At 34.2% G+C, this 129,460-nt stretch overlaps 5 protein-coding genes across 12 annotated transcripts; 2 read left to right on the top strand and 3 right to left on the bottom strand.

The window, feature by feature from the left end:
* Window positions 1–8,028: 8,028 nt before the first annotated feature.
* On the top strand, window positions 8,029–8,376 carry LOC128550575 (uncharacterized). The gene has a single exon (XM_053529835.1). It carries the CDS (start codon window positions 8,029–8,031, stop codon window positions 8,374–8,376), a length of 348 nt encoding a protein of 115 aa, XP_053385810.1.
* A 5,397-nt stretch (window positions 8,377–13,773) lies between these two features.
* LOC123538197 (uncharacterized) lies at window positions 13,774–32,409 on the bottom strand. The gene is made up of 4 exons (XM_053530298.1): window positions 31,926–32,409; window positions 29,133–29,303; window positions 19,878–20,045; window positions 13,774–15,377 (listed from the first exon to the last, which is right to left on the bottom strand). The coding sequence occupies exons 1-4, from the start codon at window positions 32,239–32,241 to the stop codon at window positions 14,962–14,964; spliced, it is 1,071 nt and encodes a 356-aa protein (XP_053386273.1). The 5' UTR covers window positions 32,242–32,409; the 3' UTR covers window positions 13,774–14,961.
* Window positions 32,410–34,492: 2,083 nt separating this feature from the next.
* On the bottom strand, window positions 34,493–41,124 carry LOC123548446 (uncharacterized). Of its 2 annotated transcripts, XR_008368310.1 has the most exons (6): window positions 40,448–41,123; window positions 39,484–39,664; window positions 39,042–39,143; window positions 38,689–38,817; window positions 36,002–36,130; window positions 34,493–35,598 (listed from the first exon to the last, which is right to left on the bottom strand). XR_008368310.1 is itself a non-coding variant. In XM_053529585.1 (5 exons), exons 1-5 carry the CDS (start codon window positions 40,845–40,847, stop codon window positions 38,182–38,184), a joined length of 855 nt encoding a protein of 284 aa, XP_053385560.1. In that variant the 5' UTR covers window positions 40,848–41,124; the 3' UTR covers window positions 38,167–38,181. The 2 variants fall into 2 exon arrangements, 1 of the variants encoding a protein (XP_053385560.1); XM_053529585.1 differs by lacking the exons at window positions 34,493–35,598; window positions 36,002–36,130 and adding an exon at window positions 38,167–38,224 and having other exon boundaries at window positions 40,448–41,124.
* Window positions 34,949–35,929, bottom strand: LOC128550576 (three-prime repair exonuclease 1-like). Its single transcript, XM_053529836.1, has 2 exons — window positions 35,911–35,929; window positions 34,949–35,598 (listed from the first exon to the last, which is right to left on the bottom strand). Exons 1-2 carry the CDS (start codon window positions 35,927–35,929, stop codon window positions 34,949–34,951), a joined length of 669 nt encoding a protein of 222 aa, XP_053385811.1.
* Window positions 41,125–50,431: 9,307 nt separating the features above from the next.
* LOC123544408 (mitogen-activated protein kinase kinase kinase 2-like) lies at window positions 50,432–112,263 on the top strand. 7 transcript variants are annotated; one of them, XM_053529597.1, is made up of 12 exons: window positions 50,432–51,544; window positions 72,396–72,479; window positions 78,183–78,303; window positions 78,562–78,975; window positions 79,773–79,850; window positions 84,804–85,017; window positions 86,048–86,065; window positions 90,205–90,353; window positions 91,847–92,008; window positions 101,640–101,769; window positions 102,627–102,801; window positions 103,963–112,263. In XM_053529597.1, the coding sequence occupies exons 4-12, from the start codon at window positions 78,580–78,582 to the stop codon at window positions 104,225–104,227; spliced, it is 1,587 nt and encodes a 528-aa protein (XP_053385572.1). In that variant the 5' UTR covers window positions 50,432–51,544; window positions 72,396–72,479; window positions 78,183–78,303; window positions 78,562–78,579; the 3' UTR covers window positions 104,228–112,263. The 7 variants fall into 7 exon arrangements, with proteins under 7 accessions (XP_053385572.1, XP_053385569.1, XP_053385574.1 ...); XM_053529598.1 differs by lacking the exon at window positions 50,432–51,544 and adding an exon at window positions 63,733–64,003; XM_053529594.1 differs by lacking the exon at window positions 72,396–72,479.
* The last annotated feature ends 17,197 nt before the right edge of the window (window positions 112,264–129,460 follow it).

A 129,460-nucleotide genomic window follows, 5' to 3' on the forward strand; every position in this document is an offset into this window, starting at 1 on the left:
AGCTGGCGCTGAAAAAAGAAATTATTTAAAACAGAACTTATTCAAAAACTGCCAGTTGATAGATCGTCATCAAACTTTGTCCCTTTAAAAAGACACTAGAGCTGAAAATAGAAATTACTTTACATATTCTTCAAACTTGGTCTGTTACATTATATAAGGTTTCGTCCTATATTTGTTCAACTGGAGCGCTTATTCCCTTTTATTAGCCACCAGAGCTAAAAGGAAAAACACCTATTACCGCTTCTGCATAGGTAGAGCTTGATAGATCTTTTCAAACTATCAGTAGCATCATTGTAAGGTTATTTCACAATTTATATTAATTAGGGCTTTTAGCCCCTGAAAGCGGACACTAGAGATAAAAGTGTTTTATTTATGTCGAATAAACAAAGAGCAATTACTCGGTGAAAAATCGTATGACCGAAAAAAGAAGATAAAGGTGCGCATGTTTTCATGAAAGGGATCCCGAGCTAAGCTTCGCAATATGTTTTGCTAAATTCAAGCCATTGATTGCTAAGAAACACTTCGGACAAGGATGCTAATACAGCTTACTAACGTTGAATAATCAAAGGACAATAACTCAGTGAAAAACCATCCGACTGGACGGAATGTGAAGGCAATATGCGTACCTCCTCTGGAGAGTAAAGCTTTCGGTAATTTTTGCATATAATGTCCACCCAATTGGTGCTAAAATGCTCCCAAATAAAATGATGCTATAGTTTGCTAATTTGTATAATCAGAGGGCAATAACTCAGTTTCAAATCAATCGGCAAAACATTGAGGCAATTTGCGCATTTCCTCATAGGAGCAAAGCTTCCAATGAATTTTCTTTGAATTCCAACCACTGTTCATTGAGAAAAGCTCCAGACAAGGTGACACTACTATTTATTAATATTGAATAGTTTAAGAGCAATAACTCTGTGAAAATGTATCCAATCGTTACAAGAGGATAATGTGCTCATCTGTTGGGAGTTAAGCTTCCTATAAAGTTTCCCTGAATTTTAGCCAAAGGGTGCCGACGAACACTACGGACAAGATATGGTACAATAGTATGCTAATGTCGAATTACCAAAAGGCAATAACAAAATGAAAAACATCCGAGCGAAACAAGAAAACACTAATGCGCATCTACTCCTGGGAATCAAGCTTCCTATGAAATTTTACTAAATTCAGCGAGTACTTGCTGAGAAATACTCCGGAAAGAATAGCGGGACGGACGGACACATGGACAGACGGACGGACAAAGTGGCGAATATATGCTCCCCCATCGCGATGCATAATCAACAAATTGAACCTAAAATGATTTCAGTAGACGTCAATTTACTAGTAGATGCCATTTTAATTGATGTTGTAGCGTTTCAAAGTATTCCGAGTTTTGCTAAAAAACATATTTATATAATAACCAAAGGTACATTGCGTTTGCGATAAGAATAGATTTGCATCCGTTCTTTCGAGGAATAACACACCGCGCTCATAAATTCAAAAATGTGAAAACCCATAGGTTGCCTTACACGACAGAAATAAAAAAGTTGCCAGCTTTGATTTAGCGTGTTCATGGATCGTAGTGGAAAGTACAAATATAAGACATCCGCAGACGTGTTCATACGTTGGTGAACCTTAAATGATACACTTGAATGCAATAAAATGAAAACCGACTTATGGTCTCCAGTTGTAATATTTGATTAGCCCTACATGAGAAAGCAACGGGCAGAACTAAACAAACTAGAATTTAAAGAGCATCTCGAGCGCATCATAGAAACTGTCAAAAGCGACAGTCTGAAAAACCTGGGATGGGCTCGTGTGATGGGTCCGTAGGATGGGATGGTATGGGCTAAAGGTCACTGGATCTTTATTTGCATATTTCCAGTATGGCTTGAATTCTAAGAAGTATCATTTATTTAGTGTGAATAAACAATACTCAAAGCTGTGGAAGAAAAACTACTGGGAACACTAAAGTAAAAGTAATTTCCGATAATAATGTCTGTAAAATTACTTTATCATTTCTCAGTTCAGTTATTTTACAGTAGAGCACCATCGAAACAAGCTAATTCGATGAATTGGTTTCCCCCGCCGAAAGGGTTTGTAGTGAGTAATGGGAAAAAATATATCTGGCAAAAAGTTAAGCATGCTACTAAGAGGCAAATAATTTCGTTTAATTTAGTCAAAGTCAATTTAACAGAAAATGAATGTTTCAAGTGTACATAATAAAATTGTATGTTATGTTGATTCTGACTAATGAAATTATTTAGAATGGAATATTATTACTGTAATAAGCTTACCTTTGAGAAATTAAATGGAGTTGAGTTATTTAAAATGTGAGCTTGAAGTGTAAGTAGAATGAAATATTGTCTTTGACGAGTAGTTTGACTCAAGTGTTGCTATTTAACATGAACATTTGATCTTTAAAGAAGAGATGTCCTTAAAAGAGCACAATCAAGTAAGATATCTTGAACAAGGCTGGTGGCGGGGTGGGGTGGATGTTAAAGGTTTTAACATTTTTTAAAAGAAGAATGAAAACAAATACTTTTTTGGGGTGGGGGAGGGTGGGGAGGGGGAAGGCAGGGGTGACCGGGTGAGGGTACAAAACTTCAAATGTTGATTATAGATATTGATGGAAAATTAAAAATGTTTTTTTTTAGGGGAAGGGGGATGCACGATCGGGGTGGTGGGCATGGCTGGGTGGAGTAGCAAGATTGTGGAACGGTACAACTTTGCATGTTGATAAATATTCATGGAAGGTTTGACAAAAAAATAAAATAAGGAAATGATTTGTTTTCTTTTTTTGGGGTGGAGGGGTGGGAGGGGGAGATGGTGTGACCGAGCCAAGGGGGTGATCAGGTGTGGATACACAACTTCACTTTTTCATAATAAATGTTCATGGAAAAGAATGAAAGAAGTTTAATGAAATTCTACCAATTGGTAAGTTTGTTATGTACAAATCTGTGTTTTTTTAAACAATTAAAGGACAATAACTCTGAAAGTAGTAAACAAATCCGGACGAAATTGTGTGTGCTCAACCACATTATAGTGACCTAAATTCAGTTTAAGTTTCATAGCATGGCATTCGTATTTCCGATGCATAACTCGTGCATATTTCTCGATAACAATCGCATAACCTATTTATTGTAAATATAGTGTTCAATACAGTTTGTTTCACTTCAGAACTTTAAAAAGGACCTACGTTGCTGAGTGGTTACGGTCGCTGACTTTGAATTACATGCTCCTAACCGATGTAGGTTCGAAACTTCGCCTTGGGAGTAGACTACTTCATGTGAGGATTGAACCCATTCAGCAGGCTTGCAGAAGGTCAGTGGTTCTACACAAATACCCGCTCATACTTGAAACACTGCCAAGAAGGTCACATTGAGTCTTCAACAAAAGCCGAAAAAGTCGCAGTTTGATCGTAATTGTGACAGCCTGACTCTAAACCCGACAGAAACAAAAAAGAACGTTATCATTACATCTGGAGAAGGTTTTTTCATCGCCAGAGGAATCTACATTCAATAAATCTTCAACCATTTGGCAGCAATTGATGTTACTATGGGCGGTTTTCGATCCCTCTCTTCATAAAAATCAGTTTCAATCAATGATGATAATTCTGAGAGGCTTTAGTGTAGTAAATTCCTGTATTTTGCGACGAGGGAGAGCCTACTAGTCATACTCTGTTGAATGAGGTTTGCAATTACTGCCTATTTCAAAAGAGAACAAGAGTGCCAGGCTGTCACGAAATACGCCCGTCATCGAACTTGCCCTAATTCAAGGGCAATAATCCAAGAGGATCTGGGGTGATTTGGCTAGTTATCGAACTTCGCCGACAAACATTGTCAGCAAGTTTGGTGTAGATGAAAGCTGTTCGATTTAGTGAGTGGACATGCTTTGGACGCCGACCACACGCCGCTACGTCGTTCACGTATACGCCCCGGGCGTATAAAAATCATCTGTAAAGAAGGTGCCCCAGTTTTAAACACGTTCACTTACATGAACCTTAGTTTGTCGCAATGTTTTTGAATTTCGTACTCGTAAATTCTATTTCATTTTATGCTTTCGGATGAAAAACTGGGATATAAGTAGCAACAAGCACCATTTTTGTTTGTTTTGATCACAAGATAAAAACAATGTTTTTGGATTCTAATATGTGTACAAATAACACATGAATTCTGTTTTTGAAGATAAATTTACTGATAAAACTTTCTTGGGTGTTAAAATTATGACCGACATTTTGACAAATAACAATATTTTTAGTGTTCTGGGGCAAAAGTGACGCGGCTAATTGCATTTTTTTTCTGCTACTTGCATTTGATTTATTCTAATAGGACTTATTTATCTACTATAAAGGAAGATTTCCCTAATTTCTTTAGAGGTATTATGCGTTTATAATTTCAGCATGCTATTTTTGTTTTACAAATCATACAGCATTTAAAATACTCTCCATGCAACACAATAAGCTTAGTTTAAAAAGCGAATGCGAGCATTTCATTTTTTTGGGGGACACAATTTTTGGAAATCCTGACTTTAGGGTTTGCAAGAGTTGTCTTTCCTGTGGGTATGCTAATATAATTGAAAAATATATTGAATAAATTCAGAATGAATACGCTAAAAGATATATTTACAGTACTCCAGGGGCGACTTTGGACAGTCCAGTATTTTACATATTGGATCCTTTTCGTCTTATATTCTGTACATAAAATGAATTATAAGAAATCCCACTTAATGAGACTAAATCATTCAAGATGTCTTTCAAGATCAACATCGCACAGAAAATAGATCGAAATTACTTTCCATATTTGTTTTTCCAAATACGCAAAATAATGATACATTTAACATATATCACCACATAATTTATCAATATGGACAAACAACTGTATATGCAAAAGAAAATCCGTTATCGGGTGTCACTAAGAATCCTGTTAATGAGGATCTTTTGTCTGTCCTTACAGCAATGATACCAGCGCACATAGTCATTTTTGTTTAGATGGAATGTGCCTGATACACTGATAAAATATCCGTCCCTGTCAGGTTCTTTATTTACTACATATTAATCTTCGTAAGCACCTACTTCTTCTGATTTATGTCGATAAATATAACATAAAACATAATATGTTAATTCACCGTACTGTTTTCAAAATTAATCTTCATGGCAAAGTTATATATCCAAGGTACTTTACAGGTGAGACTTTCCGTTGAGTTGACACTATTGCCATAGTTCTCAATAATGTGAGGAAATACAACCGATATAGTTCATGTTGTGCCCCAAGCCGTGAAGGCAACCTTGTTGTCTGAAAATGCTAACAACGTTATAACGACTGTATTTAATTGAAACTTAATGAAAATTTTGCTTTTAACTATATCTTATTTTACATTTGTTTTACAATGATCATTCGTTCCATGTAATAAGTAAGCAATTTGTACCATACTGATAGTGCAACATTAAAATTTATTTGACTTACACATTTTTTGTAGTTTCCTTAAATTTTTTGTATGAATTTGAATATCATTAGATATTAATCTATATCATGTTCCATTTTTATGTGACACACAAAGGCACAACACAGGAGACAGCAGTTACAGGTCATAAGTGCAGACTCTATTGGCAAAGGGAAGGACGCTCCCAACTGATCACCTACCGTCCGCCTAAAGCTGGGCAACCCTGAGTCAGTAAGGTGTTGGTTTGCGACAGTCTGTCTGCTTCTTGGGGTGCAAAGCGCTTATGGTATATTGCTATGCCAGACAAACAGACCGTAAATCTTGGCACCTATTAGAAAAGAAAGAAGAAGAAAGTATCCAGCACTTCGCTTAGCAAGCTGGAAGAGACGAGACTGGTAGATGATGGATCGCCACAACATTCTTCTGGCAAGAAAAGAGTCAAGATGAAAGACGTGATCATGGTGTGGGGTTCGCAGTGAACGCATCACTTCTGTCTACGTCAGAACCACACACTGGAGGCACAGAACGCATACTGTCACTGCAAATAAACTCCAATGTAGGTCCTGTCAACTTCATAGCATGTTACGCTCCAACCATTGGCTCTAGATCTGCTGTGAAAGATTTTTTCTATGACGAGCTCGATTCTCTTATTGGACAAATGCCACAAACAGAAGGCCTATGTCTGCTTGGTGACTTCAATGCCAAAGTCGGCACCCCGCACGTTGACTGGTAAACATGTATTGGTCACAACGGAGTACTGGAGCTATGCTGTACCAGACAACTCTGCATCAGCAATACCTACTTCGAAAACAAGCACATGCACAAAGTCTCCTGCATGCAGTGCCCTCGCTCACATCATTGACACCAACTGGGTCTCATCATCACCAGAAGAGCCAATTTGCAAAATGTGCACATTACAAGGAGTTATCACAGTGCTGACTGCGACTCTGATTACTCCATTGTCCTCAGCAGAGGCATGTTGATCCCGCGCAAGCTCCATCATGCCAAGCCCAAATGCTTGCCAAAAATAAACACGGCTTGTACACGGGATCCAGAGAGGACTTCTGATTTCATTTCCTCCATCAACACAATTCCCTATGCTGAGATCGACACTTCTGCTAAATCCAGATGGTCTTATCTCAGCGCCACCATCCACACCTGTGCCATCAATGCTTATGGAAAGAGAGAAAGAACAAATAAGGACTGGTTTAAAGCTAACCTTCAAACACTTGAACCTCTTTCCGCAGCCAAAAGACACGCTCTGATGAGGTGGAAACAAAATCCAACGCAACAGAACCTATATCTCCTGCGTGAAACTAGAGCTAAAAGTCAGCAGACGGCCAGAAAATGCGCCAACGACTACTTGCTAGAGTTATGTGCCTCCATTGAGCAGGCATTCTCTGCTGACAATATTAGAGCCATGTACCAAGGCATGAAACAAGCAACAGACCCTGACACAAAGAAGACAGCTCCTCTCAAGTCAAAAGATGGTCAGATCATCACAGACCGCAGTAAACAGATGGAAGGTGGTCGGAACATTACCTGGAACTGTACTCCACCGAGAACACAGTTTCTGAGTTTCAACCTGTACTCCCAAATATGAGTGAACTGGATATGCCATAAATGCCATAAATGCTTTAGCAAGTGATAAGGCACCAGGAAACGACGCTATACCACCTGAAGTCATCAAGGAGGGAAAATCAGGTCTGCTCCCACACCTTCATGAACTCCTCTGTCTCTGCTGGAAAGAAGGCGAAGTGCCACAAGATTTAGTTTAATCATATTTTATTGTAATTACAACACAAGACATTATGGTAAATGTACATCAAGACAGTTATATACAAATACATATGTAAATATATATACAACAGCAAACTTTCATTACATCAAGACATATATAATACATCTGTACATTAATATACATTCGGTAACTTAGCAAAGGTGTGAAAATACAAAAGGGTTGGACAACAATTTTTACCAACATGAGAAATAGGTCCGTCCCTGAAGATATGAGGGATGCTAAGAATGTGACACTGTGCAAAAATAAAGGTGAACGCTCAGACTGCAACAACTACCGGGGAATCTCTCTTCTCAGCAAAGTGTTTGCCCGGGTTTTGCTCAAAAGATTACATGTTCTAGCCGAACGAGTCTACCCAAAAGTACAATGTGGCTTCCGGTCAGGTCGCTAAAACCATTGACATGATATTCTCTGTGAGGCAACTGCAAGAAAACTGCATGGAGCAAAGTCAACCGATATATTTGGCCTTTGTCGTCCTCACCAAGGCCTTTGATCTCGTCAGCCACAGTGGACTGTTCAGCTTCCTAGAACGGATAGTTTGTCCACCCAAGCTACTTATCAAGTCATTCCGTACAGATATGGAAGGCACTGTCAGCTTTGATGGGGACACATCTTAGCCCTTTCTCAACGGTGTCAAACAATGCGTGGTCACCCCTACACTCTTCGGCATGTTCTTCTTTTTAGTCCTGTACCATGTATTCAGATCTTCTTCCGATGGTGTCTACATCCACACCAGACATGATGGCAAACTCTAAAATCTAACTCGTCTACGCGCTAAGTCCATGGTTTATCGCATTCTCCTTAGAGAAATGCTGTTTGCGGATGCTACTGCTCTTGCAAGCCACTCTCATGATGGCCTACAGCGCCTACTAGACCGCTTTTCGAATACCTGCTTAGAGTTTGCTCTGATAATCTGCATAAAGAAGACAGAAATCATCGCACAGGGTGCTCCAATACCTCCCTCAATTTCTATAAACGGCTCGCAGTTGGCAAACGTAGACAACTTCAGATACCTGGGCTCACTCATCTCGAAAAACTTCTCCCTTGATGCGGAAATTAATGCCCGTGTCGGAAAGGCCATAGGTGGAAAGTCAAAGCTCACCAAGAGAGTCTGGGATAACAAAAACCTGGCTCTAAACAGAAAAAAGAAAGTCTAGTGCATGTGTATTAAGCACCCTTTTGTATGGTAGTGAAACCTGAAAAACATACGTAAGACAGGAGACAGGACTCAATACCTACCACAGGAGATGTCTACCTCGGATCCTAGGCATCATTTGGAAAGATAAAGTTACAAACTGCGAAGTCCTCAGAAGAGCTAAGACAACCTGTATCTTTGCTATGCTGAACCAGAGACGCATGCGCTGGGTGGGTCATGTGTGCCGAATGGACAAGGGCAGACTCCATAAAGACCTTCTGTATGGACAACTCGAGGAAGGTACACGCCCAGTTGGCCGGCCATACCTCAGGTATTCTGATGTATGCAAGAGACACCTCAAGTCCGATCATATAGACATTGAGTTATGGAAGGACATAGCACAGGATCGCCCTTCCTGGAGGCACGACGTCAGTGCAGGTATCAAGAAAGCAGAGGGAGAGAGAAACGACAAGCAAAGACCCAGGAGGCTTCAAAGAAAGGCGTCAAGTTCATGTACAGTGGCAAGCTCAGATTACAATTGTGACGACTGCAACAGGGACTTTCATTCCAGGATAGGTCTCTATAGTGATCTCAGATGCTGTTCCAGCTCAAGTTCTTCCTAGCGCAACCTATCGTCTTCTTAGACGGACGGAGACCGACGGCATTTCTTTTTTAAGCCCAGACGATAAGATGCTAATTTTGTGACTTTCGTCCATATTTTGCGACAGCAGTTGTTCAGTAATATTGACTTACATATGTTCAAGCTTATACGTATATTTTACGTACCTATACTAGTATTTTAACCACAAGTTTACTGTGGTTAGTATGTTTTAGACAACATTTATCACAAGACTTAACGCAATTTATCTTACATATAATGCTCAGTGCAAAAACAGCAAATGCTTAGTTCATTAATATAGTCAGAGTTTAAATGTAATTCAGGATCTTTGATAAACCGTATGAAGTCATTATTTACAAATTTAAGACATGGACGGAATGTCATCATGATGACACTTTGTGACGTCCTTTTACCTTATTAGTTGCGGCACAGGCATTTCAATTTGTTTCATTTTATTTATAGTTAGCCGTGTTCTATAAAGATTACACTTATTCTATGACAGCATTAATCAGTCGCTGTTTAAAAACCGAATTCAGTATAACCTCATTTGTATAATCAAAAGTACAGGTCCGTCTCAAAATTTAACTACATAGCGATTTGTCTCATATTTTTCGCCTATTTTACCCCTGTGTCAATTAAATCAGGATTACGCAGATAACCATACATTTTTTTTCAAAATTAACATGAGTTTGCTTTAGCGATTGTATTAGAAGATAATATCAGGGTTTAACGTCGCATTAACACAATCATAGGTAATGGTAATATGGTTTCTCTCCAGCTTTGCTGGTGGAGGAAGAACCTACGTGCCCCTCTGTGCATTATTTCATCGCGAGCCGGCTCCTGGGTAGAACCACCGACCTTCCGTAAGCCAACTGGATGGTTTCCTCACATGATGAATTCAACGCCCCGAGTTTGTCTCGAACCCACATCGGCAAGTGATTTGAAGTCAGCGACCATAACCACTCGGCCATTGAGTTTATATATTGAAGAGTTTAAGTGGTACATCATATTAATATGGCGAATAGTTTTACATGAATGTTTAATCCTTATTTTTTTCAAACAGAAACATCAAAACTTGAATAGCAAGAAGCATATTATAGCCCTTTTATCATGTGACTGATGCAGAGCTGGTCGAGTTTAAGTGTTTTAATAACTTTACCTACGTATTTCCATTAATTTATAAAATGATTTTCGTTTCCGTATGCCGAATCCATGCTTTATTCTACGTTTTCTGAAAAATGACGTTACGTCACTACTTCTGGTTTATCAAACATGCAAAACTACCTTAAATTAAGAATCTTTAAGACAGCATGGATTCCACTCCACCCATCGATGTAAGCTTTGTCGTTTGTATTCAAATAAACTCAGAGGGTGTCCGCTTACATCATTTTCAAGGTCGGTATCATCATGAGGCTTAACATAGGTTTTGAATTCAAATAAATGTAACATGAGAATGTGTCAATATAAATATTGTGAATATGTTTCTTTTGAATCTGTACTGAAGAGCCCAGAGATTTTGCAGTGAAACACTCCAGTGAAACATTTCAGAGATTATTGCTTTCGTAGTTCCTAATATTCCATACGCTGTGAAAGCAACCTTATTTTCTAAAAGTATAAAATCATTTAATTCAGTGAAAGACTTATAAAAATAATTTAAAAGGCACAGCTAGGCAAACTGCAAAATCAATAATAAGAAAAAATAAAAATCAATTAAGTCATTCCGTCCGTTTTAGCTCGTCTGATGTTTTTTTTAACTGTCTAGGTGTTATTGTCGTCGCTTATTAGACGGCGACAGTGTTGCTTATTTTTTTTTGTTTAGGTCCTCCTTTTTCAAATATTAAAATAAGTACAGTGCTTCCACTCTACAGTGGCCCTCTGAACAACAATTTCCTCCTTGCAACAACACGTTACTGACTCCATAATATGCTTAATGTTCTTTTTCTTTCTACAGCAACTCCTTCCGAACAACAACCAAATTTTCCGTCTCCCATAGGGTGTTTGTTGTAGAGGGGGAGCAGTGTATATCTTTGAAACTTTGCACACTCGGTTATCACTTTTTGGTTACTACATAGGCCAAGAATTATAACTCTGTGAATAGTTTTTTCAAAATTATTGCACATTTTTGTACTTAAAAATTAGAATTTATTAGTTTTTTTTTCGTTTAGGTCCACCTTTTTTCTCAAAAACCATGGGCTACAGCTTTGAAACTTTCCACACTTATTTATCAAAATTAGATGAGTAGGTAGACCCAGAGCCATACTATAACATGCATTTTGTCAGAATTACGGTCTTTTTTGTAAGTAGAAAATTTGAATTTCATGGTTAAAACTTGTCTTTAGGTCCACTTAACTTGAGGTCTTCAGGTACACTAGCTTTGAAACTTTGCAGACTTTTTAATCGTTGTTAGGTGTGTACGTATGCAGAGAGCTGTAAGTTTGATATGTCTTTTGTCTGAATTATGAATATATGTCCGTAGAATATATGAGCTTCTTTTCTGAAAAATACTTACCAATTATCAACTGTGTATGTTACGTTCATATGTTTCAACCGACAGCGGCTGCTGTAAGTGGTTTTTAAACGAAATTTAATCACAAGAATTAAATCTATTTTAAATAATGCTCAAGGCATAAGCTTGCATGCAAAATAACTAATCAATTTAGTCGGGCTTTTACTGTACTTTTATATCATTAAGCACCATCAAATAAAATTACCAAATGAAGTCATTACTTTAAAAGTTCAATATGAAAAGAAAGATAACAAGAACAAAGACTTCTCTTCGTGATGTTCTTGTACATAATTAGTTTAGGCTCAGACATTCCGGTTCTATACTGTTTTATTAATAGTAAGACTTGTTCTATCAAGATTACACATTTCCCATAACAGCATTATTTTTTCTTTTTATAACGACCAAATTCAAAAGATAATCTCCTTCGTATATTTTAAAGTAGTCGATCTGTACTGAAAATCGTTAATTTCCTTATGGTTACATATGTGCTGCATAGACATTATAAGATTACCGGAAATACATACAGGATTATGAAACAGCACGAAATGCCCGATTGTCATGATTACGCATTCACTACCATGTATTTAAGACCAGCTTCGATTGATATGCCGTGTAATGAACTTATTAACAAATTGTACTAACTTTCTATGGTACACATTTTAGGCTTATAAGTTATATTTAGTATTTCTATGTCTGTTGCATGAAGATGTTTTATGGTAATAGAACTGAAAATAAATATAAAACTAACAGTTTTAGCCTTACACATACATTGTTTTCAGCATTTCTTCGATACAGTATATAAAATCTATAGTAAGACAGCCAGTTAGACATAGACCGTTAAACCTTTTTGTTATTTCACGCCCCTCCTCTCTTATCAGGTGGTCTACCTGTCCGTCCGTCCGTCCATCCATCCATCCATCCATCCATCGGTAGACACTTCAGTTCCTGATCAATAACTAGAAAATGTGTTGGCCCATCGTAGTCGCACTACTTATGACAATTTCCTACTTGTATGTAGATGATTCTTATTGTTTGAGTCAATATACTAATATTTAATTATTTAGAGAATGGTTTGACCAATAGGAGGCAGACTTCATATTTCCATTTTGTAACAACATTTGCTTCAGGTTTGAAAAAGAAAAGTTCCGACAAGTCACTGGTATTCCAACAAAAAAAAAGTGTGCACTTGCCGTTGATTTGTTTTTCTATTGTTATGATAGAGGTTTTATACATGTTGAGCTATTCTGCAGATACAGTTAGATATTCTTAATACATTTAACAATACATAACGCTACAAGTACAATGTATTTTGCATGGACAATCCGTTTAATGTTCAATTGGTGGATACTATGTATCCCCGGGAGGCCAAGTTAAAGGAAACGAACATTCGGATACTATTGCTTCATTATATAAATAAATTATATCTTTCTATTTATGACAATATGATTCAATCCAAAATTTATGAAAAAAAATAATAATAAAAAAAAACAAAATAAAACAATGATTTTTATTTAGTATTGTAATTTTCCCCATTTTGGATGGGTATTATGTATCGAAGACAACATCTTATTGGATACATATTTCTCCGTTAATTCGGTATTAACGCAATCAATATAATATCATAATATCATAAATAAACTTCTTGAGAAAGGCTACCGTTATGATAAAATACGTACATATGTTGCTGAATCATACTATTGTTATTCAGATTTGATTTTAAAATTTGATAGTAATTTGAAGACACGTCTTCGAAATGGTATATCAAAACCCCAATGCTATATTTCAGTGTGAAATCTTTTGTCTCTTTGTAAAAGATTATTGACATACCGAGTTACATATTTAGTAAATATCGTACTACCATATGATGTTACTGTCAAGTTATCAAAAAAAAAAAAGTATGATAGTAAGTATGTGTGCAAACGTATCGCAAGGATGCGAGTATAAATATTTACTTTCAGTCCATATTCAAAGTTTAAACTTAAACAAAATCTCAGTGGCGTACTCAACGTTTGGGGAGTGGGTGGGGGGGAGTGTGGGGGGGGGGGGGGGGGGTGCCGGCCAGCTAACCCTATCCAGATATTTCCTGAAGATTTTCGGACAACCAAAAACAATAAGAAAGAGAAAAGGTCTTCCCCCTTAGTCTCAATATCGGGGTAGGAGAGGGGGCTCCCTGACACGCCCCTCTACTCCCCACTTCGCTCCTACGCTTGTGCATCTATGAAACATAGTTCATATTAATACTTTCACGGATATATTTGCAATAAATATAAAATATAATAACTAATATAGGAATGCAAACATTTATTAAAACATCCAAAGCATTACAAAAGTGCATACATTATCACTCGTGTATGAAACTAGTTTCGAAGTCTTATTAGTCTCACACATTTACAAATATACAGCTGCTAGTAAGTATTGTATAAGATTATATTTAAATGAAAATTTATATGCATATTTAAAACCTAACCCATATTCATATTTTGAAATCTTAATCAAATAGGCAAACGTACAATGTAGAAGTGCCAACAAGCCCTATTACAAAACAACTTACATTCAAAAGCAACAGAAATAGATAGCAGATTAGCAGATTACTAGTTCACATTTGGGCACTTCAGTGTTTATTTGTTTACATTGAATTTCATACTTAAATATAAACTATTAAACCGCTAGTTATATACAACTTTGTTTCCTTCATTGTTAAATTGGTTATATACCTCGTTATAGCTCTCTGAAAAAATGACATCCAGACCTATATAAACGTAATAATGCAGTTATTAAACGCACATTTTTCTATGTGTGACGTCCCTACTGTTATGATTACGTGACACAACATGTGTAAACAATGCAAGTCAATAGGTCGTTGTGACTTGTTTGTGTTTACTTGACGTCATATCCTTGTGAGTTCATTTGAAACATAGACATAAGCACACATTATACCTTGCTTTTTTAATTCTTCATAAACTTAACAAATTCCAAGAACTACTTTACACACTAAGACCTTTTTCCAGTACCTGTATTCTATAAGTTCTCGGAGAACATTGACTGTTTTTAAACGACCAAAAGAAAATGGGACAGGGGAGGGTAATGTTTACAAAAGTGTTCCTGATGTGTTATCACTAAAGTATACATTAAACATTTGATCGAAAATCCAAGAAATAATTGAAAATGGTTGTATAGAGGTCTAAAAAGGATCATATTGCAAATTTATTATTCTGATTCATCTACTTTGCCAGTCAAAACAGTATGTTAACTATAGTTCGGTAAAAATTGATGAATTTGCAAATATCCATCAGAATATTTCTACATACAGAACAACACAAATCTTTCTCTGCAATACTGTCGAGTCTGCAATTATTTAAAAAAATAGTACTAATTAGCAGCCTTATATCGTTATAAAGAAATGTTTATATCAATCTTAGTCTTGTTATCGTTATGGGCGACGTGTAGGTATTCACTTTTGTATTACATGTAAACGTGTATTTCTATAATCTATCTGGGATTACTAAAACTCCCGTGAAGAATGAACTATCATCATTATAGAGGTCATATGGATAACTATGTACATCTACATAATCACTTACGTTCAAGCGAAAGGTGCCAGCAGCGCTAAGAGAATAACTTCCATAATCAAAGTGGCCATCACTATCGTTGTAAGGATCAGACTGCAACAAAAGCTTAACCACACCATTTATCCTTACATTGGCAATTATCACATCTATTTTTTTTCTTACTTTTGTTAAAGTAACAGCAAAATGATAAAAACCAGGTATTTTGCAGGTGAATCTCCCTGTACTGGGACTGTATGCCCCGCCACTGTTAAGGTGCGTGTGGGGAAATTTAATCACAGTTCTTGACCTTTCTTTACTACTTCCATAAGCAGTGAATGCCACCTTTAAGTCTGTAAAATGAAAAAAGTTTTACAGAAATAATAATCAATATCAACATAAGACATCGTTATTTTAATATGAAATATAATCATATTCATTGTCATAGTAACATTGCAATATTGACGTCACGTCATATATAATTCGCCGGGAATGAGCGCTTACATATTTTATCTACTGTTATATGTAAAAGACTATTAGTTATATTGCAAAACAAACAATAGAAATGGCAGGGTATTTAATAAATGTATTTTAGAACTGTTTAATTCTTCCTCCTTTTTATATGTTTTAGTTGTCATGTTATATAGAAAAAATTAGCATCAGTTTTTAACTTTTTAAAGTGTGGATACGATGTTGCGATTCAGATATGTGTTAGGATATATTCCCAGATTATTAAATAGACTTTATTTTAATGTTTTACTTAGTCTCATATAGTTAAGAAATAATATACGCATGATATATATAGCAGAACCATATTTTAACAATACGCTTGCTGACAAATTCACAAGGGCGTAGCTCGAGGGAATTATACACGCGACGTATAACCAATTCGTATTGTTGAGATATTTTAAATCATGGTTCTAATAGACATTTGCGAATTAATCCGATGCCGAATCCGAATCTGACTTCGGGTATAGTTTAGGGACTTTTTCAAAACATTAAGTGGTTCAAAAAATAAAAATGGGTGTTGACTTACACTTTAACTTTGAGCTGTTTTTGTCGATTGACTACATATTTTGTTTAACTGTCCACTAACCAAGTTGCCGAATAAATGCGTCTACAGATCATACTTTAAACAAAACGCATCCATGTGTGTTTTTTTCAGAATATTGCCCACCATGTTTCTAAGTAGTAGTTCTAAGAATGGGTGCGATCTGTTTAATGTTTTCAGTATGATCTGCCAAGGGCTATTTACTTTATTAACATTTTTAAGCAATACATAGACATCAGGAGATCTGAAATACGTGATGCAAGAAAATAAACAAATACAAATGTCGTTCTGCTTCTGACAAAGAAGACCTCAAAGTTTTACACTATAGATGTATATGGAAACCCTGCTCGGATCCCTGACGGTCACATTCTTTAATGTACCAAATGATCTGAATAACTCTGGAAGAGGCTCACCAAAGAAACATTTCCGTGGCGATTCTCAAAAGTTCCGTTATAGCTTTAGACTATATGGCCCTCACGGTCATATTTAATATAGAGAATGATCTAAAGGAATTCGCCTGAAGACTACTCAATAAAAATTTGTGCACAACAGCCACATCTAATAAGAAAATTCTGAGAGATTCGACCATTCTATACAAGTTTATTAACTTCTGTTTAGGGTTACCCAACGAACATTTCTGTGAAATAGTGTTGCAAAAGAAGTCGGCAAGGAGAAGAATTGTTACTTCCGGTTGCAGTGTCGCAACCGGAACTCAGTATGGATGACCCAGATTTTTATGTATCGAAAAAAGCCCTACAAGAAATGTTCTTGTTATTTTTGCACAAACTGACTCTGTGGTAAAGGAAAGGATGCTCATGAAAACAGGTGCGGGGCAGATGACGGATGTACGACGGACATCTAATGATCATAGATAAACCTCGAGTACGACATGCTTAGCTGAACTAAATGTGGTCAGGATTATCTGTAAAAGAAATTAGAAAAATAACTATAACACGTTTTCGCGTTATGCAAATTTCTTCACTGAACCTTTTATAAGAAAATTAAGTCTTAACTAAGAATTACAAAAGAAACATCTCTTACTTTGCAACACAGAACGACTACGGTATTTGGATTATAATAATTATGCAGCCACAAGTTAAAGAAATAACTGGATAACGTACGACATAATGCCAGAAAAAGGAAGAAAGATGACAACTGTCCGACCTTTGTGTTTTCGGATAATAGGCTATAGCGTCTGAGAGAGAATCTCTGTTTTGTTTGGCTTTTTAACGGAATAGTATTAACTAAATTTCATTGTTGTATAATACAGTTATGACCAAAAGTTACGATCTAGTTAAAAAACACAAGTGATTCAAGCTAAAACAGTGATGTAGATAGAACAATACTGCAGATATTTGCGATTAATGTAAATTAAAACACGTGAATGTTTTGAGATTATCCCTTAAAATACAGTATAAATATCGGGTTGCAATCTCGGATTCGGTATAGGCTTAATTCGCAAATGTCTATTACGATTCTAACACGTCTTTTTTGTAAGCAAATGGGATGAAAAAGGGAAGCATTATTTCATGGCATATGTATGACTCAAAATGTATTCTGGCATAAAACTGCCGTTTTTGTCACCTTTCTGGTGAGTTTTAACAGGACAAAAAAGGTATCTTAACTGAGAGGCACTCACGTGCTGATAAAACACCTATTTATATACGCGCATTCCGTGGCATAAACGTATTACTATTATAAAACGGATAATTTAAAAGGAAATGTGATCAGCGAAACACAATATCGCAGACGGCCCCGCGCATTTAATTGACATTTACTGACATTGAGCTATAAGATATATATTAATTAGATTTTTACGCGTTCTATGCTAGAATAGTCCCACCGGGCTCGGGTACCAACCAATCCCGCGGGATTCTGCAGATGTTCTACAGATGTTATTACCCGAAGACACATGCATCATCCCTACATTAGGTCCACGTGTCGTCAACCCGTAACTGTGTTTTAACAGTGTAAACATACGGAAATTAACACGTCCAGTAGAAAACTGTAGGGTGCGAAGACATCAAATGAGTTTTTTCTTTGCCTTATGACCTACACATCGTGTTAGGCGAAGTAAATGTAACAATATTCCGTTACATCATTTCGATTCTGAAACGTCTTTTATATGAATTAGTAAATAAGGTAACGTAGCACTCTTTCTCGGCGCCTATATGGCACAAGATAATATATCGACGCCTATATGGCGCAAGATAATGTATCGATGTGACGTCAGATTTCTATATTTTGACGAAAATAATTTAATAGTTTGTAATGAGAATTCAATATAATGACAGTGTACATTTTATGAATTTTATAGTTGTATGTATGTGAATACATATACGCTAAATTATTTTACATAAATGTAGTGTCTAAACTTTAGAAATGTATGAAAAAGCGTAAATTTTATCGCTATACATTTGATAGAACTACATAAATATAATTATAACGCAATTTTAATACCTTATATATGATGAAATGTATTAATCCTTAGTGAACAAAACCGTCATATTCAGAAAATGTATTCAGTGTTGTGTTTGGAAATGAACATTTTGCATTTGATGCAAAATATTATAGCTTGATTATTAAAACATTATTTTAGTATAAAAACCGGAGATCACGAATCTTTTTCAAGCTTAACTAGGTAATGTAATTGTATATAACAACATTACTACGATTGTGCATCGGGGGTGTTTAGTACCAGTTATAAACATAATTTTCTCTTATAACTGGTAAATTGGAAACACGAGGGGCAATATTGGTTATTCTAACACGACCAGCAAATAACCTACATACATGTAGAGCAAAATCTATCTCGGGTTATTCTACAATAACCCACGCGCGTGCAATGGTGTCATCCGATCCAGCTGCGTAGCACGGTCGTAAAAAGAAGTTATCATTTTTTCTAACACTTTTGGTACTTGTATGTCGTGTTATATTCTTACGCATAAGAACACAAAACACGGGATATTCTACGATAAGCCACACTTGGGAACTTATTACTTCTGAAGTAATAGATAGTTTTTCTATGGCTAATTTGTGTATTTACAAGTATATTACTATAGGAACTATAAATGTATGTAAATGTATCAATGTAAAGCTGAAAAAGATTCGCCTCTCTGTATATTAGCTTTTAATCTATATTTAACTTTTTAACTCGGAGTCTCCATTAGTTAATATGGAACATTCTGGAACAATTTTAAAAACAGATCTACTTAATTTTCTCGGGCGACATGACAACGAGTGAAAATGTAAGATATGGTGCTCATGAGTAAATTATTTGATCTTACATATTTAATAAATAGATTTTCTTTTTATTTCATGGTTCATTCTGAAGTTTCTTACCAGTGAAAAATATATTTGACATATTTTTCACCGTGAAGATATCTGATATCTATTTCACTCTAATATTGTGGTAATGTACTGAAAAAAAGACATGTTATAAGGACGTACTTCTTTGAAAATGCTTTTATCAAATAGTTTACATTAAATTTGTTAAACGTATTTTACGGGGGTCGAATGATTTGCAAAATAATCAAGAGCAAATAACCTATATGTTATAGAATAATTATCTGATAGATATTTCAGACTTATTTTCTAATGCTGAAAGTTATAAACCTTTAAGCTAGTGGTTGTGTACGCATATTTGGGATCTCTTTATCGTGGCTGTACATTTGACTACAACAAAATGCAAAACATTGCGGTCCTAAATTCACAGGCTAAAGAAAGCGCTCAGCTATTTCTGACAGGTGCAAAATGAAACTATTTGACATGCTTTGATGAAAGGATGGTTAAATATGCTTACCTGGACATGTTTGCATGTTACAAATGCTAACTTTTATCGGAGTACCATCGCAATATGTTCCAAGTAATGATGGTTTCTGGTTTGTACAAGTTCGAGTTTGTGACCGTGTCCCTCCGCCGCAAGATGCACTGCAAGAACCCCAACTGCTCCAGCTACCCCAGGCACCATCTACAAAAGAACCAAAGTGTAAGATATGACAGTTTCTCACAGTTATGAAGGTTACACGATTTTAATAAATAATTGAAAATCCAACCATATTTTACAAAATGTATACTTTTAATCTCAATCTTTTAAAAAACTGATAAGAGATGCAGTGATATTCTCTCCGATACTACTGACGATAAAAGTATTCAATTCTACAAAGGCATCAAATTAAACATATAGAAGTCAAACTTCACATTGTGAAAAAAAAACAAAGACAAATATCAAACAGGGAATGCCACGTACCAAAAACGCATCCTCCCCAAAACGAAACCCACAGCACGCAGACGCGTGCACCACAAATATACACACACATACACATACATGCGCACATACACAAAGCCAACACATTAGGACAAAACGGACAAACACAGGAACACAGTGGGGCACCGCCTTGGGACGGTCAGTGGCAAAAACACCACTGGGGAGCTTAAACCGGTTAATGATGCGCACCCAACCTCACTCTTACCCCCACCATGTCCCAAAGACACGGGACAGTGTAAATAAAAGTAATCCCCTCCAGGTGAATCTCTAACACACGTAATGGAAACAAAAAGGCATGGCATGTAAAACACAAAAACGCTCGTGTATAAATATATAAAAAGCAAAACTTTAGAACCAAAAACGTATGTACTCAGTGCCTTTTCAGAAGACAGAGCAACAAGAGAAACACCCTTAAGGGCCCGACGAAACAGGCCAGAAGACAGATATCAAAACAGTTCAGTCCTGGTAGGATTAAAAAACTGCTTATCATAGAGTCCTCCCCATCTTCCGTCAGACACAATCAAAGAGGGAAGCTTAGTGTCCAACTGTAAACGGGTTGAATACTAAACATGCGGTATGTCTCAAAACAGTTGGGTCGTAACCTCTTTTAATTAAACGTTTTATAATTTTACCAAATACAATTGGAAAATTTCCATGACCCATGATCTTACGAAGTTTGTAAACCACATCCCCATAAAAAACGGGTTTAGAAATACCTTCTCGCAGAAGTGTCTTTAAAATACTATTGAATTTTGAAACTAAATCAGAATTACGATAGTAAAATTAAGCAAAATATTTACGCAGTTTGTAATAACGGTAGCCTCGCTGAAGAAGTTTACTTGTAATATATTGATTACGTTCATTGAAATGCTTGACATGACTACACGCTCTGGCAAACCGAATTAATTGAGAAATAATTATATACCCCATAAGATGTAGCCTGAGATACATCCACATCCAAATGAGGAAAATTTACAATACTAAAATTAAAAGCATCCCTCTTGTCGTAAATTTTGATATGTATAATATTGTCATAAATAGAGAGATGTAAATCTAAAAATGAAGCATCAGTATCCGAATTGTTAGTTTTAATTAACAGAAGCTCCCTAGGATAAATAGTACCCACCAATTGACCAAAAAACGGATTATCCATATTAAGAATATCATCCAGATAGCGTGATGTATTATTAAATGCAGTTATAATATCTGCCTGCGTATCTGGAGAAAGGCTCAACATAAAGTCTCTTTCATAACAATATAAAAACAAATCTGCGACAAGGGGTGCACAATTTGTTCCCATGGGAATACCAACAACTTGTCTAAAAACTGCATTCCCAAACCTGATGATAACGTTGTTCAATAAAACGGAAAGGGCTTCACGAACTTCGTCACAGGTCCACATTGTATAATGTTTAATAATATTGCTAGTAAAAAAAGCTTTATCAAAATTGCAAGCGAGAATTATCGCATTCTCTCTGGCAAAAGTCTTTTGAATTAGTGCAGTTAGTTTGTCATTTATTAAATTATGTGGTAAAGTGGTATACAAAGTAGAAAAATCGTATGTACTGACTCTATATACCTTGTAATTATTAATTTTAAACTTATCCAGGATTTCGCCAGAAATTTTAATCGACCAAAATAAGTGTTTACCAGAGTTTTCGTATACTTTATCGCAGTATCTTTCCACGTGGGCTTTCAAAGCAGTTAGACATGATGTTAATAGTTTTGAAATATTTGTAGTTGTACAAGAGCTTGAATTAGCGATGAAGCGAGCTTTATATGGTTGTTTATGCAATTTAGGAATCAAGTACATGGTTGGTAGTTTAATTTGTTGATCGTCTATATGAACTTTTAAATTAGAAACTTCAGTGATGTGATCAGTGACCAACTTATTTTCAACAGAAGGACTCAATGTATAAGTTTGGTGCTATTTAGTTCGTTTTGTAAAACATTAATATAATGTAGGCGTCAAATGATGATAATATTGTTGGCCGCCTTGTCTGCAGGAACTAAGACATACTTAGAATGAAATTCTTGAAGCCTAAAATGGCAATAATATACAATAATTTGTGGTATAACGATAATATGCGAAAATTCAATTGCATAATTATCATTGACAGCTTCCAAACTGATGTACAATTTTCCAGACTTTTTCAAAATTTATGTACAATTTTCGAAATCTTTCCAAACTGATATAAAATTTTCGAGTCTTTTAAAAATTGATGTAAAATTCTAAATATTTGGAAGTATTTTCATGTGTTACTAATCGCAAATAAATATCAAGAACAAAATTAATCCTCGAGTTGATTGGATTCATTTGAGGACATATCTAATAATGTATGACATACCCCAAAATTGTGTTTGTTGCGTTAAATACGCACTAAAAATCTAATCTTTCGAAACTGTTAACAGGATTATAATTGTTTTCTATTTTGATTTTTATAGACCTTTCATATACTGATGCACATCTTGATGTTATGTATGTATAAAATTAAAACGATTGTTGATGTCCCTTTAAAATTAAATGGTTTTTTGACGGTTGTTAATGTTTTTTTTTACAAATTGAAAGGGTCCTTGATGTCTCTATAAAATTGAATCGGTCCTTTACTGCCCTTGATGTCCCTATAAAATGGAATAAGTAGTAGATGTGCCTTTAAAATTGCAATTGTTGTTGATGTCCCTTTATGATTGAATGGGTCTTTGGTTTCCCTTTAAAACAGAATGTGTCCTACATGTTCCTTTCAAATTGAATAGATCGTTGATATCGCTTAAGGTAACGGTTTCCTTTGTAAATAGAATCGGCCGTTGATGTCCCTTTAAAACTGAATGTGCCTTTCGTGGCCCATTAAAACTGAATGATTCGTAGATATGTCTTTAAATTGGAACAAACTGTCGATGCACCTCCAAAATGAATGTATCTTTGGAGTTTCTATAATATAGAATGGGTTATTGTTTGCACATTTGAAAGACAGGGTGGCTGATTAGAAGATTAGCAGAGGGTGCTGATAACCTCTACTATCAGAATGGGTCGTCGGCATCCCTTTAAAACAATGAGTCGTTTACTAGTATATCCCTTAAAATGTGTTGTTGATGCTCCCCTCTAAAAATTGAATTGGTCGTTGATGTCCTATTTAAACTGATTTTTTTTGTTGGCGGCCGATATAATTGGATGTTCATTGACATTCCTATAAAAGAGAACGAACCCTTGATGCCCCTTTACTTTTAAGAAAGGGGTCTGATTATTGCACAGGACACTATGTCATGTAATGGTGCATTATTAAAGTTATTTGAATATACATTCATCCATAAAAACGTCATGGACCAGCGAAAACAAATTATCACAAAAATAAAATCAAAACTCGGTGTGACCTTGATCTCGGACTAGAGGTCTTGGTCACACATGTACATTGTTATGGTGACTATTTGTGCCAAGTTACTTGAATAATCATCAATACAAACTTAAGTTCTTGATCTTACAAAAGACCTATTATCATTGATCTCACAGTGTGACCTTGTCCTATAAGAACGAAATCTTGGTTTTGCATGCGAGATATCACCTCATTGGGGAATATTGGGGAATATTTGTGCCAAGTGACTTTCAAATCCTTGATAGAAGAAGAGTTTTGGACTGGACATGAAATAGAACATCTTAACTGTTGAGCTCCACTTGTGACCTTGAACTCTGGGCTAGGCGATTGCGACATGCCTCATTCCAAGGAACATGTAAACAAAGTTATTCAAAATCTGTTGATGAATGGCAGAGTTATGGAACGGAGACGAAACAGATCCTGTGAACGTTAGACCTCCATGTATGACCTTGTCCTTGGAGCTAGATGTCACAGTCTTGTGCGCTACCCGTTGTCACATTACTAGAAACATTTGTTGCAAACAATTTCAAATATGTGCATGGCTTGTAGTAGAGTTATAGACAGGACACGACGTTTGGCTGGCGGGCAGACAGACATAATGACGTAGCTCATTTCTAGGTATCCTTTTTTTCTTTAACTATTCGATGGACAATTACTTCACCCATTTTATCTTCGATTGTAATTTCATTTGAAGTTGAAATCACTGTATTCATCTTGGAAATTTCCTTTGCTAAGTTATTCTATTACAAATATATATCACCTGTAAACGTGTTAAAAAGTTGTTTAGTCCCCCCTTTTTTCTCCCCTTTGTGAACTGTCCAGTGTCAAAAGACAAAATTGGCTTACTTCCAAAATAGTGGGAAAACAGTACTATGTCAGACCAAAACCAAACTGTAAAATCGCAGTGTTTTAATAGCCATTATAAGTGTGTGTGTAGCAAGTAACTTTAATCGGTATCCAGCTTATAAAGTACTTCCGAATGTTTGCAAAAATCATTTCAGTACTGTGAGTGCTAAGTTTGTGTTTAATAAATGCAATAATTGTTTATATTCTGCTCATATCAAATATGGAATGTATGATAAATGTTGCTGATATTTTCAGACAAGAAAAAGTAATTACTATCAGTTATCAAAAACAAGAGATGACCTCAACAATCAAATACAATATATTTGTGAATTTAGCTCGTGCTTGTTTCGTTGTTTTAGATATATAATATTGTTATTACGCGATTTGATGCATTCGTACAAAACCGGACGGGGGAATTAGAATTTTGTCTTGCATAGTCGTACTCTTAAAAGTTAAGCTCTTGGTGCTCTGATTTCTGACAAATTGTTGAGTTCATTGGTGTAATTATACTTTAGATTGACAGTATTTTTATATTTTACTTCATACGATCTGTTACTTTGTCACTGAAGTTAGAGCCTTCCTCAGCGGAGAGTGATTTTATTTACACTGTCTTGTTTTACTTGTTGAAAATAGGTGCAAGGTTGGCAGTCCCTAAACGCGTTTAGACCAGTTTCCTTTTTACATGTTACTGACCGTTCCAAGGCAGTAACCCTATTTTCAACTTTTTATCAGTCCGTCTCGTACTTTATGCTGTATATGTTGTCTTGTTTGTTGTAAGCGTTTCTTTTCTCTTTCTCCTAACTACCCCCATTACCACAATCGCCCCACTTCACCCCTTTCCGTTGCATTTATGCTCCATTGCATTTGCTGCCTCTCACCTTTACGAACAGTAAACCATCGTGTCGGCCATAATTTTGACCGCCGGTCGTCCTTAGGTATTGCTCTGCTGCTGTTTTTTCATGTCTATGTGTGCGTGTGTATGTGTATTAATGCGTGTTTGTTTTGGGCGGTGCCCCACAGTGTTGTTTTTACTTACTTTTAGTTTGTTTATCTGTGTTGTGTGTATGTTTGTTGTGTGCGTGTGTGCGTGTGTGTGTGCGTGTGTGCGTGCGTGCCTGTATGTGTGTATGTGTTTTGTTCGTGCGTGTCTGCGAAGTTGTATGAATACTTCGTTAAAGGAACGTGGTTTTCACTATTGAATATTTATCCTTGTTCTACCTCCCTCCCTATATCCAACCCTTTTATCTACCTTTACCATCTAACCCCCATAGATTTTGTATTTTGCATATATTTTTGTTGGATTTTTGAAGAAACCCGTCTTCAATATTTTCCGTTACAGCTTCTTTTTGTTGTGGGCCTGCTTTGAATTACAATAAATTTAGTTTTAGACAAATTAAACGATGATAAACTGAACACATTTCTGTCAGTAAAAGTTTAAAAATCAATGACACCAATGATCAATCATGCTAAATAAAAAAATATTCTTTGTGTTTATACAAGTAAGGATTGGACTTTTGCTTGGTTGAGCAGATTTTAAAGTTCTAAGTCAACATGTAGTAAAAAGCATTACAGGTCAAGAACATAATATATTCTGTTAAGGCCATACCAAATGGATTTGTCGTTCGTCGGAACTACCGCATCTATGATTTCATTCCCGAGAAAAAGAAAAAAAATCACCTGCCCGCACGTACATGTACGTAAAAATCTCCGAAAAAAAAATTTTTTTTTGATTACGCGGTCCGGAATGATAACGGCAAAACAGGTTTTATAACTGTTTTAATGCGTCAAAGTGATATTGATCGGAATTCATGCGTTCGTAATACATGTAGCTGATGACTCAAACTTAAAAAGTCAGGAATTATGATGTTGTTCATCATTTGTTTTAAATCTGGAGTGTCTGTGCTAATGCCACACTTGGCCTTCGATGTGCCGGTAGGTGATGAAGTAGGCACGTTCTACGATTGTTCAATACAGAATACAGTGAAAAGAACAGAGCCCGACTTGTAAGACGTGCACGGGGATTCATTTAAAAATATTTGGATTAAACATAGAAATATTGTTCAGATAAAGTTTTCAGACTATTTGTTATCAGTTGTTTAGTTCAATATGTTAGATCTAGAGCAAAATAAAAGTTTGTTCACAGATCCTGACTGATCCATCACATTAAATTTAATTGTCTCGGGCCCAAATCATTTTGAACGTAAATTCGTTAGTACGGCAGTCAGATATTCTATCAAAATGCATATATTCAATTAAAAAAAATGTTTAGCTTTTCAAATAAGTAGTGTAGATATAAAGATAATTTCTGTCGTATTGTAACCCCAATTTTCCCTGTTTGTATATTAATTGGCTGTGACATTGATTGAAAGAAAGAAACTGAAAAAACAGACCTTCCCAACTCAAAATTTCTTGGTCAATCAAAGCACAACAAATAACACTTTTAAGAGTGGCAATATTGGGATCATTTTTTGTCCGTCATTTTTGACTGAAATGAACCTCTACCACAAAAACTTAAGCTATCCTGATCTGTTAAGAAATTATTCCAATGGGATTCAAGCAATGTTGAAGCATTTGTGTGCCCAACTCCGTTTGGTCTTATTGGTCAAGTGATTTATTACTTTCCCCTCACCTCTACCGTTTGGAGTTTCACTAGGGGCACAAAGTTGCTCATGTGTCGAAGCCATCTAACTGGGTTTCAGAAGATATGTTATTCCACTTGGGTGCCCGTTTTGTCTTAAATATTCCTCACCATCCTCTGCACGCCTTCAGATTAATGTAGAACAATCAAAATTAAAAATAAGACACTCATCCCTTAGTAATTATAAATACAAAATAAAAACAAACTGATTCAGTGAGTTTTGGCAAGAATTTATTTACAAAACCATTCATGTAGTCTTTAAAACATTTAGAAAAGCTATCTACTGTGTTAGTCACACTGTAAATATTTGATTTCTGTGTTATTCTTAAAGAAATGTTAACTTCATGTATAATCATACCTGGTTATGCCTCCTTTTAGGGTCCAAGCTGGAAAAAAAATACCCGCTCGCTCCATGTAAAATCTGCCCGCCTCTGAAAAAATCAAAATTGAGAAAAAAAAAAAAATTCGCTCACTCGCTCCTATTTTTTTTGAAAAATTTCCGAAGAACTATTAATCAATTTGGTATGGCCTAAACTGTCATCCTTTGTACCTCTGCCATCAAAGACCACTATTTCAGCGACAATACCAAAGAAATGTTTAATGAAAATATCCTAACTGCTATGCCATTATAACTTTTACTGAATTTTACATCCACCGAAACATCCACAACCTTTCAGCATTCACAGAACAAGTCAAATAGGACATAAAAAGTATTGAAAGGTACCAGCTCTTGCAGAATAATAATAACATTATTCTCGGGTGTTTGGACAGGAAGCATCAGTGATAAAGATTTTGCTAGATTTGTGCCCGTCTAGGGATGACATTATAACAGAAAAAGCTTTATTTAACACCTGATCTGACAACACCTAAAGACATGCACCATATTATTTCTTCTTTAATATTACAACAGTATATTTGCAGAAAGGTCAAAGAAACCAGAAGGACTGCGAATTCAAGAACTGATGCCGAGAGTGTTTCGGAAAACATTCAGGTGTTATGCCAGTTACCGTTGTACAGATGCTATACATTTGTGTTGGACTTATGAGTATGAACTAAATCTGGTCATGTAGGTTGTTAATGTGGGCTGTAGGTTCGTACGGACGGACACTCGGGAAAACGGATGTTATTTATTTAGCTTTTTAAGTTATAGGATGAATGTCAGGGTCATTTATACAACGGTCACCAGAGCGGGTCATTTATGTAGGCTGTAGGTTTGTATGGATAGACAAACGACAAACGAATGTTGTTTCTTAAAGTTTTAAGGGGAAGGTTTAAGGTAATCTTTGCATTTTGTGGGTCTTACCACAAGCATTTGTGAAAGACAGTATAAACGACATCGGTTTATTGATGTGCACTGTAATCAATCTGATAATGTAGAACGGACAAACGGATGGAAGAACAGTTTTTGCCCTATGCCTAGGGTCATAAGAAAACCCTTTCTCTATTAGGAAGTGGTCGCAGTTTTGTAAAGATGAAATGTCCTGGAGAAAAACTTTAAAGAATAATATCTATTATTCAACACGTTTGTTAATTCCAGCCTATTTCTTTACACGTGTACAAATCAGTCTCTAAAATGCTTGTCAAAAGCACAGGGTTAGACGAATTCATTTTTGTCCTCACAGGAAAGTGTTAGCCATAACAACAGCTCCCGCAAAGGAGATTACAAACCTACTGGACTATAACAGTATGTATCTGCCGTTTTTTAGCAGTCATTAATTCCACCGACGCATCATGTTTTGTAGACAATGAAACACTTAGATGATGTAACAAAGTCGCTTTAACAGTCTGAAACCAATTTATTTTATTAGTTTCAGATGTCGGAATCTGAATTTGTTCTTTTTTCTCTTATAGATTTACTGACAACATTTCTTAACGGAATAGCCATTTTGTAGTCATTAGTTTCTAGTATTTAAAACATAATATCAAATTTAATTTTACCAGAACAAGCTCCAGGCAAACATATTTTGTCTTCTACTGACTCCCCAAAACAATGATGACCTGTACCACTAGGATATGGGTTAGAACACGACCTGTTACGGTGCTGGATACCAACATCACAGGAAACGGAACATGATGCCCATGATGACCACGCACTCCATCCTCCATTATCTGAAAAGGTACGTCAAACTTAGCCATCAGTATAATCTTGTTAAAATTGGTGCAGTAAAAGTCAACATGATGTAACCATTAAGCAGGTTTTGGTCCCAGTAATTACAACAAGTGGACTTTGCTGAAAAATCGCCATATGACGTATAATTATTTCGATATGACTTTAAACACAAACATATGACATTAAATAAAAGCCTTATATTCAACACTTTGACACGTAACACTAGTTATTTTATAAAGTGAATTAAAACTCAACTAAGTAAAAAGGTTTAAAATCTTTGCATAGAGTACTTGTATATGCCTTTGCAGTTTGACTATTTCCTTGAACTGGGATATTTAGAGAGAACAAGAATTTAAAGGACTTATAATGTAAAAACAATAAAAAAGCATACTAATATACGTGTTTGAAATTTTGTGTGTTATCATGTTTTTGAGGGTGAAGGATTTTGTCAAACTCCCTGACAAGTTACAATGATTATTCAGCTAATTCTACACTCTCTACCTTTTGTACTCGCCTTGATTTCTTTGATAGGGCAACGATAACGATCAATACCAAGCAAAACAAGCATTGCCAAAATTGTATTAATCATAATTTTGATCTGATTCTGTGTATTTTGCTTGTCCCATTTATCTTTGTTTGTTTTACTGTTCAAGTGTTTTGCTCATAATTCTCTTCGCCTTTTTCTGTTTGGTTTGTACACTTAGTTTCATTGGATTCAACCGTTTCCACAGTTACAGCCGTATTCACGCATAAATATTTTTTTTTCTGCGACGTTTAGTATAAGATATTCTTTAACTTTCATTACTTAACTCAATATTTGTACACAGAAATTTAAAATACAGTATTATTTTCAATAGACATTTAATAAATCTATTCAATTTGCACTTCAATATTCTGAAGTCTGCAGTAACTCAATTATTTAAAGATTTAATTACATTAACGCTATATTAATCATTAAGCCCTTATTTGGTTTAGCAGTATTCATTATGAATTGTTACGAGCTTTAAATAAATTTCCTTGTTTTAGAAATGTGAAAATATCCTATATTACAGAAGTTTTATGTTACTGCCTTTAAAATAGCAGACTGATTAAATCAATAATTTAGTTAAGACAAATGATATAACTTCCTGTACATTTTACACCTAAGCGGTTTTTAAAATTTCAATAAGAATTACAAAAATACCACAAAGGGGCAGTAAACTTGTGTGATTTGGGTTAAAAAGTATCGATATTTGTCCACATAATCGTTTCTTACAGCCCAAAATCATGACATTGTTTACGTCTGAAAAAAGATATATGTGTCTGCCCCAAACTTAACCGTGGAAGAACGTAAGATTTTTTTTCAGTTTTCAGTGCATAAAAAAGAGAAACCAAAATTATTCGACCACGTACAAGTGAAACGATTGCTTTTTGTAACGAAATTTAATTGTTTTTGTGGAAAGATTATATAAACACGAGAATTGGTTGTTTTTACTTTTGATTTTAATTAATGTCTGATCTGGCCCATAGTAAAAGCATCAAATTTAATTACACAAACGAGAAAAATACATTTTACTCTGAAAAAAAGCAACAAAGAAATCACAGAGCAGACAAGACAGCAATTTGTGTCGGACATCACGTGGAAAATTCCTTTTGTTTTCAGTTTGATGAATGTGCCAGAAAAAAAGGTTACCTTATTCGTGTATAATGATTCTATGTTTTATTTTATTTTATTTTAAATATTGATTTAGTATATCAAAACACTCTGATTATGTACTGAAGTCGCTGTTACAGTTTTAAACGTAAATAAGTCATAAATATTTTTATTTCTTTTCAGATGTCTACATTTTTATTTGTAAGTATAATTGTACTAACAATATTCCTTAAGGAACTCAAAAAATCATTGGCAGCCGCCATCTGTTTGTATTAAAAACACAAAACCAATTTATCACATTTGCCAGAACAACCTCCTGGAAAACATATTTGTCTTCTACCAACTGTCCAAAACAATGATGTCCGGTACCACTAGGATATGGGTTGGAACACGACCTGTTACTGTGCTTAGTGCCAAATCAGAGGAAACGGAACAGGGTGCCCATATACTCCAACCTCCATTAACTAAAAAGGTACGTCAAACTTGGCTCAATTAAACCGAGCCTGCAACATTTTTGTTTTTGTCGTGTTGAGCGACCTGTGAAGTTTCCACCTTTTTCTATTTTATTATCGTAGAAGCATTGTTTGTGCCGTGTGGCGGTCGTGAATAGCCACCCCGTACATAACATAACAACACAACAAATATGACATTGAATAAGGACATTTATATCCAACACTGTGGCACTTACCACTAATTGTTTTATGAAGTAAATAAAAATCATCTTTGTATAGAAGTTTTAAACACATTACAAAGAATAAAGACATGTAGAAGCAATCGCACACTTACTGTTTCCTCTAATTGAGATATTTACAGAGAACAAGAATTTAAAAAGCTTATATATAAACAACAGCAAACCTACTAATATTAACTAGTATATTTTTTGAAATTGTTTGTTATGATAATTTTAGGGTAAATGATTTTGTACACTTTGTCGACAAGTAACATAGATTATTCAAATAACTCTACATTCTGTCCCTTTTGTACTCACCTTGACTTTTCGGTAGGACAACGCTAACTATCAACACTATGACTGCAATATACAGCAAAACAAGCATTACCAAAATTATAGAAATAAAAACTTTGTTCCGATTTTGTGTGTTTTCTTTGCTGTCACGTTTTTCATTGTTTGTTTTGCTGTCCACGTTTAATTGCTCATAATTCTCTTCGTCCCTTTTGATTTGGTCAGTAGACTTGGTTTCATCTGTCTCAATCGTTTCCCTAGTAACAGTTGTATTCTCGTATAAATGAGTGTTTCTGTGGCGTTCAGTATTAGGTGTGTCCTTACTTATATCACTAAACTCCATTTTTGTATTAGAGAAATTCAAAATAAAGTTCTATTTTGAATATACATTTAATTTGCATTTGCGCTTCCTTTTACTGAAATCTGTAATAACTCATTTAAGAGATTTAATGCAGAAAGTATTCAGATTTGAGCTTTAATGTAACTTCCTTGTTAAATCAGATATAAGAAGTGTTTTGTAATACCGACGTTTTAATAATAGACTGTTAAAACAATTTTTTGTATAGGGCAAATGATATAACTTCCTGCTTATTTTACCTACAAATGCATTCCATTTATTTAAAACACATGTTTTGACTATATAATATTTTGTTCAGACTACACAATATCTAATAACTAATATATTGTAATTTGAACCTTTCCGATCTGTTAATAATGATAATTGTCAAAAAAAAATACATTCCTAAAAATCTCTTTACTAATGGAGAAAATTAACTCAAGAATTTACCTCATTTACAATCACCGAACGGGTATCATATTAGACAGTAATATAAACATATGTGGTTTTGTTAAATTACAATAGGAAACACAAAAATACCACAGAGAGGAACTTTTGCACTTTAAGAGTACAGATTTTAATCTTCAAAATAAGGATCGCTTAAGACATTTGAAAAAAGTAGATCGAAGATAGTGCTTTTGTAAATTAAAATAGAAGCTTGTAGAAAATGACTGTAACATAAAACTACTGACACTCTAAATAAAAATGAAGACATTGTTTTCGCATCTACTATGTTAAACACATATTTTACGTATCGTATACATATCCCGTTGAAGGGATATACCAACACAGATATATATATCAGTACTGAAAACTATAATTAAGATATAATTATATATCAAAACTTTTTGTAGTTTTAGAAACTGTATACAGACTATTATACGAGTATCTTCTTTGAATTTATTAAGCGAGTTGATAGATAACATACGGGGTTGTGTTCGACATTTTATCAATTCTATTAGATGAGATTGATTATTTCAGTGTGGAAGGACACATCTGTAATATTCTTTTTATCACCTTGTGCATTTTTGACTTATGCTTAGATCTAATTCAAAGCATGCATTTTTATTCAGTAGAAGCAAAGGTGTTTGTTTAATTATAATTCTTGGAAATGAAGCATTTGGAGCATGTAGTTGACTAACTCAAATGTGGAAATATAATATGTACTGATTGCAAATCCCAAAATAACGCACTTTCTCCAAATCTACTAGTATTAAGCGGAAGAAATTTATTTTCGCATTATGTTTTCAACCTATTTTCTTAATATAAATAAAAACTTGTTAATTTCACATCATTATGATTGTTGCATCTGGTCTCAATAGGGTCCCTATTTGGCCAAATGCGACGTTGGCAAGCAGCATCGGGAACCCCTATCCAGACATTGGAGTGGAGGAGACCATTGTTTCAGGGAGTCAAGAAATGGTAGGACATGTTTGCCTAGTGCTTTTTCCGGTAGGACTTTTAGTACAATAAATACGGAGGGATACGGTTACAGTCACGAACCAGTACGATTCCGAAACCATCATGTTCTTAAGCGGAATAATATTTCTCGATTTTATTTCCGGTGCAGCTCTCGTACAAAGCTAATTAAGGTAGGACAACTCTAATGGACAATATTCCAAACTTAATTCAAAATGTGTTTTTTATTATCTATATCATACCACTGAATTGTTTTTAAAATATTAGGACACCTTTCCAGGTGAATAAAAAATTTTTTTAAAAAAATTCCATCCCACCCCATGTTTTCACTTTTACTCAAAATTATCTGACCCCTAGGGTAAATAAAATGGCCATAAATTACTTATATTAAGCAATATAATACTAAATTTGGAGTTTATGGACCAAGAAGTGTTGTATGTTTGCAAATAAGATGATTTAAATGTTTATTTGCAAGACATTTCTTCTAAATTTGCATTTACCCATAACAATATGTGCAAACTCAAAAGCACTTTATTCCGCGGCAAAATGTCGTGACGACATTAAAAGTATGATTTTTCCGCAATAATATGATTATTCCAAAACAAATTAATGCTTATTTTTTATAACTGACCTATTCCTAAGGTAAATAAACCATATTTAAAAACTTTGCCCGTCTAGTATTGAAAAAACACCAATGGGAAGTTGGAGAGATGGAAATATTTTCATCACTTTATTTCCACTACTACATATCGACAGCTGCCTATAACAATCAGAATCTATGTATTATTGACATTTTTACAAGTTGTTTGGAGTTTATAACAATACAAACACATTTGAATACATTTACTAGTTGGTTTAACCATTTTAATGTAAAATAATATGATATCATTAGGTATTTGATACCACCAAAAAGTAAATTTGCCGAGACAAAATTTGAGTAAATAATATATCTTACGCATTACATAAATATTTTCTGGTAAATACATTGTATGATGTTTTATAGATAAGAACATTGCAATAAATATAGAACACCTATATTGTTATTTCCATAATTATCACTGTGGATGTACAGACAAATAAATGTACAGAAAACATTTTTGTCCCTGAACAGTTATTATACCAGAGTATAAAAATCTAGTGATTTTCAAAATATTTAGCAATTTGTGGTACAATCTCTTCCAACACTTTCTTATTGTTAGAGACTCTTGGTAAGCCTTCTGAGTTCTTTGAAATAAACACATCTTTAAAGCATCTTCCCCACCTCTGTTATGCAACAGTTTTAAGTGATTTATATTCAGACCAGACCCAGCAATGTTTTCAGCCGTAGTTTTTTTATCACACCTGAATAAATCAACGGATTCAATGATGGCAAATTGAGTGTTTTAGATTTGTTGAAAGCCATGTTATTAGCAATTGCTGACTGAGTAAAACTATGAGCCATTAAATCACTACTTGAGAGGTTCACAAACTTGATTAATTTCCCAAGGGCAACCACATCACCCATGGCATTGTGTGCATCGTATGTTTCACCAAGTAAAGATGACACAAGGTCTACTTGTTTCAGTGATGTGTTCGGATAAAGCTTTCGAAACACTGACATGGAGTCAATGAATGCACATTCTGATAACTTATCCTGAGCTCCAATGTTCTTTAATGTAGACACAAGAATGGGAAAGTCAAATCTGCGACCATTGTGAGCTACTAAACATACACTTTTGAATTTGGATATCCAATTAACAAATTCATCCATAGCAGTTTTTATGGACACTGATTGCACTTTTGTTCCATTTACTGTCATTTCCTCATTATAAAATGATATGCCAGTAACAGTTGTTGCAGCCATAGAAATGGGAACTGTTGGTTTAACATATGTATTGAACTGCTCTCCTGACTGTAACTCCACTGCAGCAATCTGTGTAATCTGCGGAAGCACTCCGTCTTTAACTGCAAAACAATTGAAAAAAAATGTATACATATTCACTTATTCAGAAGTAAATGTCCATTCCCCTACTTCACTTGCACAGATTGTCCAAATTTTGGAACTGCTAGTGGAGATTGTACTCTTGTCCCCAGCTTCTCAGACTGACACTTTGGTCGAAAGAGCTATTGGTGACCCTCCATGAGAAAAATTCTGACATGCATTCCCATGTTAACTGTATATATAATAATGTTGTTGAAACTAGCATAAAAATAGTTCTTCAATGATAACAATGTTATACCAAATCCAAGCTGTCTGGTAGACTATGTTGTACATACAGCAGACACTAGCAACCATGTGTCTGACACCAAAATACAGAAGTTAGTGGACATGATTTCTGAAGCTGTAACAAACTAAACAATTACTCACTCAGGCCTGTTGTTTCCAAGTCAAAAGATATAACAGCTGGGGGTCCTGGTAACTGGACAGGTTTAAAATTACCCCTTGGAATGGAATCTGGAATCTGTTCCACATCTACATTGTCGCCGTGACCAATTCCTGTTATATAAAAGTATAAATGCAAACAAATGTATTCATCTTTTGGTTTTGGTTTCCCTGGCTGCTGTCCTAGTAACAAAAGTAGCTGTAAAATTATAATGAATATGGCAGTTATGTTTTAAAATATCCAAGTGTTAAACAACATATATGAGCCGCACCATGAGAAAACCAACATAGTGGCTTTGTGACCAGCATGAATACAGACCAGCGCAGATCAGGTTCCATGCTGTTCGTTTTCGAAGTCTATTGTAATATGGGGAAACATAAGCGAACAGCATGGATTCTGACCAGACTGCAGATGCGCAGACTGGTCTGAATCTATGGTGGTCGCAAAGTCACTATGTTGGTTTTCTCATGGTGTGGCTCATATGTATTTGTAAAGGGACCATATCATAACGTACAAGTTCAATATTACAAGACTCTTGAAGAGCTCAGAACATGAAAATCCCCCTTGGTGGAGTCAGTAACTGTAAAAGCAACAATGGGTCTTACATGATATGAAGCCTTAAGTGTAAATAGCCCGGAAACTGTTTTGTAGTCCCTAGACCTATAAAACAATAGGGGATCATCTGCTGGTCATGACAAACCTCCATACAAAGTCTGATGTTCCTAGGCTGAAGCATTTATGAGTTACTGCCCGGACAAAGTTTTGCAGTCAAAGGTCCCCTGAAACCTTTGACCTACTGACCTAAAACAACAGGGTTCTGAAGAAGGGGGGCATAATAAACATTTTCATGTTTACTCACCTGACTGATATGTGTCTCCTTCTAGAGCTTCATTTGCACCTTGATTAGTAGCCCGTTCCTGTTTCAGCACCAGTCGTCTACGTTTAGTAGATGGGGATTGGGCTTTCTGTTGTTTGGTGTGTCGCCGCTTCAGCACATGTCAGCATACTTGACAGTGTGTGCACCAGGAGATAGTCCGAGCTTGTTGAAACCCTGTAAAACAAATTATAATCATAAAAAAACGACACCTTTCTACCCCTATAAGAATATAATGTATATTGAAGATACATACAGATATTGCAGTTTGCACAAAAAAGATTAATACTATGCCCCAACGATAACTTGATATTTACAAACATGACTATAAATAGATCAAAATGGAACATAGGGAATTCAACATTTTTCTAACATATTACAATCTAAATATTTCTAGATTTTGTACTAATTGCAAATTAGCTCAGTGGTAAAGCATACAGTCCATGTTCAACAGATCTTTTGCTGTGTGGGTTCGAAACTAAGCATCGACATCAAATTTTTATTTCACTTTCGCATAAACATTTAGATTCCTTCATGAATTATGTGACAACACAAAAGAGAAGTATCTTAAGCCGATATGGCAGATCAGAAAAGTTTAGCATTATATTAAAGATGATATTGACTAAATGCATGCATTTAAGTCGTGCACATAATAAACATACTGTTGTGTTATGTAAAGGCATACATACAAATACAAACCATCAAAGAAAGAAACAAAAATACGGAAACAAAAAGAAAAAAACACAAAAAGACAAAAAATGAAAAATGAAAAAACCTTCAGGAGGATTCGAACCCACAAAATGATTTGCTTATATCCAATTGTTATCTGCGTTCTACCGACTGAGCTAGGTTGCCATATAATCATAGGATATTTAAGATGAAAGAAATACTAATATTTACTTAGCCGGTAGTGTGTACGCATTGGTATTTCATCGGTTATCATGAAATAGAATCGTCCTCGCGTTTCGGCGGGAATCTCGTTATCATTGGGGATTAGTACTTTGCTAATGTTTTCATCACAAATATTGTTAAATTTATTTGTTTACATAAATTATTCTGACATGGGTGCCACACTATTTTTTATTGACTTTTAAGTTCTAGGTAATTTTCACCAGAAACTGACAACTGCCCAAAAATAATTTTTAGATTCTATGAAGTTTTCATTACCAATCTCTCTTATGCGGACGGACATAAGTCTTGAACTCACAACTTATTGCTCTCATGCCAGGTATTCAGTATAAATTGAATGTATAGAAACATACTTACATTAAAGATCATGGCATTCAGGTTTCATCGATATCCAAGAAACAACAACTGGAATAACAAGAACAATCTGAAACGAATCAATAAAATTGAACAAATAACAACAAAATTAACCAATAACGTAAGAAAACAAAAACTGTCTGACAGTCAGTGCTTGACAATTCGAAGCTTGTTTATATAGACAAAATCCTCCCTACAGCAAGTGTCTCAAGTTTCATTGCAATAGCATTGATTGAACTTATAAAAAGTTAAACAAAAAGGGCCATAACTCCTTACAAAATCATCCTAGAGTTATGGCGCATTTGCCTAGTTTCAAGACTGAAGTTTCATTGCAGTAAACAAAATACTGGACTTCATAAAAAAACTGTAACCAATGTAGACGCATTTACAAGTCCCCCCCTCTACCGTGTCCAGCATGATAAGGGTTAATATCTGTACTGTAAATAAAGAGTCTCCAAAAAATCTGAGACTGAAATCTTACCTTTGAGGCATTGTATTTCAAGGTTTTAGAAAATGATTGAAACATGTAAGTACCTGCAACTGTTATCTGGTAAAGAGGCAGTCTCTGGGACATTCTGTTCAACATGTTCAATATAGCTACATGTATTCTCATCATCACTCTCAGTATCAGTCCAATCTAGTTCATCATCATGAAGCCTCAACCTATTTTTAAAGAATGCTAGCATTTAAAATTGTATTTAGTATAAATTCATGGCATACTGTGCAATGTAAATTATAATGTATCCTTGCAATACGAAACACCAGTAACACTAACTCTGTTGTTGATTTGAAGATAAAATTAGTACAATCTAAGGTTTTGGTTTGAACAATCAGTTAGCCATAAGTCACAGTCTTTGGCTTGAGTATCTAAAAAATAATATTCTTACTGTGATACAGGAGATGAATCTGGTAGTGGACAAACGCCCAAGTCTTCAATCAAACCACTCATACCAACTTGTGCATCTTGAGACTCTGCATGTGCAATGGTCCTGTAGAATTAATTTGAATTATAAAAACAACTGAGAAATATCAAATATTGTTACTGACTTCTATTTTGGAGTCCATAGACTCAAACTATTGCAAAATTTAATGGACTGGCACTTTCCACACTATTCTGAAAAATTATTTTCAATTAGGTGGAATCTATTTTTGTATTTTTATCAAAATCACAGCTTTGGACTCCTGGTTCTAAAAATGTAGAAAAAAACTTGGTTATCAGAGATTAACTGATTGACTGACTGATAGAATTAAGTGCATATGATATAGAAATCTTTTAAATATCAAGCATATACAACCTAAGGCTATGTGTCTAACAAAAAATAAACATACTCCATTTCATTCTTAAATGCCTCCTCAGCTACGGCTCGTGATGACTCAGTGGAAACTTTCTCCACAACATCTCCTGCCCGAATCTCCATCTTTTTCAAGTTTGCATCTGACACTGTCTTTAGATTTAGTGTAGCTAACATGTTATTTACACGTCTTGGCCCACCCAGACTATCGATCATTGCTGGAAAGATATTGACAGTTTTTCAAGAAAGAAATTAAACCATTATAAAAACATAAATACAGTATAGTGGACGCAACTTGATCCCGATGGTTGACCTTTGTATTATAATACATAATGAGGCACAACCTATTATTAAAAAGGTGCGTACGTAAAACGATTTATCTATTTGCATTCATAAATAATTCAAATTTAAAACTGATTTATCGTGATATAGGTTCACTGCACCCGTTATTTCTACAATTACGGACAAGTGAAATTTGATCAGAGTTTACTATAACTATTATACGGACAAGTAAAAAATAGCAAATAACAAAAACGGACTTGTAAGCAAGTCAAAATCAGATTTCGCCGCCCCTGACTTATCAAACAATACATTGTACCAACTGGTACACAAACCAGAAACCGGATCTTGTTACAACATTCAGTCATCTGAAACCTACAGGCCATTCGGGCCACTAAGCTTGCAGAATTTACTGGCCCGGATCACTTTCTACTGGCCAAAATCTTTTGTTACCAAGGTATAAGTGATAAATGTACAGACAAGATCCAACCAAAATTTTCACTGGTCAAACAAGCCGGTCATTTGGAAATTTTCACTGGTCCGACAGAAATTTCACTGGTCACACTCATAGACCATTGGATCTCTGCTTACTTCGCGGACTGCACATTTACATTGATTAATATTTTTTCTAAATAGTCCACACTGGTACTGTGCTGATGTTGATTTATATATTACAGTTACACATCTATTACACAAGCATAAAACTTTAAAATGTGACATACCAGTTCCAAGTTTGGTGTTCACTGCAAAGCAAGGCATGCCTCGACGTTCAGCTGTCTGGTGGTATGTCTTTCCGTAGGCAGCACGGTTTATGTATTCACAATCAGGATTTTCACATTTCACATATAAATACCCTCCAAGTCCTTTCTGAAGCTCCCCCTGAATTGTGTTTATTGTCAGTGGCACAGGTCCAAGTTTACACTTTTGACAATATTTTAGATTACCAAGAAGCACTTCCCACTCAACCAGTCTTCTTCCCACTTTCCACGATTCATCTAGATTTAATCCAACGCGAGTAGTTGTTACATTGTTTCCACAATAACAGTGATCATTATTCAATAATTTCTTTCGTCGACTTACTGGTTTTCTCTTCGAAAACTGACCTTTCTGGTTTCGTGCCATTCCGTTTTCAGAAAACGCTGGTCGCGAAATCCAATTACTTTCGGTTTAAAAATATTTATATTTTCGAATATTATTAAACAGAACTAACTGAAATATTAATCAAATACCACTTTATGATAGTTATGACCAATCAAAATAAAAAATATTGCGCAAATACATATTTTGGGATGAAATCAAATTTTTACCGTAGTTTACCGATGACGAACGGAGCGTTGCGATATTTACCGAGTTTAAAACGACATTAGCCGATCTTTTAAAATTTTGGCGGGAGTTATTAGAGTTGTCCTGCCTTAAATATAAATATATCGAGTTTAATGCATTCTGTATATATCAACTGGACCAAAATGTCTTATAACAATATTACTGTACGCTATGAATTGTGCGTTATGTTAAAATGCTGCTGCTTATACAGCCTATCCACTGCGAGAAATTTGTAATAAGGGGCGAAACTCAACCAAAAAGTTACCACGTTGTAATAGTAGTTTTGTCCCTTGAAAACTGTCTTTTTTCTCAAGGTCCATCCTCAAATTAACGCAGATCCAAACCATACCTCTTTAATACCCACGTCGTTTATTTGTAGAATACATTTAAATGTAGGGATTTGCGCTTATTTTCCCCCGAAAATTTAAACGTTCATGTAACCGAACTTTTAATATTATGATTAATGATTTCGAATGATATTTCAAATTCTTTAACAAGAGATAAAAAGGTAACGAAAATTATATTGATCTAGTGTCTTGGTTGAATGAGAAATCTCCTCGGAATTTCGACTCTGAACTGTTTTGTGGGGGGCGGCAAACGTCTGGTGACAAGGTAGCAGACAGATCTGACGTGACAATGTCGTCCATATGCGTATAACACGGCTTGTTTTTGCCGAGGGAAAGCTTCCTTACACGAAGGGATTGATCTGCTGGGAAGGCTGATGATGAAATAGAGCAGCTAAGGTCATATGTAGCAGACACGGTTTGAATGAGTATGTTACAGAGAGGTTTGCCTCGTTATATTGATTGCGATGCAATAGTAATTACGCATCGGGAGATATAAAGACTGTTTTAGAAAGCATTTGTTTCAGATTATCTTTTTCCAGTTTTATTTTCAAGACAGATTCAATACATAATTTTTTAGTTTTCCCGAAGATATGAACATTTGATTCGCCACTCCCACCACCACCACCTATTCACATGGTTGCATATATTATTATTATACCAGATTTGTTGAGCGCCCTTTTCATATGGAATATACGTTCAAAGGCGCTTTACAATTAAACATGTGACACATCGCAGATATGTAGGAAAATAACAAAACATGACATATGCAATCACAAAACTGAAACTGAACAATTTGATTAAATGCCTTTTTTATAAATGATATATTCAATGGCGTTGTACATAATAATAAAAAATAATAGTTATTACAACAATATCATAAATGAACAATGATAATATTTACAGCCTTATTGTAACAAACAGCCATGACCGCACACCCACCCTTGAGGTCGTTTTATCCCTATTGCCAATACCAGTGCTTTTAACATCTGGTACGCCCAGACGGGCTGCATATAGTGGTTCAACCTCCCGGTAAATGGTGCCATCATGTACTGTATTAGATAGAAATACCACACACTTCAAGTGAAACTCAAGTCTTGCGAAAAACACACACATAGAACGTCATAACCCTTAAAATGTGACATGATATACACAATATGGTCATTTTTCTAAAACATTGTATTATTTATTGCTTGAATACTGAACAAATTCGATAAACGTAGCTTATTATCGATCGTTTCAAATACAGAAATAGTGTTTCAGCACCAAAGTCTTGACAAATGTTAGCACATATATCCAAACTTCTGTCTAACCGAAATTTACGCTTATTTAAATGATCGTCTTTAAGCACAATATACAATTTCTTTATAATTTCTCATTATCTGGACTACCTGAGTTGTCTTGGAAAAAAAGGCTTAAGTAAAACCTTCTTTGTTCCATGTAATAAACGACCACTTCAGAGCTGATTTAGAGAACATCTCTCATTCCTGCATCAACTTTCAAAGAAAGTTCTGCCCCAGGTTTACCAAACCAAACATTCATGTATATCCGAATCAAATACATGTCATTGCCGTCTTGCACTATGATGTACAAATCTTGCCAACAGGAAACCCCTCTCGGTTCATGCATAATGCATTCAAGTGGTGAAAATTGTAGCAATTGTTCTAAATGCGAAAAAGAAGAATGAAGGATGTTTCGAACTGGGACTTCTTTCGACTACTCCAGGAAGACCTTTAGGTCTGGCTATACGAGTACATCCGGGTGATGTCTGTAAAGCCTGATCATTACAGACCATCAAATAATGTACATAGTGGTATTATGCATAAGACGGAATACCGCAATAGGCCTATTTCTTGTGCTTATGCGGCTGATGGCGTTAAATGAAATTAAGATAACCTATTCTGGTATTTTAATATATACATTTATTTTGTTAATGATAAAAGATTTATGTGAATTATGTTACAAATACACAAATACCAGCTGATTTTGGTCCAGTGTACAAAGTAACATGTATCTGCCACACTTCCGGTCCCTGTGGAACGTCCGCGCGTTTACAGCCGACGTTATTAAGAAATATATAGAATGAAAATGTCAATAAATGTTGGGGTGTGCCTTCCGGCCATGGCACACAGAGTTTTACAATCGGGCCATTATTGCACTAATCGTTGCATTATTGCTTTAAGAAGAGTTATAAAAAGGAACAAGAGAAAAAGTATGTCGTTCTCGGAACTTTTACACGTATACTTGTATTACTGCAATTATTAATTATTGGATGTGGTAGTGACCCATCACAGAAATATTTGGAATCAATATGATAAATGGGGGACGGGGGGGGGGTGTGAGGGGGGATGGGGGTGGCGGGGGCGAAGCGTTAGTCGAGTCCCCAAATTTATTATACTGTCCCCATATTTTACTATAAAGTGTCACTAGCAATCCCTATATTTGATTTGTTTTATCGACCAGTTAATTACAGCCAAGATAGATATGAAAATCTACTAACCCTCCGGTCACCACGTAACCACTTTTTAACCAATGGAAATACTCGACTCTTATGGAAGGTGTAATAAAGCTGAGTTTTCAAACTTCCTAAATGTTTCCTACGTTATATACAACTGTTTTTGAATTAGTAATGGCGGTTCAGAAAATAAGTAATTAGCTAAGTTTATAATCCAAGAACGGGGTGACATTTTACAGTCGCCACGCGGCACATAAAAGCATTAACTGTTGTGAAAGCATAGGCTGCAACCGAGCAAAATAATGGCAGACTTGGTTTAATTGAGTCTGTTCAAGAATGGCAGTGGAATGTGCAACACCCCTCATGCCCCAACTCCGGCCTTAGCATAACTCTTTATCACAGGTAAACTCTATCCTTAAAACAAAGTATTTACTGAAGCAAGCCATTTCTAAACCATGTGAAACCAATACACAGACTGTAACATCAAAGATTAAGGTATTGCTGCTAATTAAGAGATATCTATACAGTCATCCTAATACTAATCATAAATGTTTTTCTCATGATACTACTGAAAATACTGAGTGGCATGGGGTAAATACTGTGTACAATAATGAGGCCCATGACAGTTTTTACTTGCACGATTTTTTTGTGATTTCTTGGAAAAAGCGATTATCATACATCAGTTTTTCTAATTAGCAATAGTTAATTATCTTCATGTGGTTCTCAAAACCTGATTTGTCGCCTGTTGCATTTACTATTGCAAATTGTTACTAACTGTAGGTATGAATAAATAGTACAAATCAATATAATTACTCCCCAACTTATCGCACCAGTGGTGAACAATAACACAAAAGAAAAAATGTAGTATCTTCACTATAAAATACTACGGTGGTAGTTTAGGACATATATTTATTTTTTAAGACTAAATTATCTCGGGGGCACGACATGTTATCTCGAGCGCTCAGCATCTTATCTCGAGCGCCTAGCATCTTATCTCGTGCGCACGAGATCTTATCTTGAGCGCTCTACATCTTATCTCGTCCACACGACATCGTATCTTGAGCGCACGGCATCTTATCTCGAGCGCACGACATCATATCTCTAACGCTCGACATCTTATCTTATCTCGTGCGTACGACATCTTATCTCGCGCGCACGACATCATATCTCTAACGCTCGAAATCTTATCTCGTGCGCAAGACATCTTATATCGAGCGCTCGATATAGTATCTCGTGCGACGACATCTTATCTCGAGCGCTTGAAATCTTAATCTAGTGCACTCGATATCTTATTTTGTGCGCACGACATCTGATCTCGAGCGCCCGACATTTTATCTCGTGTGTGCGGCATCTTATCTGTTGCGCTCAGCATCTTATCTCGAGCGCTTTTCATCTTATCTCGCGAGCTCGATATCTTATTTTGTGCGCAAGACATCTTATCTCGAGCGCCCGAAATCTTATCTCGAGCACGTGACATCTTATCTCTAGCGCTCGACATCTTATCTCGAGAGCACGATATTTAATCTCCAGCGCTCTACATCTTACCTCGAGCGCTCGATATCTTATCTTATGCGCTTGACATCGTATAACGTGCGCAAGACATCTTATCTCGAGCGCACGACATCTTATCTATACTTGTATATATAAGGGCCCTTTGCGTTTGTTAATGCCATCAATTAAAACATACGGACAAGTAGATAATTAAGGCCTCGCATAATCAGGGGATTTTTTTAACTTTCAACAAGTACAAAAGATAATAGGTAAGGGTAGATTTCTCGGAGGCACAAGTTTACCAGCATTGCAAATAACTAGCCATCATATCTTCAAAATTAAACAAAATTTATTATGCTTACTGCATGTTAGAATAACACCAAATCGCATAATATCAGTGCACAAATTGTTAGAAAAGTTATAAAATTATATGCATAGATTAAGGGGAAACTGGGAAATTATTTGATATATGGCCGAAGCCTACACAATAATTATTTATTTTGTCAAGGACTTAAATTTATTTCTTTGCGTCATCAATGATTCTTTGCTGACATTTTATCAGTTTTTTTGTTTGTATTTAAATTACTAACGCGTAAAACGAAACAAAAGCAAAAACTACGGAAGAGCATTAGTGCAGATGCGTTTTTTTTTTATTAACACGATTTTTCGAGTTAGATACTCGAAATTTCGACTAACGTAACTCGAAATTTCGAGTTACTATCTCGCCCTTTTATCCGCCAAATTTGAACGTCTGTCCGTCTGTCAAACGCTAAAAATGTGATGGACGACTTGACTCTTCAAAGTGGAATCATCTATCTACACATCCATATATTGTACCGAACATGTAGGGACTTGAACATATACTACTGTAACAATACATCAATACATGACCTACCATATCCTCTAGAGCTACTCCAGATTTCAAGTTGTATCCAGGATATATAACTTTATTTAATATATGTACAGTATGTTCAGGTGGTAGGGGCTCGAACTAGGTCGTAAACCTTCCAGACATGGTCAAAATAGTGAAATATTCTACGTTTGAATATTTTCCGGTCCCCTTCCATGAACTCTCCTCAAAATCCAGATCTGTCCAGGTACCCGCTCTTGGTCAGACTCATAACTACATGTTCATTTAAGGTATGCCTATATTTCATTGCCGTATGGGCTCAAACTAGGTCGAAAACCTTCCAAGCTTAAACATGGTTTAGGCACCTGGGGTCTTCCTCAAATATAAAAGCTGGGAAGTCGCCATATGACGAATATTTTTGTCAATGCGACGTTAAACCCAAGAAAATAAATGAATAAATAAACATGGTTTAAATAGCGATACATTTGTATTTTCTATGTGCAAACGCTACCCGGTCATCTTAATTATAATGCCCTGAAAGGCCACCTGATGGATACATCAGGTACCTAATCTTGGCGAGGACCTATACATTAATTTAACCCATTGTAGTTAGCAACTCGAAATTTCGACTTAGCAACTCGAAATTTTGAGTAAATAAATAATATACACCTGGCACTAATGCTCTTCCATAAAAAAACAATGTAAGTTGTATGTTTTTACTTAATGATCTGAATACATAAAAAATCTCGTGTAGACGACATAAGATGTCGTGTGCTCAAGATTAAGATAACATGCGTTCGAAATTAAGATGTCGTAGGCGCTCGTGATAAGATGTCGAGCGCTCTTGATTATATGTTTTGCGCACAAGAGAAGATGTCGAGCGGCGTTCGAATTAGATGTTGTGCGCACTAGATAAGAAGTCGCGAGCACAAGATGTAATACGCACGAGATAAGATGCCGGGCGTTCGAGATAAGATGCTGTGCGCACTGGATAAAATGTCGCGAGTACGAGATAAGATGTTGTGCGCACGAGATAAGATATCGAGTGCTTGAGATAAGATGATGTCGTGCGCACGAGATAAGGTGTCGAGCGCTCGTGATAAGATGTCGTGCTCTCGAGATAAGATGTCATGCGCAAGAAAGCATATATCGTGCACACGAGATAATCTTATCTTAAAAAAAGTAAATTCAAGTCCTAAACATACTACTGTAAAATACTGCGTGAAGCACTTAATTATCGAATATTTCAACTGTGTTTAGTAAATAGGTTGAAAAAATCATCTAATGCAGTAAAGGAAAGGTAAATCATACCAGGTAGAATATATATCCTCTTTTTGTTGTTTTCTTGTGAAAATTAATAATATTGTATGACTAAAATCTTTTCATTTTTCATTTATGACATTGCAAGAGAGGTAAACTAATTGTAAGTATGTGTTATATACCTACCTGAGGCATGAATTATCATTCTTTGCGAACATAAGTTTACAAATTATCTCAAAACATTATATGTTGATATACACATAAAGTCTTTGAAATTCATGTATCGCCTTTATTATACGTTTAAATGTATGTACTTCTGATTATTAATAGTTTTATCTCTATAAACTAAATATTAGGTAAGGTGCCATAATTGTCAGTGGCATAACGGTGAAGCATTGCAGTCAGGTGTATGGTGAGTAGATGTATTTAAGGTATTTCTGCATGTTAGGTTCAAAATGTTATTTTTTATTAAACTCACTGTTTTTTTTTTTTTTGATTATAGTAAAGATAATTCGAGCTATTTAAATGACAGGGTTACAAACGTTACAAGTTTACTGTTACGTGGACAAGAGCATTCAGATGAAATAGGACTATCTTTATGTTAGGCTAGCTTTTCTCGATGACAATTACACAATATTTACTCTCTATCTTTATTCATTATTTTAAGCAAAACTGTTTCAACAACAAAATAAAAACACAAATCGGATTAGATTATATGCTATACATTTATAAGATTTTGGTGTTTACATAAAAACAATTTCTGCATGATGTATAAGTAAACTTATCTATCATGAAAACCAAATAATACATTACCAGAAAAATAATTTTGAATGTTCATATATCCAGAGGCGTACAGTTAGGCGTACCGGGTTGACATGGAACACTATGCGAGCTTTATCCTGAGAATGTTTCAGTGAAATGTGTTTTTTTTAATTTATTGGATGGTGGCTGATTTGTGTCCTTTCGTTGTAACATGCTGAAGCGATGCCGCGTTTGTAGAACGCTAGCTCGCCAACACGCAATTGAGCGTTGGTATCAATACATTATTTAATTTATCAAAACATTTTTATGATGTGACTAAATGAATAAATGATTAAATGATATCATAGACTGAATTAAAAATTTCATAAACGAATGATGTCAATAAATAGCGTATGTGCTACCTGGTCCGCATAATAATGCAAAGAAGAGAATCTCTAGTCTTCATGTAGTAGCTTGAATGTGCTTCATTAGGCCTGCGATCAGTTAACCTTCCCTCATCATCCCCCCCCCCCATCTTAAGGTAATAATTGCGTCATGTCTTGGACTACTTTAAACCCGTTGAATTATAAACTTTGACAGACAAAATTTGAATCAACATTTTAGTTGAAGGACTTTTAAAAGTTTGTACCTAAATAGAGGTCATGAGAAAAAACAATGATCACGCATACAGATATGTATTGTTTAGGAACCATGTTAATCGGTCACGGATAGAAAACTAAATCGTGCAAATAAACAGTGTATTTATACTTAAACGTTAGTAAGGCGATATTTTCAAGGGCGTTTATCTTTTGTCTAATGAGGAAAACTTAAATTCTTCCAGGAAACTAGTCTCTATACATCACGTGTCCGGCTACCAGAACATAGAAACACGTTTTTTTACGACATGATAATGAATAAAGATGACCCATAAAAACATGAATTCAAGGAAATTCTTGTTACAAAGGAGAACAACTTTTTTAAGTACTTCTACGAGAACGGTTTATTTATATTATGTTTCTAGGTATCAAGACAAATTGGTCCGGCCATCTGTGTACATACAAGGGCGTTTATTTTTTTATGTATGAAGGAGATCTTCTAAATACCTTTTGTTATTCGGTCTTTTTTAATGACTTTATGTGAATAGAATTACATAACTGGTCAGGTATATAATTATAGTTATCAACTTATATAAAATACAAAAGAAATTACTAAAAAGGTGTATTATGAAGTAAATTACTGAGACCAAAATCAGAATGTTTAAAACTGAGTAAAAACAAATACAAAATTGTCATTAAAATTCGATGTCATATAGAATAGAATTTTACAAATTAAATACAAAATCCTATATAAACTAATTTTTCAGAAAACAGCAGGAAAAAGCAGGACATTTTCCATGAGATTAAATGGGCTGGGGACTAATTAGGGGAAAGGGAGGGATTTAAAATGCAAATCAGGAAACCTGAAGCATTAAACGAAACTTACCTCAACCGGAGCTAGAGGGCGTGGACAATAGCATGCATTTTCACTACTGTCCTTGAACAGGCTCAATCAAACCAAGCCTGCAACATTTTCTTTTTTGTCTTGTTGAGCGACCTGTAGAGTATCCACTTTACCTGTTTTATAATGGAGAAATACAAGAAACTGAACGTTAAAATAATGTTGTTTTTTTCCAAAGAAGAAATGGAATTTAGATTAAAAAAATGATGCGAGTAGGGGGGTGGGGGTATACAGAGTTTTCCATAATATGTTATTACCATTTGTATGCCCGTAAGTCCTATTTACATAGTTTAGTTTGAGACAAAGTTATAATGCATACTTTTAAGTTCCGTTTGATATAAAACATATTTATAATTAACTTAAGTATTGAATATTTTCAATATTTTTAAAACGATATTACCAAGTAAGCTCACAAACGTATCGCATCTCCCCATTTCCTAGTTTTAGCTTTATTTATCAATCAACTGTTGTGTATTTGCAGACCCTGGTTTCAAATATCTCCACACAAAAAGGTCTTGTAAAGTCAGACCAGGTGAGTGAACACCCTAATTTGAGAAAAATACCTTTAAGTTGCAGCATGTTCCGTTAAATCACGCTTTTTGATAACTGCTGAAATCTGAATCTTGAATATTGAAAAATTATTATCATGTATATGCTGCATATCAAATGGAACTTTAAACTTTGCAGTGCAGTTTTGTGTGAGTACATATAAATTATAAAGTCATGATAGATAAAATGTGCATACTAAATATAGTATCATAAATTATGGGACATGCTGTATATATGTGTGCGGGTTTTGTGTGAGGAATGGAAAAGAGGGATAGAAGAATCAATTTCAAGCAAAGGAAAATAAAAAATGCAATAAAAAATATAAAAAGAAAACCTTTCTGCATGTGAGCCACTGACACCATTATCACTGGGGTTCTTGTTGAGAAGGTACTATTGTGTAAAGTCATTGTGTAAAGTTTTCAACATGCAGCCATCATACTTCTGGAAACGAAACAATGAAAATAAAAGAGAAAAGCAAGGTCCCTCTGTATTTAACCTTTGAGCAATTGGCCCCAAAAATCAGTACACATCGTTCTATAGTGATACTTAGACATTATGCATACTTCCAAAGCAATAGCTATTATATTGTATCATGTAGCGTCTGGGAATAGTTTTACTAATTAATTCTGAAAGGTTTGAAAGTATGTAGTTACTTATAATTTTATTACTTAAAGAGTCCAGAAACCATTTTCAATTTTCAGTGTCAGTGAACTTCCTCTTGATTTCTGCGGAAGAGCAAATGTTTATAGCTTCTGTTAATGTTAGGGAATGTTGGTATTAATCGAGGTTTTATGGAAGACTACACTTTCCTGTCACTAGACCGAGACGGCAACTCACTTTTCACATTTATAGTGAAATGAAAAGAAACTTAATAAACGCATTTCTCATAAATGTGTCAGGCCTGCATGCCTTGAAAAAAATGATTTATTTCCAAACAAAGTTTACAAGACTGTCTTGCTCTTCTACTTGATGTATATATCATTTATGTAAACAAAAGGCAGCAACGAATGAAAATAATTTCTTCATGATAAATGTGTAAAAGTATTTGTAAAGTAATCTAAAAACAAGACTACTGATCTTCATTTGTTTATGTGTGACTAATAGATGGCGCTTCAAATTAGAAAAGTGTACAAGGAAGTTCAACTTACCCGGGTGACATAAGATTCGTTTTGTGTATTTGCGATTTAATTTGTGTATGACTGACATATAAACGTGACTTTGGCAACATACGTTTTACTTATTACAGTGTTTTGTCTTCAATTTATGTAGGAGATTATTTCAAAATTTGAAAGTGTTGCACTCATAATAGGTAAGTCTTGACTTTTTACAGATTTTATTAACTATCACAACAGCAATCTTTAAGTGCCGTGTGGCGGCTGTAAAAAGTCTCCCCGTACTTGGATTCAGTGTTGTTATATTTTCTGGTCCTTTGGGATCATGGAGTCCGTTCAACATATGTGTAATATGCGCTTAAGCCTGTGCTAGGGGGCATGAGAGGTGTTGCACATTTCATTACCTCTCATGAACAGACTCAATCAAACCGAGTCTGCTATTATTCTTCTTGGTTGCATTCTTTGCTTCCAAAGGATCTTTTTACAGATTTTATTTCTTATGTTGTGCTTTCGTGTAGATATTGACGTTTTAAGATTATATAAAAGACTGATTTTATTTTTCTTCAAAGGCATGGCAGCCTGTTTATTTTGTGTAATTTTATGCCTTTTTACGAAAACGGGATTTAACTATGTTACCGAATAACTGATAAATAACAACTCAAAATTAAATGATATGTAAGCCTTTTAGAATTTCCATTGCAGACCTGTAATGACCATTTTAGTTTCGTGCGATTTCATATTCTCGTCCGTAATTTCGGCATTCTTTCGTGTACAAAACGGAGACAGCCAAAGTCACATACGCAGCAAACGTGATCGAAGTTACCAATTATCATTATATATCCTACCCTAATCTTTATGATTTAAAAACAATTGCCATATTGTTCTATTTCTTGCAGAAATTTTCTTTTGTGTCTTAATTGGACAATTTTTATACTTTTACAAGTCTGGTCAATGCTTTAACCTAGCACTTATACAACACTGATGTAATTGATAACTGTACCTAATTTCTTTATTGAACAAATACATCACATTTTATCAGAGCATTTTCTCTTACTTAAGTACACACACTTAGTATCTCTGATAAAAAGAAAACTTCGGAGTACTTTATAATTTGCTATTCGTTTTTCGTTTTCACTATCGCCGACATATTGATTAGTCTGCTTGTTGTCTGTATACAGGGAGGCCAGTTAGTGACAACTTTTTGAAGAAAGTCTAACTTTACAATTTTCAAACCTTTGAAGAGAAACAACTGGCACATCACACTGATTGTATTAGATTTTATCTTATTTTACGCCGGTGTCTTTAAATGTTTTAGTTTTCTTTTCTCTCTATCTCAGCATCATAATTTACGTAATGTATGTCTCTCTGAGAAAATAATAAATGTCAGGTTTTTTCCTATTTAACTGAGGTCGAGGACGTTACAATTCTATGAAAAACGGACGAGGAAGTAATTTGTATGTGAATGTGTGAATGTGGTTGTAAATAATACCTCTCTTTTCTGATTCTGATTCATCTATCTATTTGAAAATGCAGGAGGGTTAAACTGCCTTATATTTTTATTTATCAAATAGAAAAAGTTAAGACTCACAGGTCACCCAACTCGAAATAAATGAACATTTTGCTAGAACTGTTCGTGGACGGTAGTGGAAATACACACCCATAATAAAAATTTAGCAGAGCGGTCTCCTATTTCCTGAACATATTTTAGAACGATAACTTTACAGCATAAATATTTATTTTTTAAAAGAATGATCTTATACAATTTGTTTTCAAATAATGAAATTTAATACAGTTAGCTGTACGTTTTATTTGAAATAAGTAGTGCCTATTATAAGTTTGCATTTAAGCGCTCCTCAGAACAATGTGCTTGGGGTAATGTATTATGATCACTCACCGTCCGTCGTTCCACACTTTTTTCCAAAGACATCTCCACTGAAGCTACTTGTCAGAATAGCACCAAACTTGGTCAGTAGCATCCTAGCATGGTCCTTTGTCAAGGTTGTTCAAACATATCAGCTTAGCCCCTTTAAATGACCGATACAGCTTTGCATAAAAAATCCATTAATGACTTCTTCTCATGAACCGCTTGATGAATCTTCATCAAACCTGGTCTGCAGCGTTATAATATTGTACTTCCTGATCTGTTTTTCTTAAATGAGAGCGCATGGTAACTTTCAGGGGCCTCTAGAAAATTGAAAATCATTCGAACGACATGTTCATGAACCGATACACTCCCCTTTTTGTTCAAATAGGGGCGTTTGGACTCTTTCAGTGGTGTGTATAGCTAGAAATACAAATACATTTAAACAACTTTTTCGCATGAACCACTTGATGGGTTTCATCAAACTGATTCTGTAGCATCCTTTAAGTGTCATCTCCCAGCATCTTGAGCCTAAAATAGAAACATTTTTAAATGACCTTTTCTCATGACATGTTGAATGTATCTTTCTCAAACTTGCCGTTTAACAACATCATCAAGTCCGCTCCCAAATTTATGCTAATGGGGGCGCATGGCCCGTTTTAGGGGCAACAAAAGCTGAATATAGAAATACCTTTAAATAACTTCTTTTCAAAAATGCTTGATAGATTTTTATTAAACAACGTCTTTTTCATATACAAATGGGAGGGCTTAGAGATTTTTAAGGGACGCTGCAGCTTAAAACAGAAATAAATATAAACGACTTCTTTTGATGAACTGCTTGATAGGTGTTCATCAAACATAGCTGTAGTCTGTAGCGTCATTATAAGGTCTTCTCCCAGATTTATTCAAATAGGGGCGTTAGGTCCATTTCACGGGGGCACTTGAAAAATAGATATTACTTCAAACATCTTATTCTCATGAACTCCTGAAAGGACCTTCATTAAATCTGATCTGTAGCAGTATTATAATGACGACTCCTAAATTTGTTCAAATTGAGTCGTCTGTCCCCTTCTACGCTCTGGTGGAGCTGAAAACATTATACCTTTAATCGACTTCTGTCAATGAACGGCTTAATGAATCTTCCCCAAACTTGGTTTGTAGCATAATGTCCTCTGCCCTTCAAAGTGTCACCTAAGCTTAAAATATAATACCTTTATGCGACTCGTTCTCTTGAATATTTTAATAAATCTCCATCAAATGTAGAAGCACTATTTTAGGTCCTCTCTGTTGATGTTGAAATTTGGGTGCTTAGTCATTATTGCTTGGTCCCGTTTAGGGGCTATTATAGCTCAAATTGGAGATACCGTTAAATTACTTCTAATCATGAACGACTTAATGCATCGTCATCGGACTTGATTTGCAGAAAAATTGCTAAGGCCTCTTTCTAATCTGTTGAAATGGAGTGTGAAATACAGATATATCTGAAAAAAATTCTTCTCATGTACTGTTGGATGCAGTTAACCACTAAAGACTTTTCAAAACATCACCAGCCTTCTCCAGTTCAGTGATTTTTTTACTAGGTTTTAAAGACCTTTGAAGCATATTTTGTTTGGACTGTTTCATATTTACACTAATTTATGTAATCATTTTTACTGCAAGTAAGAGTTTCAACTCCGGTAGTATATCATGGTTCTCTTCAATATCGATTTCCAAGATTTTTGTTAAGCTTTCTATGATGATTAAGTTTTAAATTGTTCTACCATCCTAAGGTAACAAACTATTATTTTTAAGTTAAATAGATTCAAATTTGTTCTAACTGATTTTAAGAATTTCTATTTCATTTTTTCGTGATTTGATTTCTGCATTCACAAAGGTTGTTGAACCGAAAGTTTCATACTCATTTTATAGCAAACAAATATCTCATAACTTTACAAACTGGTATGATACATAAAAGGTGCTATAACAAAAATACGAATATGATATTAGCTTGAATGTTTAAGGGAGTTTTGCAAGAAATTCAATATATCAAGATTAGTTTATTAACTCTTTTTACAGGCATAAACAACGCATTTCAACTATATGTGTAGATACACTATATCATTTTCAGGTATCATGTTTCTGCCGTAATATTCCTATCAAAATCTGTGTTATCATTCCGGATCCATTTGGCTCATGAAGTCCATTCAGTACTTAAATATAGAATCAGTTAAAATTGATGGTAGATACATGAGGGGTGTTGCAGTTTTGATAACCTTTAATGAATGGACTCAACCAAACAGAGTGTGCTGTTATTGAGTGTATTGTCGTTCTATGCTCCCAAAATCTACTTTTTTATGAATTTCATTAAATTTGAGACATAAAGGACTGAACTTCTAACTTGATTTTCTGGTTTCAGAGATGTGATGTCTGTGTTCATGAAATGAACACACTTAATGAAGAAATAATGAGACGTTGCTATTTTTATCTATTTCAAAGAAATGCTTTGAGACTATCTTCTTTTTTTCCATGAAAAGATGCATTAAAATGTGTGTGTCGGTCTAAATAGAAAGAGGACAGAATTTTCAAATATCCTTAGATATACGTTAAAGTGGTTTCTAATTTAAGATTTCATCCAGCAAACAATCGTGATACAAACTGAACCCGGATAAATTCATGCTACAGTTTTGCATGTAGGTTGTTACCCGATATTTGCTGTAACATTATATTTTGACAAACAATAAAAAACTTTGCAAAGATGAACACCGTAACAAAACCTTTTAAAAATGATTTAAATTAACACACTTGGGATGATCGAAGTCGTGACAGATATCTCGATGAAAATGATCGTCAAGCTACTAAGTTAACTTGGAGGGGACTACATTGTAGCTGTGCAAATGATTTGATTGTGTTGTCTTTGCCTTCATTTAGTAAATATGATTACTTATTACATAGATTTGCACTGGCAAATGAGAAATTACAGCTAAAATATTAAGTATGTATATTATCATTATTTTATATGTAAAACTGATCACATAAAACGATATTATTTAAACATGTTTTAACCTGAGCCAATGTAAATCATAAATATATTGTCGCTTCGCGGCCCGATATTCGAGCATTGCAAGCGCTCAAGCATGCTTCCACTTCGCCCAGTATCTATTACTTATTACAGGTATCATAGTATCATTTATTGTATAAATAACATTAACATGCTGATTAAAGGACTTTTTATAACTCTGTTCTAAAACTGAGGTCATGAGACAAACAAAAATGATCCCGCATTGAGATGTATCTTGGTAATATGACAGGCTTATTATACTCGAGTAGACAACAAAATCGTGCAAATGGAAAATATATTAATATATAACAATATTTTCAAGAGAACTTATATTTTTTGTTACAAAAGGAGAAAAAACTTTAAAGTACTTCTACGAAAAACGTCTGTTTACATCATGTTTCTAGGTATTGAAACACAGTTAGGTTCGGTAATCAGTGTACATTTAAGGGCGTTAAATTTAATATATTATGAGGAAAGCATCTTTAATGCTTTTATTGTCGGATGCCTGAATAAAGCTGGCTATATTTGAACAGAAAATATAATTGGCCAGGCATATATATATTGTTCTCTACTAATGTTCGATGCAAAAAGAAAATTGTACCGTAGAGAAAATGATGAAAGTTTAAACCTAAGTAAAAAAAAACAACACAAAAACGTCATCAAAATTTAATGCCATACAAATATTTCATAGTTACATAGAATATGTAATTAATAAAATACAAATAAGCTTATTAAATAAACGAAGCGTTTTACAAATTTAAAACCATTATCAAACATAGATATAAATTCATTGTTCAGTAAACAACAGAAAAATGTAATTCCTTGACATTTGATACGGAATTAATTTGGGTATGAGTGAGGGATGGGGCGGGAAATAAGTGAACCTGGACAACTAGCTACATTTAATTTAAGGAAACACAAGAAAACAAAAGTTCGTAATATGTTGTTGTTCTTTTATTCAGGAAACGGAACAGAGCATTAATGGGGTAGGGATGCTCTGTGGGTTAATGCGATATAATATGTGATACTATTTGTGTGTACGCATTTCAAATGTTACGTGTTTTCAGAGCAAGTTTTTACGCAACTTTTTAAGCTCAATTTCGTATACAGCGTGTAAACATTTATGCAATATTTCCAAAAATGTACTTTTTTACGAAATATACACAATGCTGACGATTCTTACGCTAACGTGAATCATCAAATTCGCATTTTCCCGTTTCCTGTTAAATAAACTGTTGTTACTGATGTGTCTTTTGTAGACCTTGTGTTTCAAATATCCTCATAAAAGGAAGTGTTGGGATGTCAGTCAAGGTGTGTAAATGTCCTAATTTGTGAAAAATAACTCTAACTGGAGCATTTCAAATCACACTTTTGTGATAAATGTATATCCTTAATATTGATGGTTAGTATGTACATACTATATACATTTATACCAACTGAAAGGTTTTATTACGCTACGTCATTGTGTGCGAGTATATATTACGTCATTTGTGCGAGTATTCATAAATTTCTTGATAGATTTTACATACAAATCTTGATACTTTATATCCATTGTGCTCAAATGCAAGATAAGGTGTTTCTTCTTTGTATGGGGTTGATTCGTGCTTTTTCGTTAAATTTTTTGCGTTGTTGTCGCATTTTTAGAGTGCCAACCCGCCAAGTCGCCAAATAAGCACGCCTTATTTGTAATATCAAAACAAAATGGTAAAAATCAATAACCACAGTTTACATACATTGTGGTGCACAAATGTTAATTTAGATATAAGTTCAGTCTCTTTCACGTTTTTAGAGTTACAATATTCCTATAACAAAACGATTTCTACGCTAAAAGCACAACACTCTTAACAATCTGCTAAAGTAATATTGTGTTTTATTGGTGCCACTTTAAATATCAAAAAAAACCTAGTGACATTTTTTGTCTACATTCACTTTATGAAAATCTTTCTATAAGCAGAGCATTCCAGTATAGTATTAAAACTTTGGATAAATAACTAACTCACAATGTAGAAACAAAATACTTGTATTTCCTAAGATATTCAAGCAAATTATGTATAATTACCATCATGGAAACACAAAAGAATAAAGTTATTCTGTGGTTGGCCTTTAAAGAGATACCACTGTCGGCTTATTATCTATATATTTACAACACCATTTCAAACATATTTATGCCACTATCTTGAAAAATATGAAGTCCAATCATATAAGTAAATCTTTTGAAAAGATAGTACAGAGATTACACCTAAGATTCTCAAATAAATACATTAAAATAACTAAGATTACCAAAAATGTGTAATTCAGTTGTGTCAGTTTCCTTTATAAACACTTGGTAACCTGAAATGTTAGGTGCAAGAAATACAAATTTATTTCAAATCTTCAGTAGGTTATAGTTTCTCCTGAAAGCAAATAGCCTGTGTTACCATTGCGCTCGTCTGATTTGTGAAATTTCTTCAGCTTGTTAAAATTTAGTTTACTCTAAATGAAACGACGGTATTCAACATGAAACTAAAAGTAAATGTCGGTAATTATATACCATTTATAGCCATAGTTAGTAAAGAATATTACAAAACCAAGATAATTTCTTTATGAACTATTTTCAACAGGCTTATTCCTGCCACCCTTCCAAACTTTGAGGCCTAAACGCTAATTTTAAAGTATCGTAGAACACTGGATTGCCTTAAATACGATGTTTTGATATTCATTATTAGATTGAACGATATCCTATATACATTTTTGAAATCCAGAAATAAATTTTAACATACCTGAGAATACATATTTTAATATATGAATATATTATTTAATGCTATCAAAAACCACTTAATTTTAAGACATCATTGACTGAATCACTGAAATATTCTTTAAACCTAGTCCAAACCTGCGACTTAAGTCACTGCCAGTTACACGCGCCACCTCTTCTCTTCAACCCACACCCACCAACCACGTTTCCGTACCAGGTAAAAATTGCGCCACTACTACTTTAAATTCTTAGGAACATAAGCTGCGACAGACATAATTTAATGGAAGGTTAAAAAATTCTGTACCGAAACGGAGGTCATGAGACAAAACGTTTTGTCACGCATCCATATATAACTCAGATAGACAACAAAATCATGCAAGTTAACAATCTATTTATACTTAAAGTTTGTAAGGCGATATCTTCGAGGACGCTTATCTTTTGTCCTATGAGAAAAACTTAGCTCCTTCTAGGAAGTTAGTCTCGTTACATCACGTTGATTTGTAATAAATATTCAAGGGCATTCTTTGTTACAAAAGGAGGAAAACTTTTTCAAGTACTTCTGCGAAAACCGCTTGTTTACACTATATTTCTAGGTATCAAAACAAATATGTCATCTCTGTACATTCAAGGGCGTTTACTTTTTTTATGTACGAAGGAGATCTTCTAAACACGTTTTGTTATTCGGTCTTATTTTAATGCCTTTATTTGAATAGAATAACGTAATTGGCCAGGCATGTAATTATGGTTATCGGACTGGGGAGTGACTAAGAGAAGTGATGTGATCTGAAAAGCAAATTGGGGAACCTGAAGCAGTCAACTGATCTAACTTGGGGCTATAGGGCGTGAACGATAGCATGCATTTCCACTAACGTCCATGAACCGGCTCAGTCAAAACGAGCCTGCAACATTTTCTTTTTTCTCGTGTTGAGCGACCTATAGAGTATCCTTTTTTTCTATTTTATAATCGAGAAACAAAAGAACCTGAACATTAGAATTATGTTTTACTTTTAAAATAGAATTCGGAACTTAGAGTAAAATGAGGCGGGGATGGTGGAGCGAATATACTGGGTTTTCCATGATATGTAATACCATTTGTATCCCCATATATCCTATTTACATTTCAAATGCAATATAGTTTGCGACAGAGTTTAATAAATGTAATAATGTTTGAGACAACGTTCTAATTCATACTTTAAAGTTCCATTTGATAAAAAGCATACGTATATTTAACTTCAGTATTGTATATTTTCAGCATTTTCAAAAAGGTACGATTTTACCAAATATGCTAAAATGACGTTCCTTTTTGCTAACTCTCAAACGTACATTTGTCTTTTGTGAAGCATCGCATATCCCCGTTCCCTAGTTTCAGCATTATTTATCAATCAACTGATGTGTATTTGCAGACCCTGGTTTCAAATATCTCCATAAAAAGAAGTATTGTAAAGTCAGACTAGGTGAACACCCTAATTTGAGAAAAATAACTTTAAGTTGCGCATGTTCCGTTAAATCACGCTTTTTGATAACTGCTGAAAATCTTAGATATTGAAAAATTATTATCATGTATATGCTGCATATCAAATGGAACTTTAAACTTTGCAGTGCAGTTTTGTGTGATTACATATAAAGGACCTCGGACATTTTCCTATTCAGATTGCCTATCCGATTAAGGAAAAGGTGACATAGGGATAGACTTCTGAAATTGCATAGTTACGATAGCTGAAGACCATTTCTTGATAAATGCGACTTCATTTTACAAGTTTATGAAGAAAAAAGAAGACTTTGTAGACATTTCTCATTCTCTTTTCTATTAAATATGAACATAAATAATTTTTACGTTTTAAACATCTTTCCCCCCAGTGACGCAACAAAATAGTTCACATGCCTTTGTAAATAATTATTATATACGTATGCTGCAAAAATGGCACTTGGTCACAGGTGGGAAAGTATTTAAAATTGAAAAAAACTACGTACAGGGTGTCAGCAAATAAAATTTTACATAAATATTTGACACTTATTGCATGTGTTTCCTAAACCTTACATATCTACAGCTTTATTCATTTTTTGTTAATACTTCAAGCACAGAAAACTCTAAACTAAATAAATAGGGGACATAGAAAGTGAAGCTAGAAAGTAGACAGATCCTTATAAGTATATCTTATGAATTTTTCAATTAGATCTGTTACCTCTTGACATTCTAAGTCCGTCGATTGAGTGTCATCAGGATTGAGACAACTGCATATGTCGTAAGTCAAGAACCAAGCAAATGGCTTCGACATATTACATATGTTACTTCAACGTAAACATGTCAAAGAAATACAGACGAACTTCTATGGGAATAGTGCCACTTAGGTGCAAATGTTTTACCTTTTGTAGGACAGTTGAAGCGAACCTAGAATGCATTTTAAGAGCAACATTTGCTTTTATTCGATCCAGCATCCTATACCCTAACAGAACTACACCAGACACCATCTCATTAACTAACCCAGTTGCTTCAAAAACTTACACTGACACCCATAGAACTAATACTGACTCGCCCATAACTAACACTGACACCCCCAGAATTAACATCAATTCGCTCACACGTCTGAAACTTATTTCGAAGCCAACCGAAATACTAGTAAGGACCTCAAAGAACTAACACAGTCACCCCAAGAATATCTATATAAATGTTGATACTAGCTAGTGAAGTTCTGTTCCACTGATATAAAATGCTAAAAGTAAGGCATCCCTGAACCGGCAATGGAATAGCAGTCTTCTGCACCCCTCCGTTTCAACTGAAAAAGGCCAACTACGCCAATGTATGGCCAGCTACACCACTGCATGTATTCAATAATAATCCTCCACATAATGCCCGGTCAGTATTGTACATGTGTATAAATACAGTATAGCAATAGATGTATAGAAAACAAACAATAGAATATGATCAATGCATCCGTGTTATCATGGGCACTCGGGTGGAAATAACTGAAGTACAGTTAGGGACCAAATGTTTTGTTCCACTTTTATTTTTTCCGTTTCGTTTATTTTCAAAAATATCAATAAAACTGATAATCTGCATGGTATCAGTTTATTTATTGTGTTAAAATATTTCATAGTGGACATACCTTAAATACCAATGCTTATTTTAACTAAAAATACACATTTTGAATTTTTCAAAAATATGACCCTTAGTTACAAACTGTTCGAATTTCAAGAAAACGAATATGAAATAAAACTATTTATTGTGACAGTTTGATAGGAATATAACTTATTTATCAGTATTTGAAGCTGTTATATAAAACTATCAGCTACTGAAGTCAAGAAATAGCATTGAACTTAGGGCAAAATCCCTAGCATAATGTCCGATGTCCTTATAAAGTCATGATAGATAAAATGGGCATACTAAATATAGTATCATATATTATGGGACATGCTGTAAATGTGCGTGCGGGTTTGCTGTGAGGGATGAAGAAGAGGGATAAAAGAATCTATTTCAAGCAAATGAAAAAAGAAATGCAATAAAAAAATAAAAAGAAAACCCTTCTGCCTGTGAGCCACTGACCCAATTATCACTGGGGTTCTTGTTGTGAAGGTACTTATTTATTGTGTAAAGTTTTCAACATGCAGCCATCATACTTCTGGAAACGAAACAATGATAATAAAAGAGAAAAGCAAGGTCCCTGTGTATTTTATCTTTGAACTATCGGCCCCAAAAATCAGTACACATCGTTATATAGTGATACTTATACATTTTGTATACTTCGAAAGCAATAGCCGTTATATTGTATCATGTAGCGTCTGGGAATATTTTTACTACGTAATTCTGAAAGGTTTGAAAGTATGTAGTTACAAGACTTATAATTTTATTACTTAAGAGTCTAGAAACCACATTCAATTTTCAGTCTCAGTGGACTTCCTCTTGATTTCTGTTTTAACGTCACAGAAACACAGTTATAGGTCATATGGCGACTTTCAATCTTTCCAATATGAACGAAGACCCAAAGTGCCCCTCTCGTCATTTCAGCTCAGTGTAACCACAGATCGTCCAAAAGCTAGCTAGTTAGCTTCCTCACATGAACGAGTTTACAACCCAACAGAGGTTTCGTACTCTCAGGGGTAAAAGTCAACAATCACCTCGACCTTTAAGCTATCGGCCTCCCCAAGGACAGATATCCTCTTAATGTGGTGCTTAATCATCACGTTCAGTTTGAGGCTTGCAGCGATTGTACTTTCCGATTTTTAGAGTCTAGACTTTGAAAATGATGACGAATTAACGGACGGATGGAGAATAGCAGAACATCATACGTTCCTTTTTAAAAGGGTGTACAACATTCCTTAAACACATTATTGAGAAATGAATCCCTTTTTAGATTCTAGCTGTTGCGGATGTGCACATGTTTATAGCTTCTTTTAATGTTAGGGAATGCTGGTGTTAATCGAGTTTTTATGGAAAACTACACATTCCTGTCACCAGACCGGGACGGCTTTTCACTTCTCACATTTATAGTGAAATTAAAAGAAAATTAATAAACGCATTTTTCATAAATGTGTCAGGCCTGCATTCCTTCCAAAAATGTTTTGTTTCCAAAAAGCCGTTTAAAAGACTGTCTTGCTCTTCTACTGGTGTATATATCATTTATGTGAGAAAATGGCAGCAACGAATGAAAATAATTTCTTCATGATAAATGTGCAAAAGTATTTGTAAAGTAACCAAAAAACAAGACTACTGATCTTCTTTTGTTGAATTTTGACAAATAGATGGCGCTTCAAATTAGGAAAGTGTACAAGGAAGTTTAACTTACCAGGGTGACATAAGATTCGTTTTGTTTATTTGCGCTTTAATTTGTGTATAACTGACATATAAACGTGACTTTGGTAAAATACGTTTTACTTATTACAGTGTTTTTTTTGTCTTCAATTTATGATTGTATCAATCAATTACTATGCTATGTACTTTTTTTACGTTAAAGAAAAAGTAATTGTTGTTAAAATCATCATTATGTAGGAGATTATTTCAAAATTTGGAAGAGTTGCACTCATAATAGGTAAGTCTTGAGTTCATATGTTCTGCTTTCGTGTAGATATTAACTTTTTAAGATTATTTAAAAAGACTTATTTTATTCTTTTTCAAAGGCATGACAGCCTGTGTATTTTGTGTAATTTTATGCCTTTTTACGAAAATGGGATTAGTTTGCAACTTTGGTCCCCAGTAGTGGTTTTGCCACTGACCGTTTCAAGGCGGTGCCCCACACTGTTCCTGTATTTGTTTGTTTCGTCCTTTTGTGTTCATTTTGTGTGGGGTGTGCGATGGTTGTTCATGTGTGTCTTTGGGGAGGCTGCGTTTTTTGAGCGTGGCTTTCCCTGTTGGATATTCTTCCTTTTTTTTGCACGAACTCATTTATCTATGTTACCGAATAACTGATAAAAATCAACTCAAAATTAAATAATATGTAAGCATTCTAGAATTTCCATAGTAGACCTGTAATGACCATCGAGAGTTTCCGTGCGATTTCATATTCTCGTCCGTAATTCCGGCATTCTTTCGCGAACTAAACGGAGACAGGCATAGTCACTTACGAAGTAAACGTGATCGAAGTTACCAATTATCATTATATATCCTACCCTGAACTTTATGATTTTTAAAACCATTGCCATATTGTTCTATTTCTTGCAGAAATTATCTTCTGTGTCTTAATTGAACAATTTTATGCTTTTACAAGTCTGGTCCATACCTAAACCTAACACTTATACATGTATGACATTGATTTAATTGATAACTGGGCTTAATTTCTTTATTGAGCAAATACGTCACATTTTATCAGAGCATTTTCTCTTACTTAAGTAAACACACTTAATACCTCTGAACAAAAGTTCGGAGTACTTTATAATTTGCTATTCGTTTTCACTATCGCCGACATATTGATTAGTTTGCTTGTTGTATGTATACACGGAGGCCAGTTAGTGAGAACTTTTTTGAAGGAAGTCTAACTGCACAATTTTCAAACTTTGGAAGAGCAACATCGCACTGACTTTATTAGATTTTATCTTATTTTACGCCAGTGTCTTTAAATGTTTTAGTTTTCTTTTTTCTCTATCTCAGCATCATAATTTACGCAATGTATGCCCCCCGTGAAAATAATAAATGTCAGGTTTTTTCCTTTTAACTGAGGTCGATGACGTTACAATTCTATGAAAAACGGACGAGGAAGTAATCTGTGTGTGAATGTGCGAATGTGGTTGCAAATAATACCTTTCTTTTCTTAAAATTCTGATTCATCTATCAATTTGAAAATGCAGGAGGTTTAAACTGCCTTATATATTTAGTTATCAAATAGAAAAAGTTAAAACTCGTATCACGATAAAAAAAAAATTAGTTTGAATGTTTAAGTGAGTTTTGCAAGCAATTCAATATATCAAGATTAGTTTATTAACTATATTTTTCAGGCATAAGCAACGCATTTCAACTATATGTGTATATACACTATAACGTTTTCAGGTGTCATGTGTCTGCCGTAATATTCCTTTCATAATCTGTGTTATCATTCCGGCTCTATTTGGCTCATGAAGTCCATTCAGTACTAAAATATAGAAGTGAGTTAAAGTCGCTGGTTGATACATAAGTGGTACGGCATCCGTGGCCGAGTGGTTAAGGTCGCTGACTTCAAATCACTTGCCCCTCATCGATGTGAGTTCAAGCCTCACTCGGGGCGTTGAATTCTTCATGTGAGGAAGGCATGCAGCTGGCTTACGGAAGGTCGGTGGTTCTACACAGGTGCCCGCTCGTGATGAAATAATGCACAGATGGGCACCTGGGGTCTTTCTCCACCATTAAAGCTGGAAAGTCGCCATATGACCTATCATGTGTCGGTGCAACGTTAAATTCAACCAAAACAAAAAACATGAGGGGTGTTGCAAGTTTTGATAACTTTTAATGAACGAACTCAACCAAACAGAGTGTGGTGTTATTGAGTGTATTGGTGTTCTATGCTCCCAAAATCTACTTTTTTATGATTTTCATTCAATTTGAGACATGAAAGACTAAACATCTTACTTGATTGTCTGTTTTCAGAGATGTGATGTCTGTGTTCATGAAATGAACAAACTTAGTGAAGAAATAATGAGACGTTGCTATTTTTATTTATTTCAAAGAAATGCTTTGAGACTATTTTCTCTTTTTCCATGAAAAGATCCATTAAATGTGTTTGTCGGTCTAAATAGAAAGAGGACATAATTTTCAAATATCCTTAGATATACGTAAAGAGGTCTGTAATTTAAGATTTCATCCAGCAAACAATCGTGATACAAACTGAACTCGGATAAATTCATGCTACAGTTTTGCATGTAGGTTGTTACCCGATATTTGCTGTAACATTATATTTTGGTAAAGAATAAAAACTTTGCCAAGATAAACACCGTTATGAACCTTTTATATATGATTTAAATTAACACACTTGGGATGATCGAAGTCGTGACAGATATCTCGATGAAAATAATTGTCAAGCTACTAAGTTATTTTTGGGAACTACGTTGTATCTGTTCAACTGATTCGATTGTGTTGTTTTTGCCTTCATTTAGTAAATACGATTACTCATTGCATCGATTTGCACTGGCAAATAAGAAATTACAGCTAAAATATTAAGTATATGTATTATCATTATTTTATATGTAAAACTGATCACCTAAAACGATATTATTCAAACATGTTTTAACCTGAGCCAATGCAAATCATAAATATATTGTCGCTTCGCGGCCCGATATTCGAGTATTGTACGCGCTCAAGCATGCTTCCACTTCGACCAGTATCTATTACTTATTACAGGTATCATAGTATCATTTATAGTATAAATAACATAACATGCTAATTAAAGGACCTTTTATAACTCTGTTCCAAAACTGAGGTCATGAGACAAAAAATAAATATCCAGCATTGAGATGTATCTGGATAATATGACAGGCTTATTATACCCGGCTAGACAAAATCGTGCAAGATAAAAATATATTTATACTTAAACGATAGTAAGGCGATATCTTCAATGGCACTGTTTTTGTTACAGAAGGAGAAAAAAATTTAAAGTACTTCTACGAAAAAACGTCTGTTTACATCCTGTTTCTAGTTATTGTATTGAAACACGATTAGTTCGGTAATCAGTGTACATTCAAGGGCGTTAAATTTAATATATTAATAAGGAAAGCATCATTAATGTTTTTATTGCCAGATGCCTGAATAAAGCTTCAAGTTGCTATATTTGAACAGAAAACATAATTTGCCAGGCATATATTTATTGTTCTCTACTAATATTCGATGCAAAAATAAATTGTATTGTAGAGAATTTGACTGAAAGTTTAAATCTAAGTAAAAATAAACACAACAAAGTCATCAAAATTTAAAGCCAGACAAATATTTCATAGTTACATAAAACATGTAATTAAAAAAACATTTACAAATAAGCTTATTAAATAAACATAGCGTTTTACAAATTTAAAACCATTATCAAACATACCAGATATAAATTCATTGTTCAGTAAACACCAGAAAAAAGTAGTTCCTTGACATTTGAACAGAGCATTAATGGGGCAGGGATGTGGGAGGGTTAATGCGATATAATATGTGATACTATTTGTGTGTACACATTTCAAATGTTACGTGTTTTCAGACAAAGTTCTTACGCAACTTTTTAAGCTCAATTAAACTAATATTTATCTTTATTTGTAAGTACATGTATATGTTATACAGCTACTTGAGGCAATAGTTATCATTCCTTGCTAACATAAGTATATAAACCATCTCAAAAACATCATTTGCTGATATAAACATAAAATCTTAAACATCCATTGATCGCTTTTATTTCACGTTTAGAAATACGTACTTCTGAACAGTTATGGTTGTATCTCTATAAACTAAACATTAGGTAAGCTTCCATGAATTTTCCCCGGTATAACGGTGAAATGATAGGACATACTAAAGATACTTCGAGCTACTAATATTTAAACGATTCACCGATGTCACAAGTTTATTGTTACATGGACAAGAGCATTCAGATGAAATGGAAATGTTTTATGTAAGTCTGGCTTTTCTCGAGGAAAACTACCCTCCTCAAACTTTTCGTCATGTCCCTATATTTGCTATATTTGCTCTCTATCTTTCTTCGTCGTTGTGCAATACAGTTTCAACAAAGAGAACTCAGTTCAATAAAAGGTTAACAATATAAGGAATAATAACACAAATCGGATTACATGATATGTCACCTTATGTGTTTTTATATTTTGTTTTGTATGGGGGCTGATATGTGCCTTTTTGTTCCAATGTATTATTGCCGCGTTGCCGCATTTGTAGATCGCCAACCCGCCGACTTGCCAAATTTGTCATATCAGAACAAAATTGTACAACCACGTTTTACATATTGTGCTGCACAAATGATTATTAAGATATAGGTTCGATCTCTTTCACGTTGCAACGTCTCTATAACAAAACGATTTATACGCTAAAAGCATAACATGTTTTTAACAATCTGCTAAAGTACTGTTGTGTTATAGTGATGCCACTTTAAAGACCCACCACAGCCTAGTGACCTTTATTCTGCCCACATAAACTATAAAAATCTTTCGAAAAGCGGATATACTACATGGTGACAGGTGAACAATATAGGCCTTTTATATATAAATATGTTTTCACAACTTCATCTGCCAACTTTTGCATTTAAATTTATTCCAATATAGTTTTAAAAACCGTAATTAAATAACCATCTAACAATGTAGAAAAAAATATTTGTATTTCCCAAGATATTCATGAAATTATGTATAATTACCATCATGAAAACACAAAAGAATCAAATTATTCTGTGGTTTGCCTTTAAAGAGATACTACTGTCGGTCCATGTGCTTATTATCAAGATATATACAACCCCATTTCAAACATATTTAAGCCAATATCTTGAAAAATATGAAGTGCCAACATCAGAGTAAATCTTTAGAAAGATAGTACAGAGATTACACCTCAGATTTTCAAATAAATACATTTAAACAAGCTAAGATTATCAAAAATAAATGTTATTCAGTTGTGTCAGTTTCGTTTATTAACACTAAGTCTTGATAACCGGAGATGTTCGGCGCAGAATATACAAATCTATTTCAAATTTTCAGTAGCTTAGGGTTTCTCCTCAAAGCATATAGTCGAAATTTCTTCAACTGCCTTAAAATGAGTGAGAGGTGTTGCACTTTTCATTACCTCTCATGAACAGACTCAATCAACCGAGTCTGCTATTATTCTACTTGGTTGCATTCTATGATTCTAAAGGATCTTTTTATAGATTTTGTTTGTTCTAATTGAAACGACGGTATTCAACGTGAAACTAAAGGTAAAACCAAGATAATTTCAGTCCTACCCATGGCATTCTTTAAAACTAAGAGGTCTAAAATGCTAATTTTAAAGTATCGTAGAACACTGGAATGCTTTAAATACGATGCCTTGATAGTCTTAATTCGATTGAACGATATCGTGAATTCATTTCTGTAATCTAAAAATAAATTGTATCATACCTGAGAAAACATTTTAAATTTATCAATACATTATTTAATGTTATAAAAACATCTTGATTTTAAGACATCATCGAATAAACCGCTTGAATATTCTTTAAACCTAGTCCAAACCTGCAACTTTAGTCACTGCCAGTTACACTCGCCACCTCTCCTCTTCTACTCTCACCCACCAACCACGTTTCCGCACCAGGCAATAATTGTTGAAATACTACTTTAAAGCCTTGGGAACAAGCTGCGACAAACATATTTTAATGCAAGATGAAAACCTTTTTAATATTTTTAACGAATCAGGGGTCATGAGACAAAACGTTTGATCACGCACACATATATAATTCGGTTAGATAACACAGATAGACAACAAAATCGTGCAAGTTAACAATCTATTTATACTTAAAGTTAGTAATGCGATATCTTTGAGAACGCTTTTCTGTTGTGTTATGAGAAAACCTTTGCTCCTTCTAGGAAGCTAAAAATATTCAAGGGCATTCTTTGTTATAAAAGGATGAATTTTTTTTCAAGTACTTCTGTTTACAATATATTTCTAGTATCAAAACAAATAGGTCCGATCGTCTCTGTACATTCAAGGGCGTTCCCTCGGAGATCTTCCATATACTTTTTGTTATTCGGTTTTATTTTAATGGCTTTATTTGAATAGAATAACGTAATTGGCAAGACATATAATTATGGTTATCTACGTATATAAAATACAAAATAAAAAGATATATCATGAAGTAAATTACTGAGAGAAAAATCAGAATGTTTAAAAAAAAGTAAAAACAAATACACAGTTCTCATTAAAATTTATTGAATTAAATACAAATCCTATATAAACTCATTTTTCAGAAACAGCCGGAAAGGTTAGGTAAGTTTCCATGACATTAAACTGACTGGTTTGGAAAAGTGGGGGGATCAAAAAAGCAAATTGGGGAACCTGAAGCAATAAACTGATCTAACATGGGGCTAGAGGTCGTGTACGGTAGCATGCATGTCCACTAACATCCATGAACTGGCTCATTCAAATCGAGCCTGCAACATTTTCTTTTTTATCGTGTTGAGCGACCTGTAGAGTATCCAGTTTTTCTATTTTATAATCGAGAAACACAAGAACCTGAACATTAGAATTATCTTTTTCTTTTCAAAACAGGAAACGGAACTTAGAGTAAAAATCAGACGGAGATGGTGGAGGGGATACACTGGGTTTTCCATGATATATGATACCATTTGTATGCCCATATGTCCTATTCACATTTCAAATGCAATATCGTTTGAGATAGAGTGTAATAAATGTTATATATTTTGAGACAGAGTTCTCATGCATACTTTAAAATTAATTTGATATAAAGCATACATTTTATTTATATTTGACTTTCAGTATTTAATATATTCAATAGCATATTTATATTTAACTTCAGTATTGAATATTTTCATCATTTTCAAAAATGTACGATTTTACCAAATATGCTTAAATATGACGTTCTTTTTCGCTAACTCTGAAACGTACATGTGTCTGTTGTGAAGCATCGCATCTCCCTGTTCCCGAGATTTAGCATTATTTATCAATCTGCTGTTAATGCAGATGTGTATTTGCAGGCATCTCTTTAGGTCAGACCAGGTCAGTGAACACCCTGATTTGAGAAAAGTAACTTTAATTTGGAGCATATTCCGTTAAATTACGCTTTTTCATAACTGTTGAATATCTTCAATATTGAAACATTAGTGTGTATATGCTTAATATCAATTTGCAGAGCAGTTTTGTGTGAGTACATACAATTATAAAGTCATGATAGATATTATGGGCATACTAAATGCAGTATCATATCTTATGTTACATGCTGTATATGTGTGTGCGGGTTTGGTTTGAGGGATGGAGATGGGGGATGATAATAATCAATTTCAAGGAACTGAAAATAAAAAAATGCAATAAAAATGAAAAAAAAAACCTTCTACCTGTGAGCCACTGACCCATACATCACTGGGGTTCTTGTTGAGGAGGTACTTAGTCATTGTGTTAATTTTTCAACATTCAGCTATCATACTTCTGGAAACGAAAACATGAAAATAAAAAAGTAAAGCAAGGTCCCTGTGTATTTAATCTTTAAGCAGTCGGCCCAAAAAACCAATACACGTCGTTCTCTAGTGACACTTATACATAATGTATACTTTGAAAGCAATAGCTATTACATTGTATCATGTAGAGTCTGGAAACCAGTGTTACTAAGTAATTCTGTAAAGTTTGAAAGTTTGTAGCTATTAAATTTTATTACTTAAAGTCCAGAAACCATTTTCAATTTTCAGTCTCAGTGACATTCCTCTTGTTTTCTGTTTTAACGTCACAGAAACACAATTATAGATAGTATGGCGACTTTCCAGCTTTCCATTATGAATGAAGACCCAAGGCCACCTCTCGTCATTATTTCAGCTCAGTAAAACCACAGACCTTTCATAAGCTAGCTGGTTAGCTTCCTCACAAGAACGTTTTTACATCCAAAAGAGGTTTCGTACTTAAAGCGGTAAAAGTCAACAATCATCAAGATCTTTAACCTATCGGCCTCCCAAAGGACAAATATCCTCTTCATGTGGTGCTCAATTATCACGTTAAGTTTGAAATTTGCAGCTATTAGACTTAAGAGTCAGAACTTTGAAAATGTTGACAAATAGACGGACGGATGGAAAATGCCATAACATCATTCGTCCCGTTTTTAAATGGGCGTACAAAATTTCTGAAACAAAATATTAAAAAATAGAACCCGTTTTAAATTCTAGCTGTTGTAAAAGTGAAATGTTTATAATTTCTGTTCATGTTATAAAGAAATGAAAAGAAAATTAATAAACGCATTTCTCATAAATGTGTCAGGTCTGTATTCTATGAATTGTGACTAAGAGATGACGCTTTAATTCTAGGAAAGTGTAGAAGGAAGTTCAACTTACCCGTGTGACATATGACTCGTTTTGCGTGTGTATGACGGACATATAAATACGACTTTGGTAAAATAAGTTTTATTACTGTGATTTGACTTTAGTTTATGGTTGTATCAATAATTATGCTATGTACTATTAATTGTTTACTGCTTCACGTTAAAAGGTGTTCAAAAAGTAAGAGTAACTGTTGTTAAAATAATAATTATATAGGGGATTATTTCAAAATTTGGAAGAGTTGCACTCACAATAGGTAAGTATTGATTTCATATGTTATGCTTTCGTGCTGATATTGGCTTTTCAAAATTATATAAAATACCTTTTATTTCTTCTGCCAAGGTTTTTAATGATTTTTCCAAACTATGATATTTGCCTGTTAATTTTGTGTAATAGTGTGCCTTTTACGAAAATGGAATTAGTTCGCAACTTTGCACGAACTAATTTAACTATGTTACCGAATAACTGATAAATAACAACTCAAAATTAAAATGATATGTAAAGTTTCTAAAATTACCGTAGTAGCCCGTAATGACCATCGACAATTTCCGTGCAATTTCATATTCTCGTCCATAATTTCGACATTCTTAAAGTTTCCAGTACTAATCGGAGATTGCCACATTCACATGATATGATAACAGCAAACATGATCGAAGTTACCGATTATCATTATACATCTTACCCTAAACTTTTTTGATTTTAAAACAATTGCCATATCGTTCTATTTCTTGAAGAAGCTTTCTTCTATGTCTTACATGAAAATATTTACATTTTTACAACTCTGGTCTATGCCTCAACCTAGCACTTATCGATATATAACATTGATTTATATTATAACCGTACCTTAAAATTTTATTGAACATATACATCACATTTTATCAGATAATGTTCTCTCAGTTAAGTAAACACACTTAGTATCTCTAATAAAAAGAAAAATTTGGACTACATTTGGATATGTATTTTAATCTGATGCATATAATTCCGCTCAATAAACAGATAATTACCTGTAATCATCAACGAAGCTGCAGTGTAACGCTTAAACGTATTATCTGCAAAATTTAGCAGTACAACAAGCTAATATAATTTACTATTCGTTTTTCGTTTTCACTATTGCCGACATATTGATTATTTTGCTTGTTGTCTGTATAAATATACAAGGAGGCCAGTAAGAGACAGAGCTTTCTGAAGGACGTCTTACTTTAAAATTTTGAAACTTTCAGAGAGCAACAACTGGCATATCTCAGTGTTTTTATTTTATCGTATTTTACGCCAGTGTCTTTATTTCCTCAACAAGTTTTAGAAGGATAATTTTATAGCTTTAATATTTTAATTTCAAAATAATGATCTTATACAATTTGTTTTCAGATAATGAAATTTGATTCAGTTAACTGCACGTATTATTTGAAATAAATAGTGCTTACTTTAAGTTTGTAGTTTAGCTCACTTAAGCACAATGTGCTCGGGGTGAGCTATTATGATCGCCCATCGTCCGTCGTCCGTCCTTCGACACGTTTTTTACGAATGACGTCTCCACTGAAGCTACTTGTCAGAACAGCACCAAACTTGGTCAGTTGCATCCTAGAAAGGTCCTTTGTCAAGATTGTTCAAACATATCAGCTTTGCTTATTTAAATGGCAGCTACAGCTATACATAGAAAAACCTTTAAATGGCCTATTCTCATGAACTGCCTTATGAATCTTCATCAAACATGGTCTGTAGCTTTATAATGAGGTCCTTTTCACTGTTTTCAATCTTTTTTACGATTCTTTTTATGAATGGATCTTAATCAAACTTGGACCTTAGCATCATTATTATATCCCACCATCTATCTATTTTGCTCAAATTGGGGCGTTAGGACCCTTTTACTGGTCTTTATAGGTAGTTAAATAATTTCTTCGCATGAGCCGCTTGATGGATCTTCATCAAACTTGATCTGTAGCACCATTTTTAAGGTCATCTCCCAAATTCTTGAAATGGGGCACCATTTTCAGGGGTCACTAGACATTAAAATAAAAATGTCTCCCAAATTTAATAAAATGAAGGAGCATGGTCTCTTAGAAATACCTTTAGCATTTGTGTGTCAGTTGTACACATCAAATTTCACTCTTAACTCCCTCCTTGTTTCAAAATAATATGACAGTAAAAATAGAAGTTTTACCTAGCAGACTAATCTCTAAGACTCGAAATAGTTACAAAAGGCACAATATGAAAAACACCCATTATGTAAATGTTCGTGTAAATAATTATAAAAAAATACCTTAAGAACAATATTCGCATGCACTTGATGACGTTTCAATAGACAGAGTATCAAGAGAAACACCACAAAGGGCCCAACGAAAAATGACAGAAGAGTACTTGATTTAGGAACTGCATAATTAGCATAGTCTTCAACTTTTAGCACATTTCATGTACCATACAAAATGTAAAATGATATTCGTTTGCCGTATGAAACTTTCGGTAACATGTTTTTAATTCCAAAACGAAATAACGAAATAAAAATTCATAAAATGCAGTCAAAGCATATTTGATTGAAGCTATTTAACTTTTAAATAATACAGTCAAACTCGCTTTATACGAACTCTTTGGGACCTGGGAAATATGTTTGTATCAAACGAAATTCGTATTAACGAATGTATCACTATCGGATAATTTGCCCGAGCAAGTTGGGCAATATCACCGATATCGCCGGTGAATAGCTTCCGATAAATAAAAATACAGTAGTGAATACATGTTCATTAGTAGTTTTAACTGATCTAGTGGGTGTATTCAGTTAACAATGAAATAAGTCAACAAATTTCATACTTAAACACGTAAAATGTATATATTCTTTTTATTCCAGACTTCGTCGTAGCCATTTTTGATACTTAAAGTACACTACATGGCCCTAAAACGTACAATGAAATTATATTTTCATGGACAGGTGTACAAATGACAGTGATTATCGCTCATTTTCTAAAGACATTATTACTTGAACTCGATTGTGATGAATAAAATAACTGCATATATAGTGTTAAGCTTTTTATTATGTATTTATCGATTATAGGTGATAATCCCTTCGGCTAAATATCTGCACTGTACAGATTCAAACTGTTAAAAGATCAAGCAAAGCAAAACAATGGCCGCCGACATCTAAAATTAGTTCGTATCAAAAAATGGAAACTTGTAACATTTAGCTCATTGGGACTTCCAAAATGTGTTCGTATCTCCCGAAAATTCGTATGAAGCGAGTTCGCTATTACCGAAATAATTTTACAAAGAAATAGAAGGACTCAGCCGGGGAATCCGGGTTTTGTTCGTTATTGCCGAAAATTCGTATCAAGCGAGTTCGTATTAAGTGGACTCGACTGTAGTTTGTTATATTTAGACGATACATGTACAACATTTTGAAACCTATCATCATAGAAAGCTTAACAAAAAAGAACTTGGTAATTGATATCTAACTCTGACCATTTGCCAAACATAACGATTGTATTAAGAAACTAAAATGAAGTTCATGATGGCCCTAAGTCACTCACCAAAACGAAACTACACTTTACATCCTAGCTTTTATTTGTGCATGCTGAATACAGGGTTACGTTTCTCTTGTCATTTTAAGGGAGTACATGCGTAAATCTCTACAGTACATTTGATTTACCTTTAATTGCATATTACTCTGACTGCATCTTATCATGATAACATTGAGCTGAAACAAGGCCTCATCCAAAATATAGGTAGATAAGTCTATTTTACTTGCTTTTCAGGGTAAGTAGGTTTTTGAAACTGCGAAGAAAAATACTTAAAACGGTCGTTGTTTTGTGTGTAAAGGTTGACATTTGTGACATATTCGTTTAGTGATAGCTTGCAGGAAAAGCTTTAAGAGTCACTTTTGCACTTTGTTAACTGTTTGTATCGTAGTTGTTATTTGAAATTATTTTCAGCAAGTTTCTGTAGGCTTTGTCACACAACCATTGCAAATATTAAACTATGTTTGAATCATTAGACTCTTTCTATTGGTCTATAGTAGAAGGTGTAACAATTCTTTATAACAAATGCAAACAATTCACTTATGGGTAAATATATTCATTGATATATTCATCCATTTTCTATTTGTTTTAAGAAGGGATATAGAAATTTGTTAGGTACATTTGTTTGTAACCAAATGTTTTGTGTTAGTGGTTTATTTAAAAAGTCCAATACTACACGTATATATCATTTACTTTATACGCTTTTCAATTTCTATACTTGCACAGATGCAAACATGAGCACGTTCAATAACAGAATTTATACAGGATTTCGGACAAACTTAAATTCGGATAAGCGATTACACAGTGCCAAAAAAGTGAGAGACGTACTTTACGTGCTGTAGTCCTTTTATTTAACTGCTTATCAAAAGATGTTAAGAATCAGACTGAATTATTTGTCGACTTAAAATGATTTTAGATCTATAAGTTTATACAAAGTGATTGGCTTATCTTTTATGATTGTCATGTTGCAATAATGAAAGGAAGAAGAAGTCCAAGTTTCAATAGTTTTACCTTTTAAAATTAAGAAACGAAATGAGAAAAATTAGAAAAAGATGTTTGATAATAATTGTAATTTTAAAGAACACATTTTATAACAACATATGCATACGGCTAGAATTACGAAACCCTATATTCATTAAAGCATTCCATCACAACTGTAGACTGTAGTATACAGTTGTTTGGCAATAACCCAAAACGGTCATTGCCAAATAAACTAAAATGTTTGGGCTACCAGACAAAAATATTGGTAGCCCAATGCGATACCAGTAGATATGCAGATTTCTGAAACCCTAAATATAAGTCATAGATCTGCTCGTATTTCCTCAAAAATATTTGAATATTCCTTGAACATGTACGTTTCTGCAGATTTCTAGAACGGGTATGATATTTAATTTTCCTTGAAATCGAAAAAGGAAGTAAAATATTTTTATTGGTTAATGGTTAGGGATGAAATGAAGTACGACTTTAGCTTGTAAAAAAACAATATTGTTTCTTGTGAAAATGATTTATTTTAAAAAAGGCGTTCAACCACATTTAAACAACATTTGATGACACTTTTGCTTTTGAAATCTGTAAGAGATTTATATATGGCAATGTACGTTAACTGATTTTTTTAGAAAAAATACAACATGTAATAATCCTTCTTCATTATTTTAAAAGGAGAGTTATTCTTTTATTTCAATATAATTTGAAGTTTTACATTTATATCTGAAATATATCGGGACATTGTGACAATCTGAACAAAAATACAAGTTTTGAAAAACTGCCTGTAGCTTCTGAATTCATTTATTTCCGAACTATCTCTGTTGCACAACCAACCAAAATAGACAGAGGGAAGTAATAATAATTTTCAAATTTGAATTTGTATTGAATTTCATGTTAATGCAGGTCTGTTAAAAATGTTATATTTATATCTTTCCTTAGGCAAAGTATGTTTATCAAATTTAGACCTATGGTAAAATAGCTACATCTTGGTTGGACATTCAAGATAGGAAAATCAAATTGGAAAGATACCCTAATGAAAATTTTACTTGTATTAAGCGCAAACTAAACACAAAAATTAAAGTTATGAACTGACAGGTCCGTTACTTGATCAAAATTTGGTTAACCACTTTTAAGTATATTAACATAGTTTTCCGTGAAAATATAAATCTAATTACATCCGGTAATTGTTTTGTCAGTGCACGATTCATACATATTGTTAGTTTATAGTATTATATTTTAACTGAATTTAAAGTTACGGTGAAGCTTACTGGGATCGTTCTCATTGCAGATGCCATCTCACAACCAAAGTGCTCCGGAATGATTAAATGAAACAGTATCAAATAGGCCTTCTTTCCCTGCAAACAACCGCTGACATTAAAGGAGTGTTTGCGCATTTAGTGTTCTTCAAGGCAAGTAGTTTTGTCAAACTTAGATATAAAACTGCGCATACAAATGTTGCTTTTTTGTTATCTATGACTTGTATGTTTCTTGTTTGCTAAAACAAAATACTTTACACGCGACATGGAATATCACTCATTGTATTGAACAACCTAAACATTTTAGATAATGGAAAGTATATCTAGCGTTTTCTGTCACTGTAAGTCAACTAGTGTATCTCTAATATGCTTAAGTCTTAGTATCTTTTTATCCTTAATTTGTAATTGCAGCTGCACGCATAGTCAAAAATGGCGGTTCAGACGGATAGGCGGCATTATACGTACAGGATCCTGTCACTTATAATTGATGTAGGCGGCCATATGTATCGTACAATTCTTACCACTGAAGCTGAGAATACATACGGTACAGTGCAGGCGTTTTTGTCACATAGTAGAAGTTTAATTAACAACAGAGGAAGAAGACTAAACCTTATCAGCAAAAGTCAATTCGACGTGATGTTCCCGAATAATTCAGCAGCTTCGTCGGCTGATGGATTTGACATGATGCTTCTAACATTCCTGCTGAGGAACATCTGTCCTTCTTTTCGCGAGAGCAAAACATGGCAGAAGAAACTTGACACACTACCACCTAATGACTTATCCGATGTAGCTGACTTAGTTCGTATAAGAGAATATAGAAATAAGGTATTTTTAATACAAAAATGATTATTATATTGCAAAATATCTCTGGAGGCTCATGAAGAACTTACTGTTTTAGTTGTCCACGTGGCAAACGTTTGAAATATTGTCATTTAATGTTCGGATAGTATATTGGTTTATTTATAGTAATGTCATTAATTAGAATATCGGTTACACCATCAAGTGAAATGACGCCACACAATTTGGTTTGAATTTTTAACATTATATTTGGAGCCCTTGAAATGGTGAGATGGCCTTGAGTTCATCCAATGCGGAACTCTTTAACAGGCCAGAACAACAATTATTGTCACATGGCGCGCAACAATTATTCGATCACTTATAGATACCACAGACAAGTTGATCCATTTTTTGTAGTACACTATAATATGATAGACACACAAGATATAGAAAAATGCATTTTTTTTCCAAATTAATTTAAATTTAAATCGAGAAAGTTGACATGCTTACTTGATATCTTACACTAAAGCTTTTAAAAATGTTTCTGTCTTCTTAACACATCTATGCAGCCTACTGATGTTGTGTAATGTAGAGCATAAACATGACGAAACTCAAAGGGTACATTTTATATCAGTTGCAAACTTTTAAGTTATTTGTTTTTCATTTGACAACCAAAATATAAAAACAGTGACCGACATCAGCGTCTGTAAAAGTCAAAAAGGCATTATAGCCCTAGAGCAAATCAGCCACACGCGCAATAAAAATATGTTTATCGATTCACATACCTAATAAGAACTAAATATCTGCAATCGAACTAAATCTTTTTAATTCATATTCTATTACAGTTCGTTCACAGAGTTTCGAATACCAAGACTGCTTTTACTGAAAATACATTTAATGACTTATGGAATGACATAACAGAAGTAAGTTTTATAATTATATGTATTTTCCGTTACATATGCATTTAATACCGATTAGCCCCATGTGGTTCTGGGACGATATGTGTATGAAAAGAATTTGAACCACTGCCTTATCCTTGCATGATCGTAAGAGGTGACTAATATAGTCTTAACACTTGGTTTTGCTGTAACTCTGTGATTCCAGCAGGTATGCACATTTTGATTCAATACCACATGTTTTTATTTCGATGTAAATGAGATATGAAACCAAAAGCCCAGTCTGGTGCCATATAACCTATACTGTGTTGGTGCGCCGTAATACCCAAATAAATAAATAAATAAATAGATTAAAACTTGTTGAAATTCTCTTTTTCCAAGAAACATATCCATAAAGATTAAAACCCACATTATAGAAATGCATGGTAGTAGGACACTTTCGAATCGTTAAGAATTTTGAAATCAATATGATATGCAATATTTATAGGTCGAGGGATGTGCACAAATTGTGCAGATATTGTGTGATTTTTACCAAAGATAAATGGTAAGGGTAGATTTCTCGGAAGCACAGAGCACCAAAAACACAGCCCAGAGCCACGCATTTGCCAACAACAAAAAGAAGCTGTAATAATAAAAAAAAATTTTCAGACGGGTTGCTTCAAACATCCAACAAGTACATAAGTACATATTAAATTATGCTAAATATTGATGTAGGGGAAGGAAACGGCTAGGGATAAAATGGGGGGGGGGGGGGGGGTTGAGGGGGGGGGGGGGGGGGGGAAGAGGAATCCGAAGGGAAAAGTTGAATAAGGAAGACTATACAAGGGAATGTCATATTCATTAAAAACAGTTGCACTACAACATAACCACAATGGCGCAGGTACTCGTGTACTAAAGATAAATACACAATTACGATCAACTAAATAACATAGAAAAACGAATAAGCAACACACAAAAAAAAAAACAGTAGGGCACTGTTATAGACTCTCAAACATACAAACGCACTCACACACGTAGGAAAAACAATCAAGTACCGTCTTGGGATTCGGCTGCCAAAACAAAGGGGAGCCACTAAAACTTACTAAAAGTAAAGGGGGAGGGGAGAAAAAAGTAACGTAAATACAAGGGAAAAGAAAGGGCAATAGAGGGAGTGGGGCGGAGGAAAAACGCTTACAACAAACAAGAAAACATACGCAACAGACAATACAAGACAGACAAAACAACCAGTTGAAAATAGGGGCACCGACTTGGAACGGTCAGTAACCTAATTTAAAGAAACTGGGGGTTAAACGTGTTAAGGGCATGCCAACCTCGCACTTATCCTATCTTCAACAAGTTAAACAACACAATGGAAATAAAATCCCCGCTGAGAAAGGCTCTAACATTGGTGCCAAAGTAACAGAAAAATAAAGTAAAACATAAAATTAAGGTAAATTTAAGGTACAATTACACAAATGTATTCAACAACTTGTCTGACGTAAGAGCAAAAAGAGCCTTACTTTTAAGGACACGACTAAAGAAACTGTAAGACAAAAATCAACTCCCTCCCTCCGTTGTATGTAGGATTTATGAGAAAAGCATCATGGAGTCCTATACTTTATTAGTCATCGCACCATCAAATAGGAAAGCGTAGCAATTAACTGTAGAGGGGTCAGTCACTAAACATGCACTGTGCTTCAAGATTTTCGCATCGTATCCTCTTTTGATAAACACTTTTCCCAATTTTACCAAAAAATTGATTAAAATAAGGGTTATGTTTAATCTTTCGAATTTTATAAACTACATCTCCATAGTATTCCGGGTGTGTAAGTCTAAGTTTTAAAAGTGTTTTAAGGGCCGTATTGTATTTTTCTAACAGTTCAGAAGATCTGTAGTAAAATTTACTAAAAGCTTATGATAAAGGTAACCCTGTTGTAACAATTTCTTGGTGACAAGACAGACAAAACAAAAAACAACCAGTTGAAAATAGGGGCACCGCCTTGGAACGGTCAGTAAGTCATCAAGTCATGTTATTTTGCGGAAGAACGAGTACATATTTTTCAATGCAAAACTAATTATCATTTAATTCCGTAAGTAATTCACTTTTCAATATGACATAAGTGAAATAAAAATGAAAATATCACCTTCTTTCAACTGTTTAAAGAAACAGCATACATTAAAATGGTGTCAATTATGACGTCCCAAAACCATTATGAAGTTCAGACGTGAATATGGAAAAAAATATTGGCATTTAAGATTCCATTGTAACTTAAATTAGTAAATTTGAGTGTACTAAGTCCTGAAACAATATTCGTTTGATACTAAACAAAGAAACAAGAATCATTGTATTGTTGTGCCTCCCATGAGTGGTGGGGGCATATACATTTGGTCTTGTCCGTGTGTGCGGGCGTCCGTCCGTCCGTGCTTCCGTCCGTCCGAAGTTCGTGACGCGCCTAGCTAAAAAAGTATTTGATATCAATTGATAATTGAGTTATTGCCCCTGAAATAGTCAAAAATGCACATTTTCACCTTGTGACACGCCTAGCTCAAAAAGTATTTGATATAGATTCATGAAACGTTGCATGAGTCTTAATCATGATATGAACTTGCGCACCTCCTATTATTCATTTTGGTTTGTCCCCTATTTTAAGAGTTTTGGCCCCTGAAATAGACAAAATGCCCATTTTCACATTTTGACGCGCCTAGCTCAAAAAGTATTTCATATAAATTGATTAAACCTTGTATGAGTCTTTATCATGATATGAACTTGTGCATATCATACCTTTTGTCTGGCCCGCCTCCTATTTTAAGAGTTATGGCCCCAGAAATAGTCAAAAATGCACATTTTCACCTTGTGACGTACCTAGCTCAAAAAGTATTTTATATAGATTGATTAAACCTTGTATGAGTCTTTGTCATGATATGAACCTACGCACAACCTATTGTTTGTCTGTCTCCACCCCCTATTGTCAATGTTATGGCCGTTGAAATAGTCAAAAATTCACATTTTCACCTTGTGACGCACCTAGCTCAAAAAGTATTTAATATAAAGGGTTGAAAACTTGCATAAGTCTTTATCATGATAATAAACATGCACACCGTCCGTCTATATTCTGGCCGGCTCCACCCCCTATTTTTAAGCTTATGGCCCCTGAAAAAGTAAAAAATGCACATTTTTACCGAATTTTGTGTCTAACTAAAAATTATTTTAATGTAAATTCATGAAACCTTGCTCGAATCTTTATCATGATGTGACCTTTCTCACTTGGCATTCTTCTTGAAAATCTTTGTGCTTATTACATAGTTATGCCCCTTAAAATAGCCAAAATAGTTGATTATTTGTTCGTGATGCTCATAGCTCAAAAATATGGCCTAGAATAATGAATCCTTTTCATAAAATGTATGTTTAAGCTAAACCCCATTAACACTGCAAACATTTGAATTATTGCCCATTATTTGTGACAAATGTACCAATGGGGGCACACCCTGTGTCCTACAGACACATTCTATTTTTTTTTTTTTTATCATCTGAATATGTTTATCGCTCTTGTCTAATAATTCCACCATAATTATCATTAATATGTGCCTTTGACCAGAGTTTATCCCAGCATTAGTAAATTCATAGCACAGAATAATCATAATGACATTACAATTACTAGTCTTATGCCTTTGAGCCATACATGTTGATAATAATAACGAAATTGTAACATTTATCCTATACAGAATTATCAGACTGTGTGCAAGTGTCAGGGTAGAGTTATATTACCCAGGGAAATGCCTACGCCTTTAGTATCTTGAGCAATGAAATGGGTCCAGTCGCCTATGTCTTAGACTAGCAGACAAATTATGTAGAGAGTCATAAGTTTAAACATAGAGCTGATTTGACAATATATCTCATATATTATATTTTGTTTCTCTGACTACCCCGCCTACATGATTCGTGTACAATCGATTCGTGAATGATTTCAGTCATGGGCCGGATAGTTTCAGGAATCTGGTAATTCACTAGATTATTCAAATAAACAACCTTCAACTGATCATAATCAGCTCAAACTTCTGTATGCTTGAAAGCTTTACTTGACTGGTCTTTTTGCTGAAGTTCGCTTCAGACATTGTTTTTTAAATCAACAACATACGAGTCCCATCGCGTTCAGCCTACGTCCTCTTAATTGAAGCTTCAGCTCAGTATGAAATGCCCTGACTCCTGGATGTTCGGTTTTGATAAGTGCTATTTATAGATTTTGTTTCTGATTGGTCCCAGTTCGAACATATTACGTATTACATACTTGCTCTAACTAATAGTTGGTTTCTTTTTCCTATCGAATATATCATAATGCAAATATCACTGTATTTAACCCAAATTGTCCATAAATGACCAAAATCAGTTATTAACAAGAAATCAAATATAACTATAGCAATAATAGAATGGAGATTGAGTCATGCACTATCTGTGTTTGTGTGTTACGTAAGCAATACATCAAAATACAAATTATTCTGACTGTAGGATATCAAAATCGACCCCTAGTAAATAATAACACAGAATGAGATTCAGGCGCTCATGACGTTATCCTAACACTAGGAAATTAATTGAATAAATTCAAAATTGGCACTGAATAAGTAATCTGTATCTAAAAGCCCAAGTAGAACAATTAAAGCTGCAATATAAAGTTAGATGGCCATAGAACTATTACTCAAAGTTTGTAGAACATGCAAAAATGAGAGATACATTCATACAGTCATGTTGTGTCCAGTTGTTTGGGAGGTATAAACGTATTTCAAGAATTGCGATCCAAACGTGATGTAAAATACCACATGCCAGCTGAGAAAAATACCTGTACAAAGGAAACTGGGGGCTTAAACCCGTTAGATAACACAATGTAAATACAATCCCCGCTAAGAAAAGCTGTAACATTAGCACTAAAATACCAGATGTATTAAGTAAAACATAAAATTAAGGTAAATCTAATAAATAAAAATATAATAAGTATTTCATTTTCTTAGGTAATATACAGGCTTCAACGTACATACAACGTTCCAAACCTGAATATTCGTATTAACGAAATAAGAAACGAGGCTCTGGACAATCAACGAGAGGAAGAACTCAAACCCAAGAAAGAACAGTTCAAGACTGAACTTCAAAGATGGGAGGAAATGGACCATGAAATGATGAAATCTATTGTCCAGGAGAGTTCCGATATTAACGGTACACTTGGTGGTAATTCTGTCAACTTATCTTACGAGAAAATACATACATTTGAATATCAGTAAACTTGTTAAATACTTACGTCTGCTAGCAACCGAGATGATGGTTTATTTTTAATTCTGAATTAACTTCACATTCAGGACAATGACATAGGAAAGTTTTTAACATTGGAGTGTGATAGGCAAGGTGTGGAAGAGGGTGTTCTGTAGACGATGAGGGTACGGGTTGATATTTTAAACGCCAAAACATGCTTTCAAGTGAGATTTAAGAGAGAAAACTATTCATATATCAACGCTTAACGAGCGTTTAAAATAATTGACATAAAACGATACTCTTAGGAACAACATATATTTATAAATTCTACATAATAGAGGCTTTTAACTTTTAAGCTCGTATAAGTATGGTTATTTACCTTATTATTTTTTGGTTTGTTTTTGAGACACATTTGCTACAAAAATGATCATGCTATTTTAAGTATTTATTTTTCTTTGTGTGACGGGGTGGTGGCGGGTACGGAGGTCGTCCGCCGGAAAATTTTGAAAAGCAAAACCCTGAATTCTAGAGTATTGTAAGAAATAAAATTGTCATGTTGTACAGGTCAATGTTATATCACGACAGACAAAGCAATACTTGTCAGTAGGAAAAAAGTTTTGTGTGGACGTCTTGTAGGAAAGGGTACCAAAAATAATTTTAAAAGCCCAATTTTAATTCTCACGAGTCTTACGTTATTTTATCGTCATGATCTCATTGTTACGAAATTAAAATAAATATTGAAATAACTTCCGTTTTAAAGAAGAGGACAATGCAGAATTCCCTACTGCACTTTGGCCACCTTGCTCTTTCGCATATGCAGGATACATATGCTTGCATATATTCGTATAGTAATGCCTAGAGCTAAGTTGTTATGAATAATCATAGTCATATCTAGTTCAGGGTTTTACTGATAAAAGATGATTCTATACTGACACCAGTATTATGTATACACGCTATGTATGAACAGTGTTACCGATTGTTCTTGTAAACAATTTCAATTTCATTTCAGATATGCCAGTTAAACCAGGTAAGGGGTTCAGTTTATAGAAAAAATAAATTCAAACAGCATTTACTGCAAAAGTTTATGCAATATGTGCACAAGTTTTCCTCTAAACTAATCTGTTGGTCTACAAAATGATTATGTGACTAATATATTTCTTACAAATGTTTATATGAAATATAGTAATTTTATTACTAGATATATGTTAATACTATAGTTTTTCATATATTATACTATTCGATGGAAAATCAAGAAGCCATCAAAATATAAAGCTTTTGATTTCTTTCCAGCCAATGTGTCTCGTAAATTATTTATTCTTTAAAATTGTAGAGGCGATGATAATATCCCTTTGAATATCGAACGGGCAGCAAAACATTGTAATAATAACTAGTTTATGTTGACCTCTGATAATGTTTTTGAAAGTTAAGAATAGATTGGTCATAACGACGAAATAGAACAATAAATTGAGTAACATATGTAACACATGCTTAGTGCTTTCAATCGTGCCTGAAATTTTAAACGTGAAAAAATTAATAAGCAGTTCCTTCGTAAGCATAAAACCCAACAACATGAAAATCTTTATTGAGACTATTCACAACGGGTAATAAATATTGCAACACCCATACCGCCCCCCTAAACGTATCTGTTTAGTATAGATACATAAATGGACTCCGTGATAAAAAGGACCAGAAAATGTTTAAAATACTGAGTACAAGAACGGAGACAGAAGTTACGACATTTGAAGACTGTTGCTGTGATAGTTAATGTAAGCTTTAGAAAGCATACGTTGCAACCGAGTAAAACAATAGCAAACTCGGTTCTACTGAGTCTGTTCATTACAGGTAATGAAACTAAATTAATGTAAAACTAATAATATTTATTCGCATGTTGTATGCACTTTTTAATTTCTTAGATATGTCTCTGATGCGAAAAAAATTTGAAAATGAGAGAAAAATAAAAACAACGATTCATTGAAACAAACGCATTCAAAGCAGCAGAAGGAAAGTTTTTAACGAACAAAATTGTCATTATGAAGGGAAATGCTGATGAAGGTAAGACAATTATGGCAAAAATGCTTTTATGTTACCTCGATAACCGTAAAAGAGTTTGGAATGTGAGCTCATACAAAAACTGGAGAGAAATTGACCTCAAACACTATGACGTGGTTATCATTGATGATATATTTGGCACCTGTGTGATTGATTTAGATCAATCTAGAAATTAGAGAAATACTTTTAACGAAATGGTTTCTCTGACAGAAGAAATGCCAGTTAGTATTAGTATAACATGTCGCAGTTACATTATGAATGAAGCAGTAGATAATACGTATTATCCTTTGCTTAGACAAGAGGAGACTGTTCAAACCCTTAAACTTGAAAAGGAAGAAATGAAAGAAATTCTTAAAAAGCACTTAGAAGTTGCGGGAAAAGAAAGAAATGAAATAGAAAATGAAGAATGCTCGAAACACTTTGATATTTACACAGAAAGTGTTTTAGCTCTTGGTTTTCCTGAGTGCGTACGACATTTTTGCTCGAAAAAGGATCTCTTTGCCAAAGGACGCATTTTTTCCGGGAGCCTAATAGATATATATGTGACAATGTTCGTATGTTTTTGGTATCGACGCAGATATTACATTCTCAGCCTTCTTCCTTCAACTGAAAATTAGGGATCCAGACCAACCATGAATGCAATTCCAAAGATAACCAACTCATTAGACACGTTGCAATTGCAGACATATAACTTAAACAAATTACGACAAAGCTTAAGAAATCACCGAAATGACTTTGAATATTTCGGTAAAGATAGTAGAGTTTATACATTCAAACACAGGATAATAGCAGATGTAGTAGGCATTGTGTAATTAAAAAATAAATCCGAGGGCAGTGTTTGAATGCTGTGACTTCAAATTCGCTATGAAGTATTTAATGACAGAAACGAAAAATGACAACGCATTCGTCGTTGAACCATACAAATTTGCTCAGCTAAGTTTGTACTTGATAGGGTTTTCTGGACGTAAAATACGTACAAATTGAAGGTTCTCTTGTACATGCAGCCTTTGAAAATTAAAAAGCTCTGCAACATGTTTATTGTTGAGTCAAATGCACATGGCGATATACTTTCAGCCCCTGTACAAGCAGAGGTTGGTACAAATGCAAAGGATTTATTTTTAGAAAAAAGATAAGGTCAACTGAATCTCGACTAGCCTCATACATCATTTGAAAAAAAAAGGTATGACTGACATTGCCGATGAGTGGTTTCGTGCATATACAGACTCTGCGAACATAATGCAACAGTACAGACAACAGTCATGATGGACAAAATAGAGAAGCTCAAAATAGGAAAAGTGCTGCTAGTTCTCAGGAAAATGGGGACCACACGCTTAGGAAGTGTTGATGCATGTGAAAAAATGCATAGAGGCCCTGACGAAGACGCCTTCAACGCAGAGCTGTATTTGTCCGTGATACTTGCAATAAAATACGACAATCTAATTTTATTAGATGATTTGTTTCACTACGAGGCAAAGGCTACAAACGACATGATAATACTTGCTCGGATACAACAACATTAACACAAGACATCTGACAGTATCTACGCAAAAAGTGTGAAAACGTTGAATATGTAGAACATAGTACTCGTTTGATCATACAGCAGGGAAAAGAACATGCAGTTATTGCTCCCATCAAATGTGGCATACAATACGGATACGTAAATAAAGAAAATAAATACATGGGTTTGCATTTTGCATGTGAAAAACGGCAAACAGATAGTGAAAATAGCATTCTCAAATATTGCAAAGAACTCGATATCAAAGACAAAAGTGGACTTTACCCTATATATTATGCGACTCGCAGTGGTCACCTTGAAATCATATCCAGATCACGAACACGAAAAACAGTTAACAGACTACAGGCAGAACCAAGGAAATAAAGAGAATTCAAAGCAGAACAAGAACGACTCGGATTTATTGAAGTGCCAAACGATGCAGCGCGCCCCCCAAAAACTACATTACACTCCCCATCTTCAGTTTGAAACAGGTTCAGCAACAACACCTGTAAGGATTGTATATGACTGTAGCTGCAGAAGTTCACAACAGTCAGCAAGCTTGAATGATTTTTCTCCAAAGTACTCCAGCTATGCGTTTTAAGATTCACTGTTTGCTGTCACGACTGACATAGAGAAAGTGTTTTTGAAGCTGGACTGAACATAGACAATTGTGAAGTCTCAAGATTCTTTTGGCTGAACGATCCTGACGATCGGACCAGGACTTACCGTTTAAATCCATGCTGTTTGGTGTCACGTGATCATCGTTTATTACAAAAACCAGTGTAACATTCAAGCAGGAACATTTTCAAGAGAGCTCGGTTTAATCTAAGGTGTTGGGCATCAAGTTACTATATTTTATATGAAATGTCGAGAGCAGAGAATATTGTGCAGAGCTACCAAAGTCCTCCGGAATGGTATAGAAGAATGAAAGCGACATTATAACATTTGCGAAAAGAAAAAGTTGTAAGAGAAGTCTGGTGCCTATGACGAAAAGATAGTTACACGAGGAATCTTCATTCATATATGATCTCTTAGGACTAATGAGTCAACTAACAGTTAGAAGTAAAGTATGGATACCGTCACTATGGCAACAGAATTTGGAATGGGATGAATCATTACCTGCCGGAATGGTATTTAATTTCCGAGGCTTCAAAAGCCAGCCAATTTAGCATCTGGCTAAGTTGTGAGTAGAATATCTGAACCATTCTGCTCAAAATATAGATTCAATGGTGTATATCAAACATCATCTGAAACATAGAACTGTCCTGGGATTCAAACCTTGTTTTTTGTTCGGGTGAAGAAGTGAAATATTCTCTGTGGCTGTTGACAAGAGATGTGAGTTTATATGCTCTGCAGTTATATTCTACATCATATAGAGAATCTGTTAGCTATTTACAAAAAACAAACAACAGATTTTATTCAGATAAAGTGTCCCATACATATAAAACTGACAAATCAACTACTTTGAAAATTTGAAAAGAACAGGAAGAAACAAGGTTTGATACTTAATGCAGATTTTTCTGCGGTTCATTAAATTTTATACTTCAAATTGTCTCTAAAATCTGCTTTTTATGTACATTTCAATGGTATACTGATATTTATATTCAATGTTTATTAAACAGAACCCACATGTCCTTCAAACTTGGCGTTAGGTGGCAGGTTAGGGAGAGGTGCATTTGGTGAAGTATTTCTTTGTTTTGATAAAGATACTGGTCGAGACCTAGCTGTAAAAAAGGTGAAACTGCACAGTCAAAATGCTAAGGTTTCAAAGGTAATGATTATACTTTTAAATTATTTCATTAGTTTCTCTGTTGGTTTTTTTTTTGTGAAAAAAGGAGTCATCACTTGATGGGCGTCGGCGTTGGCGTTGCCTGGTTAAGTTTTATGTTCAGGTCAGCTTTTCTCCTAAACTATCAAAGCTATTGCTTTACATCTTGCAACACTTATTCACCATCACAAGTTGAGTCTGTAAAGCAAGAAACAAGACTCCATTTTTACCCCAAGAATTATGGCCCTTTTTGGACATAGACAATATCAGATTTCTTAGTTAAGTATCATGTTGTGGTCAACGTTTCTCCTAAACTATTATAACTATTGCTTTACAATTTGCAAAACTTGTTTACCATCATAAGCTGACTCTGTACAGCTAGAGATATAACTCTGTTATGCTTTTTGCAAGAATTATGACCCGTTTTGGACTAACATACAGCGTATAAGATTTCTTGGTTAAGTTTTATGTTGTGGTTAACTTTTCTCCTAAACTATTAATGATATTGCTTTATAACTTGCAAAACTTGTTTACCATCATAAGCCGACTCTGTACAGCAAGAAACATAACTCCATTATATTTTTGGCAAGAATTATGATCCATTTGGACTTCAGATTTTTTGGTTAAGTTTTGTGTTTAGATCAGCGTTTCTCTTAAACTATCAAATTTATTGCTTTAAAATTTACCACACTTGTTCACCATCAAAAGCTAACTCTGTACAGCAAGAAAAATAACACCATCCTGCTTTTTGCAAGAATAATGGCTCCTTTTGGACTTAGAAAATATTAGATTTCTTGGTTAAGTTTTTTGTTTAGGCAAGCTTTTCTCCTTTACGGTCAAAACTATTGCTTTAAAACTTGGAGCAATTTTTCACCATTAAAAGCAGACACTGTACAGCAAGTACCGTCACTTTGCATTGCTTTCTGCAAGAACAATGGCTCCGTTTGAACTTGCAAGGGGAAAATTACGGGCAGGTCAATATTTCTATCATACAGAGACAAAAAATCAGATGACCGTCTGCACCCGCAATGCGGTTCTCTTATTACAATGGTGTCAGAAATCTTGGTTTCATGCAAAATCAGTGAAACTTCCTTAAAAATTTTCCTATTAACTTTTTCATTTTTAAGCCAATGAAGTTCTTGCACTTCTTTAAACAATTTCTGAAATCCTAGCAGACTGAATTAATATAAGAACAACAAGTCCAAGTAACAAACCCATTGTTATTGCAGCTTATACAACACTAATTTTCGTCCATGTTTGAAAGCCAATATAGAATGTATTTATGAATTAAAATTACAGGGATATTCAAGAGACGCGGATGTTTTCATCACCCCTTACGATCTTTAGAACTAATAATTCGACTGAGGACCTGGTGATTGTTTGTATTTTTAATATTTTAAACATTAAAGGAATAAATTTGAAGGTGGTTCTATTGTTTTAGCATGAAAAAGTTAGCAAACAGTCTTGGCATTAAAATGGACATATTTCTTCTTCAGGAGGAAAGTGCATTAAAGAATGAGATGTCTATGTTACAGAACCTTCAACATGAGAGAATTGTCCAATATTATGGCTACTCATCTAGTACAAGTGAGATCTGTATCTTTATGGAATATATGCCAGGGGTAAGTCATAGACACAGAAGTAGTTATATACCAGGGGTAAGTTATAGACATAGTTGTAGATATATGTCAGGGATAAGTCAAAGACGCTCTAGCAGATATATGCCAGGGTAAGTCATAAACATAGTAGTAGATATATGCCAGGGTAAGTCATAGTGATAGCAGTAGATATATGCTGGGGGTAAGTCACAGTCATTGTAGTAGATATATGTCAGGGGTAAGCCATAGAAAAAGTAGTAAATATATGACAGGGGTAAGTGATAGACATAGTAGAGTCTACATGTCAGGAGTAAGGTATAGACGCACTAGTAGATATATACCAGGGGTAAGTCATAGACATAGTAGTAGATATATGCTAGGGGTAAGTCATAGACATAATTCTAGATATATGTCAGGGATAAGTCAAAAACGCAGTAGTAGATATATACCAGGGTAAGTCATAAACATAGAAATAGATATATGCCAGGGGTAAGTCATAGACGTAGTAGTAGATATATGCCAGATGTAAGTCATAGATATAGTAATAGATATATGCCAGGGGAAAGTCATAGACATAGTAGTAGATATATGCCAGGGGTAAGTCATATACATAGTAGTAGATATATGCCAGGGGTCAGTCATAACCATAGTGGCAGATATATGCTAGGGGTAAGTCATATACTCAATAGTAGATATATGCCAAGGGTAAGTCATAGATATAGTTGTAGATATATGTCAGGGATAAGTCAAAAACACTCTAGTAGATATATGCCAGGGTAAATTATAAACATAGAAGTAGATATATGCGAGGGGTAAGTCATAGACGTAGTAGTAGATATATGCCAGATGTAAGTCATAGATATAGTAATAGATATATGCCAGGGGACAGTCATATACATAGTAGTAGATATATGCCAGAGGTAAGTCATAGATATAGTAGTAGATATATGCCAGGGGACAGTCATATACATAGTAGTAGATATATGCCAGGGGTAAGTCATAGACGTAGAAGTACATATATGCCAGGGGTCAGTCATAGACATTGTAGCAGATATATGCTAGGAGTAAGTCATATACACAGTAGTAGATATATGCCAGGGGTAAGTCATAGATATAGTAGTAGATATATGCCAGGGGTAAGTCATAGACAAAGTAGTAAATATATGACAGGGGTAAGTCATAGACATAGTAGTAAATATATGACAGGGGTAAGTCATAGACAAAGTAGTAAATATATGACAGGGGTAAGTCATAGACATAGTAGTAGATATATGCCAGGGGTCAGTCTCAGACATAGTAGCAGATATATGCAAGGGGTAACTCATAGGTATAGTAGTAAATATATGCCAGGGTTCAGTCACAGACATAGTAGTAGATATATGCCATGGGTAAATCATAGACATAGTAGTAGATAAATGCCAGGGGACAGTCATAGACATAGTAGTAGATATATGCCAGCGGTCAGTCTTAGACATAGTAGCAGATATATGCCAGGGGTTAGTCATAGATATAGTAGTAAATATATGCCAGGGTTCAGTCATAGACATAGTAGTAGATATATGCCAGTAGTAAGTCATAGACATAGTAGTAGATATATGGCAGGGGTCAGTCATAGACATATTAGTAGATAAATGCCAGGGGAAAGTCATAGACATAGTAGTAGATATATGCCATGGGTAAGCCATAGACATAGTAGTAGATATATGTAAGGGATAAGTCAAAGACGCTGTAGTAGATATATGCCAGGGGTAAGTCATATACGTAGTAGTAGATAAATGCCAAAGGTAAGTCATAGACATAACAGAAGTAGATATATGCCAGGGGTAAGTCATAGACATAGTAGTAGATATATGTCAGGGTAAGTCATAGACAAAGTAGTAAATATATGACAGTGGTAAGTCATATACATAGTAGTAGATAAATGTTAAGGGTAAGTCATGCACATAGCAGTAGAAATATGCAAGGTGTAAGTCATAGACAAAATAGTAAATATATGACAGGGTAAGGCATATACATAGTAGTAGATAAATGTCAAGGGTAAGAAATAGACGTAGAAGTAGATATATGCCAGGGGTAAGTCATATACATAGTAGTAGATAAATGCCAAGGGTAAGTCATAGACAAAGTAGTAAATATATGACAGGGGTAAGGCATATACATAGTAGTAGATAAATGTCAGGGGTAAGTCATAGACGTAGTAGTAGATATATGCCAGGGGTAAGTCATAGACAAAGTAGTGAATATATGACAGGGTAAGGCATATACATAGTAGTAGATAAATGTCAGGGGTAAGTCATAGACGTAGAAATAGATATATGCCAGAGGTAAGTCATATACATAGGTGTAGATAAATGTCAAGGGTAAGTCATAGAAAAAGCAGTAGAAATATGCCAGGTGTAAGTCATAGACAAAGTAGTAAATATATGACAGGGGTAAGTCATATACATAGTATTAGATAAATGCCAGAGGTAAGTCATATACAAAGTAGTCAAGATATGACAGAGGTCAGTCATATACATAGTAGTAGATAAATGCCAGGTGTAAGTCATAGACATAATAGTAGATATATACAATGGGTAAGCCATAGACATAGTAGTAGATGTATGCCAGGGGTAAGTCTTAGACATTGTAGTAGATGTATGCCAGGGGTCAGCCGTAGAAATAGTAGTAGATATATGCCAGGGGTAAGCCATAGACATATAGTCTGGTGGTTTTAGCCAATGAAAAAAAGTTTATGAGAGCTGGAATGTAAATACTTTGAGATACAGACTTTATTATAGTTTAAACATCCCTGGTTTGTCTGAGTGCTGTCTCCAAAAATATATATGACCATTATATGCAAATTATAGAGGTCAAAATGTCTTGCGTTGAAACTGATATTTCCACATAATTTTCGGCACTGATGCAAAGATTCATGAATAAATTCTCATTATACAAGATTTGATTTACATTTATAGGTTTAAATAAACCATACACTTGTATCGAATTAATGAATTATGACTCGTGCTCGAAAACGCATTGCATGCTCATATATAAAGGTTAAAGGTCATTGGGTATATATACAGAACAAAATAGCTAAACTCATTTACTAATTTTCCAATATCTTTGCAAATTCTGTAAATACAATTTTGAAATTTGACATACTTTTAGCACCACGTGTGGTTAGTAAAATAGTAAAATTTCAAAAATATTTAGAGATGCCAACATATAATTTTATTCAATTTACTAACTCACCCCATTTGTAAACAAGCCACAAAAACACGTAAAAGCTATGTTTTAGTAAACAAGTGAATACTATTTGTTAGAATAAGAACTGTTCATGCTAACATTTTTTAGCGAATGGTTAAATATAATGAATGCTGTGTTTAGAAAAAGCAAGTTAACGAAGTTATTTCATTATCTTCCCAAAATACGTTTTCATTTATAGTATGTACATGCACATTGTAAAAAAAATCTTTACTTTTTGTGACCTGTCAAAAAATTGGTTGAAATCGTATAATGAATGAATATTATATCTGAGAACGTTTTTTGTTTTGTTGAAAGTTCGGCATTTTATCAATAACATAGTGTTCTGAGTGTACACAACATTTCAAGGAGTATTTTATGCTATTTTTTGAAGATATTGGCAAACACAAATGGGGGCACCTAGCTATTTTCTTCAGTATATATTAGTTATAAAATTATACAATTTTATAAAAGCTTTTATTTTACAAAGTAAAAACGTCTCAGTAAATCTTTATGTAATATTTGCATATTTTCATAAAATACTGTTGAAGTTCACCTTCTGGCAGGACTTATTGTAAAGTTTTAAATGTTTTTTTTGTTGCTTTATTAGCTCAACATTTCGAATAAAAACTAGAACTGCACTCGCCCCAGCGTCGGAGTCGGCGTTGCCGTTGGTTAATGTTTTTGATAAAGTCAAATATCTCTGTTACTATCAAAGCTATTGACTTGAAACTTAAAATATTTATTTATTACCAAAGTCTACACCAGAAGAAACAATCTCCATAACTCCGATTTGAATTTTGATGAAGTTATGCCCCTTTTTGACTAAGAATTTTGGTAAAAGTTTTTGATAAAGTCAAATATCTCTGTTACTTATGATCAAAGCTATTGACTTGAAACTAAATAGTTCTTTACTATCAAAATTTACACCAGGAGAAACAAACCCTCTAACTCTGATTTGAATTTGAGTTATGCCCTTTGTTAGCTTAGATTTTCTGGTTAAAGTTTTATCAAGTTTTTACTGGTAAAGCTGTAATTCAGAGTCAAGCAGTGAGAAAAGTCGAGCACGCTGTCTTACGGACGGATCTGACTTGTTTTAATTCGGGATGAGACTACTTAACCAGTTATTTCTTATTAAGATAATTTCCTTTATCTAACTAATGCAATCAGTTTGATCATACAAATGCTTCTCAGTTTAAATGTCACAAATATATGTCATAGGTCGCAGTAAGTGCTATGAAATATAAATAAACATGGTCATATTGCCTACTGAAAAGATACATAACCTTGCATATAAAAGGGTATTATTACAACAATGCTTACTTTTATTGATAAACTATTCAATCACGTTTATATTTGGAAGAACTGAAAAAATTGCCAATAAATTATTCGTTTCTCTTTTCAGAAGGGTTAGGTATATTATTTCATTCTATGATTAGAAATCGTCATGTATCCGAAATAAATAAAACACAAATAAACGCACACCCTTTAGAAAGATTCGGGATATAGGCTTGTTTAGTTATGTAAGCTATATAAACTTGAATACCTTTACCCCGCAGAATAGAAACGATTTTAATGTACAGTTTGTTGTCTAACCTTCTATTGCATTTAACGGAAGATATTTCTTAAAGTGGCACGTACAACAACGTTCACTGTCAAGAGCTTTGTTGGCTTAATATAACAAAAAGGATATAAACTAGTATAGACAGTTTCCTGCACATTGTATCTCCTCTTATTATGTGCAAATCAAATGTCAATTTGATACCTTGAATAATTTTTCACTTATGTTCAGGACAAGCATAATTTAATATGATAAAAGAATGTGGTTTGTTGGTGTACACTTCCTTAAATTGTTCCTTTAAGAATCAATCCCTAGAACCATTTCTTGGAAAATCTTTAAAAAAGGTATTAAAAGAGGGTAATTTAAAAGTGTCAGTTACAAGAGTTCTTTTTCTTTTCCAGTAAATATATCTATCCCAGTATGCAGTTTATATAAAATTCTTTTTCCATTTGTAATGTTCAGGACAAATAAATTTGATAAAGAAAGATAATTTTAAAGAGTAAGCACGATGGCATTATTTCCTCTCAACGTACCTTGTCATAATGTGGAAAAGTTGCACAAAATCCCTTAGACAATTTTGGAGTTGTCCTAACACAAAAATTAATTAAAGGAATGTTATTATGAAGAAAGCAATGTTAAGTTATGGTTCTTGTACACAAGAACGTCTCTTAATGTCATCTAATTTTATATGCAGATTGAATAAAGTCTCTTCACCACTTTTAGAGTTATAGCCTGAACAACTCAATTAGATAAAATAAACACAGCAATTTGTCTTAATGTCACATATTTTTGTCTTTGTATGCAGTTCCCTTCGCACGTTTACACCAAATGCCACTAAGGATGATCAAAGTAGATGATTGGTAAAATCAAACAATATATCCGTCCAAAGGCATTTTTTACAAACCGCATGCTAAAACAGCATTTTCTTTTCAAAGTAGCTGGCGGGAGGCATATATATATATATAAATAATAACTAATATATATAATATATATTATATAATTCATGAAAAGGTGTGTACTGTATGGCTATGTGTATATAGATTATAACTATATATATGATATAATTCATGAAGAGGTATGTACTTTAAGATTGTCTGGAAATCTATAATTGCTGAATGCTTTCAAATGTGGATATCTGCATTTTAGAGAACGAATGAGATTTTATTTTTATATTGGTAAGAAGTAAATAAAAATGTTATTAAATAATATTATGATAATATCATATTTAAGGATAGTAATTAATAAACAAATAAAAAGCAAGATATTTATATGGTACTAATGAATAAAACAACAGTGAAAGTTAATACCAGAATTGGTCAATGCATATCTACAATATTTTATTATTTGTATTGCCATCATAACAATGCTGTATTACCTATATATACAATAAAGTTGTGACTTGCGTCTGTGTTCATATTCTGGAAATGTAGTATTGTTAATAGCTTTTTTTATATATCTATCAGAACCAAACGTAATTTCATTTTTGAATTAGTTCTTAAACTGATGAAAAACACATTTATTATACTATATGATATAAAACGGATGTAATTTTATCTAAAAACAAAAGGGAAACTTAATGTGGGTGCATGTGACCTTAACCTTTGCACATGTCATATTGTTTATAATGGTGAATATTTAAGTGGCGTCGGTGGAATATACCAACAAAAATTCAAGCCAATATATGTATTATGTAAGGATGATGTCGACTGTATGTGGGAGTCACTAAAACATGTATACGTGCTTGTAAAATTTATCATTACAGAACAATATTCAGTTTTGTCAAATAATTCGTTCATGTGAAGTTAACAGAATAGCAGCATAGGGCAATGAGTTCATATAAACTTTCGGAGCTGTTTAACTGCGTTCCTATATGAAAACTCATCTAGGTTATTGGTATATAACACAACATTTACATGTTTTGATATAAAAGTTTGAAAAAGGTAATGTTTCTTGTTTAAAGTGGGTAATGGACGAAAGTCCCCACCTGAAATGGATGGATCAACTTATTTCCAGCGGAGCCCACGGCAGGTGTGATATTTACCTTCCCAGCATCCAATCTAGGCTGATAGTGCTGGAACAGTATCAGTACTGAACACTAGTCGGGATATCAGATGCGACCTTGAATCGAACCCTGACCGCTGGAGTTGTAGCCCAGCCTGCTAAATACTGGGCCACTCACTCTCTATCAATGGAGAGTTTTAATGAACAAAAGACATAATATAATTAAGTAACGTATGTACCAATAAGCTTCAGCTGGTGAAAAACTGCATTTTAAAGTAATTTACATAAAGAATTATTCAAAAGTCATATAGAGATGATTGTTAACTAAGCACTGAAACTTAATGCTCATTGTGTAATAATATAACGTTACGGTAGATTTTAGATTTTTTTCATTTTCTTGTAAATATAAATATATCTACGGCGGTATTCTACATAAAAAAAAAATAAATCTTAATAATTATAACCTCCCTTTATTACATATACAATTTTGATAAATACCGTCTACAAAGTTTGTTTGGAACCTAGTTTGATTAATTCTGGCATACATCATATTTGCCTCATAAATTAGCACACATAAACAATTAGATTACTTTTTCACGTTTATCAATAATATTTTGAAAAATATAGCTATATTAGAGAATCCAATATCGGCCCGATGTCAATCCGACTTACGAAATAGTTACACTGATTGATGTCGATTTTAATATTCTGCAGCAGTTCAACGGTCAAATCACGGCGATATATGGTCATTTTGTGTCGATTCGCCGTAAAACTTAACTCACTCACTCACAACGGCCCGACGTCGACCCTACATCGGCACATTCTGCCGACATTATACCTGTTCCGGGCCGATATAGTCATGCTGGCTGGGATATTGCTTATGTCTGACTGTAACTTCACATAAACATTGTTCAGCATACAAACAATATATGTGCAGGGGATGAACCAATTATCCACAAGCTCAAGGTCACCAAGGTGTTATAAGTCAAACTCACTTTATACGAACTCATCTGGACCTGTATCAAACGAAATTCGTATTCTTGAATGTATGACACCGGATAATTTGTCCGAGCATGTTGGACAGTGTCACTGGTATCATCGGTGAATAGATACTAATATATGGAAGTAGTTAATAGCTGTAGACTGCTAAGGTTAATCTTCAGATAACATTGAAATTTCTCAACAAAAGTCATACTTAAACTGGTAAAACTGTAGGTCCAAAGCGCCAAATTATATCAACCGCCAACATTATTTCTGTTATATCATTCTTAATGGGAAGAAAGTTTGTATATTTTGTAAGACACGGCCTACCTAGATCGTCAATAGAATGTCAATAATGTGTTTAGAATTATTTACACCTCGTTAAATCTTGACCTGTCTATTAATTAAATTGTTTTACATTGAGATAATACATAAACGAACTACTCCATTGTCCAATTACCACGCAGCACAAGGTTGACAATATCATTATTTTCAACACATTTTATTTACTTCTATTAAATATCAGCACTTTAGAGTTTCAAACTATTAAATAGTTAAAAGTAACAAGGGCGACTTGGCCGCTGACTTCTAGAATTAATTCGTATCAAAAGATGAAAAATATAACATTTATTATAATAAGCTAATTGAACTTCAAAAACGTGTTCGTTTCTACCGATTATTCGTTAAGTTCGCAATCAGCGAAATAATTTTACAAAGGAAATAGAAGGACTCGGCCGGGGGATCCGGATTTTGTAGTTTTATCCTAAAAGCGAGTTCGTAATAAGTGGGCTCGACTGTAATTAGGTAATTTATAAGGTTAAAGGTTTTCGGCAACCTTTGTTTTTCTTTGTTGCTATAGCTTATATCTAACTGTAGGATCACATAATCATTGTTCAGCATACAAACGAAGTATGTGCAGGGGCTTAGTCCATTATACCAAAGGCCATGGTCACCAAGCTGTTATACTTGGATTTAGTTTCATATTATATTTTTCCGAAAGCTTCGTTTTCAGACATATTTCTGGTACGTTGAAAGATAATGACTTGAAATTAAAAAGTATATCTTTATAATGATCATATACATGTGTGGTTACAATCCCCATAACTCTAATTGTATTTTTGGCAGACATAATGCTCCTTTCATACTTGGCAATCTTTGCTCTCTTGTTATAACTTTAGTACAATGTAAGTTAATGACTAGGTGTATCTTCATTTAAAGTAAAGGTCTCTTTTTGAGGCATCAATTCATTTTACTGTAAAATCGCCGAATAGTGAAGCGCGCTGTCTTAAGGACAGCTATTGTTACCAGACAGTCACAAGAAACGCCCGTCATCTAACTTTGCCTAATTCAAGGGGCATAATCCAAGAGGTTTGATGCGATTTGTCTGGTTATTGTCCTTGACCGAGTTATAATTTCCACAAACATTGTAGGCAAGTTTGGTGAAGATCACATGGAAACTGTTCGACTTGGAGTACAGACAAGGCTTGGTTTTTGAACTTGGCCGAGATATATGCCACTAACATTGTCAGCAAGTTTGATGAAGATCAGATGAAAACTGTTCTACTTAGAAAGCGGACAAGACTAAATTCGCAGTTTTTCGAGTAATCCTATGGCCATAACACAAGAATGCCTAGGGCGATTTGGCTGGTTGTCGAACTTGGCTGAGATGTTATGCCTATAAACATTGTCAGTAAGTTCGGTGAAGATAGGCCGCCACGGGTGTTCACATAATATGCCACGCTCTTTCAGAGACGGGCAGATAAAATGAATATTTAACAATGAAACTACATTTGTAGAAGCATTTTACAGAAGATAGACTTCAGTACGTCATAATAAGTGGTATTCTTGTGTGAAAATTGTGTTCGGCCAGATTTAAAACAGATTACAGATTGTAGCAGTAAATTTGTATGTCTTGAATTTCAGGGATCAATCTCTGACACAATAAATAAACATGGATCTTTAAAAGAACCAGAAGCTGCCAAGTATACTCAACAGGTGCTTGAAGGCCTCGTCTACTTACATGAAAATGGGATAGTCCATAGGGATATTAAAGGTATGTTCTTATTTGATGTTTAAGTTAGCCAGCGTATATTCTCCATTAGATTAATTGGTCACTGACAGAGTGATATATGGACACTTATTGACTGTCGGCAAATTAAAAATTCTATTTTCCGCATGCGATATCGACATTCTCGGGTCTTCATGGAAAGCCGTGCTCTCGTTGAGACTCATTAAAGTCTGAAAAATATCAGACTGCCAAATAAATATATGTAATCACACTTTAGTTGAAGTCTTATTACATGTCCATTAACTTAGGATGAAAAGACTTGATCACACTAGTCTGTTATTTTGCATGGTTGTTTACTGTGCTTCCATAAGATCTCCTTATAGTAACATTAACCTTCTTTGCAGTACAAATGTTATAGTCATGGATGCGTGTGTGGGACAGTTAATATATACATTATTTAAGCCTATAAATATATTCAAGAGCTGATCTTACAATGGCATGTACCACCTGAAAATTGAATAGAGAACTTACTGTACTAGTACTGAATCTATAGACATTGCTTAAGTTAACAGCCATCTTTTACATAACTGATATACTGTAAAAAGTACATTTAACCGAAAACGAAAAGAAGCATTTCTGCATAGTAGTTTTGCTATATTTCTTACAGTTTAATTTCCAAAGTAGCCTTTTTAAAAGCTAAAAGTTATAGATAATCTGCACAGTAAATTTCAGGTTACCGATAATGTAAATTTTAGACAATATCCGTATATTCTATTTCAGGTGCTGTAGTATTACGAGACAACATACGTTTTCTGATTCAGGTGCTAATGTGTTACAAGACTAAACATATTGCTGCTTTCGGTGTGAATGTATTTTAAAACTGCGGTTATTCTCTGTTTCAGGTGCAAACGTATTACGAGACAGGACCGGCAATGTGAAGTTGGCAGATTTTGGTATAAGTAAACGATTACAAACTATAGGTAGTGTGTCAGGACACAAGTCTTTCCCGGGAACACCGCACTGGATGGCTCCAGAGCTGATCAGAGGAGAAACTTACGGGGTAAAAGTCGATATTTGGTAAGACATTTATTTTAAAGGCCAGCATGTGCTATTGAATTATTTGTTTCTATTAATAATTTTGTTTTCAGTTCTAGCCGACTGTCTCAGTATTGTTAAAAAAATGGTTAAGGCCCAACTTAGGTCAGTGTTTGAACCAACCTGAGGTAATTATTCATACTTTTCTTAGGTCATGGTTTGTACCAAGCTGGTCATGTTTGGTAACTTGTTGAGGTCATGGTCATACCCAAGCTGGTCATGATTGATACCTGGTTCAGTTTATGGTTCATACTAATCTAGTCATGGTTGATATCTGGTTGAACCGATGGAAAATACCTAGCCGAAGTCGGTTTCCTACCCGCTAAGGTCATGACTGCATCTTTCGCATTGAAATTGGTTCAGAATACTTCAAACTATCATCTTATGTTGACTTCAACATTGCAATATAAAACAGATCAAAAACATTTGCGTTTGCTATTTAAAACAATGGCAAGTCAATAGCTGTTTTGCTTTGATTAATCTTTTTTTCAATGTCCCTGAAGTCTTCAGTTGGGTACCATTTTACATTTTTGACATGAGATATTTGCAAATTAATGTCTGTTTATGTGCAGGAAAGGTGCACAAAATTTATGAAATTTATCTATTTAGATGTTGGCAACTAAGTGATGCTGTTAACAAGTGGTTTTTCTTACAGCATATTTACTACAATAAATTATTGTTTTCAGAATTAATTACAAGTTGTAGTGCGAGTTAATTAAGAAGTAGTTTCAGGGCAGACTCTGAGATCAGAACTAATTTGTTTGCATTTAAAACAATAAGTACAGTTTGACATCCCTAAATATTCTTCTCATGCTGACATGACTCCAATACTTGCCATTGAAAGACCAGTATTTTGGGGAATTTGAGATATTTCATCATTGTTAGGAATCGTTTTGAGCTTTTCAAGCCAGTAGTAGCTTGTAGAGTTATCGGTGTCCATCGTTTCATTTTCTTTGGTTCGCAAGTAAGCACACAGAATGTGTGTTTGCAGTTCGCTAAAAATTTTATGTATGTAAATAGTGCCATTTAGCCACTACTGTGATGGTGTGTCATTAAACACAAATCAAATCAAATTTGTGACATTTGAAAAAAAGTGATTTTAATGTTTGATAAGTCATTGTTACAAAGCTACCTACATTTCAGGAGTGTTGGATGTACTCTTGTCGAGATGTTAACAAAGGAACCTCCTTGGGCTGAATTGGAACCCTGTGCTGCCATCTATAAAATAGGGACTGAGGATTTTCCGCAATTTACGCTTCCGAATGATTTATCTCCTTGCGTTGATGACTTTTTGAGACTGACGTTTAAACGCATTCCTGGAGAACGACCTTCTGCTGAGGATTTGTTACTGCATTCGTTTGTCTTAGAGGGGCAGAGGCGGAGCTGTACTTGGCAGAGAGGAAAATAAATGCTTATAGCATTTAGGGCCAGTGTAAATTGATTTCTATATTCAGATTGGTAAAGAAAGTAAAGAAAGGAGGTTCTAATTAAAACCAACTTCCGAATTGTTGTAGTTGTTCGGAAACAATAAATATATTTTATTTTCAGCCTAAAAGTAGGCAATGAAAATAGATTTTGAGAAACATTTAGTTGCCATTATATGTGCACATTTAATTGTATGTTTTATGTGAAACAGACGAAGGAAATGCACACGTTACAGTCTGTTAAATTGAAGAACGACATTACAACATGATTAATTTTGAACATGATTTGAATTAACACATTTTGCAGGGTTAATTTGAAATAGATTATTAAATAAGTACATTTTCAGTGAAAGCATGCTTAATTTCGCCCAGAACTTACAAGTTTATAATTATGCACATTACAGCAAAATTAATTAGGCACGCATTTTATTCATTTGTTTACACAAATTGCCACATTGTTAATTTAAAACAGGATATCCAGGTAATTTGCATATTTAACCATAATCAAACTAACAATCCGCTAACAATCTGGCAGTTGTAGGTTATAATTCTGAGTGAGACGCATTTCCATGGTGACTAAAGTAAATGTATCCAGGTATTTTGCCCTTACTTCCTTTTGATGAAATTGTCAGTTATTTTCCAAGAAAGAGGATAATGCTTGTAATGTATCCAGGACTTTTTTTATGAAATGACTTCTATAAATAATTGAAATATGGTTGGAAGATGCTGTCCCCACCCCAAGACAAACATACACCTATTAAAAGAGGGGAAAACGGTCACATCTCAGCAGCAGCAAGTAATGAAAGTCTTGGTTTATTTTTCACTGAATACCAAGAAGATCTGCACATGTTAGCATGTTCAGTATAAATTAAAGTAAGTTTAATTGGTATTAATAAGAAGATTAATAGTGGTTTAGTTTAAAGAATGGATCAGAAAATAGGGCACATTTTTCAGGATGATTTCTTGGAAACTTTAATAAGTAAACATTCACCACTGCATGTACTGTTGATATAGTTCGTAATTATTAAACTTATGGCATAATTTATTTGAAAAAAAGATCGAACTGTGTCAGACTTATTTTTAAACTAATATTGAAAAAATATTTGTTTACATTTGTGGTAGAAAAATACTTAAATGTATTTCATAGCTTGTACAAAATGATACTTTTGAAAAATAGACATGGATCTGCTTTCACCATTTGGTGATATTTAGTTTGCACATTTTGTTTTGATGAGTCAATTGATGGGTGCCTTATATATACTGTGAAATTGTAAATATTTGTGTGGATAAATGTTCATGGATTTTGTTGTTGCGTCAATCCATCAAAGTATAAAGCCAATGAATAAGTAAACTTACCAAGGCTACATAATATTATCTTTAAAGATTGAAGTAAACAAATTCATATCCCTTGTTAATGGCCATTTTGGTCAAAACCATCAAATGTCATGTCCACAAAATAAAATTATTTCACATTAGGTAGAGTGAATGGTGTCCAGGCTAGTACACCATAGTGTCAGTTGTAACAGTCCACATAAAGATGTTAGAAATTTCAACATTTTTTTTGTACACAACTAAGGCACATGCAAAAAAGGAGCATTTTATTACTCGATTTTCACTGAATAATTAAAAATGTTAGAACGAAATATATCTGGTAATTTCATGGTGAAAGATGTCAGTTATATTTAACATTGGTACAGAACTACAAAATGCGTTACATTTTGTTAAAATCCATTTGTTTCTTTAAGAAATATTGAAGAAACGTGACAGGTACACAATGGAAGATAAATTACCACTTGTTCAATATCCATAGTACATATTTACCGAACTCCGCGTTTTAGGTATGAGATGCGCGATTGAAATGGGTTAGTCTATTTTCTCGTTCATGACCATGGTTCTTATAGAATTCCTAGGAGAAGGGTATAACATGTACAGAGGCATTTTTTTCTGGTCTGGTGCCAGTGGTAGGTCATATTCAACTGGTTCCCTAGAACAGTGTTCCAAAATTGTAGAATAGTTTTCTGAAATTGTTGTTATTGCGATGAGGTAGAACATATTCCTTTGGCTCTCTAGAACATTGTTCCAAAATTTTAGAATAGCTTTCTGAGATTGTTGTCAAAGAGATAAAGTAGGCCATATTCCATTGGCTCCCTAGAACAGTGTTCCAAAAGTTTAGAAAAGTTTTCTGCATGTGTTGTCATTGAGATAAAGTAGGTCATATTCCACTGACTCCCTAGAACAGTGTTCCAAACTTTTAGAATAGTGTTCTGAAATTGTTGTCATTGAGATAAAATCGGTAATATTCCTTTGGCTCTCAAGAACAGCGTTCCAAAAATTTAGAATAGTTTTCTGAAATTGTTGTCATTTGGACGAAGTAGGACATATTCAACTGGCTGCCTAGAACATTGTTCCAAACTTCTAGAATAGTTTTCTGAAATTGTAGTCATATATTGAGATGAATTAGGACATATTCCATTGGCTCACTAGAACATCCTTCCAAAATTTTAGAATAGTTTCTGAAATCGTCATTTAGAAAAAGTAGGCTATTACTCTGGCTCCCTAGAACATTCTTCCAACATTTTAGATCGGTATTCTGATATTGTTGTCATTGGGACAAATAGGTCAAATTCCATTCATACCCTAGATCATTGTTCCAACATTTTAGAATAGTGTTCTAAAATTGACGTCAATGGGATGAAACTGGACCCTTTACTGCTCTGGTAACCAGCCTTATTGAGATCATCAGTAACAGATAGGAACCAAGACCTAACTTTCTATTGTTGCAATCATATATTATGCAACTTTTGTTGGCAGCAGATTTTGCTAGATAATATCTTATATACAGAAACAGATTTTGTCCGATTTCTAGTGGAGAAATGATTCATTAAAATCAAAATACTTGCGAAAAACTAATTTGATTTACAGATTTTATTGTAATTATTTCATCAACGATTGTCAGATAATTATTTTTGCTTGCAGCTAATATTTTCTCATGTTATCAGCGTGTGTATATTATACCTTGGACTATAGACTGACTATTATTCACAAAGGTTTTATTATTGGCTTATAGTCCAGTTGTTTTATATTCAGTAATATTTGCAATTTTAATATTTATTATTGTTTTATGTCTCCCCCCGGAGACATATTGTTTTTGCCATCTCCGTCCGTCCGTCCGTCCGTCCGTCACACTTCATTTCCAATCAATACCTGGAGAATCATTTATCCTAGAACATTCAAACTTCATACGGTGGTATGGCTTATGGAGTAGACGGCCCCTATTGTTTTTGGGGTTACTTCGTCAAAGGTCAAGGTCACAGGGGCCTGAACATGCAAAACATTTTCTGATCAATAACTTGAGAGCCACTTGACCCAGAATGTTGAAACTTCATAGGATGATTGGTTATGCAGAGTACATGACCCCTATTGATTTGATTTTAGGGTCACTCTTATATAAGTCAAGGTCACAGGGGCCTGAACATTCAAAACCATTTCCGATCAATAATTTGAGAACCACTTGACCCAGAATGTTAAAACTTTATAGGATAATTGTTTATGCAGAGAGTAGATGACCCCTTTTGATTTTGGGGTTACTCTATTAAAGGTCAAGGTCACAAGGGCCTGAACATGGAAACAATTTCCGGTCAGTTACTTGAGAGCCACTTGACCCAGAATGCTGAAACTTTATAGGATGATCGAACATGCACAGTAGATGACCCCTAATGATTTTGGGATTACTCTCTCAAAGGTCATAGTCACATGGGCCTGAACATTGAAAACCATATTCGGTCAGTTATTTGTGAACCACTTGACCCAAAATGTTGAAACTTCATAGGATGATTGGTCATGCAGAGTAGATGACCCTTACTTATTTTAGGTTCACTTTAATAAAGGTCAAGATCACAGGGGCCTGAACATGCAAAACCATTTCCGATCAATAACTTGAGAACCACTTGACCCAGAATATTGAAACTTCACAGGATGATTGGGCATGCAGAGTAAATGACCCCTATTGATTTTGGGATAACTCTATTAAAGGTCAAGGTCACAGGGGCCTGAGCATGAAAAACCATTTCCAGTCAGTAACTTGAGAACCACTTGACTCAGAATGTTGAAACTTCATAGGAGGATTGGATATGCAGAGTAGATGATCCACATTGATTTTGGGGTCACTCTATGAATGGCCAAGGCCGCAGTCGATAGAACATGGTAATCCATATCCAGTCATTTACTTGAGAACTATTTGACCTAGAAACTTCAAATATCTTAGGGTGATAGGACTTACAAAGTAGATGACCAGTATTGTTTTTAGGGTCATTCCATTAAAGGCCAAGGTCATAGGGGCTGAACTCTTTTCAATCAATAACTTGAGAACCACTTAACCCAGAATGTTGATACTTAATGATTGGACATGCAGAGTAGATGACCCTACTGATTTAAGGGCCACTCGATCAAAGGTCAAGGTCACAGGGGTTTGAACATGGAAAACCTAGTAGGATGATTGGACATGCCAAGATCCCTATTGCAGCCAGCCATCAGTGTCTCTTTGACTTTTGCTCCTGTCCCCTATTGACTTCTTGCCTAAATGACTATGCACTGGGGGAGACATGCGCATTTCTACAAATTTAAAGCATTTTCTAGTTTTACTTATGTTGGCAAACAGTTCAAATCTTGTCAAAACAGCCATGAAGATTTTACTAGGATTTTGATTAATCTCTTCAAGTATTTCTAGCTAATTATCTTTTTTTGGGAGAAATATGCTCAACCCAGGTCATGAGGTCAGAGGTCAAGGTCACAGAGGTCAAAGATGCAGTAGGTTAAATTTGTGTCCGCTACGGATCGTCTTAACCACAGGAACGAGTTTCATGAATTTAAAATCAATTGTTAACCACATTAAGACAACTTGCAGGTCTTGCATCTTGCAAAGTCTCTCTTAATAGGCATCGTTGATAATAAAATTTAGCATAATAAAATATTTCTGATATGTTGTAATAGAAAACAATAATGGCAAATTATTTGTAAAGTAAACCAGGCTGTTAACTATTCAGTTATGTAATAAAAGTGATGTGAATATTACCCAATCTACTTTTGAAGTCCCCATGGCCAAGACTTAAATTAAGAAAATCTATGCAATTTTTATACTTTTTTGTACAGACTTCATCAATACCATTGTTTCCGCATATTGTCAGAAATAAATAACTTGTTAGCTTTTACTTAAACTTAGACAGTGTTGTCAGTAGATTCAATTTGTCAACTGTTTCTGTATTCACATCAGTGACTTCATGATTTGTCAGAAATTTCCAGATTGCCAGAAACAAAATTTTTGCCATACTCAGAAAATAGTATTTCATATAAAATAAATCTATTTGTTATTTTGCAAAAATAAATATATTTGTGTTAAGTGTCAGACTTTTTGTTTGACTTATTATGTTAAGTTGTGTATTTGTTAAAGGTGAGGCTATAACAAGATAATTTCCGAGGTAGATAAGCATTACAGTCAAACCTGTCATAATGGTCATCTGTATTAAGCAGCCATTTGCCTTAGGCAGCCTGTCTGTGAGCTTTTCTCTAAAGTTCCAAAATTGATTTTTCATTCTAATTTCAACCAAACCTAAGTAGCCATCTGCAACCGCATTGTATCATTTCCTTTGCTGGCTGCTTAATACAGGTTTGACAGGATGTATTAAAATGTATTGTACTAAGGCAAATGAAAGTATCGTAATAAGGCAAATGTAAGTACAGTCAAACCTCTGTAAAAGACCACCTCTGAAGAGAGACCACCTGACTCTAAAGACCACATGTTTTGCTTCCCATTTTATGATTCACAGTGGATTTTAATCTGTGAAAAAAGACCACCTCCCAATAAAGACCACATTTTGATTCTTCCAAGTTTGACTGTATTGTGATAAGGCAAATGAAAGTATCATAATAAGGCAAGTGTAAGTATCATAATAAGGCAAATGTAAGTAGTGTAATAAGGCAAATGTAAGTATCATAATAAGGCAAATGTAAGTAGTGTAATAAGGCAAGTGAAAGTATCGTAATAAGGCAAATGTAAGTATCGTAATAAGGCAAATTATAGTATCGTAATAAGGCAAATGTAAGTATTGTGATAAGGCAAATGAAAGTATTGTAATAAGGCTAATACATTCAGCATTATCCAAGTTACTAGGATTTGTACTGCCACCAGAGAAATGTTTTTTAGTTTTATTTTAATTAAAAAAGTGCATTCTCTGAGGACTTACTGGACTCAATGTTATTACAATATCTGGTTCTTTTTGATCATGGAATCCATTTAATGTAGATTAATAATTGCCTTCTACTTGTGGTAAGGGCAGTGAGAAGTGTTGTTCATTTCATTACCTCTTATAAAGAGACTCAGTTAAACCGGTCATATTACTGTTTTGATTGGATGAGATTTAGGTTTGCAAAAGGTCTTCTCATATAGGCTTAATTGTCAGTTATTGGTATTGGCCTAGAATTATATATACTGTTAATGATATAGATATGAAAATATGTTTGTTGCAAGATTGTTTATACTGTTGTTTTTTGTTAATAAAAAATTGATTGTTGCATGGTAGCAGGGAGTCTTTATACGTAAACCTTTTGAATAAGTAATTTTATGGATTTAAGAAGGGTGTATAGAAGTGATTACTTCACTGTAAGAACAAACTAACTGTCTACCTATCGATAAAGTTCACCCTCGGGAGCATCCAAAAAGCTTTATTTGCAAATTGTCTTTATTAACTGGTTAAAATATATTGTCTTTAGTTTCAGGCGATCTCTCTTCACAGCTAGTCTGTAAAAGAGCAAAGATCTAATTGTATTTTCTCATTTAACAAAAAAAGGACATTAATTTTTAACTTTTTCACAGTAAAAATTGCTACATTTTCTCTGGAAAAATGGATTAAAAGAAATATTTCTCATTCAAATGGGGAAAAATGAACTTTTCCATATGGGATTTTATATCTCTACACCATCCCCTAAACATTCACAAATGAGATGAATTGAAAAGTGCTTGCCAGAATCAATTCTAGAGAGTTTTCCTTTATGTTAAAATGTAGATTCCATTGTTTTGTAAATACTGATGTCCCTACTTGACATGAAAAGCAAAATGTTATATAGTTTATATCTTGCTTTTAGCTCACCTGAACCAAAGATTTACGATGAGCTGTTAGTACATGTTGATAGTCCGGCTTCTGTTATCTATTTTTCACAGTTTTGTATAAACAACTTTTTCTCATGAACTTCTTCTTGTGAACCACACAACGGAATTTGATCAAAGTTGGTTAAAAGCTTCCTGGCATTGATTTCTAAGGTTTGTTAAAATGTTTTGGTTTTGCCGCAGGACTTTAAATAGAAAAAACAACAACAAAAAAACAAAACATTTAAATGATTTATTGAAATAAACTGCCGGATGGATCTTGACCAAACTTCTTCTGTAGTGTTCACAAACTAAGCACCCAAGATAGAAACACAAAAGAAAAATCCTTTAAATTGGTTTTAATTAGGGTAAAAGCCATCAAACCATGTGTTCTTGTGAACCATTTGCTGAATTTTGACCAGACTTTTGCCTCCACCTCAGTGTTTTTCATTTGAAGCTAAAGGACCTGTCATGATAATTGGCAATTATGTTTAATCAAAAATATTCTGGTATGCTAATACAACATGCTCAAGTCAGCTATATAGTTCCTGCTAGCACAAACCAGAGAAGTAGGAATCGCGTAATTTATGTAAAATTTGGAACTTTTAAAATTGCCAGTTGCTACCTTGCTTTTTCTATAACTTTGTTATTTAGGTGAGCGATGTAGAGCTGCATGCGGCCCTCTTGTTCATTAATTTGATACATTGTAAATATACATGTTTCTAATTTTGAAACACATTATTTTGTATAATCAAAAGATGTGCTACTTCTGTTCTTGTAATATCAATATAAATCTATTATACTGTGTGTGATTTAACCATGGCTTGTTGAAGAGGTATTCAAAATATGCTATTAATATTGAAATAAAATATTTGAACTATGTACATCATTGTGTTCTTCTTCATGACATTACTAAATTTTCAAATGTTGATCAAAGCCGGTAAATGTGTTATTTAACCTAGATGTGTGGGAAGGCTACTTTTGATATTTAGACAACTTGCTCATTACCTCCTCTGAAAACTATGCTCTTCAAAGTAGGAGACCCATAATGTCCTATGAGCAAGTAACATATCTTCTGTATGAAATTAAGACCTTCTCAGTTTTTGCACAGAAACTTATATGCACATTGAGCTACAAATCACCTAACAAGAATACTTAATAACACAAACATTGTTGAGTGTCATTATGTGTCCACTACCAGAAAGGGTTAGATTTCAAAACATTTAATAAGTCCCTAAGTTTTTTTATAATGCTCTAAAACTTTAAGTTTTCAGGTTAAGTGTTAGTTACACAACAAAATATTTATACATAAAAGATATTTCTCTCCCGGATCATCATTAGCAGATATTATATATTGTCCAAGTTTGAACAGATTTCCCTTTAAAACGAATGAGAGTGTGACACCAAAAAATACTCTATACCGGTTATATTAAAGGTGACTGTCAATTCTATCAAACAGTGAATGAGCAAACTATACGTTATATATATATTCAAAATACACGATTTGCACAGAATTATATACTACACATGCGCAAAATTGTCTGCAGTCTCATCCGCAGTGGCCTCCCCCTACAGTAATGCAGCGCAACATTTCGTGTTCTATGATGGAACGTTAATTCGCTTTATAACTTTTAAAGGTTTGTATCATTTATAAGAGATTCATAAAGTATATGAACCCATGGAAAGGTCTTTTAGTCAAAACTAGATATGTGCCCATAGGACACAGGTGCTGCCCCCACACCACACGAATTCTGGCACAGTGACTGTACATGGTTTCATGACTCTAGGTGAAATATTTTTAGATATTTGTGATACAAACCTTTACGAATTTCATGTGTAATTTTCACTAAGTCAAGGACCATAGCTTTGGCCTATCTAATCGAAATCCAAAACAAAAAACAACAACAAAATCACTAGGTGCACAACTTCACATGCTATAAAACAATTGACTCCACCTCAAGTACATTTTTAGATGCATGGGACACAAACTTATTTTTTTGACTTAGTCAAGAGCCATAACTCTGGCTTTTCAAAATGAAATAGAAAAACTCACAGGGACAAATTCGCGTGCTGTATAATATTCCTACATGGTTTCATGACTCTAGGTGAAATATTTTTAAGATATTTGAAACACAAACTTTATGTGTATTTTTCACTAAGTCAATGCACCATAGCGTCAGTCTGGTTGAGTGAAATCCCAAACAGAGCACCAGGTGCGCAACTTCATATGGGTGTGATATGTCTCCAACGATGTCATTTTAATTGTTGTTGTGGCGTTAAAAGTACTTTCATGCCGATAACTTCAAATTTACTCAGCCCAAAAAGCTAAATTTGTTTCAGTTATAAATGCAATAGAATACATAATAAAAACATTACTATCTTTACTTCAAGAAATATTCACTCTGTCCGTGCGTTCGTATTTCAGCTGCATAACTCGTGCATATTTCTCAATAAATAATCAAATGACCTAAACATTGTAAATATCGGTTTCAATACATTTTGTTTCGCTTCAGAACTATAACAGGGACCTGCTTTGCCGACTGGTTAATGTCGCTGATGTAGGTTCGAAACCTCGTCAAGGGAGTAGAATTCTTCATGTGAGGAAGCAATCCAGCTAGCTTACAGACGGTGCATGCTTCTACCCAGATGCCCGCTCATGCCTGAAACAATGCATAGAAGGGCACCTTGAGACGTCGAACAAAAGCTTGAAAAGTCGCCATATGACCTTTATTGTGTTAGTGTGAATCTAAACCCGATAAAAGCAAAAACGAACGTTATTATTACATCTGGAGAAGATTGTTGTGATCAACTGAAACTGAATAAATTGATTAAACGCCTATTTTTATACAAAGATATATTCAATGGCGTTGTACATAATAATAATGATAATTGTTATAACAATATTAATAATGACAATGATAATAATAACAGCCTTATTGTAACACACAGTCATGACCGCACCCCTCCCCTTGAGGTCATTTACCCCTATTGTGAATACCAGTGCTTAAAGCATCACATGGTACGCCCAGACGAGCTGCATAATATATATAGGTTCAAACCCCCCGGTTAACGGTTCCATCATATACAATTAAAGAAAGACATACTACACACTAGCCTACCCATAGAGCCTTATCAACAAGTGCGTTTAATTAAACAAACCTTGGAAATATTAATGTTGAAATCTACATACAATATATCTTCTACCATTTGGCAGTAAACGATGATACAGTGGGGGGTTATAATCAAATTGAAGGAACCCAGTTTGAGTTTTGAGACCAGTCTCACTACTCCAGCGTTTGATAGGTTTATTCTGATCTCAATTCTTTAAAATTGACCAATGGCAGAGTCACATTTGGTCCCCAATCTTAGTTTTTTACCTCAGACAAATGACTTTTTGTTGACACTTTATTTTCAAAAACAACAGGTGTGTACACGTAAATAATTATAATAAGTGATTTGTTTCAGACTGGGAATAAATGAAAGTGAAATACAGGTTCCACGTCGCCACAATATAATGTTTATTGCTTGAAATGATTTGTGTGAAAGTTCTTTCATTTCCTGCCTCTAATATTTGTTATTACATGTCTCCTTATATAAATTGCCGGTCGACTGTTTTTTTTTCTATTGGTCGGTTTATAGTACAACAATAAACTTTGCTGGGCTAAAACAAAAAATAAAAACAAAGTAAGAAAAATTTACTTCTCATGTCGTGTAATAAAACAGTTATTGAATGGCTATACTTGGGACTTCGCACAATAAATTTGACTATTGACCTGCAGACCTTTTAAACGGTGGCCTAATGGATAAGGCACCTGCTCCGCAATCGGGAGGTCAAAGGTTCGAGGCGGGACTTGTTACTGAAGAGAGATCGGTCGGTGAGCCGCCAGCTAGTTAAATAATGGTTACCGATTGGCTACCTGCCTGGTGCCTGGCATTAAAAAAGGAATTGGGAAGTAATGATGTTTAATGTTTGCAGGTGCCTCATAAGCAAATTTGGCTGACCATTTCAGTAGGGATGACACTATACTAAACAAACACTTTACTTTAGTTTACTTTATTATTATATGTCTCCTTATAAATAGTCTGTATACCTTATTAATCTCTTGACTTCAGATAGATTTAAGTAAATACTTCAAGAAAACAAATATTATTTCTGATGCCATTTAATAAGGTACATATCGAATGGCTAGACGTTAGACCTCGGGCAATAGTTTTGACAATCGACCGGCAAGTCGTTCGGAAAGTGCATATTATGGTCAAAATAGCCCATTTCTTTTTCACGTGTCTTATTGTTTATAGTCTCCTTTTCCCCTATATATCCCAGCTTTATGATATGTTTTCAAAGCGTAATTCCATCTTATATTTCATAAGTTATCAAACATGTCGCTAGGGTGCTAGAGGGCGTGAGGGTTGTTGCATGTTTTATTACCTTTTATCAACAGACTCAGTTTAACCGTGCTTGTTTCGGATCTTCGTATGATTTTTTTTCCGCTTTTAAGCGAAAATCCGCTTCTCACTCCCTCAAAGACCGATTTTTTATGATCGTTTCCGATTTTTTAATGACCACTGAAAAATCCGATTTTTTCGAATCCGTTTCGGTATTTTCACCACATTTCGGCATTTAGAATCGCACAGCTTCCGCTTCTAAACTCAGCAGCCCTTTTTTACGCCGATTTTGGGGCCGAAATTCGGCCCCATTCCTCATGCAAAATAATATACTTTTATCCCCAACTACACTAAAATTGTGTAAGTCGTTTTTATCAGCGAAAATTTCCACCGCCGATGGATTATTAGATCTGAATGTATATCGTGGCCTCAACGCGAAACTAGTCTATCTGCTTCTATTTCTAACGGTAATATCTGAGATGTTCCGATTGCGGCGTTTCTAGAAGCGGTGGTTAGAACGCATATCGTCGCCTCAACGCCAAACTAGTCTTATGTGTATAAAATAAAAAAGCACAACTCTACTTTTGATAAATGACCTTATATTAAGTTTGAAATACAAAGGTCAAAAATAAAGAACTAAATATTAATGCTTAATAAACATCTAAGTAGTGAAAAATACCCATTAAAGGGAGATAATTCAAAAATTGCAAACTACTAAAGAAATAATTATTTAATTAATTATTATTATATTTCTTATAAATATGAATGAATTTTTATGAAATAACAAAAAGAACCACTTAAAAAACATGAGTTTTGAAATTGAAATTAGATGCCAGGAGAAGCCTAGAATGCAGGATTTTTCACCATTTACCCAAGAGCTTCTGGGGCCCTTAAGCGGCCCCCAGACCCCCCGCCGTAATTTTCAGCTTTTTGGGCTAGGTTGCAAAATCATGTCTGAAATTCTAACACATATATTGCATATTTATTTGTAATTACATGCGTAATTTTTGTTTATTCATTCAAGTATTAGTAATAACATTTGTTTTTCAAATTTCTTTAGATACTTGTTTCTGTGATTGTAATATTGCTATGAGGTAACTTTGAGTAGAATTAAAGAAACTGAATGACAAGAAATCCTGTTCTGTGAGACTAAATCCTTGCATACTGAGAAATTTTCCTCACTTATCAGGGGAAGGAAGTGTGCAAATACTACGATTAAGTCAATTTCGCTGTTAGCGTTTTCTCCCCTTAGCGCTTTGATAACTCTTATCTCAAACAGTGATCAAGTAACAAGACATCATCTCTTACATGCTTGATTGTCTATATACATTCAATTAATATAAATGAATAGCATTCTTTATTCGGAATGTGAATGTTGTGACTGATGTTTTTTCTTTAAACAAAATATTTTAGCAATTTTCTGTGCTTTGCACGAAACAATGGATACTTTTTTCCTACCTAATACGCTAGCGTTTCATTAGAAATTTATTCGTTTTATAGATTTATAGATTTCAGATCTGAAATTTTAATCCAACAAAAGTATTAAAACTGTACGAGAGGAAAACATTTCAATACAAGATAGTGGTATGTTTTGTGATAGTATTTATTATCAGATCAGAAATCAGATTTTTTTGAATAATTGATGTATTCTTCAGACTGATTGACAAGCGGATCAAATTTATTCAATAATTTCATTGCACATCTTTTAGTAATATCATGTATTGGTATTCAAACAAATCAAGGTATACATGTATATGATGTATGGATGAATGGCTATACTCTGTTTTAAATGTACGCAGCTATGATAAAACATAGAGTTCTATGACATTAGATAATATTGAATATATTAGGTACATTATATACAATATCTTCACATCTGTTTATAATATATCATCTCCCACACCATTCCCCTTATTTTCAGAGTCCTTATCTTTGCATCATCTTAACACACACTTATCAATAAGCATCAGTAGCTTTGCGGAGTAACTTTTGTAGTGATTCCTAGTGATTTCAGTCTTGTTTTAAGTTCTTCCGTGGTCATTTCACTGGCGGGTTTTTCATTTTCTTTTTCAAATTGCTTTAAAACTTAATTACTGACAAACTTTATGTTATGGATACACATTAGAATTTGCCGTTTTTAATGCTTTTTACGATGAAATATAAAATATAATTCCTTGTGCTTGTATTTGTATTTATAGTTATATTAATTTATGAATGTTTGCCCGGTCCTGAAGATTTAAAACAAAAATTGTCAGACAGCGAACTCGAACACACAACCCAGCGGTTAGTGGCAAAACGCTTTGTCCTCACAGCGATATCTGCACATGATACATGATAGTATATAATTGGCATTTCAATAGTTATATCGTTGTTTAGGTTCGGACACCGAAAATTAATTTACGAAAACATACGGAATATTCATGAGTGCCAGGTCAATACTTACGGACAATACGTAATTATATTATATAGTTTAATTTGAGAAATATTTTCTTTCCTTGTTAATTATTATTTTTAATAAAGGGTAAAACATGAAAAAAGAATAATAAAACCTAAAATGTTGGCCCAAATGAACACAGGTGGTAATTATTAGTTGTCGATTCTCCATTCATTATGAAACACATGTGCATCTGTCCACTATTAATTACATCTAATTAAGAGATAAACCATCTTTTTGGCGTAAAACGGCACGCACTAGAAAACTGCTATCAATTTTGTAATCTCATATTAATTCTTTGAAAGGCATTTAAGTTTAGTACTACATTGTCAAAAATTATAGCCGTTTAGATTTCGAATATTGTAGGATCATTTCAACTCTTTCTTTGCGAGATTTTTTTACAATTGGTTATTCCATTTAATTATTGGAACACTTTACAAGGTGCGTATAAAAAAACCCCTACAAATCATAGCCAATATCTTGTCAGTTTTCTTTTAATTCTAATTCACTGATACAATCCGCTACTTTGACATAAATCACGCGTTTAAATTCAAATACTTGTGTCATACATCGGCACGTGTCACGATGTTATACCTTTCATTCATACATGCCGTGATTCGGATTGCAACATACGTGTCCCTTTAGAATATAATTAACATAATTTAAATTCTGCGTATACTGATTTAACGCATATGACCATAAAATGTATAATGCTAATATTTTGTCAATACAATACGCTGTCCCGTGCCACGATGATATACATGTATACAAGAAACAGGATGCTACCTGACCAAAATGACACTTTAAATTTAAATTTAATAAATAAATTAATTAAATAAAGTTTAAACACCCAGTCATTTTGTCAAAATAAGTCATAATAAATATATTGTATTATTATTTTGGTTATTACTGTAATGCAACTACAGAGCTGCTTTCACTTTTATTTTCGAATTTTTAAAAATATATCTCAGTATTTTCAAAGGAAAATGCCATGAAAACTTTAAAAAGAAAAAAAAACTTTTAAAAGAACATTTGTCAGACGGAACGCACCTAAAAATCATGCTAAACTCTGTTAAATAATTATACAATCATGTATTCCTATTCCGATACGGCTCTATCTTATCGTAAAACTTAGCAAGTTTTTGTCAATATACAGAAAGCGTTGAAATTCTGTTTTTAAACTAATTTAGAAGCAAGAAAAAAATAACTTATTTTATAATAAAATATATGTCTAGAATGTGCATGATGAGAACTTTCCAAATATATCAGGGATGGAAATTTAACTTTAATATTTCTATCAAAAATAATCAGTAAAAACAGGGTTATCGTGTAATTCTGCCAAATATATATAGGGAGTATATTGAATTTGAGAGACTTTTTTCAAACGAATTTAGAAGCAACCAAATATTGACTTATTTTGAAGAAAAATATACCATCGTAAAGGTATTGAATTGTTTTTTAAGGAAATATCAGGGATGGTATAATAGAGTAAATAGAAATGTGTAATTTATGACATTTTCTATGGTAAATGTATAATTTTCCTATATAAATCAATGTAAGTTTAGGAATAGGATTTATCAGTTGCGCTGTCTGGTGGCTTATCAGAATATGTGCCGCAGATGTACTGATAAGATCGCCAAAGAGGAGAATTGTTCAACATGACTGTCAAAATCAACATCGCACAGAAAATAGTTCACACAGAAAATAGTTCTGTTCTACATTGCTTTTCATTTTCTTAACTGCCAAATTTCAAGAAGGCATTTGTTAATAAAGGCATTGTTTGTATAAAGTACAACGCCATTACCTTGAATACCCCTTTCCTTGTTATTGTTATGGTTCTATATACTTTAAACAAACATTGAATACTCAATCTGATCCATACACCGATCATTCTTATGTAATATCTGTTTTATGGTAATATAAAATTGTTATAAATACATAAAGTAATAGCATGAAATATAATAATATTTAGGAAACATTAATTATCAATATGAACAGAAGTGAACAGACAGCTTTACGTACAAACGATAATCAGTTATCAGGTGTCACTAAGAATCCTGTAAATGAGGATAAATTGTCTGAGGAAACAGCACTGATATCATAGCATCAAATATATACAAAGTCGTTTTTGTTCAGATGAAATGTGCCTGATACACTTATAGAATATGCATCCTTGTCATTGTCACCACCTCCATAAGGATCTGCGTAAGCACCTATCTCTTTAACTGAATTTCGATAAATATAACATGAAACGTAATCCATTAATACACTGTACCGTTTAGAGATCAGCACAGCAAAGTTATAAATTCCAGGCATTTAGCAGGTGAACCTTCCCGTTGATTTGTCATAGCCATTGCCGTAGTTCTCAATATTGTGAGGGAATACAACTGGTGAAGTTCCTGTTGTGCCATAAGCCGTGAAAGAAACCTTGTGGTCTGAAAGTATTAATAACGTTATAGAGACTGCATTTAATTAAAATCTTACTTATTTCCCATTTCTTAAGCGGTTTGTACTGTATTGAAAGGCAACATTAGAATTTAGTTTGTTTATACAATTGTGTTGTAGTTTCTTTAAATTATAATATATATTTGAATGTCATTAGACATTAATTATATAATATTCCTTTGTTATCGTGGAGTACATTCAATTTTAATAATACAGAATTTCACTTAAGCTGATGCTAGGGCACGTTTCATTACCTCTCATGAATTTAATTTGTCAAGTCCAGTCTGTTATTATTTTGCATGGCTGCTGTCAATTTTCGCAAACGATCTTCATAAAGATTTTTTCATTGTTTTCCAAAGGTTGTATTATAAAACTTTCTCGCAAAAATAAGAAGGCTTACAATGTATATTTAAGCAAATACAATATCATATAACTATAACAATCCTGAAAATAATGCTTAGATATGATCGAAATGTGCAAAATACAAACTATTTGCCATAATCAAATGCAAGAATGACAAGATATTCGTACCAGGACATGTTTGCTTGTTACAAATGCTATCTTGTATCGGAGTACCATCGCAATATTTTCCTAGTAACGATGGCTTCGGGTGGGTACAAGTTCGAGTCTGTGACCGTATCCCTCCGCCACAAGTTACACTACAAGAACTCCAGCTGCTCCAGCTACCCCAGGCACCATCTACACAAAAAGCTAAAGCATAGGACATGACAGCTTCACACAATTATGAAGATCAATCATATTTCACAAAACGTCAACTTTGTTTCTCGATCTTTTCAAAAATATTTAACGAGAGATGGAACGATATTTTTCATTTTACTAAGTCGTTTAAAAGAAACATATTTAACTCATTCTGCCCTAAAGCGGTATCTCCACTTCTACTCTGCTGATATTTATCTTCAGCCACCTAGGAGGCTGATAAGCCGATCTACCCTGAATACCGAGAGATGTTTTGAGAGATAACATTGATTTTGTAGTTTTTTGCTTGGGATAGTGTTGTTAATTAGTGACATATGACATCAAATATGTGCTAATAGGTATGGAATTTGCACTCTTTGTAAGTAAATTGAAGTAGCTACGCAACAAAGTTAATTTCATGCAGCTTTGTAGTACAGTCATTTCAACAGACTGTTGAATTAAAAACACAAAACAAATGACCGTATTCTCTCATCAGATTTTGTTTTGGTTAAACAACATTTATAAAATGCTGAATTTTATCATGCGCATATTTAAACAACAAATATGAACAATTCTTAAAAATAATCTTAAATACATATTACTGTCATTTTCTAACACAGATTTTACTCATTTATACGCATCCAGGCAATCAAAACGCATCCAAATAAAGTTATTTCTCGTAAAAAATTAGCGTATGTGTTTAGTATGAAGATGTAATAAAATGAATATTTTAGCTATTTTAGACGGAAATTATTGTGCTGAAAATGAGATTATTTTGGGTTAATTTTCAGAAAACATGTACACGTACTTTATGAAAATTTGAATTTTGAAACAATTTTGTGGAGTTTCTAAAGTATCACAAACAAGCTGTCGAAATAATTGAGTTATTATCAACACTTCATTCTATAGATCAAGAGGCAGTCTCGAAGTTTAACAATAAAATAAATAGAAGAATAGATAAATAAATAAATAGATAGATACCAACGAAGATGTTTTTCTTTTACATACATTTTAACTCGAACGACGCTCGCTTTTACAGCTTTCTTCAACGTAAGCATTTATTTTTTCACAACATCCGATTTTATTTATGTTTTAAAAATGTTACGCAACAAAAAAATTGATTGGTCTAACATAGAAAGAACTGAAAGATTTTATTTAAGACCAATTGAAATGTGACGACCGAATGCGTCATGCGGAATTCAGAGCTATTACTGTAAAGACGCATGTACGCGGCGTGCGGTTTCCAGATGTAGATAGCAACAACGCCTAGAAGCGGCATGCGGTATTCAGATAACAACTGGTCGACGCATTAATGCGTCGTGCGGGCAGAATGAGTTAATAGAAGAAGTTGAAAACCACAGGTCGCACAGTATGCCAAACCCTTGAAGTCGTATTTACTAAACGATGAAACCTAAAATTGCAATAATGCGATAATTTGAGGTATCATGTAGATCCAGAGCAACTTCAAAAGTACTGTACAGTTTTCGAATCTTTTACAAACTGATGTACAGTTTTTGACACTTTTCCAAAATGATGTAGAGTCTTCAAATGTTTATCATACTATTTTCGATATTTTTCCAAACTGTATACACATTCTCATAATGTTATTAACCACAAATAAAAAAAACATAACACAGTGGATTCTAAACCATTTTCTTTCTGCCAATTATTGATAATACCAAAAACTCGATTAATGAAAATTAACTCAAATTAGCCAAAACATAACAGGGTCCTTAATGCATAGATATAAGGTATGATTGATTTTAAAAAAGCATGGATTATCCAAGGCTTCCAATATATTTAAAGGTGGTATCTATCGCGTTAGGTACGCACTTAAACTGTGATAGTTATAAAGATATTAGCTTGATAAGAATTCATTTCAATCGAGATTTTTTCAGACATTTTAGCACGACTATTCAAAGAATAGGTAGAGTTGTTGCACTCATTTACTAGTGGGGGTCGGCGTCTGCGTCGATGTCGGCGTCCCGATTTGGTTAAGTATTTATATGTAAGCTGGTTTATCAGTAACAACTTGTGGAAATGGATTGAAACTACACACACTTAATCAATGTGATAGACTTATTTGCAGTTCTTAAGTTCCACAAGTCTTTTTCATTTTTTGTAAAGTTATGCCCGTTTTTCGACTAAGCGAACGTTTGTGTGTAAGCTGGTATCTCAGTATGCGTTTAAATGTCACACACTTGTCCACTGTGATTAGCTGACATTCACTGAACAGTTTCAAAAGCTCTACTTCTTTTGCATTTTTATAAAATTATTCACCCTTTCGGTTAACTTTCTTTAGTGACGAAGCAGTTGAATAGTCGTGCGTTGCTGTCTTCCTTGTCTAGATATTCTGATGCACATCTAGAGTCATGTCTCTTTCAAATAGAATGGGGCATTGGTGTCCCTTTAAAATAGAATCGGCCATTGGTGGTACATTAAAATAAGTTGATGTCCATTTAAAACTGAATGGATCGTATGTGTCCCTTTAAAGTAGACTGTTTTGTTCTGTGTACCTTTGAAACTGAATGTGTTTTTGTTGTCCCTTTTAAGTAGAATGGGCCATTGGTGTTCTTTTAATATTGAATAGGTCGTTGGTGTCTCTTTAAAATAGAATGGGACATTTGTGTCTCTTTTTAATAGGACGGATAATTGGTGTCCCTTTAAAATAGAATCAGTCTTTTAAATAGAGAGGGTCATTGGTGTCCCTTTAAAATAAAATGGATCCTTGGTGTCAATTTTAAATAGAATGGGTCATTGATGTCCCTTTAAGATAGAATCGGTCATTGGTGTCCCTTTAAAATAAAATCGGTTATTGATGTCTCTTTAAAATAGAATCGGTCATTGGGTCCCTTTAAAATAGAATCGGTTATTGATGTCCCTTTAAAATAGAATCTGTCGTTAATGTCCTTTAAAAACAGACTCGGTCTTTGGTGTTCCATTAAAATAGAATGATGTCCCTTTAAAACGGAATGGGTCGTAGGTGTCCATTTTAAGCGGACTGTTTTTTGTGTGTACTTTTGAAATCGAATGTGTCTTTAGTGACCAGTTTAAACTGTATGGGTCGTTGATGTCCTATTTAAATAGAATCGGTCCTTGGTTCTTTAAAATTGACTTGTTCTTTGGTAAAAGTAAACACTGGTGAAAAAAAATATTAAAAAGACATTTTACCGATTTACATTTTCAAGATTTTAAATCTGTTTCAAGAAAGAATACTTTCCTGGAATATAAATCTTTTTCACTGTTTGTTGTATTAATTTACCTTTACTGATCCGTGCACCAGTTAGGTTAGTAGAAGGTGCCATTTATATCGTCTATAAAACTAAACTAAACGTCATTCAGATTGATTCCATTTTAATTTTTCTACCAACCATTTCTCAGAACGAAGGGGCTCGGTTGAACAGCACACAATATAATGTAATAGCATATAATAACTATTGCCATTACTTGATATGTTCGTGCTGATATAAACAGAATGTCTAATGCTCGACATGTGTAAAACAATTTGAAAATGTGCAAATAGTGTACAAATACTCAACATCGCACGCTTGTCTGTTGCAGATTCTAACTTGAATCGCATTCCCTTCGCATGATTTCCCTAGTAATGAAGGCTTCGGATTTGTGTAAGTTCGAGTCTGTGACATTATTCCTCCGCCGCAAGACTCACTGCATGTACATTGTACCCCAGCTGCTCCATCTACTCGAACCTCCATCTAAAGAAAATAATAGGACTGTTTTTGATTTATGTAGCTATTTTCGTTCTGAACAGTGTATTTTTCCAATTGTCTATACCCTTTAAACTGTTAAGTAACTACAGTTCGTTTCGTAAATATCATGGTTATAAACATTAAAGATTGCGTATTGTAACCTTAACTCAGGGTTTCATATTTAAGTGTGTCTGGTATAAGAAAAACGTGAGCTCAACCCAAAACAAATCATAATCAAAAAGTAGAAAGGTCACCTAGTAATCGAACTGTAGATATTGATTCTGCTGAATGTCGAATGTTTCTATATTCATTCAGAGCTAAATAGTTTTCTGTAGACTATTCTAAGATACTAAGACAGAAATACAAAATCAAAATTGCATTGAAGTGAAGTAAGTTATTCGTTACCTTTAAGTATGAAATTATTCTATGCATATGTTAATCAAAGTTGGCCCTGGCGTATACGCTCAGGAATGTAACGGCTAACTTTAATGTGTTTAGTAATAACTTTGTAATAACACATTCATGTTTTCATGAAGAAATATTCACACTTTTATTAAATCGCAGTTAGGATAATTAAGCTATAGTTTACAAATAATGACAATATTTATGAACGATAATTATGAACCATCCATATGAAGGCATATACTTAGCTAAACACGCACGAGTATGTCATAAATTACCTTGCAAGTATGCGTGCACATTATTGCCTCAAAATCTGACGTATTTGTGACCTACGCTTTTGCCTTAACATTTGATATGGCATCTGTTAAAATTGTAAAGTTTCTAAAAAAGGAAATTTGACAAGTATATAGCCCTTATTTAAAACCCCGCGTCAGTTGTTATAAGTACTATTGATATACTATTTTGCAAGCGAAGTTAGTTAAATATTTTTCCAAAATTGTTGAAGCATCAATTCAATCAAACAATTTGCTGTCTGAATGTTAGAGGCGCTTGGTCCGCCCCTCTAAATTCACCATTTCCTAGTTGAAATAAAATCAGAATAAGTGTAACAAACTAACACCCTGTACGAGAAACTGCATAACAATTAGTCTTTTTTGGCCCCTTCTGACATTTAGTTTTACTACACATGTGCAATTCAATTTCATGATAAATACTTGTGCCCAGATAAAATCAAAACTGAATTACAAAATCACTTTGATCTTTTGATCTGCACAAGGAGTCCGGGCTGAAACAGATATATGACATAGTGATAAGTATAGGAATTCCTTCAAAAATGCAGAACCCTTATTAAAATGCATAAATCACTTTTGATCTGCACAAGAAGTCCGGGCACGAAAAGAACTATGGCATAGTGATAGGTATAGGAATTCCTAAAAGAAAGAAAACAAAGAAAAAAAAACAGAACCCTCAAATCCTCATTAAAAGTGCTACCTGATCAAGCACCAGGCAACATATCCTATCATCTCTCGACTCTCCGAAACAGTGGTCTCCTCCAATGTCTGGATAGGGGCTCGAGCACGACCTATCACGACACTGCATGCTTACGTCGCAAGAAGCCGAGCAGTAACCCCATTAAGACCAGGCGCTCCAACCTTCGTGAACTGAAAATACAATTTACGCTATATTTGAAATGTAACAGTGGGCAAAAACGTCTCGCTAAAGTGAAAAGTTTTCATGTTAAACATACTAATGGAAGATATTTCTTGGACAATGTTCGTTATTTCGATGGTTTCGCTGACCATATCATGGATAAAATACATAGGTGTGGCAAGCTGTTTCTATGTGAAAGAAGAGGCAAAAACATAAATTTTAGGAATTAAGCATATCCGGAATCAAGATGTAATTGAATAATTCCACGACAGATTTCCCTGGACACGGGTCTCTTTGACATAACTTGATTTCTGTTGTATTTCCAGAAGAATCACGGCCGCCATTCGCAGGTGCAGGATTTGTACAAGAGCGAAATCTCGTTTGAACACCCCTACCACAATTGACATCACAATTAGACCACATGGCCCACTGCATCCAATTACCATTTACTGAAATCGAGCTGTTATTATAATAATTATAAGACTGTGTAGCCGAGACCATTTGATAAACAATCCTTTGCTGTCCTCATAAATGTGCAGTGTAAATAAATTATTTTAGAAATACCATTTAATCTTATCATTTAAATATTGAATAGTTATTGATTATTTATTGAATCTGATCGACATATTATTTCATTTTTAGGTTTTTGAAACGTGTTATGCTAGATTTGGGTTAACATGTTATTGTTTCAAGTTAGAGCATCTGCAGACTATATAACAAATATGTGTTAACCCTACATTACAAAAAAAAAATCTGATCAAACAGTGTATATGAAAATGCTTTAACGTAATTAGAAACTATAAAGAATAATTTGAAAATATACATTATATGATATTATGCTGCTTGCATACCTTGAGTTTGATTATAGGTATTATGCTTTTTGAAAATTTTAATTATATATCTTCAATCATGTAGTTGTCATTCTTTTATGAACTCATAGAGAATTTACAATGTTATGTTTGTTCGAAAAAGGACTCTATCCTATATAACTTCCGGTAATCTTTGTTGACCCTCCTGTATTTGTAACACGTGCACATGTAGGCGAAACGGGAGAACGTTGCAGTATACACAGTGTAAAATAATACTTTAAGTGATGAATGAACTGACTCTGATTGTGAAATGATACAATGGGAATAAAGCATGATTACAGTCTCGAAGTATTCGATATGGAATACATTATAAAAGTACACAAGGTGTTGCTTGCAACCACAAAAGCTGGGACATAAAGACAATTTTGGTACTCGAACAAGTTCTTGGATTTATTAAAATGTTTTAAGGTTTTACTGTTATAGTGTATAGTACTATTTAAGCCTCGGGGCGTTGAATACCTTATGTAAGTAAGTCATTCAGCTGACTTACGGAGGGACGGTCGTTCTACCCAAGATGGCTTCTTGTGATGAAATGATACTCGGAGAGGCACCTTGGGTCTTCCTCCCCGTCAAAGCTCGAAAGCCGCCATATGACTTATACTTGTATCGGTACAACGTTAAACCAAATAAAAACAAAACAAAAATAATTAAGCCAGTGTAATGAGATGTGAGAGGCGTTGCATTGCCACTTTACTCACATTAATAGACTAACTGAACCGGGTCTGATATTTGGTGCCCTTTTATGCTTCTAAACCAAAGGATCGTCTTATAGATTTATTCAGCTATTCTAATATTAGTCTATAATGACCGTAAAGATCGACGCAGCTTTATTATTTTTGGTCGGTTGTTACTATGACGTCCATTTAAAAAGTCTTGTGCAATATATATAACCCCGCTTTCGCTGAAGCTAAAACTTGTTGCACTTTTCATTACCTCTTTTGTAAAGATGATAAGAACCGCTTCTACCACCTTCTACGCTATAAATATATCTGACAACTTTATTTAGAAGAGGAAACACAATGACTTTAAATGGTTGACCTCCTTGTTATATAAAAGATGGATTGATTTTAAAATGGTTCTTTTCCTTCTAATTAAAAGAATCTCAGTGTTTAATTTATAATGTGATGAAATATTTATTAAGATGATGTAATACCTGGTCTGCGAGATATAAGATGACCAAAGACTTTAAATAATATATATCCTTTGTTGTACTTACATAATACCGTGCTCCACTGTACCAAGATCAGAGAGAAAGCATAATCTGTAAATAAAAGATAAAATATACATTAAATCAGTTAATAACTAGTTTTCTTCGTAGTTTACCTCAGCAATCCGTCTTGGGTCAAGTTCCTTGAATGTCGCTTTTCCTGTTGGACATTTGTCCTTGTTTTGTTATACGTAACATATGTTCTTGATATAATAATAGGCTGGTACCTCATTAGCATGATTAGTTAGTCATTGTTTAGAAATTCAGAATTTCTGAGAATACTCTTAGCAAGATTTTGAACGTGCTACCTAACATTTAGAATTATGTTATGAAAAGTTACAAAGATCTCAAAGAAAACTCGTTACATGTAATAATCTCGCCTGAAAAAGTGGTTTTATAATACGGGATGTTCACAAAATTACAGACTTCAGAAATTACCCATTCCAAACCACTGGCACCAGACCAGAAAGAAAATGCCTCTGTACATGTTATACCCTACCCCTAGGTATTCTATAAGAACCATGGTCATGAACGTGTTTGTGACATATCAACCTCACACATACCCTATTTGCAACTAGCTGGACAAAACAGTGTAAACAGATTCCTGCTTAGATAAGCTGCATACTTCATAAAGTAAGACACATTAATAGGGTCAATCCGAGGTATCGATTTACCAATGTACTCAATAACTTGTCTAAAGTGAGAACAGCAGGAGCATTTTTGATTTATAAGGGCACGGCTAGGCACTCCGTCCATTTTTGTCCCATCACCGAGAAGCCATTTG

This window comes from Mercenaria mercenaria, chromosome 18, assembly GCF_021730395.1.
Source record: "Mercenaria mercenaria strain notata chromosome 18, MADL_Memer_1, whole genome shotgun sequence".
NCBI classification, from domain to species: Eukaryota; Metazoa; Mollusca; class Bivalvia; order Venerida; family Veneridae; genus Mercenaria; species Mercenaria mercenaria.

Excerpts from the sequence above, each read along its gene's own strand:
- LOC123548446 (XM_053529585.1), bottom strand. The coding sequence starts at position 40,847 with ATGGCACGAAACCAGAAAGGTCAGTTTTCGAAGAGAAAACCAGTAAGT. Across the intron at positions 39,665-40,447 it reads GAACACCAAACTTGGAACTG|CAATGATCGATAGTCTGGGT; the intron begins GTATGTCACATT and ends ATATCTTTCCAG. Across the intron at positions 38,225-38,688 it reads TTACCAGATAACAGTTGCAG|ATTGTTCTTGTTATTCCAGT; the intron begins GTACTTACATGT and ends GATTCGTTTCAG.
- LOC128550575 (XM_053529835.1), top strand. The coding sequence starts at position 8,029 with ATGCTGTTTGCGGATGCTACTGCTCTTGCAAGCCACTCTCATGATGGC.
- LOC123538197 (XM_053530298.1), bottom strand. The coding sequence starts at position 32,241 with ATGGAGTTTAGTGATATAAGTAAGGACACACCTAATACTGAACGCCAC. Across the intron at positions 29,304-31,925 it reads TGTCCTACCGAAAAGTCAAG|ATAATGGAGGATGGAGTGCG; the intron begins GTGAGTACAAAA and ends GTACCTTTTCAG. Across the intron at positions 15,378-19,877 it reads TAACATGCAAACATGTCCAG|ACTTAAAGGTGGCATTCACT; the intron begins GTAAGCATATTT and ends TTCATTTTACAG.
- LOC123544408 (XM_053529597.1), top strand. The coding sequence starts at position 78,580 with ATGGCGGTTCAGACGGATAGGCGGCATTATACGTACAGGATCCTGTCA. Across the intron at positions 101,770-102,626 it reads AGTCCATAGGGATATTAAAG|GTGCAAACGTATTACGAGAC; the intron begins GTATGTTCTTAT and ends TCTCTGTTTCAG. Across the intron at positions 102,802-103,962 it reads GGGGTAAAAGTCGATATTTG|GAGTGTTGGATGTACTCTTG; the intron begins GTAAGACATTTA and ends CCTACATTTCAG.